Source organism: Zonotrichia leucophrys, chromosome 6, assembly GCF_028769735.1.
Source record: "Zonotrichia leucophrys gambelii isolate GWCS_2022_RI chromosome 6, RI_Zleu_2.0, whole genome shotgun sequence".
In the NCBI taxonomy this organism is placed as follows: Eukaryota; Metazoa; Chordata; class Aves; order Passeriformes; family Passerellidae; genus Zonotrichia; species Zonotrichia leucophrys.
The window spans coordinates 31829976-31938889 of NC_088176.1; the positions used below are offsets into that span (position 1 = coordinate 31829976).

The following is a 108914-nucleotide window of genomic DNA, read 5'->3' on the forward strand; positions in this document are numbered from 1 at the left end:
TAGCGTTGTGTGGGCTGCCGTTCCTCCTCCCTCTCCCCTCCCTGGCCGTGGCAGCAGAGCCCCAGGCTCCTCATTTCAGGTCCCTTTTCCCAGGCACGGTGCCGGAGCTCCCTGCCCGCTCCTCACGGGGGCTGAGAGCCGGAGCTCCCTGCCCGGTTACCGCGGGAAGCAGGCTGGAGCTTCCTGCCCGGAGCTCCCTGCCCGTCCCTCACGGGGGATGAGATCCGGAGCTCCCTGCCCGCCTCTCACGGGAGGTGAGAGCCGGAGCTCCCTGCCTGCTCCTCACGGAGGCTGAGGGCCGGAGCTCCCTGCCCGCTCCTCCGGGGATGAGAGCCGGAGCTCCTTGCCCCGGTTCCCGCAGGGAATGAGGGCCGGAGCTCCCTGCCCGGTTACCGCGGGGGCCGGGCCGGAGCTCCCTGCCCGGAGCTCCCTGCCCGCTCCTCACGGGGATGAGAGCCGCAGCTCCCTGCCCGCCCCTAAACTGGGTGAGGGCCGGAGCTCCCTGCCCGGAGCTCCCTGCCCGCCCCTCACGGGGGCTGAGGGCCGGAGCGCCCTGCCCGGTTCCCGCGGGGGCCGGGCCGGAGGAGGCGGTGGCGGGGGCGGGCACAGGGCGAGAGGGGCCGGCCCAGGGCCGCGCTACGTGTCCCGCAGCCCTTATAGGGCTTCCCCCGCCGGGCCCACCGCAGCAGCCGCAGCAGCAGCAGCACCATGGCGAGCCGCGAGCACACGGTAGGGACGCGCCGGGAGCGGGGCTGGGCTGTTCCCGCGGGTCCCTCTCCCTGTCCTGCGCTGGGATCCGCGGGCAGCGGGAGTTCCGGCACCGCTCGGGAGCTCGCCAGCCCATCCATCACTCGGCATGGATGGCTGGGCTGCCCGAGCATCCTCCGCATCCCGCACCTGCCCCGCGGGTCCCTCCAGGCACGGCCGGAGCTCCGGTCCTGCCCCGCTCGTGGCTTTTTGGGTGTCCCCTGTCCCGGTGCCAGGCGAGGCGCTCGCTCACCGCCGCCGTCAGGCTCTCAGCATCGCGGCAAAGCTAAAGGAATCGCAGCTCAGTGAGAAATTCGAATTGCAAATCACAGCCACGGCAGGCAGACATCGCGTTCCGCTTGCCAGCTGCCCTCCCCTGCTCCTCGGGGCTGGGTCCCTCTGGCTGTGTGTGCGTTTTCCAGGTTTTAAATCAGAACCAGAAGAAATCTTGACGTAAGTCCTTAGGGCTGCTTTCTGCTGGTTGATTCGCTTTTTTTTCCTTAACTTTGCCATAAACTTTTCCGATGGATTTGATGCATTTTGGACACAGTGGCAATCTGTCCGGGGAGGAATGCACCCAAACCCACACGGAACAAAGCGAGCCTGTGCAGCAGGGTGTTCTTGGAAACGCAAAAACCTGTGGTTTAGGGATTATTTCAGGCAGGGGAGGTGCGAGCTGTGTATGGGAGTTCTGTTCACTGCTGTGACAGGAGAGAGGTATTGCTGAACTTCCAGAATAATCCCTCTCCTTTGCCTCCACCCTGGGCTGGAAAAATGACCTTTATAAGCAAGTTTGTGGCTGACCTTTGTGCCGTGGCTGTCAAAACAGATGCTATCAGCTTGACAGCTGTAGGTGGATTTTGGTGTGCTTATCTGCCAGGTATCCAAGGGGTGAGAAAAGGCGTGATTTGGCTAATTACAGGAGGTTTGGGGAGCGATGGTGAAACGGTGATGTCCCATTAGTGATCTTCCCGTGCCTTGCCAGGGAGATGTGGTTGCACAGAGTGTAAAGGAAGTTCTCTCTCCAAACTGCAACCTCAGCAGCTTCTTGATTTCAGCCATCTCCAGTTGGTATCAAAGGCCTGGATAAGGAATTTCACTTTGTTCAGGGTGCTTTACCTTTTTTTGTGCCCACATATACTTTTTGTAGCTGCAACAGCCAGGGGTTCATTTTAATAGGGATCTCTACAGGACAATAATTTGTCCTGTTGAGATCCCTATTGATACAGCAGTAGGATCATCCTTCTTCTGCCCCTTCTTATTCCTCATTCTTCATTCTCCCAGTAACACAAATCCTTATTACCCCTAAAAATCCTTGTTGCTGCTAAAACCTCATTTTTTATCACAGTTTCTCTGTCCCACAGACCGGGTTTTGTGAGGCTGGATGTTACCAGCTTTGTTCACTGAGGGGATGTCAGAGCTGGGTTTTGCAGGTGATGCTTTCAGCTGTCAGTTTTGGAAAGGCACAGCAGTGGCAGTGAGCTGGACCACGGTGTTATTTGACAAATTGAATAACTAGAAGCCCAGGTTTTAAACCCTAAATTCAGCCTGAATAATGCTCTCTGGAGTTTGAATCTGATGTGAGGATGCTTTAATTGCACACCTATTTATTAGTTGTTATTATGGTAAGGTGTAAAGAAGAAAACTTTTTTTTTTTTTTTGCTTCTGCATGTGGTGTCCTTAAAAATGAGCACAGCACCTCAATTCTGCCTTGTGTGAGGACCAGAGTCTTGGTGAGCAGGAATCTCTCTTTGGCTGGTTAATGTGGAAACACTTTGTGCTCCCTTCATTTCTGCTCTCCACGCTGCAAGAGGCACGAAGTCCTCTACGTGCCAGGCAGTTCCCTGCTGTCCCAGCCCTCCCTGACAGAAAAGCATTTATTGGATGCTTTTTGGGCAGCGATGACCTTCGAGGCTCAATGTCCCTCCTGTGTGCCTCGGTGGCAAACCCTGCTCTCTCTGAGGAGCAGGGAGTGCGGTGAGGGAGGTGGGGCTGCCCTTGTTCATTGTTGGGCTCTTGCACAGCGCGGCTTTCAGGGCTCAGCTCCTGCTCCCGCACCGCGCTATTTCCGCAGCTCGCTGCCCGTGCCCGCCGAGCCTGCGGCGCTTTCCTGACGCCCAGCAGGACACAGATGGGGCACTGTGCTCCAGGGAAGCTCGCACAGAGCCCAGAGGCACAGCCCTGCCCTGCGTGCCTTCGTGTCCCCAGGGCTGCGTGGGGAGTGCAGCTCAGCGCATCGCAGGGCATGGAGGCATTGCAAGTCCAGCCCCCAGTGAAGCTTCTCTTTGCTTTGCTTGGGGAGAATGAGAGCCCTACTACTGAAAGTGCCTTTTCCAAAAGTGTTCCAGCTTTGTCACCTGCAGCAGCATCTCCAGGAGTGTGGCTGGTGTGGCATTGTCACAGGGCTTGAAGAGAGAGGCGAGAATGTTGACCTCATGTTCAGAAGGCTTGATTTATTATTTTATGATATATATACTACATTATAACTATGCTACAAGAATAGAAAGTTCTCAGAAGGCTAGCTAAGCTAAGAATAGAAAAAGGAATGAATAACAAAGGGCTGTGTCTCAGCAGAGGGTGAGACCCAGCTCTGCTGTGAGTACTCAGTAAATCCAAACATCCACAGGAGACCAATCACAGATCTACTTGTTACATCCTACAGCAGCAGATAACTATGGTTTACATTCTTTTTCTGGGGCTTCAGCTTCCCAGAAGGGAAAATCCTGAAGAAAGGATTTTTATGAGAAGATGTCTGTGACATGGCATCCCTGGCTGGCAGTGGGATGTGCTTCCACATCCCCACAGGAACTTCTGCTGGCACACTTGTGTTTGTGCACGGCTTATGTGCAAATGATGTGGGCTTATTTAAATTTATTTAAAGAGCAGCAACAAACCCACAAGATCAAATCAACCCTGAGGAAAGAGGTTTAGCTTCTTTGCCTAAAAACTACTCTCATGTTGGAAAAAACAGAGCTGCAGGGCAGAGTTCAGATGGACTGAGTGATACCCCAGGCAGAGCAGGAACACATGTACATCTCCATCGATTTAATTGCCAAGCAACATGAAAGAAAAAGCTTATTAAAACACCCAAACCCTGCGTTCATCACTCTCACACTTACTCTTAACTGTTGCCTTGAAAGTGAAGAGCAAAACAACTTGAAAGCTGTTTATTTTCAAAGCAGTCCCGAGTAGCTCATTGCAGTGACACTGCCTGGGGGACAGGGCAGCAAAGCCATGATTTCAGGGAATTGGCCTGGCTTGCTCTGCACTGAGCCACTCCACAAAGTGAGTTTTCTCCAGCTCATGTTTTATCCAGCGAGCCACAGGCTGCTTGTTCTTACAGCATGATTTATCCTGTGGAGCACAGTGCCCAGCTCATTGCACCGTGACATCCAAAGGTGATTGTTTCCCATGCTTGAGATTTCTTGCTTGATTTTCTATTACTTTGTTTGCTTTATATCTCTTTTCTTCAGAGACCATGGAAAGGTGAGGTGATTAACTTCTGCTGCTTTGTTAATTATAACTTTCTCTCCTTTTCTTCGCTATTAGCAAGTTCCCTTTCCAGTCTCTTGCTGTTTCATTCACTTGGGCTGCCAGTGTGCCAGAGCAGTGGTTAATAACCACACTCAGCTCTGTAAGAGCAGACAGCTTCAGTTTGGGGGATTTCAGGGAAGAAAAGCCAGGAAAAGTTGCAGGTTTTTTAATATGGATGCCTTCTCCTTTCCATGCTGGTCCCTCCAGGGCTTGGGGAATGAAAGAACCACCTTGGTGTGGTCAGAGCACCTCTGCTGGCGGTGGTTGGAGTGGTGCTGCCACCCCACACTGCCCACACATGTGCACTGCAGCTGCAGCTCAGATTTAGGCCAGGGAGTTCTGTTTTTCTGGAAGGTTTTCAAGACAAATTCTGGCATATTTGCTTTTTTTTTGTTTTTAGTTATTATTGTTTTAACTGGGCTGATGTTGATCCTGGAGGGTGCCTTTAGAAATGAAAAGCCTATCTGAAAGCAGGTGTTTTAGATAAACTCACAGCTGTATGTGCCCCCAAAAGATAAGGGGCACGCAGGGCCTGTGTGAATGCTTGAACCTGTACTTTGGTCACACTTTGCTCCTCAAAAATCCATTAAGAAAAAGGCTGTGTAATTCAGGTTGCCATTTGTGAATTTGCTGTTATCACGAGTGGGGTGGCACAGCTGAAGGCAGTGAGAAATAGCTCCTTAATGGGCTCACAGCTTAATCATTTCCAAGTGAGAATTTACCCTGAGTGTATCATTAACAAAAGGAGGGATGCAAAAAAGCCCTGCCCGTGCGTCATGCCAGGGGATGCTGGGAGCCTGGGGTTTGCCTTGGGGCGGGTAATTCCTTGCTGGCGCTGCCTCCTGTCCCTCCCTGAGTGGTCTTTGCTCCTTCGCTCGCAGCTTGGCTCGGTTACAGCTCCATGTGTCAAAAGCTTTGTCTGCTGAGTGGGCGCCAAAACGTGTTAGGAGAGCAGAGCTTGAGGGAGGAGTGGTTTTACACAGGTTTGATTTGATTTTCTGTGAGCTGCAGCACTTTGTGCCGTGTTGAGATGAGCTTTTTGTGTGCATTGCTGGAAAACAACCATCTGCACCTACATTTCCAAGACTTTCTGACCTGGAAGTCTTTGTGGCCTCTCTGGCAGGACAAAATGTTTTCTTCCATATCAAACTGTATTTTAGCTTCCCATTGTGGTGGGAGCTCATTTTTGAGGCCTGCCCAGCCCTTCTGATGGGAAGATCATTAGGCTGTGTTGCCAGTCAGTGTGGGAAGATGGGGAAAAAGTCATTTTAGAGGAGAGGTTTTTTATAGGGCTGCAATGGGGGGCTGAGCTGGGCACAATGAGCACCCCCAGCTATGGATGAGGCAGCTCACTCAACCCTGGGAATGCTCATTGCAAATCTGGGAATGCTCATTGCAACTCTGGGAATGCTCATTGCCAACCTGGGAATGCTCATTGCATCTCTGTTGCCCCTGGGGAAATGATTCCATATCACTGAAGCTTATTGATATGCAAAAAGTGGGAATGCTCATTTTTGGGCATGCTCCTAGCCATTGTGGGAATGTCATTGCTCAATTGGGAAGGGCGGAATGGAATGCTCATTTAGGGAATCTGGGATAGGCTGCATTGGACTCTGGGAATGAGCACCCCCCTGGGACAGCTCATTGCAATCTGGGAATGCTCATTGCAATCTGGGAATGCTCATTGCAATCTGGGAATGCTCATTGCATCCTGGGAATGCTCATTGCATCTGGGGAAAGCTCATTGCAATCTGGGAATGCTCATTGCACCTGGGAATGCTCATTGCATCCCTGGGAATGCTCATTGCCAATCTGGGAATGCTCATTGCCAACCTGGGAATGCTCATTGCAAATCTGGGAATGCTCATTGCCAACCTGGGAATGCTCATTGCATCCCTGGGAATGCTCATTGCAAATCTGGGAATGCTCATTGCACCTCTGGGAATGCTCATTGCATCCCTGGGAATGCTCATTGCAACCTGGGAATGCTCATTGCAACCTTGGGAATGCTCATTGCAACCTTGGGAATGCTCATTGCACATCTGGGAATGCTCATTGCACCCTGGGAATGCTCATTGCATCCTGGGAATGCTCATTGCAATCTGGGAATGCTCATTGCAAATCTGGGAATGCTCCTTGCAAATCTGGGAATGCTCCTTGCACATCTGGGAATGCTCATTGCAAATCTGGGAATGCTCATTGCATCTCTGGGAATGCTCATTGCCAACCTGGGAATGCTCATTGCAAATCTGGGAATGCTCATTGCAAACCTGGGAATGCTCATTGCATCTGGGAATGCTCATTGCCTCCCTGGGAATGCTCATTGCACCTCTGGGAATGCTCATTGCACCTCTGGGAATGCTCATTGCAAATCTGGGAATGCTCATTGCATCTCTGGGAATGCTCATTGCAAATCTGGGAATGCTCATTGCAACCCTGGGAATGCTCATTGCAAATCTGGGAATGCTCATTGCATCCCTGCAAAGCTGCTCTGACGCCCTGGGGATGGATGTAAGGGATGTGGAGCAGCCTGAAGTCCAGAGGAGCTGCTCTTCAATCCTGTCATTTTTATGTCTTAAATATTGTGGGAGCTGAAGTCTTCATCTGCTGCTGGTTTCGTTCCCCACTGCCCTTCTGTGGTTGTAAAAGTGGGGGTGATGCCACTCCCTGAGAGATGCTGGGAGTTTGCATGAATTTGTGAGGGACCAATAACAACAATCTCCAAGGAAAATGTGGAAGTGTCCTTGGAGCAGCCTTTGGGCAGCGTGGAATGACCAAGGGCTGTGCCTCCACCTGCTTTAGGGAGGGGTGGGGAAATGCTGAGCAGCCACTCATCCAGGAGGGTTCCAACATCCCTGGTGCTGATTTAGGGCAGGGTCCAGGTGACCCTGCGTGCACTCACACATTGAAAACCCATCTTGCAGCTTGTAGGGCTCAGATGCACAGGGAGCAGGAAAACTTCATCCTCCTCATCCTCAACTTGCACTGGTCTCCTGCAGCTGGTTTTGTAGAGCAGCACATTGAGTGGTGCAGCAGTGAAAACAGCCCTGGCTCCATCCCCCAGGAATTCTGGGGGGACTGAGAGGTGCTGAGTGAGGGGAAGGTCTGGCCTTGTCTGTCGTTCCCAGTGGCAGCCAGCAATGAGTTTATGGCTGGGACAGCAGTGCATTGTCCCCCTCTCCACTGATTTACAGCCTGAGATATCAGAGGCTGTGCCTTTCCTCCTGGCAGTCCCTGATGAACTTTCCTTCCATGAATTCATCATCATGGTTTTTTCCAGCCTGTGAACTTTTGGCCTGTCAGGCAAAGTTCTCCCATTTAACTCTGTCCTGTGTGGTGCTTCTGGCTGAGCTCCCCTGAGCTCCCCCCTGCTGCTGCTTTTGCACTTTGAAAACCCTAAAAAAGGTGCTGAGGTGGACAGAGGTGTCCTGTGGCCTGCAGGTGACCATTGACCCCACAAAGTCAGGCACATGTGGCACAGAGAGCGGGTTCAAGGCTGGACATCCAGCCTGAGGCAGGGAGAGGCACACGCTGAGCCCACCAGCCTGGGCTGGAGCCCAGCTTTGCCCTTCCTTCAGGTCCTGCAGAGGAGAAGCCTCACAGCAGAATGAGTTCTGTTACAGAATCACAGAAATACTGAGGCTGGAGAATCCCTGCCAGCCCCTGGAGTCCCAGCTGTGCCCAGTGCCCACCTTGTGCCCAGCCCAGAGCACTGAGTGCCACCTCCAGCCCTTCCTGGGACACCTGCAGGGCTGGGCACTGCAAAGCTCCCTGGGCAGCCCTGCCAAGGCCTGGAATGGAATTCCAGACTGGAATGATGGAACTGGGATTGTGAGTGTGTAATTTGAATAGAAGTGTGTAATGTCACATGGTGGAAGAGTTAATAGTTTAAAGTTTTAGAATACAGTAATATATATAAACAAGATGGAGTTTTCAGGGCAGAGGCTGATCCTTCTTCTTCACCTTCTGAAGTTAATGTGTAGTCAGAATCTGTACCTTTGCCCTCTTTTCCTCTTGTTCCTGCACTCTGAGGGACTGATCTCAGTTTCCCATTTCTGTAGCCAGATCTTTCTCTCCAGGAGAAGGCAGAGAAGCAGGGTCCTGTGTTCTGGGTGTTTTCCTGGCAGGCATCAAACCAAGGCAAGTTCTTCTGCAATGTCAAACCCATTGTTTGCACAAGGAGCAGGGACCCAACTGCTCAGGTGGGTTCAGCTGGGGGAGATCATTTACCAGAACTGCTCTGAATATTCAACTTTGGGCCACCATGGAGGGGTTTCATGTTTAAATTGTTCTTTGTGACAAAATGCTTTGTTTGTTAAATATTTGCTGTCCCTGCAGCTGTCCCTTGAGATTTCAGGAATGAAAACGGGCAGATTTGTTTTTATAACATCTGTCCTGGCCTTCCAAGTTTATCCCAAAAAATGCAGGAGCACAGGGTGAGTCAGTGGCTTTTCTGCATCGAGGAAATGACAGCAGTGACATCACTTCATTCCAAGATAAGGAAACAGATTTCAGTCCCCAGCTGCTGATCTGGCCTCACAGTGTGGAAATCAGCATCTGATTTGGGGAGTTACTGGAACATGAGCCTGATTTTGTTGACTTTCTTCTCTTTTTTTGATTGTGACAACCCAAGCTGTGTGAATTTATGCCAAGAGAAAAAATATTTGAGCTGCCATCAGCAAATAAGGTCTTGCTAAGAGCTCAGAAATTCTTGTGGCTTAAGAAAACACGGCTTCAGCTTAACAGCAGCTTGAAAATCTTGTGTTGGTGAGGTTTGGCATCTGCAGCTGTCTGGCTCCAGGCTGAAAGGCTGCTTGTTTTGGGGCACTGGGATGGCTCTGCTGCTCTCCTTAAGGTTTTGTGTGCTGTGTTCCTGGCAGGGCCCTGGGGGTGATGCCAAAGGAACAGGCACAGAGTGCCAAGGAGAGCCTGAGCTGCTGGCCTTTATTCAGAGCACTTTATCCAGGCTGCACAAAGGGATCCCAGCCCAGCATGTGGCTGGAACTGGAACTGGGGTGGTGGGGGGGACATGGCACTGTCACTGCCCAGCTCAGCCTGAGAGAAAACACAGTCCTTGTCACCTCCAGGTGCTGGGAAAGGAGACTCAGCCCTGGGCAGGGGACAGGGGGACAGCAGAGGGGAGCAGGGAGGTGGTGGCACAGTGGGGACACCAGTATGGGAGCACAAAGGTGGTGACACAGTGGGGATACCGGGAAGGTGGTGGCACAGCAGGGACACCAGCACGGGAGCAGGAAAATGGTGGCACAGTGGGGACAGCAGCATGGGAGCACGAAGGTGGTGGCACAGTGGGGACACTCGCATGAGAACGGGAAGGTGGTGGCACAACGTGGTCACCGACGTGGGAGCAGGAAGGTGGTGGCACAATGGAGACACCAGGGAGGTGGTGGCACAGTAGGGACACCAGCATGGGAGCAGGAAAGTAGTGGCACAGTGAATACACCAGGTAATGGCACAGCAGGGGACACCAGTATGGGAGCAGGAAGGTGGTGGCACAATGGAGACACCAGGAAGGTGGTGGCACAGCAGGGACAGCAGGAAGGTGATGGCACAGTGGGGACACCAACATGAGAGCAGGAAGCTGGTGGCACAGCAGCATGGGAGCAGGAAGGTGATGGTGAGCAGTACAAAAGATGCTTGCAAGGTCCCACTTCCCCCTCTGGGGCTGCATCCTGGGCTAAAACAGGCAAAATTCCCAGGGTAACTCCTCCCTGCTGGGGCTTTCCCTGGGGAAGGAATGGGGCTGGGTTTGCAGCATTTGCTGCCTCAGGGCAGTAAGTGAATATCTGGGGAAAGCCCACAGGGTTTGGGTTACAGGAGCTGAGCTGGAGTGTGAGACATGCCAAGGTTTCTCATTGTTCTTCAGTGTGATTGTAATCAAATCTCTGCTTCCACACACAAAACCCCCCATTTTCCCTCTCTTCCTCCTTTTCTTTGGAGTAGCAGTTTTGCTCTTCTTCAGCAAATGCCTCTTTTACAGGAGGTTTTCCCCTCTGGTTGCTCATGGATACAGTATCACCCTTTTGCCACAGCAGCCCTGGTAAAAGAAAATCATTTTTAAAGGAAAAATTTGATACATGTAATTTTTTATATATCAAATGTAACTGGTAGGAACAAATATTTTAAATTTTTTTTTTCAGTATGCTGGCAGGAGTTGGGAGGGTTTTTTTAATGACAGAGTAGCTCACTCTCCTGAGGCTTAGGGAAGTGTTTGACCTCAGAATCACAGAACCTCCTGGGCTGGAAGGGACCCACAAGGATCATCAAGCCCAATTCCTGACCCTGCACAGGACACCCAATAATCCCTCCACTGCTTGATCCCACTGCTTGCCTGTCAAAGTGAAGGCTTGCTTGATCATTCCATCATTTTAAAAGCCCATTTGCAGACAGGATCAGCTGCAAACATTTCAAAAGCCTCTATTTTTATTTAGCTCTAATTTTTCCTTCCTGCAGACGTGTCCAGGCTGCTGTCCCAAAATAGGGTGTGTGTGAAACGCTTGACTGGAAAAAAATGAATCATATTCCTGGTGCTGTGAGCTTGCCCTGTAAATAAAAAGGCAGCTGGGGCAGTCCTGACCCTGCCCTGGCTGCTGGGTCAGGGTTTCCCTGGGGCTCTGAGTGCTGCCAGCTGGATGCTGGTGCTGAGTGAGCACGGGGCTGCTCAGCCTCAGCGTGGTTTCGGGAGTGAGAAATGAAATCCCTCTCCAGAGCAGGATGCTGCTGCAGCCTGCCATGAGTGCAGCTCCTGGCCAGCTTCCAGAGCCGTGTCTGTGCCAGCTGCAGCAGGCAGGGGTGAAATGAGGGCACCATGAGGAACTGGGCTTGGATCTGATGGGCCACCATGGCTTTCTGGTGCCTCATCTCCTTGTGCAGCATCACAGAGCTCTGCCTGCTCTGGGTGGCTGGGTACACTCAGGTGTTGTGTGCACTCAGGGCATCTCTCAAATGTCCTGCTCAGCTCTGGAACGTGGCACTTGCAGCTGGTTCTTGCCTTGCTCCCACTCGTGATGCAGCCATGGAGGTGCTGGTTGAAGAACTGGGGATGTGGAGGCACGAGGAGGTGCTGCCCTAAGGAGCAGAGTTTATACTTGAAATCCTACTGGGAGATGGTAAAAGATGGTAAAATATTCATGCAATTTGTTGGGACAACCCTAAACCCAAAAGGGCAGCAGAGCTGGGGAGGGGTTCTGATGAGGAGAAGCTCAGGGAGCTGGGGAAGGGGCTGGAGCCCCAGGAGGGGCTGAGGGGGCTGGGAAGGGGCTGAGCCTGGAGCAAAGGAGGCTCAGGGGGCCCTTGTGGCTCTGCACAACTCCTGCCAGGATGGGGAAGAGCCTGCAGGGCTCAGGCTGTGCTCCCAGAGAACAGGGACAGGATGAGAGAAAACAGCCCCAAGTTGGGCCAGGGGAGGCTCAGATTGGATATTAGGAAACTTTTTTCGTGGAAATGGTTGTAGAGCATTGGAATGGGCTGCTCAGGGAAGCGGTGAAATCACCAGAAACATGTGGATGTGGCCCTTGAGGACATGGCTTAGTGGTGAACACAGTGCTGGTGCTGTTGGACTTGATGATCTTAAAGGTCTTTCCCAGCCTTAGCACCTCCATAAGTCTGTGATTATAAATGTCTTTCTTGTCTGCTGCATTTTCTATTAAATGCACAGTGGTTCTGCTCCCAACAAGCATCAGTGAGGTCTGGGAGAGGCCCCACAGACCTCTGTGCTTTCACCTGTGAGATGAGAGGAGAAGATGCTCCCTGATAAGATCTCCTTGAGCAGTCACACATAATTGATGTGGGCAAGCACAGCTCCTCCTTTCCAGGGCCAATTAGCTCAGGAGGAGCTGAGGTCACTCCTTGGGGTGCCATGAATTGAGCAGTGGTGGCTCTCAGAGCACAGGACTCTGGTGGTTCCTGATCTCCAGCAAGACTCTCCTCTCTCAGAGGCCACATCTCAGGAAATCCTCCTGCCCCTGGCTGCAGCCTGCTTCCACACAGCAGGGCAAAAAGCTTCTTCCCTTTGGAAACTAAGCCTAGAGACTCTTGACAGGACCCAGGACATCCCTCTGGCTGTCCTGAGCAGCCAAGAGCCCAAAAATGCCTGTGTGGTGCAAGTTACCAACCTTAGATGAAGATCTGAAAGCCACGACAAATTGAGTAGAATGATAGTGAATTTATCACAGGGTGAAAAAGTAGATTTTGGGGTTTTTAGAATGAGGATCCATGGGGGCAAGATGGAGGGATCTGGGTGTGTCCAGCCCTTCTTCTTCTTCCCTCCATCTTCTGCTGTGTTGTTGGCACTTTTGGATTGGTTTGGAGTAGAAGCTCACTGTCTAACATAGGTGATGGGTATTGGGAAGTAATTGAAAATATTGTACAGGTAGTTTTTAGTATAAAGACATAACACCACCCCAGGGACAGGCAGAGTGCCTGGACTGTCCTGCTGGACAGACCTCAGCAGGACAGGAGAAAGAAATTTATAGATAAGGAACAATAAACAACCTTGAGACTGAGAAATGAAGAGCCCTGACTCCTTCTGCAACTGCTGGGCTGGGAAAAGAGACTTCCCAACTTTCCTTGGGATTACTGTGGCAAGCTAAAGATCCCAACAACCCTTGACAGGCAGCTCAGTCAAGGCTGATCCTAAAGATCTTGGTGTCTCCCTGTTTGCCAACCTCATGGAAAGGTTCAGTAGGAGAGGAGACCAAAAACAGGGTTTGGGTTTTTGGTCTGCTGCAGCCTCAGCCCAAGGTCTGGAGCGATGTGTTTGTTTTTTTCTCATTTCCTGGATGAGCTAAGGCAGGGTGGGCTGAGCACTGAGCTCACCCAGACAGGGCCAAAGAGCAGATTTCCAAGGAATGGGGAGAGTGTGGCAGTGTCATCTTTAACCATCTGTCTGGCAGGGCATGCACAGCCCTTCTTTGGAGATGCTGCTGCTGGGACATTTATTGCCTTGTTTGGGGCTGAATTATAAATCAGAAGTTTCTCTCCCAGACCTCATTTCCTTGACCCAGACTATTCCATGACATGCTTAGTGTCCTAAATTGTCCCTGCTTTAAGGCCCAACATCCAGGTGTTGATGTTCTGGTGATGACTGGATTATCTACTTAAATATGTTTGATTTGCAGTGACAGGGTTAAAACCCCAAGAATCAAATCAGCAGGACAGCCCTGCATCTGATTCAACCCCTCCACTGCTTCTCTCTGCCTCCCAACCATCTTGCAGGAAATGCTTTTCCTAGGCAAAACCTCTCCAGGATTTGCTGTCAGGCCATTAATGCTCAGTTTTCCTGGTGCCTTCACTCCTTTCCACCACAGCTCTGGCTTCCCAAACCATTCCTAGCTGGTGGATGATGAAACCTGGTCATTCCCAGCTAATCAAGCTCCCAGCCCACCCATCCAGTTGCTCGGGGTTGGGAAGAGTTTCCTGGGAAGTTTATGAAGAGAGCACAAAAACCTGAGGGATTTGGTACCATCTGGGGCTCCCAGCAGGTGGGAGAGGTGTGCCAGTGCTGCTGAATTGCAGAATTGCCCTCAGTGCTGCTTTGCCAAGCTCCCAAAGGTGCCAGTGTGCAAAATAACAGCTCTGAGATGCTCACCCAGGGCAGGTTTATGGCACAGCACCCTGTACTTAGAACAATCTCCTTACATCAGCCATGTAGGAATGTGCCAGATCCTGCATCTTCCTGAGGTACAGGCATTATCATGGCTCATCTCCTGTGGGACAGCCTGAACTCCTGGGGATGGGAGAAAATTCATCCATGGTGCTTTGAGAGCTCAGAATGGTCAAACTTTTGACAACCCCCCACGAAAAAAGCCCACAAAAAGCAACAAAACAGAACAAACCACAGAAACCAAGTCTTGAGCTATTTTATTCTCTGAGTCAGAGGATGTGGAGCATTCACTCACCTTTTCTGGGGCAGGTCTAGAGATGTTTTGGGGTTTTTTATAGAAGCACAGACTGGTTTGTGTTGGAAGGGACTTTAAAACCATCCAGTTCCAACCCCTGCCATGGGCAGGGACACCTTCCACCATCCCAGGCTGCTCCAAGCCCTGTCCAGCCTGGCCTTGGGCACTTCCAGGGATCCAGGGGCAGCCACAGCTGCTCTGGGCACCACTCCCCAACCTCACAGGCAAGGATTTCTTCTGTATACCTAACCTGAATTTCAGTCTGACCCCATTCCCCTTGTCCTGTCATTCTGATGAACAGTCCCCTTCCAGCTTCCCCATAGGCACCCTCAGATACTGGAAAGTTCTGTGAGGTCTCCATGTTGCCTCTTCTCTTCTCCTCTCCTCTCCTCTCTTCTCTCTCCTCTCCTCTCCTCTCCTCTCCTCTCCTCTCCTCTCCTCTCCTCTCCTCTCCTCTCCTCTCCTCTCCTCTCCTCTCCTCTCCTCTCCTCTCCTCTCCTCTCCTCTCCTCTCCTCTCCTCTCCTCTCCTCTCCTCTCCTCTCCTCTCCTCTCCTCTCCTCTCCTCTCCTCTCCTCTCCTCTCCTCTCCCCTCCTCTCCTCTCCTCTCCTCTCCTCTCCTCTCCTCTCCTCTCCTCTCCTCTCCTCTCCTCTCCTCTCCTCTGTATCCAGGATATATTTATATCCTCGTTTCCTCCTTGTTCTTTCCCTTGTGAGTTGGGAACACCATCCTCACAATGAGCAAGGTCTTGTGGATATTTCATGTGCAACGTTCCTTGTGCAGCTGCTGGAGCCAGGCTGTTTCACCTGCAGCCCTGCAGACACTCTGTGGTCAGCAAGGTTAGGAAGCACCAAAATTCAGGCCTCTGGCTCAGTGCTGGTGCCTTGTTTGCTTGGGAATACACATGGACACATCAAGGGTTGTTTCCTCTGCCTCCCATCCATCCCATGTGTGCCCAGCTCAGGGCTGCTCCTGCTGCAGTTCTTGTGTTACACAGCCAGTAAATTAGCACCTTGTTTTGCAAGCCTGATTAAAATAATAGCTGAGGCTGTGTTTGAAACTGTCGAGAAGGCAGGGAGGGTGTCTCTGCCCAGGCTCTGTGTCCTGCCTGCCTGCAGGGGGATCAGTCACCTGGCAGAGTCACCTTCTCCCTGCTGGCACAAAGGCATCACCACCAGAAACACCCTGGGCAGAGGCAGAGAGCCTCCAAAACACGAGTCTGTGCTGCTGAGGCAGAAATCCAACTCACACCAAAGCACCGCCATGTGAACCACCACCCCATGCTACCTCATTAATGGATTTGCATTTCTCTCCCATCTGTTTGTCCCAGCAGAGATTTCCTTTCACCCTGAGAGCAGCCAAGGTAACAGAAGTGCTTTGTTGTGCTCTGTTTTCTCAGGGATCCACCAACGTGGTTTACCAAGCCCACCATGTCAGCAGGAGTAAGAGAGGACAAGTGGTCGGCACCAGGGGAGGATTCCGAGGCTGCACAGTCTGGCTCACAGGTATTTCTGTCAGGCTGTGAAATGCAAGCCTGGCCTCACCTGTGCAACTCCACGAGTGTGGCTGCCAGGTGGGGATTTGGGATCTGCAGGAAACGTCAGCGCTCCCTGCGAGCCGCGAATTGCAAAACATCCCCACGTGGGAAAGGCAGCCACGCGGTGCTGGCGCAGCAAGATGTTCTCCCTGGCAGCTGCTGCCCAGAATGAATGTTTTTATGGATTTCCCAGCTGCTCTCAGGCTCCTTTGAACATGTCAGAGGCCCTCAGGGTAGCACTTGTTGTTCCCAAGTGTGTAGCTGAGGAAGCCTTGGCTCCCATCCAGCCAGTGTTCGGCAGTGGAACGTAGCCGGGGTTGTGCGACACGCGGATGTTTTCATTCAGGAGCGGTGGGAAGTTCACTGGGACATGCAGGTCTGCTGGGTTTGAGGCAGCACGAGGCAGCCACCTTGTCTGGAGAATAAACACTCCCAGCCACAGAGTCACACTGGAAGCAATCCCTTACATTTGTTTTGTTGCCCTTCTCGTCTGTCTTGAAGTATAAACTCGTTGTCTGGGGATTAGGGGCTGCCAGAAAGGACAATTGCATTTCTCATTTCTAATATTTAGACAAGTCTGTCTTTTGCCAGTTGTCCAGTTGTTCCTTTGCTTGTTAAATATTGGCATTTTCTTTGGCTGCTGGAGGATGTTGAAGGACATGCTTGGAAGGATTTGTAAAGCCATTCTGATTTGCCTTCCTGTCACCTTAGTTTGTAGATGCTGGATTAAAGCACATTTCTATTCCGTTCTCCTCCTCAATTCTGAAGTGCCCAATCTGCTTTTATATAGTTTCTGAAGCCAAAAGCTCAACCCAAGGCAATTTCCTTCCTTTTTTGAGTATTACTCAAAAATGTTGTGTCTGAAAGGTTTGAGCTACCTGGCTGATGGTTATTCTTTGAAATACACACCTGGAGAAGGAGGTGATGGGGGCCCTTTGTTGCCAGAGCCTGTCCCACTCCACGTGGTTGCAGCAAGAGCCTCTCCTTGGGTTCAGAATGGGAGAGCAGCTGGCTCTTGACAGTAGGAGCAAGGGGAGGAGGAGGAAGATGAGGAGGGACCTGGAGGAAGCAGCATCCTTTCAAACCTCCCCTGGTTCCTGGAACCTCTGTGTTCCAGCATGGCCCAGCAGGACACACTGCTGGGTTAGACCCCTCCAGAGGTTGGGCTGTAGATGCTTTTCTCAGGGCATTATTGCCACCCCTCCAATAATAAAGGTTGAAAAGGTGAAGGTTCATCCTTCATCTGTGAAGGATGAATCCAACTTCCTTTAGGAAGGAATGAGGTAGGGAGCTTCAGACAGAAGGAGTTTGGCCACTGGTGTCACTTGTATTCACTCTCTTGACCTCAAACCTGACCCCTCACTCTTCTGCCTCCCGCAGGCCTTTCTGGAGCTGGCAAGACAACCATTGGCTTTGCTCTGGAGGAGTACCTGGTGGCTCATGGCATCCCCTGCTACTCCCTGGATGGTGACAACGTGAGGCACGGCTTGAACAAGAACCTGGGCTTCTCGGCCCAGGACCGCGAGGAGAACATCCGGCGCATCGCCGAGGTGGCGCGGCTCTTCGCCGACGCGGGGCTCGTCTGCATCACCAGCTTCATCTCCCCCTTCACCAAGGTAAGGCTGTGGAGATCCCAGGCCTCCTGCTCTATCCTCAGCTTCACCTCAGATGATGAGGATGGTTTATGGAGAGGGTTTCCTAAATGCACAGATGCTTGGTAGAACGCCGCTGACGCAACCGCGCTCGGTCGGTGTTTGGAGGGCAGCGGCCTCGCTGGATAAATTCAGTGCTGCACATTGATGAAAATCTAAGATGAGTTTAAGATCTCCTTGCTATTAACTCCTCAGAGGTAGAAAAGAGTCACAGAAGCAGCACAGAGGTAAATGCACAAATGCTTGGTAGAACACCACTGACACAACTGCGTGCAGTCAGTGTTTGGAGGGCGGCAGACTTGCTGGATAAATTCAGTGTTGCACACTGATGAAAAGCTAAGAGGAGTTTAAGATCTCCTTGCTATTAACTCCTCAGAAAAGAGTCACAGAAACAGCAGCCTGTCCTAGACCTATCACTGGTTTTTTGGAAGATTTCACTGCGATTTTCACTTCCGTAGCTGCTGTTATCAGGGTGATGCAAGCAGTTCCTTTTTTCATAGAATCAAGGAATCACTGATGCTGGAAAAGACCTCTGAGATCATCAGGTCTGACCATTTTCACACAGGGCAGATAATTATTCACAATCTAAAGTTCTGCTGTCTTGCCCAACGAAAAAGTCTTGAGGTTTTGCATGGGAAAAGATGAAAACAGATTGATGATGTAGATTTTTACAAATTTTTTTTTTAAAGTATATTTGAAGAAAAGGAGGGAAGTGAGATGGAAAACCTTCTTAGAACTAGTGTGCATTGAATAAAGATTAATTTACTTGTGTCAAAATCCAGGGAGGTGTTTTTGCTGCAATTCAGATTTTTCCCATCTTTCTTCCAACAGGATCGTCGAAACGCACGAAAAATTCACGAGGCAGCTGGACTTCCTTTCTTTGAAATCTTTGTAGATGCTCCTCTAAATATTTGTGAAAGCAGAGATGTGAAGGGCCTGTACAAAAAGGCAAGAGCTGGAGAGATCAAAGGTATGGAGGAATGAGATCTTATTTTGCCTTTTGCTTTCCAAAGCTTTGGATGCCTTGTCCTGGCAGTGCCATAATAGGGATGGGAGTCTAAAGGCCCTTTGTAGTGCACAAAAGGATCCTGTTCCCCTAATCTTACTGTCACAAGTGTCACTTGTACCCAGCATGGTTGAATGCCTCCTGGTTGTTTGTACAGTGTTCTTGGCTCTAAGGCACTGATTATTCTATTAAACAAATTGAATTTGGGGGTTAATTGTCCGTAGGATTCACGGGCATTGACTCCGAGTACGAGAAACCCGAAGCTCCCGAGCTGGTGCTGAAAACAAACGTTACATCGGTGTCTGAGTGCATCCAGCAGGTCGTGGAGCTCCTGCAGGCACAGGTGGGTCCCTTTTGTGTCACCATCACTGGCAGCCTTGGAACCCAGCTTTGGGACACTGCCTTTTGGGTGTTCCCCTTAAAAACAGCGTGTTACAAGTGCTGCCTGTCTCTGTCTTTCAGAACATTGTGCCCCAGGGCTCAGTCAAGGATGTTCTGGAGCTCTTTGTGCCTGAGGATAAACTCAGCAGTGTCAGGGCTGAGGCAGAGAAGCTGCCAGCACTGGAGATCACTAAGGTATTGTCACACACAGCTTCTGACACTGTTTAGCTGTGGAAGCTTCCAGGGGGATGTTGCCAGAGGAGCCTGTGTTCTCCTGATGGCCCTGACCTTTTGTGGCTGTGGTTTATGGTGAGCTGAGGTGGGATCCTGGTCCTCAGCCATTTTCTGCCAGTCTCCTCTGCTGTGTTCATACAGCCCCACAGGTTCAAGCTGCCAGAGGGCAGGGTTTGCTGGGATATTGGCAGGCCCTGGCACAGGGTGCCCAGAGCAGCTGTGGCTGCCCCTGCATCCCTGGCAGTGCCCAAGGCCAGGCTGGACTTTGGGGCTTGGAGCAGCCTGGGATGGTGGAAGGTGTCCCTGTCCATGGCAGGGGTGACACTGGATGGGCTTTAAGGTCCCTTCCAACCCACACCAGTCTGGGATTCTAAGTTGTGCTGTGAAACTGTGTGAGTCTGGCTTTAAAAGCCCTGAGCTACATCCCCCATGTCTTTCTCCCCTTATGAACGTCCTGTATTTGAAGCAAAACAAAATGAAAATGCTGTTTCAGCAGAAGGGAAGGAAAAGCAACCTCTGAGTGTGACAGGAGTGTGACCCCTTTGGGTTTGTTTTGCAGCTGGATCTGCAGTGGGTGCAGGTGCTGAGCGAAGGCTGGGCCACTCCTCTGACAGGATTCATGAGGGAGGCAGAGTACCTGCAAGTGCTGCACTTTGACACCCTGCTCAACGGTATGGATCCCCTGTGCCCTCCTGTCCTGCCTTGTGGCACACTCCTGAAGGTGGCCAGGTCACCCTGCTGTGGCCACAGCCCTGGCTCACAGCTCTGACATCTCTCGTGGTGCTGCTCAAACCTTCCAGGAGCTGTTGTGTGGCTCTGGTCGAGCTTGGCTGGACCAGGGTGTAAATAGAGATGCACACCCAAGGCCAAGGAAGCAGGGAGGCTGCCAGGCTCAGCTGGAGGTGGGAGGAGAAGGCAGCTGCTCCTTGGAAACAGGAGCAGAGCCTGGTTTTGCCCCCCACCCCATTTCCCTGCTTCTTCAGGGGAGTAAATCTGATTTATCTCTGCATTAGCAGACTGCTAGAGGTGTTTGAAGTAAATCTGATTTATGTTAGCTTGAAGTAAATCTGATTTATCTCTGCATTAGCAGCCTGCTAGAGGTGCTTCATCCCTGGAAGAGGCAGAGAGGGCTCAGGTGATGCCCATCCACAGCTGGGACTGGGGCACAGATGTTTGCACCCCATTTCTCAGCTGTGGATGCTGTTGCTGGGACTTCACCTGCACATGGGGGGCTCACATTGGGGTTTGTAGAGCTGGCAGTGATCTCTGCAAAGGTGAGCAAGTCCCTTTGAGCCTTGCATGCCTTCTGGACAATCCTGTGTTCCCACAGGGCAGAGATTTGCTGCTGTTGCTGATATTTGGGCACAGAGGCAAAGCTCAGGAGTGCTCACTTTGCACTCTGGGAGTGTCTGTGAGTGGGGGCCCTGCTCCCAGACACACCATAGCCTTTCACCTCCTGCCCAGTGTGCAAACAGCACTCAGGAGCACATGTCCCTGTTATCAGAGCCTCCTCTGTGCTCTTTGAGCTGCTCTTGTGCCTGGGAAGGTCGCAGAGCGCCCTGGGATGGCCACGTTGCTCCAGAACCCTGTACTTTGTGCTCAGGCTCATCCCAGAGCAGATCTGGTTTTGGGGTGGCCCCCCAAACCTGCCAAGATCCCTGAGCACATCTCTGAGCTCTGTGGGCAGGTGCTCAGGGTTTGTAGAGGAGCAGGATTTGTGAGGAGCAGGGACAAAGGCCAGGAGAGAGCAGCTTAGCAGGGGATGAGCTCTGGGTAGCAGAGGGCAGCAGCCTCTGGAGATCCTGTCTCCACAGGGCTCTCCAAACTCAGCATCAGTGTGCTCAGGGTGACATCTGAGTGGGAGAGAGAGCACCAGCTGCTCCTGCAGAAGCTTTGGGAAGTGGTGGAGGGCTCCATCTCACTGGTGTGGCACTGCCCAGGAGAGGCTTGAGCCTGCTCTTCCCACAGCCATCGTGCCCTGGGCTGGCTGATGGTCTGGGCAGCTCCTGTGGGTTTTTGGGGACACTTGTTCAAGCTCAAATCCCTCCTGGGTGCCCCAGCAGGTGAGTGGTGTGCTTTGTGTAGGGCCACCAAGAAAAGGGTGGGCCTGCAGCAATGCACCAGCAGCCTGTGCCACTGCCAGGAGGGGTGACAGTGACACTGGAGGTGCTGGATCACACTCAGTGTGAGGCTGTGGTAGGAGCATGGCCACGCCAGCAGGAGCCTTTAAGTGCTTTGAGTCTTGAAATGGTTTCTGTAATGTGCCCCTGAGTGTTAATTATCTTAATTATGTTTGTGTTCTCCCAGGAAAGAGGCGCTTGGGAGCTGGTATGTATGGAACTGTTCTCAGGCTCTGCACAAATTACCTCAATTGAGATTCTTTTTGACGATAATTTTTTTGAGATTTACCAAAAAAAAGCCCAACAAAACCTTGAAATTACAATGAAATTATTACAGCCATGGCCCATTTATGATCCAGGCAGTTCTGACACACCCCATGTCCCAGGGAGCAGTCTGCACAAAGATCCCAGTTGTGTAATTTTGTAATTACCTGCACTGGAGTGATCTTTTGTTACCTCTCCATCCTGCATTTGGAAATGGAGCCTGAAGATCTTCACTTTCAGCAGCATTTGTTGGTTTCATAATGCAGCTTTAGTTTTTTTTTCCTGTGCTGGCTTCATTGACTGATCGTTATTAATATGATTTAAATGTATGAAGTTGATATTGATTGGATCCCATGTGAATATAATTATGATTATTCATTGAAATTGCTGCCTGGCAGATGAATGATAGCCAGTCATGAATTTAAAGTAAATGCAAATATTTTCATAAAAATTAAACTAAAAATCTATATCATAGCCAAAATCATCAAATTAAGACTCTCAAGGGTCCAACCTGATTTCAGTCAGATCAGAATGAATTGAATCAGTGATTTGTTTGTGACTGGAAACCCATCAAAGAGACTGATTCTCCTGTATTAACACTGGAATATTGTTAATATCCAAATATCCAAGGAGGACCTCAGTGGAACACTGGGAAATTGGGAGGGCTGGGTTAAAACCAACATGATTTCAAGCTGTTTAGGGGCACCACTGAAATTAGAAACTAGGTGTGCACTTACAGACTCACACAGAAAACAGATTAAACAGTGCAGAGATGTAAAGGAGGAGTAGAAATATAGAGATAGCCAGGAAAAAACCCAAACAAGAAAAAAAAAACAAATTAAACCTGAGTGTGGTGGGAGAGGCAGCCCAGGAGGTGTGCAGGGAATGGGGTGCTCCAGGGAACACCAGCCTGGAGCCATCCCCACAGAGGTGGTTCCCCTGGAGGAGAAGGCATTTTCCAAACACGTTGAAATTTTTCAATTTATCCAGGATTGCACTTTGCCAGCACATATAAATTTTTCACCTTCACAAGGAGCTAACCAAGAAGAACCAGGGCAAGGGAGAGTGCAGGAACTAATGAGATGCTCCAGGTATCCTGGAGACACCTCTGGCCCTTAGATAAGAGCTTTGATATTCTGCTAACATCACCATTTATTAGCAGTGCAGAGGAAACTGCTGCAATGACTGATTTTCCATGAAAACCTCTGTTTCCTGTGCTCCCAGGGCTGCTTACAATTCTTGTCCACACTGGAGGGTGTTCAACCCTCCCCTTCAAGGGTTGTGAGCATTCCCACAGTGCTGCTGGTGTCCATGTGTCCTGGTTTATGGCAAAGTTGGGAGAAAACCTCCAAAGGGGTTCCTCTAGAAAGCAAATTCAAGCAGCCCTCCCCTAGCTGGTTCAGGAAAATATTTCCTTGGAGAAAAGTGCAAAAAACCCCCTGTTTATTTAGCAGGCAAACATTCACCAGCACAAAAATTTATCAATATTAAACAATAGAACCTCTCACTGTTCTGAAGAGATGGCAAACTCAGAAAGTCCTCTCTGTGGGCTGTGGCTTAGCTCACTCAGTCTCTTATCAGTCCTTTATCAGTCCCTTATCAGTCCCTCTGGTGCTGGAAATGCCATGCCACAGGCCCAGCCTGGTGGGCCACAGGTGGAGCTGCTGGTTCTCTTCTGGGTGTTCAGTCCAGAGCAGGTTCAAACAATTTCAAGAAAAGAAAAACCACAGTCCAGTGAAATTTTCTGCCTCAGCTGGCTGGAAACTAACTAAAAGCAAAGGAGAGCTCTGTCCTGCTGTCTGTCCGTGCTGCAGACAGCACAGTTGTGGCATTCACATTCTCTGATAAAATCCCTTCACCCAGGATTTTCTCCTGGGAAGCTGAGAGGCCTCAGAGAAAAGGAAAACAATTCTTGTTTCATTTGCTTCTCCTGTGTTGTGCTCACATGTGGAATGTGTTTGGAGATTGTTTACCCACAGGTGCTTGTTCCATTGGATTCTGGTGTGAGTTGTTTTGACTCTTTGGCCAATTGGGGTAAAGCTGTGTCGGGGCTCTGGAAAGAGTCACAAGCTTTCATTATTAGTTTTTGAGCATTCAGTAAGTGTCTTTTCTGTATTCTTTAGTGTAGTATTCTTTAATGTAATATAGTATCATAAAGTAATAGATTAGCCTTCTGAGAACATGGAGTCAGATTCATCATGAATGATACCTGGGACATTCCCAGCAAATGCAATCACACAGTCAAGGAGCAGGATGCGGGGAGCAAGTGCAGTTTGTGATAACAAACTCCACACTCCTTTTCTCCTCCCTTTGTTGTCAGAACAAATCTTAAAGGTGCAAAACCTATTTCTGGGCTAAACAGGGGATACAATTCAGGACCATAAAGCCATGCCAGGACACATAGTGGCTGCAGGGTGCTGAGCCCTTTTCTGTGTCTCTGTGCAGATGAGTGGTGAACCTGAGCGTGCCCATCATGCTGCCCCTATCAGCAGAGGACAAGCACTGGCCTTTGCTTGGTTCAGGGTGTCCCCAGCAGGCTGAAGGGCCTGGATAGTCCAGTCCTCTCCTGGACAGGCTGTTCAAGTTCCCAAGCAGTTCTCAGCCACAGGCAACCTTAGCAAGCTCTTTAGGGATTATCAGCTCATTGTGATTTCAGCCCTTCAGCTTGCTAGGTGCCTAGGCAGGCAGACACAGGGAGAGAGAGGAGAAGGCTGTTTGGAGTTCCACAGCCATGTCTTTATTGAATCTTCTGAGAAGGGTTCCAGTGACAGCTCTTCTACCAGAACTGGGCTAAACCAGTTCTGGTAGAACAGGGGGATCAGAAATGGTCCAGTGGCAAGGGACCGAAAGAAGAACTGAAGCCTCTTCTCGTCCTTTGATACGCAGGCTGCCCCAAGGCCACCTGGGCCTTTCTAGGCCCTCAAACAGCCGAGAAAACCCGACAACTTTCCTTTAACCCTTGCCACTGGACCATTTCTGATCCCCCTGTTCCCACAGAAAGTGACCTATAGGGTTACAGAGAGATAAACAGGGGTTCCAAAAGGGTCTTTCTAGCCCATTCACCATGACTTGGCATTTCCTATCTTTAGGCTTCTGCACGCCCTCACAGAACCTTGCACACTGCTGTGTCTCTGTGCAGATGCAGTGGTGAACCTGAGCGTGCCCATCGTGCTGCCGCTGTCAGTGCAGGACACACAGCAGCAGCTGCAGGGTGCTGAACCCCTCTCTGTGTCTCTGTGCAGATGGAGTGGTGAACCTGAGCGTGCCCATCGTGCTGCCCCTGTCAGCAGAGGACAAGCAGCGGCTGGAGGGCAGCGAGGCGCTGGCGCTCAGCTTCCAGGGCCGCCGCGTGGCCGTGCTGCGCCGCCCCGAGTTCTTCGCCCACAGGAAGGAGGAGCGCTGTGCCCGTGTCTGGGGCACCACCTGCCCCCGGCACCCACACATCCAGGTGGGTCCTTGGCCCTGAAACCTGCCCAGGGCATGCAGAAGTGAACTCTGCCAAGGTTTTGGGTGCCACCTGTAAGAAATGGTGCCTGGCCTAGCCCACACCATCTTACGTAGGACAAGAGGCGCTCCACGTGGGGACAGTCCTATTTTATTTCCAAAATTGAAGAGCACCAGGTCATCCAGGTGACTCCCCAGGTGGCAAAAAGAGGGAGTGGTCTTCTTCCAGATGGATTTTGAGCTGGGAGGAAGGGGGCAATGTGATACAAGTGAGAAGGGGCAAACCAGGAAGAGAGCACCGACACTGAGGCTAAGGCAGGGGAAAGAGAAAGACCATGTGATGATAGAATACAAGTGATATGAACAGTGCCAATTACCAAACACCCAGTGCAAATAACTAAATAACTGTTTAGTGCAATGCAACACAGGTGGGTCCTGCCTCTCCCTGCCACAGGAAGCACAGCCTCGGGGCTGAAACCTGCCCAGGGCATGGAGAAATGAACTTTGCCAAGGTTTTGAGGGCAATGGGTTTCCTGTCTGAGCTTCCAGTCCAGCTCCTCGCTGGGAACCAGCCCATCCCAAGCAGGCAGGACTGAATTTTTTGGTCACCAGAAACCCAAGAAGGCAGGACTGATTTTTTTGGCCACCAGCTCATCCCAAGCAGGCAGGACTGAATTTTTTTGGCTACCCGAATCCCAAGAAGGGAGGACTGAATTTTTAGCCACCAGCCCATCCTGAGCAGGCAGGACTGAATTTTTTGCTTTTCCCTACAGGCAGCCAGCAGGGTTGGTGTGTTTTTGCAGCTTCTCTCTTCCCCCTCAGTCTGTGGCAGTACAAGGAGCATTGTCCCTAGGAAAGAGAGAGCTCTGGGTTCCACACAGTGACTTCAGCTTTCTCCCTAGAAAGGCTACAGCTGTGGTAGTTCTTTCCCCTCCCTTAAAATGCCTGGTTTAATTCATCAGCAGCAGGTGTGTGCCTTGCAACAGGCTCATTCCTCCTGTGTGTTCCCAGCAGGAAAGCAAAGGGGGAGCTGGAGGAAGGTCTTGTGCCTTCCTGTAGACTGCTGGCTGCCAGAGGAGAGGCCAGCACCCAGCTGTGGGATGGGACTGGGTGGCTGCTGCCCCACTTGGTGAGGTTTTGCTGCCCAGGACATTTGTTCACATGGTCACTGCAATGATGTTTTCCACCTGAGAGAAGGGAAGGTCATCCTACAACAGGGTTGAGCCTCACACTTTTCAAAGGAGACTGGGAGGAGGAGGACTGTGCTGTCCCCTTTGCACTGAAGGTGTGTGTAATTCCCAGATGGTGATGGAGAGTGGAGACTGGCTGGTTGGTGGAGACCTGGAGGTCCTGGAGAGGATCAAATGGAACGATGGGCTGGACCAGTACCGCCTGACCCCGCTGGCTCTCAAGCAGAAGTTCAGGGAAATGAATGCTGGTGAGTGCCCTGGGTTACACCAGTGACAGGGCTCTTCCTGCCCCACAGGGCCTTGGTGGGATCCATGATGTGCTCTCAGCACTTCCAGGTGGCTTCTGGATGCTCCCAAAATGGGTCTGTTAGGGAGGGTGGGCAGTAAAGGGGACTCAGGGCATGGCACAGGTGGCACAGGGCTCCTTGGTCAGGGCAGTGCTTGTGATGGGCTGTGTCCCCAGAGGGCTGCTCTGAGGGCTGGGATCCTGCTCACATCCCCCCTGGCACGAGAGATCCTCTCTGCACTGACATTCTTGGCCTTCACACCTGGGGCACAGCTCAGGTGTCTCCTCCCAGCTCTCTGTCCCATGGAATCCCAGAATGGTTTGGGTTGGAGGGACCTTAAAGCTCATCCCATTGCACCTCCTGCCATGGGCAGGGACACCTTCCATGCTCCCAGGCTGCTCCTGCTGGTGGTGCCAGCAGGATGGCAAGGGTCAGACACCCACCCTCACTTTGGGGGAAGACCACTGGCCCTCCTGCAGGTGCCACTGAGCTTGGGGAGGTGACAGATCACTAAAGACATCAGTGCAGGTGTCCAGTGGTGTGCACAAACGTTATAGCAGAGCTGATGGGGCTGAAATCAGCCCCAAAGGAAGGGAATGCAGGGAAAATAACCCTGGTAGGGTGATGTGTGTGTGTGAAACATTCAGGGTCTTGTTTGTGTGCAGACAAAGCAAACACAGCTCTGCCATGGCTGTCATGGCACACACAGCTCTGCCATGGCACACAGGGCACACACACAGCTCTGCCATGGCACACACACAGCTCTGCCATGGCACACCGGGCACACACAGCTCTGCCATGGCCACACAGCTCTGCCATGGCACACAGGGCACACACAGCTCTGTCATGGCTGTCATGGCAGACACAGCTCTCTCATGGCACACAGGGCACACACACACAGCTCTGCCATGGCACACAGGGCACACACAGCTCTGCCATGGCACACACAGCTCTGCCATGGCACACAGGGCACACACAGAGCTCTGCCATGGCTGTCATGGCAGACACAGCTCTCTCATGGCACACAGGGCACACACACACAGCTCTGTCATGGCACACACAGCTCTGCCATGGCACACAGGGCACATACAGCTCTGCCATGGCTGTCATGGCACACACAGCTCTGCCATGGCACACACAGCTCTGCCATGGCACACACAGCTCTGCCATGGCACACAGGGCACACACACAGCTCTGCCATGGCACACAGGGCACACACACAGCTCTGCCATGGCACACACAGCTCTGTCATGGCACACAGGGCACACAAAGCTCTGTCATGGCACACACAGCTCTGTCATGGCACACAGGGCACACACACACAGCTCTGCCATGGCACACAGGGCACACACAGCTCTGCCATGGCACCCAGGGCACACACACAGCTCTCTCCTGTCCCTGTGCCAGCCCAGAGTGTGACAATGACCCCGGTGTCCCCCCTCCTGTCCCTTGCAGACGCCGTTTTCGCCTTCCAGCTGCGCAACCCGGTGCACAACGGGCACGCGCTGCTGATGCAGGACACGCGGCGGCAGCTCCTCGAGAGGGGCTACAAGAACCCCGTGCTGCTGCTGCACCCCCTGGGGGGCTGGACCAAGGATGACGACGTCCCCCTGGAGTGGCGCATGAAGCAGCACGCCGCCGTGCTGGAGGAGCAGGTGCTGGACCCCAAGTCCACCATCGTGGCCATCTTCCCCTCTCCCATGCTCTACGCCGGCCCCACCGAGGTAAGGCAGCTCTTGGCTGCTCAGCAGGGCTGGGCAGGCAGCCTGTCCATGCCCCGGGAAGGGGCTGGAGCTGTGTCCTCACTCCTGGTTCCCTGCATGGTTTGTCTGTGTTTGCTGCTGCAGCATCCCCCACAGAGCTCTGCTCCATCCTCTCCTTGGCTGTGGAGAGAGGACACCAACAGGCTTCACCTTGTTCTGGCAGGCAGGGAGGTTCATTTGAAACCCCTTGTGTCCCTAAATCGGTGGGATGAAAGGGGCAGATGCTGAACATCCCCCTCTGTGTGCTGGGCATCACCACCTTGGCACGCTGAAAATTCAAACAGACCCAGTCTATAGGAATGTGCCCCTTGTTGATGGAGTGACAAAACCGTCCTTTGTCCCCCCAAAAAGGAAATAAACCCAGAAGGTTCTGTCCTCAATTTGGTGAAAAAACACCTCATAGGATCTGGGGGGCTTCACCTCAAACTTAAGAACAGCCAATTGGACAGGAGCCAAAAAGTCCCACCTGAGCAATTCACTAGAAAAAGAAGAGAACAAAGAAAAAAATCATTTTTGTGAGGTGTTTTACCAGGAGAAGAACCTCTGACACCTGGCTCGGTGTTTCTCTGTAAAGAGTTTTGTTATTTTGCCTTTTATTAAAACTTTTTTGTTTCCAACACGGCCACAGAAGCCATCCTGCTGATTTCATGCCTTCTGAGGTAGCTGAGCTGTCTTGGGTGTGAAATGGATCTCCAAGAGCTTTTGATAGCTGGCTCAAGGAGCCCCTATTTCAGCAGCCCAGTTCCCTCTCCCTGCCTGTGTGTGAAAAATGCCAATCACTTGTTTTTAAAATTTTAAAATTTAATTGTAATAAAATGGTTATAAAAACAGTAATACAATTAGAGTAATAAAAATTTGGACAATCTGAATTAGGACAATATGAGACAATAAGAACAAAGAGTTATGGACGGTCTGGGTGCCTCTTTCTGGGCAAAATAAGCCCAAAAAAGGCCCCACGTTAACAGAGGATTAACCCTTAAAAGCAACAGCCTGTTGCATATTCATACACCTCATCCATGATGCATGAATTCCATTCAAACACAGGATTCTGTCTGGGCAGTGTCAGCTTCTGCCTCTGAATCCTGACTGAGTCTTCAGGGCTGAGCAAGGAGGGAAGAAGTTTGTTTCTTCTGATATGGAGGAATAAATTCTCTTTCTCTGCAAGATTCAGATGTCCTGTGGCTGCTATCTGGTGCAAGCACCTCATTCCTTTCTTTAAAAAATAATCCCACATACATAGCTTCTATTTTAACATTATATTATAACCTAAAACTATATTTTACACACAACTTGTGTGAATTAATACAGCATAATTTTCTAACACAACACATATGTGAAAAATGCCTATTTTATGATTGGCTTTTTGCAAATATTAAAATGAATATTATATGTGTTGTGTTAGAAAGTAATGCTGTTACTTCTCTTAAGTAGTGTGGTAAATATAGTTTTAGGTTATAACAAAAGGATAAAATAGAAACTATGCTATGTAGGATACTTTTTTTCTAAAGAAAGGACTCACACTGAGATAGCAGCCACAGGACACCTGAATCTTTCAGAGAAAGAGAATTTATTGCTCCATTATCAGGAGAAATGAACTACTTCCCACCTCACTCAGGATTGGAGATTAGGATTATAAGGAAGAAGTTGACCATGACCAGACAGAATCCTGTGTTAGAATGGAATTTATGCATCATGTATAAAGAGTATGAATATGCAACCGGCTGTTGCTTTTAAGGGTTAATCCTCTGTTGACGTGGGTCCTTTTTGGGGCTTATTTTGTCCAGAAAAAGGTACCTGGACTGTCTGTAACTCTTTGTTTCTATTGTCTCATATTGTCCTATTCCAGTTAGTCCAAATTATTATTACTCTAATTATATTGCTTTTTTTAATAACCATTTTATTACTATTAAACTTTTAGAATTTTAAAAACAAGTGATTGGCGTTTTTCACAGCAGCCACAGGACACCTAAATCTGTCAGAGAAAGAGAACTTATTGCTCCCTTATCAGGAGAAACAAATTTCTTCCCACCTTGCTCAAGATTGGAGATTAGGATTAGGATTAGCTGGAAGAACTTGATGATGACCAGAATCCTGTGTTAGAATGGAATTTATGCATCATGGATGAGGTGTAAAAATATGCAACAGGCTGTTGCTTTTAAGGGTTAATCCTCTGTTGATGTGGGTTTATGCTGCCCACAAAAAGGTACCTGGACTGTCCATAACTCTTTGTTCTTATTCAGTCATGTTGTCCTAAACTCAATTGTCCAAATTATTATTTCTCTAATTGCATAACTATTACAGCAACCTGAGGAGGTCTCCATGGTGAGAGAAGGACGAGAATCTTGTTTCTTGATCAGAAGGCTTGGTTTATTGATATATAATATATAATACATTATAACTATACTAAAAAGAATAAGGAGAGAAGTTGCAGAGAGCTGCTAAGCCAAGAATAGAATAGAAAGAATGAATAACAAAGTTCTGTCTCCAGGGAATCTGTCACTGAGTTGCTTCTGTGATTGGCCCCCAATTGGAAACATGGAAGATGAGCCAATCACAGGGACACTTGCTACATTTCACAGCAGCTGATAACAAGTGTTTACATTCTTCCTCTGGGGCTCTGCTTCCCAGAAGATGCACAAATCCCAAAGAAAGGATTTCTATGAAGAAATGTCTGCGACACATTACTATTTTTACAACCATTTTATTACTCTTAAACTTTAAAAATTTCAAAAACAAGCGATTGGCGTTTTCCACAACATACAACACCCATTTTAATATTTGCGAAAAGCCAATCATAAAATTTGCATTTTTCACCCAAAAACCTGCTCCCCGTGCCCATGGCTCAGCCCCCGTGTCCCCTCCCCGCAGGTGCAGTGGCACTGCCGGGCCCGGATGGTGGCGGGCGCCAATTTCTACATCGTGGGGCGCGACCCGGCGGGAATGCCGCACCCCGACACGCGGCAGGACCTGTACGAGCCCACGCACGGCGGCAAGGTGCTGAGCATGGCCCCCGGGCTCACCTCCGTGGAGATCCTGCCCTTCCGAGTGGCTGCCTACAGCAAGAGCAAGAGAGCCATGGACTTCTACGACCCCAAAAGGTAAAGGCGGCCCTGGCTTCTTCACAGCGTGGGGGCGCGGCTTTTTGGGGACGGGGAAAAGTCCCCAAGGAGAGGAACGGGGCAGAACCTGGGAAAGGCACCTGTGTGTTCCGCCATAGGTGTCACATGGAACTAAGGGTGCCACCAGGGAGGACAAGCAGCACAGGCTGGGGGCTCAGAGCACGTAGGAAGGATGGGAAGGGTTGTGGGCACTGCAGCTCCTCTGGGATGAGGAGCCCTGGGGGGAAATTGGGCCTGTGGGGTTTGGGGGGGTCCCCAGGAGGAGGGAAGGGATGAGAATCTGACTCCCAGTGCTCAGAAGGCTGAGTTATTATGATATGATATGATATGATTGATATGATATGATATATATTTGGAATGTGGTCTGGACATTGTTTACCAACATGTGAATGTTTAATTGTTTCTATGTGAATTGTTTTAAATTACTATTATATATTATGTTATATTACATTATATTGTATTACATTGTATTACATTGCATTACATTGCATTACATTGCATTACATTACATTACATTATATTATATTATATTACATTGCATTGCATTACATTACATTGCATTACATTACATTGCATTGCATTACATTGCATTGCATTACATTACATTACATTATATTATATTACATTACATTATATTATATTACATTATATTATTTGGAATGTGGTCTGGACATTGTTTACCAACATGTGAATGTTTAATTGTTTCTATGTGAATTGTTTTAAATTAATATTATATATTATGTTACATTACATTATATTACATTACATTACATTACATCATATTATTCGGAATGTGGTCTGGACATTGTTTACCAACATGTGAGTGTTTGATTGGTTCCATGTGAATTGTTTTTAATGTAGATTATATTCTATATATCACATATCATATAATATATTCTATTATATCTCATATCATATCATTTCATATCATATCATATCATATCATATCATATCATATCATATCATATCATATCATATCATTTCATATCATTTGGAATGTGGTCTGGACATTGTTTACCAACAGGTGAATGTTTGATCAGTTCCATGTAAATTGTTTTTAGTTAATATTATATATATATAATATATATAATATATATAATATATTATATTACATTATATATTATTTAGTTAATATATAATATTACATTACATTACATTATATTATAGTCATATCAATGCTATACTAAAACTATACTATAGAAAAAGAAAAGATACATCAGGAGGCTTAACAAGAATGATAATGAAAGCTGGTGATTGACTCCTCAGAGTCTGACACAGCTGGCTGTGATTGGCCATTAATTAAAAACAATTCACATGGACCCAATCAAACATTCACCTGCTGGTAAACAATGTCCAGGCCACATTTCAAAGTAATCAGATAATTATTGTTTTCGTTCTTTTCTGGGGTTTCTCAGCTTCCCAGGAGAAAATCCTGGGCAAAGGGGGTTTTCCAGACAGTGTCCTGGTGGCGTGGGCCGGCAGTGCTGATGTCACCCGTCTCTGTCTCACACAGGCACGATGACTTTGACTTCATCTCAGGAACACGCATGAGGAAGCTGGCTCGGGAAGGGGAAAACCCCCCCGATGGCTTCATGGCCCCCAAAGCCTGGAAAGTCCTCACCACCTACTACCAGTCCCTGGAGAAGAAGAATTAACTCCTCCTCCTCCTCCTCCCTAGAAAAGCCTGTATTAATAGTGAGCAATGATCCATTGATTCCCTGTCACACAGATCACTTGCCATGACCCTGGGGTTCTCCCACCTGGGTCAGAGCGTTTTTTACCAATCAGAAATACTTTCAGCCTGATCCTTCTGCCCTGGAGCTGCTGGGAGTGTCCCCATGGAGTGGAAGGGATGGGCAGAGGGCCCTTTGTTCCCAGCTGGCACCAGGATGTGCCACGGTGCTGCCAGTGCAGAGGGGACCAGGGTAAATGAAGAAGTGCCTTTCCTCGTTGTGCCTTAGACAGTTTTTGCTAATTAACAGCAGAATCTTTTTAATGCCTCTTTTTGTAAAAAAGGACTTTTTTTAAGATCAGCTGTGACCACCTCCAGTTCCTTGTGGCTGAGCCAACTCCTCACTGCTTCCTTCCTTCCTTCCTTCCTTCCTTCTTTCCTCCTGCTTGACCTCTGGGCTGAGCATTCCTGTTGCTCCGCGTTCAGGAGCCTGTGAGGATGTGCCATGTTATCCCTGGCACAGGAACCCATCCCTGCACTCACAGCCCAGCTGGGGAGCCTCTCCTGGGAGGCACCACAAACCCTGAGATCCCTGAGAAAGCTCTGCACAGCGAGGAGAAGTCAGGGATGCTGGCACTGTGCTCCCAGGTGGCAGCATGGGCTCCCCCTTCCCTCTGCCCCAAAGGCAAATCCGGGACAAAACAGCAAAGTCACAGCACCGGGAGGGTCTGGAGAACCGGCTGAGAGAGGCTGCAGCCTCATCCACACCGCTGTGGGTGCAGGTGACCTGATTTATTCCGTGTCTGCGCATGGGGACAGCCCGAGGGTGGCAGCAAGCCCTTGTCCCCAGCCCTGTGTGCTGCTGAGCCCAGAGCCCGGTGCTGCCCCAGCCTGGCTGTGTGAAGTCCCCGCGGTCATTGTCGCCTTCCCCACCCTCACCCGGCACGGATTCTGGCAATGCCCCGCCCGAGGCTTTCCCGCTGGCTCGCAGGAGCCGCCGAGGTGACAGAGCGGCGACAAACAGCGACAGGACAGCGCGGGGCACTGCGGGAGCCGGGGACGGGGCTGGGCCCGCCCCGCTGTGCGGTGGCAGCGGAGCAGGACGAGCAGCGCTCGCTCATTGCAGCCTCACTGCGGGGTTTGTGCACCTGGCCCCGGGTTCAGCAGCGGCCCCCGGAGCCCTCGGGATGTCCCCAAGGAAGGACAATCAGCGTTCCTCTCTTCTTGTGCTCCTGTTTGAGTTCCAGCTGGATCCACGCTCAGCAAAACCATCCTGCTCCTGCTCAGTACCATGAGCTACAACCTGCTCTGCTGTGGCCAGGGCACACTGCCCAAACCTTCATCTGTAACTGGAAAATATCCTTGAAAAAGGGTTTTTTAAGTCTTTTTTTAAGCATTTGGAGGAAATCTGTGTTTTCCCCCAAGGCAAATGCTGCAGCCTCAGTGGGAGCTGCCAGAGCACCAGCACCAGCCTCACCCAGCCAGGCCCCAAAAGTGACATTCCCAAAAGTGACATTCCCATTTAGGATTTCTAAGGAGTGAAACAGCACTGTTGCTGCTCATCATGAAACAATCCTGTCCCCCCAGTGAATCCAGGTGGTCACAGCAGAACACAGATGTTGTGTTATCATTTTAAACCAGAGTAGTGTCCTGATTACCTCTGATTGAAGCACGTGGACTGGGGGGTTTATAGTCTATTTATTAAAGACATGAGACTGGAATTTGTACCTCAGCTGATGCATCTCATGATTTAATATATTCTGAACTCGATACTCTATGAAACACTCACTTTTAGTACAAATAAATATTTATATGTGTAAGCAGCTCTCGCTTGGTGGTTTTTGGGGGGAGCTTTGCTGGAGGCTGGCTCAGCCTGGGCCATGCTGTGCCTGGAGCTGTGCGAGAGGAATTGGGCTCTTCCCCCTTCAGAGAGGCAGGATCAGGTGCTGAGGGCTGGACCAAGCCTCTGGAGCCATGGGATGGAAGCAGCCACGTCCCAAACCCTCAGCCTGTGGAGGGAGCTGCCCGAGGGTTTGTGCTTTGATAAGGATTTCCACAGCAGCAGCAAGAGTGGAAAATGTGGGAGAGTTCCTGGAGAAGCGGGAATTGCACTCCAGCTGCAGGAATTTCCCCCCAGGAGCAATCAGAAATGACTCCCTGTGCCTCTCCAGCCAGCCCCCGAGCAGTTCTGGGCAGCAGGGAAGGGCAGCTCCGGCCAGAGCCGGGCTTTTGGCGACACCAGCAGGACATCAGGGGCTGTCCCGGTTTGTCCTGCTGCCGTGCCCGCCCTCGGGGTGACATTAACCCCCTGAGGGCACACCTCACACTCAATTAAAGCCAATTGAGACTTGCCTGCGCTGGGGTTTTAGCGAGCAGGAAACAGCCTGAAAATAGAGCACAAACAGCCCTCCAGCACTCGGTGCACTGTCTGGTGTCAAACTGAAGAGCCAGCAACCTGAACTACTGCCCTTTTACCCAGGTATTTCCTGGAGAAAGTGAAATTATGGGTGATATGGGGCGGTCTCGCTGTCACCAGCCACTGGAGGAAATGAGGAGCCAGCAATAGAGGCAGGAGGTGCAGGAGGAGCTTCCCAGGCTGGCATTTCCCAGGTGTCACTGTCCCAGGCTGCTCCAAATGTCCAGCCTGGCCTTGGGCACTGCCAGGGATCCAGGGGCAGCCACAGCTGTGCCAGGGCCTGCCCACCCTGCCAGGGAACAATTTCTAATTCCCAATATCCCATCCAGCCCTGCCCTCTGGCTCTGGGAGCCATTCCCTGTGTCCTGTCCCTCCATCCCTTGTCCCCAGTCTCTCTCCACGTTTCCTGCAGCTCCTTCAGGGCACAGTTTGGTCACCCCAGAGCTTCTCCTGTCCAGGTGAGCCCCCCCAGCTGTGCCAGCCTTTCCTCCCAGCAGAGCTGCTCCATCCCTCTGCCCATGCTGGTGCCTCCCCTGGATCCCAGGCTCACCCAGCCCCAGCACTGAAGTGATTTATGGGATTAACATCCCAGACTTTTCCCATTTCCATATCCCAGCAGTTCTGCTGTGCCTAAATTCCTGCACCCCTGTGTTAGACCATTGTGCATCTCCCATTGCTTTGGACACAGGGAAGAAGTCTAAGCAATTATTCAATTATTTTTATCCACCCCCTCAAATTTGGTTTTAGGATTAAATTGGGACAAACTCAGCCCTGCACTCCAGGGGGCAGGAGAGCAGGGAGCAGGCTGAGCTTGAGGGACATTGTCACCAGCCCCTGACACCGTGTCACGGCAGGGCTCCAGCCCTCCTTATTTCACTTTATTTTCCTTTGCAGTGCATTTGGTTTTACATCATTCTGTGCCTCCAATGTTTCCCTCCCCTCACAGGCAGCAGAGCTGTGACACAGCCTCCCACCCCTGGGCTTTGAACATTTAATTCCCTTTACAGATTTGGGCTCAATTAGTGCACAGTTCATAGCATTATATGAAAAAGCCACAAGTTCTTGACTACCTCTGACAATAACTCCACTAAAAAAAACCCCAAACATTTTTGCCACTCACATTTGTAACCCTTGGCCTTTATCGCAACAGAACGTTACAAGAATTCACCAGAACTGGTACCAGCAAGGACAGCACGTTGCTAAACCACATCAATAAGCCCAAAATCCATCTCCTCCTCTTGAAATTCACAGATCTGAGCATGGGACAGAGTCAGACATCCCACAGTGTCCCCGCTGTGCCTCAGGGCTGTGACACCTCAGGGGATGGTGCCACCGTGGGGCCTGCAGAGACCGAGGCAGAAGCAAGTCCTGGGGACAGTGCACAGGAGCCCAGAGAGCTCAGACAATGTGGGGATTTAGGAAAGAGCAAGTGGGGTTCTACTCTAGCTGCTGACAGCAAGGGAAAACCAAAAATAAAATCAGCCTTCATTTAAAAAGCCTGCAAAAGCAGAATTCATAAAAAAATTAAAAGTATTCAAACATTTTTACAGAGTAGTTTACTATCTTGACTAAATGGCACCAGATTTCAAGTGGTCATGTGGAAGAAAAATCAGTAGCATTTCAAATGTTGCTTTGTTCTAGGAGCAGTTTCTATCCTGGCATTTGCTGCTAGAAGGTACAAGTGAACTGAGTATCGAGGAATCTTTCCCCTATACAGCTTCTGATTTGGTTTGCTTCAGGAAGGAAGTAGAAAAGATTTTCCATACTCAAGTTATCTACAGATTATGTCTATATATATAAAAAAAAGTGTGGCTATGTACAGGTCCTGCACTCACACACCCATCTGTACACACCCAGCCCGTGCCCCTGGCCCTGGGAGCAGCCACTCCTGCTGGGAGGCTCCAGGGATCCCTGGGCTGGCCTCAATTGTTCCACTCATGATCTGGGCTTCCACTCCCACTGGGAATTGCAATAACTTAAGAGGTTGTTGTTGTATAAAAACGATTCCAGGAACAGAACTCCCTTTGCCACCCCTGCTCCCACCCCCTGACACTGGTTTTGCTAACTGATTACAGAAGTCAAACTAAATCACATCAGGAACTGCAAACACACTCTTTTGTCTTAATCAAACACGATCTCCATGGCCAGGTTCTGCATGGAGACATCCTTGGATTTCCTCATCTTCTCGATGGCCCTGTGGAGATCCTGCTGCTGCACGGGCCGGATCTCATCCTCATCGTGCCTGGGGGAGAGACAGACAACAGCCAGGTGAGGGCCAGGGGCAGCCCCACAGCCATCCCTGCCACCAGCAGCTCTGCATGGATCCACTGGAACCACAGATTGCCTGAGGCTGGAGAATCCCTGCCAGCCCCTGGAGTCCCAGCTGTGCCCAGCCCAGAGCACTGAGTGCCACCTCCAGCCCTTCCTGGGACACCTGCAGGGCTGGGCACTGCAAAGCTCCCTGGGCAGCCCCTGCCAAGGCCTGGAATGGAATTCCAAAATGGAATGATGGAACTGGGATTGTGGGTGTGGAGTTTGAATGTGGAAGACTTAAAGAGTTTAAGGTTTTAGAATATAGTAATATATATAAACAAGATGGAGGTTTTAAGGTGAAGGCTGATCCTCCTTCTTCACCTTCTTCTCCATGGGTTTGGGTGGTTTTGTGTAAATGGATAAAAAGTCCCCATTGCAGGCCATGGGTGGTTGGTTATTGGGTTCAAAGTAAAAATAATTCAGGTGCCATTTCTTAAGTTTATCCTTAAAAGGCCTTGTAGAGAGAGAGAGATGGAGCTCCATTTTTAGTTTGTTAGAGTGAAGTGCTGTAGAACTCAGGGTTTGTGAGGCTGTGACATAGATAAGAACTAATTCACCCTTTGCATGCAGGAATTGCTGCTGCTGTCCCAGCTGAGCCTCCCCTGGCCCAGCCTGAGGCCCTTTCCCCTTGTCCTGTCCCTGTTCCCTGGCAGCACAGCCCGACCCCCCCTGGCTGTCCCCTCCTGGCAGGGAGTTGTGCAGAGCCACAAGGGCCCCCTGAGCCTCCTTTGCTCCAGGCTCAGCCCCTTGCCAGCTCCCTCAGCCCCTCCTGGGGCTCCAGCCCCTTCCCCTTCCTTTGACACGCTCCAGCCCCTCCATGCACCCAGGGTTGCTGCAGGCATGGCAAACAGCAGAGGGATGTCCCAGCACTGTGGCAGCAGCAGGACCTGGTGGGCTGAAGCCTGGCACTAACCAGAGCAGCAGCAGCAGGATTTGGTGGGCTGAAGCCTGGCACTAACCAGGGCAGCAGCAGCAGGATTTGGTGGGCTGAAGCCTGGCACTAACCAGAGCAGCAGCAGGATTTGCTGGCTCAGGCCACCTCCAGCTTGGGCACCTTGGAACGACCAAGGCGCTGAGCTGATTTTCAGAGGCAAAAGCACCGAGAGGCAGCGAGCTGTGAGGGGCTGTGCAGAGCGGCAGCAGGGCATGGCAGCAGACACTGCAGCAGAGTGTGGCCCCGTGGGCAGCCCAGCCCCAGGGGAGGAGCAGCAGCAGGGAGGGTGCAGCAGCCCCACGTACACGTCCTCCTCGCAGGCGTTGTTGACGTACTCCCGCACGCAGAGCAGCGCCGCGTCCCGGCACATCTCCTTCAGGTCACTGCCCGAGAAACCGTCCGTCTCCTTGGCCACCTGCAGCAGGTCCACGTGGCTGTCCACCTGTGGGGAGATCCAGCTCAGCCCAGGGACACTCCAGAGCCAGGGGCTCTGCTCTACAACAGTCTGAGATCATCTTCATTTGGTATTTCTGGGGAGCTGAATTATTCCCTTGCTCTTGGAACCTCCAAGTGGATCACACCATCACATGTGTCAGCTCATCAAACCCTGCCATGGGCCCCAAACCCACAGAACCCCAACCTGTCACTGACATATTTTATGGAAAATCCTTTCATTAGGATCTTTTCTCCTGCTTCAGCTTCTCCATGTTTTGCTGCTTTGGAATGTGATTTGGAGAATTGTTTACCCAGCATGTGAAATTGTCTTTACTTCATGGGCAATGACAGCCACCTGTGGCGAGGCTGTGAGCAGTCACAATCCCTTCTTCCCTTTCCCTTTCCCCTTTCCTTCCCCTTTCCCTTCTCCCCTTCCTTCCTTTTCCCCTTTCCTTTCCTTCTCCTTTCCTTTCCTTTCTTCCTTTCCTCTTCCTTTCCTTTCTCTTCTTCCTTCCTCTTCCTTTCCTTCCTTTCCTCCTTCCTTCTTCCTTTCTTTCCTTTCCTTCTTCCTTCCTTTCCTTTCCTTTTCCTTTCCTTTCCTTTCCTTTCCTTTCCTTCCTTTCCCTTCCTTCCTTTCCTTTCCTTTCCTTTCCTTTCCTTCTTCCTTCCCTTCCTTCCCTTTCCCTTCCCTTCCTTTCCTTCCCCCTTCCTTCCCTTCCCTTCCCTTCCCTTCCCTTCCTTTCCCTTCCCTTCCCTTCCCTTCCCTTCCCTTCCCTTCCCTTCCCTTCCCTTCCCTTCCCTTCCCTTCCCTTCCCTTCCCTTCCCTTCCCTTCCCTTCCCTTCCCTTCCTTCCCTTCCCTTCCCTTCCCTTCCCTTCCCTTCCCTTCCCTTCCCTTCCCTTCCTTCCCTTCCCTTCCCTTCCCTTCCCTTCCCTTCCCTTCCCTTCCCTTCCCTTCCCTTCCCTTCCCTTCCCTTCCCTTCCCTTCCCTTCCCTTCCCTTCAATCCTTTCTTCTATTCTTTTAGTATAATTTTAATATATCATTTTTTAAAATATAATATATATCATAAAATAATAAATCAGCCTCCACAAACATGGAGCCAAGATTCTCATCTCTCCTCTCCTCCTGGGACCCTGCAAACACCACCACCCCAACCATCCTTACTCAGCCTGGCATGTCCTTGTGGATACATCCTTGGAACCCCTGAACATTGGATTATCCTGCACTAATCACACTCCTGCCTGGCAAAAACTGCATCCCAGGAACAGTGACCCCTTTTCCCAGGAGCCCACATGAGTTTCTCACCTGTTCCTGCTTTACACAGCCCCAAACTGGGGGGTTTAGAGACAAAATTCTGTGTCTAAGTGCACTGGGTCAGGCTGAATTCTTGCCAAGCAAGACCTCAGGTTTATTCCATCTTTTTATGAAATTTCTGATTCCTTTCCCACCATGTGCATAATTTTTTTCCTTTTTAAAAAGTTAAACCTAACAGTCTAACAAAAGGCTGGAATTCTGGGATTATTTCTTTCAAGAGGGAAACTATTCCCTAAAATCATGGTTTAAATCAGGCAAGGAAAAGAGAGGGCAAAATTCCCCTTGCCATGTGAAGTGTGAGTTTGAGAGATCCAATTCCTCCTCCTGTGGGATAACCAATACATGCTGGTTTTTTATCTCCCTGAAAAACTCATTTCTGTGGTTCCCTGCTGGTGAGCTGCCATTTTTAGGCCTCTTCAAAAAAATTCAAGTTGTTTTTACTAATAAATTCTATTTATTAGGCTGGAGCTCAGCCTACAGACACTTTGCAACAAAAGCTTGAAGGCAATTAGTGCTGCTGATTAAATTTAGGAGGAAGCTCTGAGGAACAGGGATTCCCTTTCAGGTGTGCTCACACCTCATCCTTTCCTTCTCCTCTGAAATTTGAATTAGGGATCAAAAGCAGCACTGTCAAAAAAAGTTATTGCTCTTTGCTTGAGTTGAGCCAAGACAGAGTTAAAGAGTTTAAAGTCAGTACCTTCTTGATTTCCTTCAAATTTCCTTCCCTGATCTAAACATGATTCAGCTGCACCTTTTTAGAGAGAGAACAAGCAAATGGAGCCAGAACTGGAGTCACTGCTCAGAGGGGGTGATTCACACAAGCCAAGGCTCCTGCTCACAAAGGAGCCCATGCAGGCCTTCAATGGCAGCCACACCTAAAGCCACAAAGGATTCCCAAGTTCTCAGCACAGGGCCCTGGCACCTCACAAACCACACCTTGTGCAGGGCCAGGGCTGCACTGGGGGCAGCCATGCAGCCAGGAGCTACTCACATTTTCATTCTTCAAAATCAGCTTCAAGATGGCCTCTCTTTGCTTCAGAGCCTGAAAGAGAGGAGACTGAATTACCAGAGGACAAAAATGAACACTTGTGACACCCCAGGGCTTTCAGGACATGTGACACACTGAGGGAACCTCTCTGATGGCAAATTCCCTTCCACAGGTGATGCTTGGGAAATTCTAAACCACCTAAATCACACACTGTGTGATTCAAAACTGCACCAAAACCCCACAGAAACCCCACACATCCCATGGGTATATCCTGCACTAACCCCACTCCTGCCTGGCAAAACCTGGATCCCAGAACAGTGACCCCTTTTCCCAGGAGTTTCTCAGAACCCTGCTGTCTGCACACCCGATCCTGCTTTGCACAGCCCCAAACTGAGGGATTTAGAGGCAGAATTGTGTGTCTAACTCAGTGCTGGAGGTTACTGAAGAATCCTTCCTAGGAAGGCCAAACACAGGCAACAAACACTGGGGTTTGTGCCTGCCCAACCTCACTTCCATCATTAAAAAGGGGAAAAATCCCCCCACAGACAATTTGGGAGCTGAAAAGTTGCTCCTCTGTCCCAAAACCCACTCCTGCCATTTCCCTCTGCTTTGCAGGCAATTTTTGATGAATAATTTGGGGCCTTTTCATCTCAAACTCAGTTACAAAATCTGCAAGGCTTTCCCTGCTGCCCCTGCCTGTTCCCAAGCCACAGCACAACAATTATTCCAGCTGCAGTGAAAGTCAGGGCCAGTCTGGGCTGATCACAAAGCCCAGAGCAGCTGTAAGCTCATGGCAGGGCTCTAGGGGGGTAGGGAAAATCTGTTCTCCTGGGAGAGGGAGCCAATCCCTGTAACCTCCCAGGGCACATAATAAAGATGGGGCTTGATAGAATGACACCACAAAGTTCTCAAATCCAAATTTTTGCCCCCTTCTAACTGCAGGAACAGCTGGAGATGAGTGGAACAGGTGTGGAAGCACAGCTTACAAATGTGACACAGGTTATAAATGCTGTTCCCAAAGGGATCCACTCCCATGGAGGGAAAGTCAGTTCCAACAACACAGGCGTGGGAACACAGCTCCTCTCTTGCACAATCAATAAGAATTTTACTCCTCCAGTTTGCTCTCAGCAAAAATGGAGCATGATTTCTGTAGCCAGGAGGGAATTCAAGCACAACTGAACTCCTGATAACACTGACACAAAAATGTCTGGTCACATCAGCAGGCATTCAAAGGTGAAATAGCTGGGAAAGGATGGCAGGACCAACATTTGGAACAATGATAAAGAACTTAATAAATCCCAGAACCATGGAATGGTTTGGGAGCTGAAATCCATCTCATTCCAAGCCCATCACAGGCAGGTTTTCCAGTGTGGAAGGCCTGAGCAGAACTGAGTTACAAACCAGCCCTTCCCAGTGTGCAGCACCCAAACAGCTCCACGCCCAGAGGAGAGCAGGGCTGGGCAGCTCATGGTGTTGTTCCAGATAAAAACCCCAAGAGATCACAACTTCACCTTAAAAATCTGAGTCATGGATGTGCTTCAAAAGCCCTAAACCCAGGTGAGCAGAGGCAGCACTGCTGCAGGAAAAGCCCCCTGGGGCAGGGCAGGCAGGACTCACAGGCTGGTTGATGTGGAAGCGGGTGGGCATCCTCCTCATGATGGCAGAGTCCAGGTCCTGGGGCCTGTTGGTGGCCCCCATGACAATCACCTGTGTGACACCAAGAGACAGAAACCAGAGCTGGGACACATCCCCAGGCTGGGAATGTCAGCACCAGCCAGGGATCTCCCCCACTTTATCAACAGCAGCAACATTTCCAGAAGTTACCAAGAGGTTTCCTGGCAGTGATCTCAGCAAGGGCAGCCCTGGTGCCACAAACACCACCTGGGGGGAGATTTCAATGAGCCCAACTTGAAATCTCAAACCCCAAGGAGGAACTTAAAACTTCTGCTTGTGATGTCACTCTTAGTTCCTGGTGGAATTCAAAAGGAGATGTTTCGGGAAGGTGCTTAAAAATGTGGTGCTTTTGTGCTGTGCTGGAAAAAGCATCACAGAAGGTTTTGGGTTGGAGAAGACCTTCAAAGTCATTTTGTTGTCAAATCTTCATGAGCAGGGACATCTTCTAGGAGACCACCATGGCAGTGGGTTCACCTGGAGTCTTTATTCTTTTAAATTCAGTAAAAATTGAGCCAAAATTTTTCAAAAAAAGCATTCCAGGAGCTCCAGGTGAGCAGTGGGTTAAAGGCAAGCCCAACACCAGGCCAGTGTTTACCTCCCTGCAGCACTCCAGCTCTTAACTCCAGAACAAACTGACTCCCCATTCACAGCTGCCTTGTTCTCCCATGCCTTACTCTAAGCTGTGTGCATGGTAAGCAGCCAGCAGGACAGTGACAAACGACAGGGTGGTTAATCTGGGCTGCAGGACAGTGACAAACACCACGGGGATTGTCATTAACCCGGGCTCCAGGGCTTTGCTGCCCTGCTCCTGCCTTCGGGCCAGGCCCAGCAGCTCCAGCAAGGAGGGCCAGCAGGGTTGGTGGCCCAGCAGTGTCACCCTGCCACCTAGAGGCACTGGGATGGCTGGCTCTGATGATCCACACTTCTCTGGGCTTTATTTTCCTGATTCGGGAAAAGGAAACCTTTCCTCCCAGCTGAGTGTGGAATTCCAGGTGGGATCAGCACATCCACCTCAACACTTCCTTACAATTTCCTTCAAGCATTTGGGATTCTGGTTTTTCTTACAAAAGGCAAACACTGCTGAGCTTGAGAGACCCCAGATTGTCTTGGTGCAGGGAATTAATAATTTCATTTGCTCCAAGGAATTGGCAGTGTGTTGGGTAAAAAAGGTAATGCACTCTGCTTGGAAGATTATATCAGTTTCCAGTGAAGGGTTCATACCACTGCTTTTTACTAATGGGGAGCTTTAACCCTCAGTACACACACATCACTGGTTTTTGCTCATTTTGGGAAAAAAATCAGCTGAAAAACATCTTTAGCACATGCTTGGGAGAGGAGAAAAAGCTATTAATGCAAAAATACACATTTAAAAGGCTGAAAATTTTCAATTTAGAGAATAAATATTCTGTTGAAGGGCTTTGAGAAGATTATCCCAGGTGACACCATGGCACTTCAATCAAGAAGTGTTTCCAGATGAGATGGGATGGGCTTTAAGGTGTCTCACATCCCAAACCATTCTGGGATTCTGAATAACTCAAATATAGCTTTCTGAATTCAGAATCCCAGAATGGTTTGGGATGGGAAGCACCTTACAGCCCATCCCACCTCATCTGGAAACACTTCTTGATTAAAACCAAGCTAAGCACAAAGCCAACGTTCTCAGGAATGACCTGTGGATACAACTGCCCTCATTCCCATAAAGCGCTGGGAATCACTGACAGGTACAGAAGCCTTGGCAAGCCCTGTTCCCAAAATCCCAGCTGAGGGGATGAGGGGATGAGGGGATGAGGGGATGAGGGGATGAGGGGATGAGGGGATGAGGGGATGAGGGGATGAGGGGATGAGGGATGAAGGGAATGAGGGGATGAGGGGATGAGGGGATGAGGGGATGAGGGGATGAGGGATGAAGGGAATGAAGGGATGAGGGGATGAGGGGATGAGGGATGAGGGATGAGGGATGAGGGGATGAGGGGATGAGGGAATGAAGGATGGATGAGGGATGAGGGATGAGGGGATGAGGGGATGAAGGGAATGAAGGAATGAAGGGATGAGGGGATGAGGGGATGAGGGATGAGGGATGAGGGATGAGGGGATGAGGGGATGAGGGGATGAGGGGATGAGGGGATGAGGGGATGAGGGAATGAAGGGAATGAAGGGATGAGGGATGAGGGGATGAGGGATGAGGGATGAGGGGATGAGGGATGAGGGGATGAGGGGATGAGGGGATGAGAGGATGAGGGGATGAGGGGATGAGGGAATGAGGGGATGAAGAAATGAGGGGATGAGGGGATGAGGGGATGAGGGGATGAGGGGATGAGGGGATGAGGGGATGAGGGGATGAGGGGATGAGGGGATGAGGGGATGAGGGGATGAGGGAATGAGGGGATGAGGGGATGAGGGGATGAGGGATGAGAGATGAGGGATGAGGGATGAGGGGATGAGGGGATGAAGGATGAGGGATGAGGGGATGAGGGATGAGGGATGAGGGGATGAGGGATGAGGGGATGAGGGAATGAGGGATGAAGGATGGATGAGGGGATGAGGGATGAGGGGATGAGAGGATGAGGATGAGGGATGAGGATAGGGGATGAGGGGATGAGGGGGGATGAGGGGATGCAGGATGAGGGATGAGGGATGAGGGATGAGGGATGCGGGATGAGGGAATGAGGGAATGAGGGATGGATGAGGGATGAGGGATAGGGATGAGGGATGAGGGGATGAGGGGATGAGGGGATGAGGGGATGAGGGGATGAGGGGATGCCATCCCCCCTCCCAGCACACCCTGGGGACTCACCTGGCAGTTGTAGTCAGTGTCCAGCCCATCCCACAGGCTCATGAACTGGGCTTTCATCATGGCCGTGGCCTCGTGGTCGGTGCTGGATCGGTTCCTCAGGAAGGAATCTGGGCCAAAGCAGGGATGCAGTCACTGCCAGCCCCATTCCCCTCAGGAATGCACTCCTGGGCTGCTCTCTCATCTCATGCATGCGTTTTCAATCAGCACTGGCAGCAAACAGCAAGTGCTGCTAAGGGTGAAAGTGGATTCTCCCCCATTCCTAAGCTCCCTTTCCAAGGACACCACACAAGGGTGCACCATCACAGGGGACTCCTCACATCCTGTGCTCCAAATTTTCACCTGCATGAAAATTTCACCTTTCACCTTAACCTGCATTCATGGAAAGCAGCCTCCCTGCTGGACCCTCCTCTAGGTCTGGATTGAAGGCACTGAGACAGTAGCTCATGTTCAGACTCAGGTGTTTATCATTTCTTATCAGTAAAACAGCCTCACTACTGTGAGTTCAGCAGCAAGGCACAAAATGGCAACAATCTCTTGTTCCAAGGGCTTTTAAGACTAAACTATCCAGTTAAGCACTGACACCTGGATTATTTTCCCTTTTAACCCAATAACTGATCCCACAGAGCTGCAATGAGGACTTTTCCACCCAATTACAAAATGCCATCAAACTCATGGAGAAGGAAGAAGCAGCAGGAAGGAGAAACCCAGGATGACACCCTGTGCCCTCCATCTTGCTTCCATCCACAACACACTAAAAATCCCAAACCCTCAATTTCTCACCCAGTGATGCACCTGCACTGCTCTCTATAATCTATTGCACACTTTTGTGGGTTCTGGTCTATTCTGGAGTTTAGGAAACTTTCTCCATGAATGAGGGTCAGAGTCAGTGCTGCCCTGGGGGTCAGGGTCAGAGAAATATTCCCAGTGCTCTGGGTTTCCACACCTCCCCTCCTATCCTTCAGCCCTATGAAATTCCCATTCCAGAGCTCTCCTAAAACCATATTTTACCTCCCATATGTGCCCTGACAGCAGAAGCACTGAAGTGTATTTGTTGCTGAGTTTCCTCATGAACAAAAATTAAGTAGGAATTTGTTTTACTTGTGAATTCCTCCACCACCACCAGGAAAAAACCCCATTGTTTTTCCTAATGTGCCACCATTCCTTCACAATTCTGAAGGAAAAGATGACAGCAAATCCATACATCACTGAGCCTACAGTTCAATGTCACTCTGCCATGGCTACTGATAAAACAAAAAAGAGATTTTTACCTATTTCATCAATAAAAATGATGGATGGCTGGAGCTTTATGGCCAGGGAGAAGACAGCAGCAGCCAGCTTTTGGGATTCTCCATACCATTTATCTGTCAGCGTGGAGGGCTGCAGGTTGATGAACCTGCACCCAGCTTCCTTGGCAGTGGCTTTGGCAATCAGGGTCTTCCCACAACCAGGGGGGCCATAGAGAAGAACTCCTGGAAAATTCACAGAGTTAAAAGGGAAGAAATCAAACCAAGGGAACACCGTTCCATCCATCAGAGGTTTTAAGGTAATCCCTGTTAAATTACCAAAGACAATTCCCTGTGGGGGATTTTTCCCCTTTTTAGACAGAGAGGGTGAAGCTGAAACATCTGAGAGATGACTGATTTATTGTGGGGCTGCAACATCATCTTTAAGGTCCCTTCCAAGCCAAACCACCCCATGATTCCATTTTATTCCATTCCCAGGACAGCAAATTAACCCCTATTTATGTCCTGGCAGGTTTATTTACAGCTCCTTCCAGCCCTTAGCACAGAGGAGTGAGGAAAGGAAAAATCCATCACACAACAGACCCACAGACAGTTTAAAAACAAATTACCCACAATTAAACATGACATCTTGTATTATTTTTAAACTTGTCACAGTGCAAGAATTCACAGGAGTGTTTTTCTAAACACAGTTACAAAGAAAACAATTTCAAAACAATTTCAAGAGCAACATTCAGTTAAAAGAACCCAAAGCACAGGGAATTATTGAGGTTTTTTCTGTTTATGTGAGTGATGCCCACAAACATCATTACTCTGGAGCAGTGATTTCCTATTAACACCCAGCACAAGCCACTTATAAAACTGGGGAGCAGCCTGAGCTGGAAAATCTGCTTTAAAAAGATAAATAAAAAAAAAATCATTTTTTCCTTCAGCTTATTAAATCATGGCATTCATGTAATTTTCCAGACAGCTTCAGTTTGTGAGTTCCACAGAAAGCAGCCTGGAAAAACTAAACCAGCCACCAAAGTGCTGCATTTTCCATCCCTTTGAGCAGCCTTGAGGTGCTCACAGATCCAGCAGTAACTGAGAGCTCCAGAAATCAATATTCAGGGAATAAAGCTGTAAACTTGGGTGTTTGTCCAACATTTTAGGTTTAAATTCTGCTTTTTAAAAAATCTTTTTCTTCAGTGAAATACAACAAATGTGGCTGTAGGGATTTCAGCAGAGTCCAACTTGTGTTTTACTGAGGAAAATGAATCTTCCACCTGCCTTTAGGCTGTGTAGCCCAACTGCAGAGAGAATCAAGGGATCTCCAGAGGAAAAATGGGATTTCTGTCCTGCTGAATGATGGCAATTTTAGAGCTCAACTCTGCCAAAGGACAACACAGGAAATGACAACTGAGACAGTTAAAAATACAGGATACAGGGATTGTAATGGCCTGGGGTGACAGGACACAGGGAATGGCTTCATGCTGCCAGAGGGGAGGTTTGGGTGGGATATTGGGAATTAGGAATTGTTCCCTGGCAGGGTGGGCAGGCCCTGGCACAGCTGGGGCTGCCCTGGATCCCTGGCAGTGCCCAAGGCCAGGCTGGGACAGTGGGAGGTGTCCCTGCCATGGCACTGATGGGATTTAAGGTCCTCCCAAGCCAAATCATTTCATGATGGACATCATAACCAAAATCCAGCTACTGCTTCATTATTCAGATCAAACTTCCTCACCAAAGCAGGGGAAGAAGGAAAATCTGAGGGTTTTCCCTGGCATTGGTCCTGATGTTTGCACTTTGACCTAACAAGCCACTTCCTCTTCCCTTTCTGACAAACTGCACCTTTTATATTTCAAATATCAAGGTGTAAATCCAACACATTCCCTTCCTACCTTTTGGGGGCTGTAAGAGCCTGGAATTCTCAAACAAATATTTCTTCTTGATGGGCAGAATGACAGTGTCTTTCAAATCTGTGATGACATCATCCAAACCTGCAATATCACTCCAGGTCACCTGCAAGGGAAAAACAGTGTTGGGAATGATCAGCACTGATCCTGCCAAGGAAAAGCACCCACCAGCTTCAAAGAGTGGCTTGAAAATAAAAGAGAAAAGGGATTAAAACTCTCTGCTCTCTGTGAGGCAGTTTTAGATCACAGGAATATTTCCACAGAGGTGCAAACAATGCAAGCCAGGGACAAAGGGGGGTTTTGCAGGGAAGTTGCTCACATGCATGCTGAGAGGGTCCACCAGGTGGGCAGCAATGCTCATCTCATACTCAGTCAGCTTCACATTCTTCACTCCTATCTGCTTCATCAGCTTTTCGGCCTGGGGGGAACCAAACAGCAGGAAAATCAAAGGAAGAAATGGAATGCTTCACTCAAAAATCAGCTTTTTTAAACAACTGCTGGTTGTGGTTTGAAAAGCTTCTCCCTAAGAGGTGAAATCTTGTTTAAGTTCTGCTGTTTCCTAATGACTTTGTTGTCACTTGAGTGAAACCAAGTCAGATGTCTCAGTTCCCATCAAACAAATGCTTGGACCCTCACATGCCCAAACCCACAACTTCTCTGCTATGACTTAAAAAAACCCACAACAAACCTTAAAACACAGAGTGTGTCCCCCAAGCCTCCAGAACACTTCGAGAGATTAATATATTTTCACATGACTCAAGGAGAAATTAATCTATTTTTAAATTCCCAAAAGTCAATTTCTAATATGTGTTCAGTGGGTTTTCCCTCATTTACAAGGAAAACTCATTGTGCCAACACACTTGCACAATTCAGTTTCTCTTTCTGCTCAAAGTTGCAGTAAGTCCAACAAGGTTTTGGGACAGTGCAGCCTCTTAGATAACAGCTGGCACTGAACCCATGGGGAAAGTTGGTTTTCAATTGAAAATCTCATTACAGAAGGAAAACCACCCAACACAGGTTGCTCAAAACCTGTGAAATTCCTGTCAGTCAGAAACCAAACCAAAAGAAAGCTGCCACATTTCTAAAGCAAACCTTAACTTTTGGTTCTGAAGGGCCCCTAAAACTTTTCCAGAGCACAAATAGTTCCAGTTCAAGGTAAGCAACGAGGCTTTTCATTTTTTCCCTCCCTTTTCCAAGGCATTTACACTGCTGGTGAAGGTCTCTGCCTTCACTAAGTTGCCAGAAATGCAGAGATTTCAAGTTCTCTTTTAAATTAAGAATTAAGTCCAGGTTTAAGAATTAAGAATTAATTCTCAAGGTTTAAGAATTAAGAATTCATTAATTCTCAATAATTAATTCAAGGTTAATAAAGAGATTGATGATTTAAGGCCACTGCTGCTCAAAGGTGTCAGAAGCAGAGGAGGTACAGAATTGCTGAAAATGAGAGCAACCAGCTCTGATTTTCAGCAACAGTTTAGACCCACAGTTTTGCCACCACTTCAAGCTGGAAACTGCAATTTGTTATAAAAATTGGTTCTTTTTCATTTGCTCTATACTGCAATTTGTTATAAAACCTGAACAGACCAACAACTAAACCCCGAGACTGACTAACAAACTCCACCTTCCCTCATTCCTCAAGATCCCAAGCAAAGAGTGCAGAATGCAATCCTACCTGCTTCTGAGCTTCCACCTTCTGCTTCCTGGTGGGGTCAATGGCATCCACCATCCATTTGATGGTGAAGTAGGTGACAGCCCCGAAGATGGTGAGGCGGAAGATCAGCCCCACCACCTCGTTGCGGCTCAGGGGCCGCGAGAAGGCCTCGGCGTGCACCATCCTCCTTCTGCCCTGAGGGGAAAAGGGGCAAAGGAAAGGGAAATCAGAGCTGGAAAAATGCCTGCAGGGGGTTGGGATGCTGGTGGATAAAAGGTGTTGTGCAGGGAGTTGGGGTAAGTGAATGGAGAGAGGCAGGACAAGAGGATGGGATATTGGGAATTAGGAGTTGTTCCTGAGGGTGGGCGGGCCCTGGAATGGATTTCCCAGAGAAGCTGTGGCTGCTCCTGGAAAAGGGAAGCACAGGGAGGGAAGGAAAGGAAAATCAGAGCTGAAAAAAACACCTGCATTGTTTTGGAATGTTGTTGGATAAAAGGTGTTGTGCAGGGAGTTGGGGTAAGTGAATGGACAAGGGGGAATGGCTTCACACTGCCAGAGGATGGGATTTCGGGGAGCAATTGCTCCTGAGGGTGGGCAGGCCCTGGAATGAATAACCCAGAGAAGCTGTGGCTGCTCCTGGAAAAGGGAAGCACAGGGAGGGAAGGAAAGGAGAAATTTGAGCTCAAGAACACTGCGGGTTGGAAAGCTGTGGATAAAATGTTTTGTAGGAGCTGGGTAAGGGAATGGAGAGAGGCAGGACAGAGGATGGATTTGGGAGAATTGGTCTGAGGGTAGTGCCCTGAATGGATTCCAGAGAAGCTGTGGTGCCTGAAAAGAAGCCAGGAGAAGGAAAGAGAATCAGAGCTGAAAAAAACACTTTCATGAGGTTGGAATGTTGTTTGATAAAAGGTGTTGTGCAGGGAATTGGGATGAGTGAATGGAGGGATGGGATACAGGGAATGGCTTTCATCTGTCAGAGGGCAGGGCTGGATGGGATTTTGGGGAGGAATTGTTCCCTGGGAGGGTGGGCAGGCCCTGGAATGGATTTCCCAGAGCAGCTGTGGCTGCCCCTGGAAAAGGGAAGCACAGGGAGGCAAGGAAAGGAAAATCAGAGCTGTAAAAACACCTGCATGGGGTTGGAATGTTGTTGGATAAAAGGTGTTTTGTAGGGAGCTGGGGTAAGTGAATGGAGGGATGGGATACAGGAAATGGCTTCATGCTGACAGAGGATGGGACATTGGGAATTAGGAATTGTTCCCTGGCAGGCCCTGGCACAGCTGTGGCTGCCCCTGGATCCCTGGCAGTGCCCAAGGTCAGGCTGGAGCAGCCTGGGATGCTGAAAGGCATCCCTGCCCACAAATGGGCTTCCATGTCCATTCCAGCCCAAACCACCCTGGCATTCTGTGCTCACAGTGGGCACAAATTTCACATTCCCACTGACACTTTGGGGGTGCTGCTGACCCTGAGTGCTGCCTGCTGGAACCAGGGAAGTCCAGGATTGAAGTCCAGAGGTTTTTCCCTGAGAGGAAGCTGACAGCAAAGGCACCTGGCTGCCACATGAAGGAGCAATCAGCAATTCCCATTTGATTAAAAGGAGGTTAAGAGCTGGGGCCTGCACCTGGCAGGATGCATGGGGAGTTATTAATATCCCTGGAAAGCTGAAAATGCTGGATGTGGCACACAGCTATCCAGGGAAAAGCCTGGCTGCTGCAGGAGCCAAGCCCACAGAGCACAGCACCCTCAGTCCTGGGAACAAAGGGCACAGAGGAAAGAACTGCGCTGAAACTCTGGGAAAATTATTTATAAAATCAGGGTCCAGCTCTTCCTCAGCTCTGGGAGGGATCTGCTTGAGAATCCCAAATCCCTCCTTGGGCACTGCCCCATTTTCCTTGTGCAAGGGCAAAACCAGCAGCAACTCCTTTGGCAGCTCCTGCCACTCCCTGGCCACTCTCCAAACCAAGCTGGCAGCCAGGGCAATGCTGGAGCACCCAGAGCCAAATTATCCCTGGATCCCCTTCCTCAGGGAGCCCTGCAGCCAAATTATCCCTGAATTCACCTCTTTAGAGCACCCACAGCCAAATTAACCTGGATCCCCCTCCTCAGGACACCCAGAGCCAAATTAACCTGGATCCCCATCCCCAGGGCAATGCTGGAGCATCCACAGCCAAATTATCCTTGGATTCCCCTCCTTAGAGCACCCACAGCCAAATTATCCCTGGATCCCCATCCCCAGAGAGCCCTGCAGCCAAATTATCCCTGGATTCCCCCTCTCAAGGTACCCACACTCAAATTATCCCTGGAACCCCCTCCCACAACACCAAATTATCCTGGATCCCTGCTAAAGGATGTGAGGAAGCATCCCGGAGCTAGGGGATTCTGTGTGTCCTCGTCAGCCTGATTTATGAAAATAAAAGGGCTCTGTAGTCGCTGAGCAAGGAGCAAACCTGCCCAAAACCCCGTGCAGGAACCTCCTTCTTATGCAACGCGTGCCTTGAGCGCCAACCGAAAGCAAAAGCTCGAACAGCGAGGAACCGAAGCAGAACCTGGCTGAGGGAAGCCCCAGCCCCGCACAAAGGCTGAAACCCGGCGGAACTCAGCGTTTGTCCGCCCTCGGGGCCCGCGGCGGCTCCGCGCTCCCGGTCAGGCGCAAAGGGAAACCAAAAGCGGCAGCGGCGCTGGTTCCCGTTCCGCTGCGAGGGCACGCTGCCGGGAAGGCCGGGCAGCCCCGCTGCAGCGCGGGGATCCCCCCGGGGCCGGGCAGCCCCGTCACGGCAGCCCCGGGCAGGGCCGGGCCGAGCCGCGCTGCCCGTGACCTTCCCGCCGCCCGGCAGGTGCGGCGCGGCCGGGGCCGCCGTCCCGCCGGGGCACTCACCGTGCGGCGGCTCTCCGGGACACAGCGCGGGCCGGGCGGCAGCAGCAGGAGGGGGAGGAAGGCGAGGAGGAGGAGGAGGAGCGGGAGGGAGAAGCGGAGCAAAAACCGGCGGCGGCACCGAGGGCCCGGCAGCGGCGGCGGCGCGTCCGGCGCTTCCTCCGTCCGTGCGGCGCTCGCCGCCCCGCCCAAAGGTTCCGGGCGGCGGCGGCCCGCTCGAAGGTTCCGCCCACCGGATGCGGGGCAGCCCCGGCCGGGAAGGGCCGGGAAGGGCCCGGAGCCACCGGAGCCACCGGCAGCGGCCGCGGCCCAACCGAGCGGCTCCACCGGCACCCCCCGGGCCGCGGCCCCCGCCTACAACCGCCTAACGACAGCGGGAACTCCGCTCGAGCCCCGCTGACACATCCCAGTCACGGTCAATACGTGTACAGCGCGTTAAGTGCAAAATTATAACCGAAAACAATACATAGAAAATATAAAACATGCGTATATACACACATTTTATATAGATATAGATATAATTTATGTATATATGAAATATAAAACATGCATATGCACACGTTATATATATAGATATATAATTTCTGTATATATAAAATATAAAGCATGCATATATATACATATTCTATATATAGATATATAATTTCTGTATATATAAAATATAAAACATACAAATAGACACATTTTATAGAGCTAGAGATATAATTTATGCATATATAAAACATAAAATGCATATATATAGATATTATACATAGATATATAATTTATGTATGTATAAAATATAAAACACATATATACACATATTTTACATAGCTAGATATATAATTTATGTATACATAAATAGAAAACATGCACATATATACATATTTTATATAGACAGATATATAATTTCTATATATATTAATTATATAGACAATAATGTATACAAAAATATAAAACATGCATATATACACATTTTAAATAAATAGATATATAATTTATGTGTATATAAATATAAAGCATGTATATATAAACATTATATATAATATACTATATTATTTATAGCAAAAAATTATAAAAATATAAACATATATTAAATTTATATAGATAGATATTATACATTTAATAAATAAAACATGCATATAAACATATTTATATAATATATAATTAATATATATTAATTATATATACAAAAATTATGTATACATAAAATATAAAACATTCATATATACATATATTATAGATAGATATATAGCTTATGTATACATAAAAGATGTATTATATATAATTTATGTATATATAAAATATAAAACATGCATATATACACATATTTTATATAGATAGATATATAATTAATGTATACATAAAATATAAAGCATGCAGATATACACATATTTTATACAGATATATAAAATTTATATATATATTAATTATATTTACAAAAATTATGTAGACAAAAAATAGAAAACATGCATATATATATATATAGATAGATAATTTCTGCATATATGAAACATATATTATATATATAATTTCTGTATATATTATAAAACATGCATATATACATATATTTTATATAGATAGATAATTTCTGTATACATAAAATATAAAGCATGCACATATATACATATTTTATACAGATAGATATATAATTTATGTATATATAAAATATAAAACATGCATATATATATACATATTTTATATAGATATATAATTTATGTATACATAAAAATAAAACATGCATATATACACATATTATATAGAGATATATAATTTCTGTATATATAAATATACAACATGCATATATATACATATTTTATATAGATATATAATCTATGTACACATAAAATATAAAGCATGCATATATATACATATTTTATGTAGCTAGATATACAATTAATATAAATATTAATTATATATACAAAAATTATGTATACACAAATATAAAACATGCATATATACACACAGTTTATATAGCTAGATATATAATTTCTGTATATATAAAATATAAAGCATGCATTACACACGTATTTTATATAGATAGATATATAATTTCTATATATATTATATATATTATATATATAATTCATGTATATATAAATATAAAACATGCCTATATACACATTATATTATATATAATTTATGTATACATAAAAATAAAACATGTATATATATATACATATTATATATAGATATATTTCTGTATATATAAAAATAAAGTATGCATATATATGCATATTTTATATACCTGGATATATAATTTATATATATATAAATTATATATACAAAAAATTATGTATACAAAAAATAGAAAACATGCATATATACACATTATATATATAAAAAAAATATATATAAATAAAATTTATGCATACATAATTGATATAAAACATACCTCACATATTTACATTCTGGTTTTCTTCCCACTCCTGGAAAAAAAGTGACATCTGTTCTGTGCAATTAAGGAGAAATGCAAACACATACACACACAGAGGAGGAAAAGCAGCTCGAAATTTACATTTTGTCACTGCTGCGGTGGCAACCTCTGAAAAAAATCCACCAAAAAATACTTTTAAAAAATGTGGGGAAGTGCAAATTTTCAGGGTGGTGGCCAGGATTGGATTGGGCTCCAATTTGTCCAAATATTGAGGGGTTCTGCTCCAATTTATGCAGATATTGAGGGGTTCTGCTCCAATTTATCCAGATATTGAGGAGCTGTGCTCCAATTTTTCCAGATATTGAGGGGTTGAACTCCAATTTATCCAGATATTGAGGGATGGTTCTCCAATTTATCCAGATATTGAGGGTTCTGCTCCAATTTATCCAGATATTGAGGGGTTCTGCTCCAATTTATCCAGATATTGAGGGGTTTGGGCTCCAATTTATCCAGATATTGAGGGGTTGTGCTCCAATTTATCCAGATATTGAGGGTTGTGCTCCAATTTATGCAGATATTGAGGGGTTGAACTCCAATTTATCCAGATATTGATGGGTTGTGCTCCAATTTATCCAGATATTGAGGGGTTGGTCTCCAATTTATCCAGATATTGAGGGGTTATGCCCCAAATTATCCAGATATTGAGGGTTCTGCACCAATTTATCCAGATATTGAGGGATGGTGCTCCAATTTATCCAAATATTGAGGGATTGGGCCCCCAATTTATCCAGATATTGAGGGTTTGCCCAATTTATCCAGATATTGAGGGGTTCTGCTCCAGTTCATCCTGATATGGAGGGATTGGGCTCCAATTTATCCAGATATTGAGGGATTGTGCTCCAATTTATCCAGATATTGAGGGGTTATGCCCCAATTTATCCAGATATTGAGGGGTTGTGCTCCAATTTATCCAGATATTGAGGGGTTATGCTCCAATTTATCCAGATATTGAGGGATGGTGCTCTAATTTATCCAGATATTGAGGGATGGTGCTCCAATTTATCCAGATATTGAGGGGTTGGGCTCCAATTTATCCAGATATTGAGGGATTGGGCTCTAGTTCTTCCAGATATTGAGGGGTTCTGCTCCAATTTATCCAGATATTGAGGGATGGTGCTCCAATTTATCCAAATATTGAAGGATGGTGCTCCAATTTATCCAGATATTGAGGGGTTCTGCTCCAGTTCATCCTGATATGGAGGGATTGGGCTCTAATTTATTCAGATTTTCAGGGACTGGTGACTGATTTCCTTCCAGAATTAATTGGGCTTCCACTCGCAGCTCCAGTGGATGGGCTGGCTGAATATGGAATTGTACTGGGAGCCACGGTTATACTGGGGAAAAGTTGTGGTGGCAGCCGTTCCCCAAAGCCCTTACCAAAATCAGATCCAGGAGGTGGGAACACAGCTTAAATCCACATATTGGGATGGCTGGGACCTCAACTCATTCCCATTCAGTTGGCCCTTAGGCACTTCAATTTTATCAGTTCTGGGGTTTGGAACTGGAGGAAATTGGGAATGTGGAAATTGAGGGGTTCACAGGGATCTCTGTGCCCACAAAGTGCTCCTGGAGGGTTGGCACAAGGATAAGTGGATGCAGACCTGTCCCAAATATATTTAGCCTAAAAAGCAGGAGGTGGTTTTGGGAACAGCTTTGCAGTGGGAATAATGGTGGTAAAACATCTCAAGGTGCAACTTGATGTTTCTGAAAGGAATTATATTATAGAGCATTTGCAAAGGGCTGGAGGATGCAGCAGCCTGGCAAATCCCTCTGCCTGATATTCTCTTTTATTTTGAGCCCTTAAAGGTAATTTCCTGAATTTAAAACAATAAATTCCCAAAAAGTTACAGTTCTCAGCTCAGAGTGCAAAAAGCCTTGTACAATGGGGTTTATCCCCTAATATTTTACATAAAAACTGATTTAGAGATTTCTAGGCAGGGTTTCCTCCCTGCCAGGTGAAGTGTGATCAGCGTGGGAAAGAAAGCTCCATGGAAATGCCACGGTTTGCTGGGCCAGCCTAACCTGGGGGGACTGGGACATCCCTGTCCCCCAGCTGGGCTATCCCGAGGATATCAGCAGCAATTCCTGCATGCAAAGGGTGCTCAGGCCTTGGCAGGGGCTGCCCAGGGAGCTTTGCAGTGCCCAGCCCTGCAGGTGTCCCAGGAAGGGCTGGAGGTGGCACTCAGTGCTCTGGGCTGGGCACAAGGTGGGCACTGGGCACAGCTGGGACTCCATGGGCTGGCAGGGATTTTCCAACCCATTTGATTCTGCCCTTCGAGGGCAGCAGGTGGCCCAGAGCCCCCTTCCCTCCGTGCCCCGGTGGCTGCAGGGGGCGACAGGCGCTCGCTCACCGCGGCTCCTCCGCTCCACGCCAACCCCGGGGGGCGTGAAGGGAGGAAGCCGAACCCCCTCAAGGCGCCGGGCTGACCCCCCCGCAGCCCGTTCTCCCCCTCGCCTTCCTCCCTCCCAGCTGGGCTGAGGAAGGAGGAGAGGAGAGAAGAGAAAAGGCGGACAAGCGGCAGTGCCGGGGCTCGGGGGCTCTGAGGGGCTGGGGGGCCCCCGGCCCGCGCGGGCCCCTCACGGCCCCTCACGGCCACTTCCGCCCGCGGGGGAGGCGCCGCCGCCAGCGCCCACGTGACGGACGCAGCACCGTGCCGCCTCACCGTATCGCTCGTATCCCTCCGCTCGCCGCTCCCCCCCGTTCCCCACGCCCTCTGTGGGGCGAGGAGAGCCGGCGGGCAGAGGGGTGCGGACGGTGCGCGCAGCGCGATCCGTTCTCCCGGTCCTCCCGGTGCCCCGCTTCTCCGCTTCTCCGGTGGCGGGGTGGGAGGGACTACTTTGTGTGTTGGCGGATGCGTCGCGTGGGCGTGGCGGCGCCGCCCGCCGTCCCTCTCGGAAGCCGCGGCCATGATGGGCGCCCCGCGCCGGCGAGCGCTGCGGGCCGAGGGATGAGCGCGGCCGTGCCGCCCTGAGGAGCCGCCGCCGGGAAGAGCCGAGGGAGCGACCGCCCGGCCCCCGGGGCGGGGAGCGGAGCGGGGCCGGGCCGGGGGCGCGCCCCGCGCCGCTGTCACCATTGCCGGGGCCCGGAGCGCCGCAGAGCTGCTCCCCCCGCCGCCGCCGCGCTCGCCCCAAACACGGCGGCGGCGGCGGCACCGCCCGCAGGGGCTCGGCGCGGCTCCCGACGCGCTCGGAGGAGGAGAAGGAGGAGGAGGAGGGAGCGGCAGCCGGTGCCGCCGCCGGGAGCCGGGCCCGCCCGGGGCTGAGCCGCCGGAGCATCAGCGCCCGGGGCCGCCCGGTGGTGCCTCGCGGCCGCCGCCCGGGCCCTGCGCGCTGCCCCGGAGCGGCCCCCGGCTGCCAGACATGACCGCCATCATCAAAGAGATCGTCAGCAGGAACAAAAGGCGATACCAGGAGGATGGCTTCGACCTGGACCTGACCTGTATCCTCCTCCCGCTCCTGCTCCCGCACGTCCCGCGATTGCATCAGACCCGCGCGGCGTTACCTAACGCGCTGCCCCCGGCCGCTCCGCCGCCCGCCGGGGCTCGCCCGGGCCGCCGCGCCCTCCCCCGCCGCCGCCTCGGCCGCCTTTTGTCCGGGCCCGGCAGATTAACGGGAGCTCCAGGATTAACGCCAGCGCTCCTTGGCGGCCCCCCCGAGCCGAGCCGAGCCGCGCAGGGGCCGTGCCCTCCCTCCCCCCGGCCCCGGAGCCCCCCGCTTATCTCCGGCTCCTTTGGTGCTTGGGCTCACGCAGCAAATGCGCCCAACCCGCCGTGATTTGCGTGCACAGCGCTTTATCGAGATATCTATATTTTTTTTAATTTTTTTTTTAATTTAGTAACTCGTCTTGAATCGCGATTCTAATCGTGGCAGGCCTGTGGCTTTCCTCGGGTTGCTTCAGTGGAAGGCTGTGTCCTCTGCCCTGATTTCCAGCCCTCCGCTAAGGCAGAGCTGTACCTTACGATGCAGCGAGGCTCTCCATGACAAGAGGTGGCAATCGCTCCTTCCAAATTCTAAAAAAAAAACCCCAAAACGGCCAAAACCCACCATATTTTTGATTTTTCCCGAGGATGTGTCACAAACGAGAGCGTGTCGGGTCTCCTGGAGGAGGATTGTATAGAATACTTGTTCTGGAATAAGTAATTACCTTGCAATTACGGCTAATGAGGCAAAAGCCGGTGTGTAGTTTTGGTGGCCTTTGGAACAGATGTGTTGGGCAGATGTTTTAGCTCGGAATGCCCTGCAGGGCTCATGGTGGGTAGGGGCAGGGTCTTGTTCCTTGGTGGGCAAAGATTGGTGCTGTGGGAAAGGTTTTGGGGGCAAGAACTTTGCTTCGAAGTTGGCAAAATGAATATTGACAGCAGTGCTCAGAGCTGGGCTTCTCCCTGTGGAGAGATGTTTCTGTTCTCAACGGGATTAGGTGGAAATTTATTGGGTTTTGGAGCAGTTACATTCAGGTCTGAGCAAGTGCTCCAAATAAATCCAGTTTTTGAGCAGAATCAAAGCTGCTAAAAGCTGTAGCTAGTACAGATCTCTTGCTTTTGCATTGAGCCTTGGCCTGAAATTTTGGTGGCTTTAAAACAACCTGAAATGTTCTGGACTTTAGCAAGTGGCTGTTTGGCTTTTAGTTAAAAACCCAGCAGCTCTGGTTCATTATTTTTGCATTATGTTTGTGATAAAAATACTTTTGGGCCTGGATTTTTAGGTGCTTGGACTTGGTGATTTTGTTGGCTTTATGGAAAGAGTTAAATGGTGGCAAAACCAAAAGATTTTTCCTTCACAGTTGAGGAGTTTGGTGTTTCAGGCATCTTTGCCCAGATGTGCCCTTGCTAGGGAGAGATGTTTTGACCCAAACACATCTTTTTAACTGGTCTTATCCTCCCAGCAAGAAAATCAGTGAATGCTGAACCTCGACTTCATTGCTCAAGCTTTCCTAATGATGTGTCAAGTGGTGATTGCTTATTTTGAATTTTAATTCTGAGAATTTTATGTTAAAACAGGCTGTTACACTGGGCTTAGGCTGGTGTTTCTAAAAGGAGCAGCTGGCTGCAGTCCTGCCATGAAATTTGTGGAAAAGATGCTATGGCTTCTTTAATGATAAAAATATATTATTGGAAGAAATGTTTTTTTTTTGTACAGATGATTAATGAATGAAGATTTCTGTGCAGTGGCTTTGCTTGAAGGCTGATGCTGCTGCAGAAGTGAAAGTTGAATTTTTATATCACTTTGTGCAGGGCTCTCATGGAATTGTTGCTCACCATCCCTGGGAATAATATCCTGATAGCTTTTTATTCCTTGCACACATGGCCATGGATTTCATATCACAACCATTAAAGGGAAAAAAGAGAAAACCTGAAGCCCAGGTGAGCTGTTGAAGGCATGGCAGGAGGAGCAGGTGTTGAGATGTTTTCTCAGGGTTGCTGCCTCTGTCCAGCCAGAAGGGAAGGGCAGCCAGGAGTTGTGCATTTGGGAAATGGAGCTTTGGGTTCCTCCTGCAGCTCCAGAACCCTCAGCAGCTGCAGTGAGGACAGGTGAGGTGTCTGTGCTCTGTGCTCTGCCACGTCCCCTGTGAGCAGAGCATTTTGGCCATGGATGTTATCAAAATGCCTTGCAGGAATTCCTGAGTGCCCCAGGCAGGCTGGGTGAGGTGCTGGAGTGTGGATCAGAGATTTTTGGCATGGATATTATTGAAGCATGGCAGGAGGAGCAGGTGTTTGAGATGTTTTCTCAGGGTTGTCTGCGCTCTGTCAGATGAGGGAAGGGCAGCCAGGATTGTGCATTGGGCAAAGGAGCTTTGGAGTTTTGCAGCTCCAAGGCCTTCAGAAACTGCGTAGGGCAGGTGGGTGTGTGTCTGGCAGTCTGTGATCAGAGATTTTGGGCATGGATGTTATCAAAGGCCTTGCAGGAACTCCTGGGTGCCTGAAGCAGGCTGGGTGAGATTCTGGAGTGTGGATCAGAGATTTTTGGCATGGATATTATCCAATGCCTTGCAGGAACTCCTGAGTGCCCCAGGCAGTTCTGGAGTGTGGATCAGAGGTTTTTGGGCATGGATATTACCCAAAGGCCTTCCAGGAGCTCCTGGGTGCCCCAGGCAGGCTGGGTGAGGTGCTGGAGTGTGGATCTGAGATTTTTGGCCATGGATATTATCCAGGGCCTTGCAGGAACTCCTGGGTGAGGTGCTGGAGTGTGGATCAGAGATTTTTGGCCATGGATATTATCAAAGGCCTTGCAGGAGCTCCTGGGTGAGGTTCTGGAGTGTGGATCAGAGATTTTGGGGCATGGATATTGCCCAAAGGCCTTGCAGGAGCTCCTGGCAGGCTGGGTGAGGTGTTGGAGTATGGATCAGAGATTTTTGGGCATGGATATTATCAAAATGGCCTGTGCGATGGGATCCATGGTGCCTCCAGGCGGCTGGGTGAGTTCTGGAGTGTGGTGAGATTTTGGCATGGATATTTCAGCTTGCAGGGCTCTGGGTGAGGTTCTGGAGTTGGATCAGAGATTTTTGGGCATGGATATTACAAGCCTTAGCAGGACTCCTGAGGTGCAGGAGGTCTGGAGTGTGGATCAGAGGTTTTTGGGCATGGATATTACCCAAAGGCCTTGCAGGAGCTCCTGGGTACCAGAGGCAGGCTGGGTGATGTTCTGGAGTGTGGATCAGAAAATTTTGGGCATGGATGTTATCAAAGGCCTTGCAGGAACTCCTGGGTGAGGTTCTGGAGTATGGATCTGAGATTTTTGGCCATGGATATTACCCAAGGCCTTGCAGGAACTCCTGGGTGCCCCAGGCAGTTCTGGAGTGTGGATCAGAGATTTTGGGCATGGATATTACCCCAAGGCTTGCAGGAGTCCCGTACCAGGCAGGTGGGTGAGGTTCTGGAGTATGGATCTGAGATTTTTGGCCATGGATATTGCCAGGAACCCCTGGGTGCCCCAGGCAGGCTGGGTGAGGTTCTGGAATGCCAAAATCCTTGGTTGGGCTGTGTCAGAGCCTTTTAAAAGTGATCTTGATGTCTTGATCTTTGCAGTACAGGACGTTGTGGTTGGAGCCCTGAGTTCCTGAGGAGCTGGTGGAGAATCCTGGTGTGTGCAATGTGGGATTTCAGCAAAGGGAGACAGCACCTTCCCAAAATCAGTGCAGAGTGTGGAAATGGGCCTGGGTGTCTTTAAAAGCCACCCTACTGCTGCTTGTCATCTAATCAGATGTGCTCTCTGAGCACTCTTTATGCACATCTTGGAAAAAATATTCTGAACTCACAAGAAAAAAGGGTTTTAAAGGTGGAGATATTAAATCAGCTGTTTAATGCTTCAGATAGTTCTGGTTTATTTGGGTTTTAATTCATTTCTGCAGCCCTGGATACTTTTTGAGAAGGAAAGTTTGGATTCACATCTTTCTTCTCTGATGGTTGCATTCCTTGATGCTGCAAGCACCAGAATATTTGCTGAGGCATTCTGTGCATGATTTCTGAAATTGTGCAGTTTAGTGATGCCCTTTTTACAGCAAACATCTCCATGCAGCAATACATGGATTACCTGTGTCTTAAGAGCTCTGTGTGTGAATTTAGCAAATGGGAATAAATGTCACTGCTTCTTGTGGGTGTCCACAGCTTAACACCGAGTTTAGCTGGGTGAAACTCTGTCTGCTGTCCCCAGGCCTCCTGTCAGGGTGCAAACGGGCTCGACTGAAGCATGTGCAGCTCGTGACCTACATAGTGCTCCAAACTGCAGCAACATCCAGGCTGAGGAGATGTTGGGAGCAGTTTACACGTCTCACACGTCCTTTGTCTCGTGGAATGAAAGGCAGGGAATGCTGGAATTGCTGCAGGAAGCTCCTTAGAATCTCTCCTTAGGATCTCTTGACTGCTTTATGCTGTTTGCAGTCCTAAAGCTCTTTGCATTTTTAATGAAATTTGAAATTATGGGACTTGATTTAAAATGGCTCAGCTTCCAGGAAAAAAAAAAAAAAAAAAAAAGTGAATTAGTAGCATGAGGTCTATACTGTGTTTAAAAATAGAGGCCGAGCTGGAAATGCCATTTGTTTAAAAGACTTGGGCTCATTTTAAAATTGAAGTTTGTTAGAGGTTTTGTAACGAGTTTGTCTTGTACACAAGCACAGGGAGGGTTTGGAAGAAACTGGAAGAGACCAACTGGCAATGCATTGTATTGGTGGGAAAGGATTTCTTTGTTCTGAAGTAAACCATGTTCCTCAGCAGTGTTTAGAGCCCAGCAGACTGATTTTGCTTCTGGAGCCTGGGATGCTGTTGGGTTTTGGAGCAGATCCGTGCCAGTTTTGCTCTGAATTCATCTCACAAGTCTGGGACTCAGCAGAGTTTCAGTTCCCTGCTTGGTGCAGGGTGAGTTTGATCCCAGGAAGATTTCTGCACTTAGCAGGGATGAAAGGGTTTGACCTGTCAGAGGTGGTGATGGCTGCAAATGTGTTCCTGCATTTTCCCTTCTGGGCTTTGACATTCACTGCTCCCCACAAGCCAGAAAACCCCAAACCCTGTGCCATGGTTGTGTGGATGGGGGTGTTGGACACCTAAAACCTTCAACCTCCCATCCAGAGTCACCCATCCCCTTCCTGCCCTGCTTTTTCACTGCTTTTATTCAGAAAGGGACTTCAAAAAAGCCCTCACAAATTCCAGCTCATCCCTTTGCACTTGGAGAATTCTTAGGGAAATGTTTCAGCTTGGATCAGAAATTTTCAGTGCACGTGGAGGCTGTTTGCACAAGCTAAACCCCAAATTCAAAAATACCTTCCTGTGCACACTTTGAAGTGGTGGCTGAGTGTTCTTCTCGAGATGGGCAGAGAATTGAGGGCACCCTGCCTGGTATTTCTGATCTGGTGACCTCTTAAAGATGCCCAGCCTGGGTGATTGATGATTGGAGCTTGGTTTTAAGCTCAGTTAAGTTGTGAAGCCTTCAGAACATGCAGAGTTTTGCTGTTAAACGTGAAAAGGGTGATGCTGAATCAGCTGCCAGCTTTGCTAGGACCAGGTCTGAGTGTTTTTAAGGAAAAATCCAAGTTTTTTATTACTTACACTAAGACTGATGAGGTGCTGGCACTTTGTGGGTTACTTTGTGGGGTTTGCTGGCTGAGGAATTGTGGCAATCCCTCCCCACATTGCCTCTGTGTGGTCCAGCTGCAGTCTTGGAGGATGGTGAATTTTGGGAATGCATCTTTCTAGGAATGTCTGCTAATCAGGAAAACCTTTCTGTGCACAGGATGGTTCCATCTGCCTTCCCCTGACCTGGGAGAGGATGGAGAATTGAGTGTGCAGCTTATGCAACACTGGGGCTGCTGCAGTAGAGTCATGCACAGAGATTAGTTGGCTCTAGATAACTGCTGGGCTTGGCTGGCACATTTCTCTGGGACAAAATTCCTGTTGCTACACTTAGGACACCAAGAGGAACTTGCCAAAGTGTTCTGGGGCACAGTGACTGCTGTAGAGACACTGAGTATTGATGTCTTAAAACATTTTATAGAGGAATACAGAATTATCCTAATTTTCTCCCAGAAGATAGGTAGCTGTATATTTTCCATTTTCTTCCTTTCAGGTTGGTTTGGACACCTAAATCCTCTTTGTTGTGGAAGCAATTGATATAATTTATGAAGTAAAAATACAGCTGAAAGGATGTTGTGTTAAACCCATAAAGCCAAACCTAAACTTCAAGGAGTGCAAACACAAAGTTGAAATGTTCTATGTAAGTTTTTTTGCAGGTTGTGAATTGCTGAACAGTTCCTAAAATGAAATTCTATTTATAATGGATTAATGTTGTTGCCACTTTAATGCTGCATAAGCTGACAAATTATACCCTGGTACCTTAGCCAGAATCTTCCCCTACAACAGGTTGAAACATGAAAATAGTTGTTGTGTGATGATTTAAAGGACAATTGTTGTGTTCTGACAAACTGCAAGGGAAGGGAGGGAATAGGCAGCTGAGCTGTCAAATCCCTTAATTCCATCAGAGACCAAAGATTGTGTCATTGCTCACAACTGACTCCCAGAGCCCAGCTCCTTCCTAGTTTGGAGCAACTCAGAGCTCTGTGTGATTTTTATTCATTTGCTGTGCATGCTGAAGGTTAATTTATTGCATGGCTTTTTCAGGGAGGAAATTGGGATCTATAGCCTGGAGTTGTGTGTGGTAATTCCTGGGTATGCCCTGTGCCTCATAAATCATCTGAAATCATCCTGGATATGCCCTGTGCCTCATCTTAAATCCCAGGGGAGCTGTGGGCTCCTTTGATTTGGCACTTGGGTGAAGGTTTTTTGGGATTTCCTGTGAGTTACTGGAATGCTGATTTCTAGGCTGTAAGAAGAGAATTTATTTGGAAATGTGTGGCCCTGTAGAGCAGGATGTCTCCTGAAACGTGGATTATTTGTGGGTGGTTGAGTCTCCTTTGAGCTCTGTTAGTTTTTGGATGTGTCTTAGGCCCAGGTTGATATTTCAGATGTAAACAAATCCTTGTTGCAGTTTCTAATTCAAGCCAGCATCCTCTTTGCTCCTGTCATCATCTGCCTCCTCTGCTCTTGCCTGTGAGGCCCTGGGAAGAAAAAAAAAAAAAATTTTGTAGAATGGAAGTAAATAATTGTGCAATTAGGCCCTGTATCATGCTGCATAAATCTAGGTTATCTTAATAACAATTCTTAGGCAATGGAGCTCAAGTGGTGGCTCTGTGATTCAAATGGTAATTGACTGTGCAGCTAAAAAAATTCAACTGCACTGCTCTGTGTTTGGGATGATGACTATTGCAAAAGCTGGCATTGTTCCCTTTAAAGATGAACTCCCAGCTCCACAGCGTGCAGCAGTGCAGAAAAACTGCTTCATATCCAGTTTTTTGTACTGAAGTGCTTAAGAAATGTCTTTATAAACTTAATTCTGCCTTTGTGGAGCTGTGGTATAATGGCTTTTAATTGCATGATTAATTTTCTTACAGGGCTCTGCTTAATTCATGGCATTGCCTGGGTATATATTGGGCTCCAAGTGAAGAGTTGTGGATTTTCTGTTCTTTCATTTCTTGTGTGGGTGAGTTAGAGAAGCAATGTCCTTTTTTTATGCTAACATTTAGAGGAGGGAAACACCAGATCTCATTTGGATAAAATTATCTATTTGGAACTTATTGTTTGAGTAGTGCTTTATTAGAGTAGCCCTGGGTCTTGTTTTGCCACTCACCTTTATTTTCTTTTACACATTAAGGTTTGATAAATCCATACAAACCTTACTTTTTGTAATTTCTGTTCTCTGAAGGTTTTTACTGTGCTATATTTATTTATTTACTTTTGACCCATCTCACACACATTAAGGTTTGATAAATCCATACAAACCTTACTTTTTATAATTTCTGTTCTCTAAAGGTTTTTACTGTGCTATATTTATTTATTTACTTTTGACCCACCCCACACATATTAAGGTTTGATAAATCCATACAAACCTTACTTTTTGTAATTTCTGTTCTCTGAAGGTTTTTAGTGTGCTGTAGCCCCACAGCTCTTTTAAATTCCCTTGTCTCTGAAAGTTTTTTGGATGTTCTTTCAGCTTTGCAAAAAGTTGAGTCTGAGCCATTTTTCACTTCCTGTCAGTAAATATCAAAGTAGTGACTCCTCTGTGCTGGCTTCTCTTTAGTGAATAAAATTGCTGTGTTTTTCTGGGGGTGTTTGAGGTTAGGACATGCTTAAGTACACAGTGGTGGTTGAGGGAGATGCTGCAAAGTGGGGAGGTGTGCTGGGAACAGCTCTGCTGGAAAGGGCTCATGCTGAGTTGGATGCTGGTTAAAACAACTCAGTTTGGCACTTAAAAACTCAATTTGAGGTGTGGTAATGCAGCTTCTCCCAGCATTGCTTCCTCTGGAGAGGATCTGCTCAATCCCTGCCTCATGTGGCACCCACAGGGTGGGGATTTGATGATCCCAGAGCATTTCCCAGCCTCAGTGATCCTGGGATTCTGCACCATCATCCTTGGGCCACCATGTGTTGTGGCTGGCTGTGGAAAGATGGGATGTGGCCTTTCCAAAATGGCAGCAGAAACAAAAGAACTTTCTTTCCTGGATCTCTGCATGTTTCCCTCTGGAAATCTCTTGGGATTGTAGGGCTGAGTTAGGGAGTTGAGCCTCAGTCTCTGCCTTCACTTTGTATCAATAACAGAGTGTGGTGCAAAATTCATGTTCCTGTTTGCTCTTTGTGAATGGGCAGGGCAGCTTTTCTGTGCCTTTGATATAGTCAGTTATTTTAGAGCAGGGTTTCATGAGATGGGATTCATCACATCCAGCTCTTGGCCTTGCTCAGCACACCCCAACAATCCCACCCTGTGCCTCAGAGCATTGTCCAAACATTTCTTGCATCTCCTTCCTTTACTCTCTGCATGCTTTTGTATCTTTATTTATGATTCCAGACCGTTTTGAAATGGAAGTTTCAGGTGCCTTTTCCTCAACCTTTGGCACTACAAGCTGTTCTCTAGAGCAGCCATCATCTTTCATGCCTTTATTACCATTTTTTCTCTTTCTGCTGTGAGATCTGTGGGGTTTTTTCCCCCCAATTTTAATGTGACCCCATTAGCAAAGCCTCCATATGGCTGAGAGTTCCTGGACACATTTCCTACACCCCATGATGAAGGGAGAGATTCTTGCTCTGGGATGACTCCCAATATAATAAACAGATCCAGAAGTGAGTTGTGGATGTAGACAACCTGGCATTTCCTCCTGAGGCATCTTCTGATTTATTTCTGTATGAATTTGAGTTCCCCTCCATACCTTTGGCAGCCCCATGACCTCATGTGGGCAGCTTTGCCTTCTGGACATGAGGGAGTTGCAGTTGTTGCATTGAAATTGCAGGCTGAAAGCTTAAAAAAAACCTAAAAAATGGGGGAAAAGAGAATCCTTGTTGGAATATGGAGCATATTTCTTTATGAATTTTCTTTATTTCTTTATGAATTTGAGTTCCCCTGCAGACCTTTGTTGACCTCATGTGGGCAGCTTTGCCTCCTGGATATGGAGAAGTTGCAGTTGTTGCATTGAAATTGCAGGCTGAAAGCTTAAAATCCTAAAAAAGGGGGGGAAAAGAGAATCCTTGTTGGAATATGGAGCATATTTCTTTATTTCTTTATGAATTTGAGTTCCCCTGCAGACCTTTGTTGACCTCATGTGCACAGCTTTGCCTCCTGGACATGAAGGAGTTGCAGTGGTTGCATTGAAATTGCAGGCTGAAAGCTTAAAATCCTAAAAAAGGGGGGAAAAGAGAATCCTTGTTGGAATATGGAGCATATTTCTTTATGAATTTTCTTTATTTCTGTATGAATTTGAGTTCCCCTCCATACCTTTGGCAGCCCCATGATCTCATGGGCAGCTTTGCCTCCTGGATATGAGGGAGTTGCAGTGATTGCATTGAAATTGCAGGCTGAAAGCTTTAAAAAAAACCCTAAAAAATGGGGGAAAAAAGAGAATCCTTGTTGGAATATGGAGCATCAAGGGGTTAAATGCATTTCTTGTAAATGATAAAATGTTTCAGCCACATCTGAGTTGGTCCCTTTGCTTGTTGTTGAAGGCACAGATGGTGGAGTTGACAAGTGCAGCTGGCTGGCTACAAGGAATCCTCCTTTGCTCTGAAGAACTTTCTTCCTGTTCATTTCCTCTGTACTTCCTGATGATCCAGGCTCCTAGAAAAACACTAAAATCATTTTGCATTTCATGCTGGCTAATGGAAATGCTGCCTGTTAAATAAAGAAGGCACTCATGGGTACAGCTTAAACAGCATGCATGTCAGGAAAGTCTTTAGATTTTTCTGGTTATATTTTCCTGTGTCATTTTCTTTTTTGTTCTTGGGATGCTGTCAAGCAAATGGCACTAATAAGAGCTTGGCCATTTGTCAGGGCTCTTAAATCTGTTTGAGGATGGAGTGTGGACACTTCTTGTAACACTCCCCCTGTAGCTGCAGGCTGTCAAGCTGTTGAACAGTCAGAGCAGTGCTGGTTTATTTTCTCCCTTGCTGTTGCTCTGGGACTTGTTGAAGCTGGAGTTAAAGGGCTGGAGGTCACCAGGGGAACATTTCAGCCCAGCTGTGCTGCCACAGCTCCTCACACAGCTCCTGAAACCTGCAGGATCATTCAGACAACAAAGCAGCTTTGGGAGCCTTCAAAGCCACGCTGTGCCTCTGCTCCTGGGCTCTGCTGTCACAGCTTGGCCACCCCACGCTGGTGGCTGGGTCCCCTGGCAGGCAGGGGGTGAGGGTGACACGGAGCAGAGCTGGCAGCAGATGAGGAGTGGGCTGGTAGGGGAGCAGAGTAAAGCAAGGCCAAACCTCCCCTGCCTGAACTGGAAATGAAAATTAACATTGTTGGCAGTTGTGGAGCTTTTTGCAGGCTGTAGATTCCTCAGTTTAAGGCTGGTCTTTGTTAAATGAAATTGCAGTTTGGGAGCTGGAAGCTGAGGGTTGGGAGAAATGGACTGTTGTTGGTTTATTTGCAGGTGTCAGGTTCAGGGTGTGCAGAATGGTTTTTAGCTCCAGAGCACAGCTTGAACAGCCCCATCATTCACAGCTTCAGGAATATTCAGCTTCTTGGACATTTCCTTTCTAAAGAAACACAAAATCCAATGTTTGCTAGGTCTTCCTGAAGCCTTGCATTCACAGAATCCCAGGATGGTTTGGGCTGGAGGGAAGCTGAAAGCTCAGCCAGTTCCACCCCCTGCCATGGCAGGGACACTTTCCATGATTCCAGGTCTCTCCAAGCCCTGCCCATCCTGACCTTGGACATGCCAGGGATCCAGGGGCAGCCTCTGCCAGGACAGGATTTCTTCCCAATATCCAATACAAACCTATCTATCAATGGGAAACCATTCCCCTTTCTCCTTTTGTCCCAGCCCCTTGAAAATAATAATATTAGTAAAATTACAAAGGGCTATGAGTTTTAAACTTCTTTTTCCTTTTTGTTTTGATGTAAAACTCAGTGCTGGATTTAAAAAGCTGTGTGTAAATTCTGTAGCACTGCATGCTCTTGCCTGCCTATAAAATAGGAGATGAGATCATTTGCTCTTTGTTTTCCTGTTATAGCCACCTTAGGAGTGGAGTGAGGATCAGGGGTTAAATACTTGGAAATTTAGGAGAAATTCATAAAATCCCTCAGAAATTCTAATGATGTTCCAGTTACTGACTGGCAGTGTTGATCATTGCAGGAAAAGCTGCAGCTGTTGGTTTTTGCAGCTTCCTTGTGACTCTAAGAATTAAGGATTGGTAAATGTTTTGCTATGCTTTTTTGGCCACTTTCCATTATTAGGAAAAAAGTCTGAATTTGTGAACAAAATCAGTTAGAGGACCAACATGAGTGATTTACTTTTATATCTCTATGTATGTAAAAAATTGCAAGTGTATACTGCACATTCTTTAATTTGGTCTTGGCATAATGTGAATATATAGACAGCTATTTTTGAAAGTGATTATAACAGCTGATTTGCATAATGATCCAGGATTTTTCTCATAGCAACTGGAAAGACTGTCATCTTCAGCAATGTGGGAATGATTTCAGCCTTGAAGGAGAGTGTTTTGTTCAGTGTGTGAGCAGCATTGGAGCAAAGGCATTTCTGCAGTGCCACATGGGTTATTTGCATTGCTCTGCTTTCTGTATTGACAAAGCATCATTGTGGCACGGGGGGATTGAGCAGATAATGGGGTGTGGTGATTTTAGGGTTCCTTGGGCACAGCTCAGTGTTGTTTGGCTCCTTTGGCAGTGGGGTTGTGCAGTTGGTGTAAGAACTTGAGTGGAGGATGATGTTGTGGTGTTGTACCTTGTGTGCCATGGGGCACCAGAGAGTGACCAAAGAGGGACACAGGGGTGGGGAAGGGTCTGCAGGGGCAGCAGAATAATCCTGGAATAATCCCAGAGCCAGGAGCACTGGGATTGTTCCCTGGAGGACATAAAGGGCAGAGCTCACCAGGAGCTGCAGCTCCTAACTCTGCTCTCTGTGACAGGGACAGAGCCAGGAATGGCTGGGGAGGTTCAGGTTGGATTTTAGGGCAAGGTTCTTCCCCAGAGGGTGCTGGCACAGCCCTGAGGCTGCCACAGCTCCCCACAGGGTGGGATTATTGGGGTGTCTGTGCAGGGACAGCAGCTGCATCCCTGATCCTTGGGGATCTCTTCCAGCTCAGGATATTTGTGATCCTCTGATCATAGGTCTGTCCAATAATTGTTTTATTATCAGCACTAAAATCCCACTTTTCATGTTTACAAGACTGAGAAAGGAATGAGTACTTTAAAAACTGTTAGAATCATTTTTGGGAATGAGTATCTTAGGAAAGAGCTACTTTGGCAAAATGTGGTAGGATTTATTTTATGCTTTTTAAAAAGCCCATTTCAAATCCTTGTGGATCCTTGTGGGTTCCTTCCAACTCAGCATATCCTATGAAATTTTGGTAGTTACAGCACTTTGGTTGGTTTTGTTTTTGCATGTGTTGAACAGCCTCAGTAAATGACTGAGGCTTTTTTCCATTTTTGTTTTCCTGTCTTAAAAAAAAAAGCTTGGAATTGATAATGAGCTTGTTGCACGTTTTAAATGATCAGTTCTCCCAGATTTCTAAAATCAGCACTTTGGTTACCAATTTCATGATGATTCAGAGTTCTTCCTTTGAATGGAAGCCCAGCTTCCCAAGCTCCTGTGTAAGAAATCTCATCCTGGTAGTGAATATCTTAATTTCAGCTTTGGAAATGGCTGTTGAATGAAGTGAGGTGTGAGCAGGGGTGTGTGGAGCTGCTGGGTGTGCCTGGTGAGAGCAGGGCCTGCTGAAGGTGCTGCTCAGGGGATGCTTGCTCCTGAAGAGGGATTTCATTCCTCAGCATGGGGATAAAAACAGGCTGGGAGGATGCAGGAACAGCCATGCCCTCCACTTGATTCAGATTTGGGGTATTTTTTCACAGGATGAATGGAAGAAGTTGGCTTTATGACAACTTTTCCATTTAAGTGATGAAACTTCAATTTCTGCTCTGAGATTTAATTCATCTGTGCAAACAGCAGCACCACTTCCATTCTGCTCTTCCATCTCTAAGCAAAGGCTTTCTTTGCTTTAATTGTTTGAAGCACCACAAGAGCTCCAGAGCAGCACATCAGGGCTGCACAGGATGGAATTGTTGGGATGTGTGTGCAGGGCCAGGATGATCCCTGTGGGTCCCTTCCAGCTCAGGATATTTGATGTTTCTGCATCTCTTCCCCGTGCTGCCAGGAGTATTTCTGTCAGCATGTAAAAAACCCCAAAATTCTCTGTCTGAGCATTGAGATGGGTCTGGGATTGCTGCTCCTGCTTTCCTTGGAGCAGCTGGAGCTGGGAGGGCGGTGCTGGGGCCGTGTCCTTTGGCAGCAGCCCTGTGCAGACACCAGGGTGAGTCAGCAGTGCCTGGCAGCTGCATTCCAGCCCAAAGCCTTCAGATCATCCCTGAGGTGCTTCAGGACCATTCTGTTTAGGTGGGGGACACATTGCCTTGCCTGTTGAAAAAAAATTATCATGTTTTTTAAAAACAACCCTTCCTCCCCTGAGGTTCACTGTTGGGTATTTCGTTTTGAGCAACAGTTGAGTTGGGTTTTTGTGCTGTCAGGTTGCAAAGCTCAGATCACACAAAACAATTTTAATTCAGCATCCCAGGCTCACAGAATAGTTGGGGTTGGAAGGGACCTCTGGTGACCAACCTGGAGCAGCTGACACTTCCAGGTGGGCTTGGAATGTCTCCAGAGAGAGACAAACTCAACACCCTCCCTGGGCAGTGCTCTGTTACCCTCCAGGGAAGTTTTCTTCCTCACGTCAAGAGGAAGAAAATAGATTCATAAATAGATTCATATTTCCCACCCCCCTCCTTATTTCAAGTATTTTCTCATGGTCTTTCCTTACTGGCATATTGTGGAACCCCTTTTCCAATTCCTACTTTTGGCTTAAAATAGAAAAAATAGTTGTAATGGTCACAGAATCATGGAATGGTTTGAGGGACCTTAATGGGTTAAAGCTCATGGTTTAAGGGACCCTAATGGTTTTGAGGGACCTTGAAGCTCATGGTTTAAGGGACCTTAAAGTAGCACCCCATGCCATGTTCAGGGACACTTTGACCATGCCAGGCTGCTCCAAGCCCTGTCCTGGCACTGCCAGGATGAGCTTTAGCATTCCCAGTGCCTCCTGCTTGCCAGGTGGGCATCACTCAGTGCAAGGCTGCTCTCCTGCTCCTGGAGGGCTTTGCCTGGCTGCAGTTTGGAGCAGGAATGGCTGGGAGCTGTGCCCTTGAGGCAGCAGCTGAGGAATGGAGCCTGGGAGCAGCCAGGTTATTTTGGAACTTTTTATCTGCCTGTGCTTGGAGGCTTTGGTGTTTGGAGCAGTGTGTGAGCGGGCTGGAACGCTGCTGTTGAGATGTTCTGTTCCCTTGGCTCAGGGGGTGTGTCTGCCTCTCTCCCATCTTGCACCAGCTGGGAATCCTGGAAAGTATCTCCTGTCTCAGCCCTTGGGAGAGGAGAAGCATCTGAATAAAAGTGTGAGCAAGTCACTGACAATTCAGTGAAGTTTGGGCAGCTGTCCCATGGGTGATGCTGCAGCTGAAACTGAGTTTTGTTTTGATGTGTCAAAATGAAATTGTTTTCTCTCTGTTGCCAGCACGAGGGCTTGTCTTCCACAAGACAAGCAGACTGATATTCTGGATTATTTTGCTGTGATAATTTATGGTTTGTGTAGCCCTGCTGCTCAAAACAGGATGCACAAGGAGGGGCTTTGGAGGAGAAATGCTGGGACTGGGAGTGAGGAGCAATCAGGAATTGGGAAGGAGGAGGGAGTGATGGGCTGTATCAGCCAGGTAATTCAGTTAATAGAATATCAAACCATGATATTATATTCTGCTTATGGCAGGGAATAACTGATAAAACAGTGAAGACTTTGCTAATTATGTCACACCTTTTGTTAATTAAAGAGGTGTGAACTGCTTGCTGAGTAAAATAGATCAGAGGGAAATTCAAAGTTTGTGATGTGAGGTTATCACAAGCTCTGTAAGTTAAGCACTTTAATGTTTAGTTGGGTTTTTATCCCAATATGTGATTTTTTAGTGTTTGGGCAAGTAGAGAATAAACTGCAAACCAGACACAAACCTGTTTCAATGTCTGTATTTAAAACAGCCACAAATATTTATTTAGCTTACTCCAAAACTTTTTCATATTTTTCTCTTTGTCTGTACAAATAATCTATTGAATGGCCCAAGCAGAGCAATGCCTATTAATACTTAGCTTACAACACAGCAAATGCTAATTTATTTTTTTTTTCCGAGAGTACAAAACATTATTTCCGTGTATTCAGTCCCTGCTGTTTTTCTGAAGCCTTGCAGTTCATGGTGTCAGTGCAGAGCCTGCTCTGTGCTGCTCTGCTCTTGAGGACTTGTGGGAATTTTGCAAGGGTGGAGTAGAGTAGTTTGTGTCCTACTTCAGGCTTTTCTTTGTGCACAAGCAACTGGAATTTTTGCCTTTTGGAAACCACTGCAGTATCTCCCATTCTTTGGTATATTTTGACCATGAAAATAAAAACAACTTTTAAAAGGTTGGGATAATTCAGCTTGAGAGAGCCCTGTGGAAATCACCTCCTCCAGCCCCCCTTTTTAAAGCAGGGCCAACTTCAAACATATCATGCTTTGTTCTTGCTCCTGCTAAAATTAGTTTGAGGAGGAGTATGTTAATGTGGCAGGCTATGGGTTGTTTGGAGCTGCTGCTTTCATTTCTGGTTCACTCCTCAGCTGAGCTTTTTCACTACATTATCATTTCTAATAATGCTTTAAACTTAGGAGGACTTTCTTTTCTAGAACTCTGTTCAAAAAAAAAAAAAATCCATATACCACAGGGAAAATAAATACCAGTAATTTTCTAGAAGTTCTTTACTACATCAACTCTAAATGTAAACTTCAAATTTTCTTGTTTGTCCTTTTTCCTTAGCATTGATTTGTTTGCCTAAGAGGTACTTTTCTTAAATTCTTTTATCCTGGGTTGCTTTTGGCAAGTGAATTGCAGGTAGTTCAGAATAAGAAATGAGAATATTTGTTCAGAAGTGGATAATTGTTGGGGTTTTTTTTTGATAAACAAGGTATATAATCCTTTTTATATCTTCACATTCCCACCTATTGCATGCAGTCTGATTTGGGTACAGTTAAACATTTGATTAATATCCATTTCATGCTTTTGTAGACATTTGCCATGCTTTATAAATATTTCCTTAACTTGAATATTCAGATATTTATCCAAACATAATTGCTATGGGCTTTCCTGCAGAGAGGCTTGAAGGAGTGTACAGGAACAACATCGATGATGTAGTAAGGTAAGGCTTTCTTTTTTATTTTCCTTAACTTATAAAACTTTAAATAATCTTTTCTGTACTCATCTATGTCCTGCTGAGGAAACCCTGTGTGTTCTGATTTGTAGAAATGCTGAGTTTTTTTCATTTTGTAGCTGTTGCCTTAATAGCTATCTTGAAAAATGTTGGAAACAACAAAAAAATGGGCAGGCTGCTGCTCTGGGTTGATCTCAAATGCGTATAATCTGCTTTTTTAATGGGAAAATTTGATTTCAGTAAGTTGTGTTTCAGTAAAAAAAGGTTATTTACTTATAGAAAGACATCAATGCAATGGCTCTATTCAGTGTCAGGAGTTTCCTCAGGTGACTGATGGTATTTCAGGATAAGTTTGCTTTTATCCTTTCTTCAGTTGATAAATTAAGTGCTTGATTAGTAAATTTTTATTTCAAATAGAAAATGTAGCAAATATTTGTTTCAAATAGTAAATTTGAAACATAAGCATAAAAATAAATTACTTTAAATAAAGACTTTTACATTTGGTTGTGTTGAGTAATTAGGGACAAGGAGAAAGATGACCTATAGAAAAAGCCCCTATAGATTGTCATTTTTAACTTCAGATAAAGTCATTACTCTGAACTGCTGGCTACAACTGAGAAATAGGGGAGTGTTGTAGGAACACTGATATAATTCATTTAGTCAAAACCCTACCTGGAGAGTGTGAGAAGTTGCATTAAAAACCAAACACTTGGTAGAAGCTGCCAAAAGTTTGTGGTTTTAGGGTTCAAATTGTGATTTTTTTTTTTTGGAAAGTGGTGCTTTGAGAGGGATCATTTGAAGAGATCTTTGAGAAGAATCATTTGAAGGGAGATTATTTGAGAGGGATCTTTGAGAGAGATTATCTGAGAGGGATCATTTGAAGAGAGATTATGTAAGAGGGATTTTTGAGAGAGATTATTTGAAGGGAGATTATTTGAGAGATCTTTGAGAGGGATCATTTGAAGGGAAATCATTTGAGAGGGATCATTGGAAGAGAGATTTGAGAGAGATCATTTGAAGACATTTGAGAGGGATCATTTGAAGAGAGATTATTTGAGAGTGATCTTTGAGAGAGATCATTTGAAGAGAGATCATTTGAGAGGGATCATTTGAGGGATCATTTGAAGAGAGATTGAGAGATTTCATTTGAGAGGGATCATGTGAAGAGAGATTGAGAGAGATTATTTGAGAGGGATTGTTTGAAGGGAAATCATTTGAAGAGAGATCTTTGAGAGGGATCATTTGAAGGGAAATCATTTGAGAGGGATCATTTTAAGAAAGATCTTTGAGAGGGATCATTTGAAGAAAGATTATTAGATCTTTGAGAGAGATCATTTGAAAAGAGATTGAGAGGGATCATTTGAGGGATCATTTGAAGAGAGATTGAGAGAGATCATTTGTGAGGGATTGTTTGAAGGGAAATAATTTGAGAGAGATCTTTGAGAGGCATCATTTGAAGAAAGATTATTTGAGAGATTTCATTTGGGAGGGATCATTTGAAGAGAGATTGAGAGATTATTTGAGAGGGATTGTTTGAAGGGAAATCATTTGAGAGGGATCATGAAGAGAGATTTTTGAGAGGGATCATGAAGAGAGATTTTTGAGAGGGATCATTTAAAGAGAGATTGAGAGGGATCATTTGAAGAGAGATTATTTGAGAGATTTCATTTGGGAGGGATCACTTGAAGAGATTGAGAGATAATTTGAGAGGGATTGTTTGAAGGGAAATAATTTGAGAGAGATCTTTGAGAGGGATCATTTAAAGAGAGATTATTTGAGAGGGGTCTTTGAGAGACACCATTTGAAGGGAAATCATTTGAGAGGGATCTTTGAAGGGATCATTTGAGAGGGATCATTTGAGGGATCATTTGAAGAGAGATTGAGAGAGATTTGAGAGGGATCATTTGAAGGGAAATCATTTGAAGAGGGATCGTTTGAAGAGGGATCATTTGAAGAGAGATCATTTGAGAGGGATCATTTGAAGGGAAATCATTTGAAGAGAGAACCCCCTGTGCCCTGGGCTGAGCCCCAGCGTGGGCAGCAGGGCAGGGGGGATTCTGCCACCTGGAATTCTGGTGCTTCCAGCCTTAGAAGGATGTGGAACTCTTGGAGCAGGTCCAGAGGAGGCCACTGAGTTCTGATGGGACTGGAGCCATGGCAGGGCTGGCACTGGATGGGCTTGAAGGTCTTTTCCCACCCAAACTGTTCTGAGATTCCTTGATTGTACAGCTGCTGGCAGGCAGAGCTCGGGCTGCAGGAATTTCCATGGGGATTGCACCCAGCTTGGACAGAAGTGAGCTGAGCTCCTCCATCCCCACCCTGGCAGGGCTCCTCAGCCTCACCTGGAGCAGGGCTTGGAGCAGGCTCACTGGGCCAGGGCTTGGTTTTGGTCCCTGTCCATGGCGAGGCTGGCAATGGATGGCATGAAGGTCTTTCCACCCAACTGTCTGAGATTCTGGGATGGTACAGCTGCCTGCACTGCAGAGCTCTGGGCTGCAGGATATTCCATGGTGATTGCACCAGTTGGACGAAGTGAGTGAGCTCCCTCCCCCTGGCAGGGCTCCTCAGCCTCACCTGGCAGTCAGGGCTCTGCAGGCCGTGCCTCCCTGCACAGCTGCACTCAGCTGGGCTCCAGGGGCTTGGTTTTGCATGTTCCACTGTCATGACGAAAATCAGATCACAATAGACGAGAGTGTCAGAGGGGAGCTGAGACTGAGTGGGGGAGTGCATGCTGCATTCATATCTGCCTGGGAGCAGGGGCATATCCATTACTTATATATGGATGAGGAATTTCCTGGCAGTGGCAGCTGACAGCTGGTGTGCCCTGGATCCTGCAGTGCCAAGGCCATGTGCGCTGGAGGTGAAGGTGTGAGAGTAAGAATGACTTAATCCTTCCAACTAAGCATCTGTGATTTCAAGTTCAGCCTTGCCTCTACAATTTTCGATGATGGAGTTCATCAGGGACTGGATATTCCATCAGCTTCATGAAAAGGTGCCTCTGACTGCTGCTGGGAAAGAAAGCTGCCTGCAAATGTGGAGTTTGTGGTTGGGAGGGACCTTAAATCCCATCCAGTGCCACCCCTGCCATGGGCAGGGACACCTCCCACTGTCCCAGGCTGCTCCAGCCCCAAAGTCCTGCCAGGGATCCAGGGGCAGCCACAGCTGTGCCAGGGCCTGCCCACCCTGCCAGGGAACAATTCCTCATTCCCAATATCTAACATGGGAATAATATAAATAAATATTGATAGGCAGGAGTCTTTGAAGGCCCTCTTCTATTCACAGCCTTGATTTCTGTAGCTTCTGGCTGAAGGAAAATACATTTTAGTGGTTGAGGAGGTAGATATGTATAAATTAGTTTTTTGGAATGCCTATATAATTATTAAGCTGTCCATAAACACTGATCAAAAGGAGCAGTGATCACCTAAAAGCATCATCAACCAAATTAAGATAAGCAGAGATGTAAATTGAGCTGCAGGCAACTGGATGCTCAAGTATTATTACATTTGTTACCTTTTTAAACAAGAAGAAAATGTGGTGATGCATTCTGCATGTTGCAGTCTTCATCTACTCCAGTAATTTATTTATTATTTTTTCCAAGTGCTTTTTATGCAGAAATGCAAGAGGTGCTCAAGCTCCTGAGCAGTTGCTATTGAGTCAGGATTCAGCTTTTTCTGAGCAGCTGGTACCCTGACAAATTCCAGCCTAATGCTGCATCAGAAGTACAACCTGCCCTGCCTGCTGTCTCCTGTGACTGACACTTGGAGAGGTTTTGCATGGAATTTTGGCCTTAAAAACATCCCACTCCACTGTGTGGATATTCCTGGGAAAGCAGAGCCAGCTCTGCTCTCTCTGGTGTGTGTTAACAAACAGGAACATCTCCTGAAACAAATCCCAGTGCCCACCATCTTCCTGAGGCTCTGCAAGGCTGCCAACAGGGGCACCAGTGGCACTCAGGGAATTCTTTTTCCTCCTTCACTTGGGAGTTTCACATCTGTTCCCATTTTAATGCAGGCCTTTAACCACAGAGCTGTTCTAGGTTCTTCTGGAATATTATGACTGATAACCAGAGCTTGTTTTTGCTTGAGCTTTCCAGGATTTTAGCAGCTAGTGTTTCTTTTCAATTTGAACAGCATGTTCTGTCATGGCTAATTAAATTCCTTCTGGCTGATGTGCAGATACACACTGTTGATGATGTTAAGTGTAAACATTTGCATGTTATTTCTTCTTGCACATTGCCAGGTGACACATCATATATAATCACAGCACTTGTGATGAATCATGCTTGCAGTTTGGCTTGTAGGGGAAGTTTGTGTTCCAGAGTGAGCATGGGAATGAAATGAGTGTGAAAAAGTGCAGTGGTCCTCCTTCCAAAACCCACAGTATCACTGGGGACAGGCTTCAGTGGCAAATAATGAAAACCTGGGGTAAAGTGAATGATTTTGGCTAGAACTGGAACACAAGAGTTATTTTACCTGCTTTAATTCCTTGTGGTAGAATATTTGGCCCAGGTGATTGAATAGGAAGTGTTTCCAGATACCTGGTGTGATCAGTGCTGTTAGAAAATAACCAAACCTTCCTCAGCTCCTCACAGTGACCTGCAGGTGTTTTAGGAATCAGGAAATCAGTCCATGTGCAGTAAATATTTCAGTTTCAGGTCAGACCTTGCTTCCCTTGGTTGCGTTAGTGGTGTTACCCATGCTGTTGGATTATTTGGATGAGTGAGGTTTCCAACTCTGCCTCTTGGATTTTTGGGGCACTGCTGGGACTGGGAATGCAGAACTGGGTGCTGCAAATGAAGATCAATATTATTCAATGTATATTCACACATACTTTTTTTTTTTCTCTTGAAGGTTTTTGGATTCAAAGCATAAAAACCATTACAAGATATACAATCTGTAAGTATGCTCTTAAAGATACATTCTCCAAAATAATGCCTCCTAAAAATAGCTGAGCAGTGCAAGTGCCTTGTTGCTGTCCTGAAGCAGAGCTGTGGAGATGTTTTGCACATTTCTTAAAACAATTAAGGCTGATTGAGAGCCCTGGTACTTCATTTAGTGGAGCTGAGTGAGGTTAAATGAAATGCTGGTGTGTATTCATGTTACTTGAACGTTTTTAAATGACTTGGCATGCAGCCCATCTGCAGCTTGGGCCATGTGATTAAAAAGTGAAAAGTAATTCACAGCAGGCTTTCTGTCCATGTATTCATGTCCAATTTGCCAAATGAAGCTTTTCCTGGGTTTTTTCTCTATTTTTTAAAAAATCAAACTGCATTGGTACCAAGGTTCTGTTTGCTTCCTCCCTTTTCTTGTGTGTCCCTGTTTATTACTTCAAAAAAGCTGTTGGAGCAATTGTTGTTGATTTCTGACTTCTCTGAAAATTTAGTTCTGCAGAAAGCTGGTACTGTTACAGGAGTTTTCTGGTTTTGGTTTTATTTTTTGGGGGTTTTTGTGCTGTTCCTTCATCTAATTTATTCATTAGCTTAGACTAATTTCATTTGTATAAATGATTTAGTGATGTCGAAGGGTTGTGGTTTTCCTACCCCTCATTTATTTTCCTGAAAATCCAAGTTGAAAATTGACTCTCAGATCTGTTACAACTTAAATATTTTTTAAAATGAATATTTTTACATATCTACAGTAGTAGAAAAATTATTGCAGTACTGAATCTGTCAAGTCATTAAAGCAAATATTTAAAAATAAGGATTTAAATCTGCCTCTAGGTTAGCTAAAGGATTGTGCATCAATTTCCCTGATATTGGAGAGAAGTGACAGTAGAAATTGAGCAATCTTCCAGTGGTCACTGAAGTAGTTGTGGGGCAGAAAACAGGAACAGCTTTTTAAAGTTTGTTAGTGAAAAGAGCAGTGATGAGACAAATGAATTTGGTATTTCTGTTGCTGCTCTGTGTGTTTTCAGCTGTGGAAAAAAAAACTTGTCCAGGTGTGCTAAAAGTTTTTGTTTTCAGTTTCCTTATATAAAAATTGATTTTCTTGTTGTTAACTGCAAAACAATCACAAATGAATCTTGCTAGAATTACTTTATTCATCCTCAGATGAAAAATTTCAGAGGATAAAACTGTCTGGAGATATCTTAATGTTTGTGCAGGCCACATTTATACACATAAAATGCCATCAGGTGAATTGTGGCAGTGTTTGGTCAGGAGATGGGAAGGAATTGCATCCATCAGGTGTTCCAGAGAACTCCATTTCTTCAGATGAAGCTGATCCTTTGTAAATAATGATCTATTGTCTGTGTTCCAAAGGAGGAGGTGGGAGTTCAGAGGAGTTACATGATTAGAGTCAGAATTATTTCAAAATCTGTCATGGGATTTGAGTTCCCTTAAGGTAGCTGTTCCCTGAAGTTGATAATAATGTGTGTATTGAGCAGTTTTATCTAAAAGGATTTAGAGATTTTTCTGAAACTATGTCAGTTTTGCCCCATCCTCACATCTTGGCTTTTAACTCCCCAGCAGTTTGAGTTTCATTTTCCTCCTCTCTCGTTTGCCTTTGCTATTTCTTCAGTATTCTCCTTAAATCTGTTTTAAATCTCCTTTAAATCTGTTCTTCCACTTGCATCTCCTCACTTCCCATGCTGCCAGATTGTCACCTGCCCTGTTGTCATCATCTCCTCCTTCTCCACTGGGTTTCCTTGGGCTGTCCTGCAGGGAAGGAGCTGGGATGGAAATAAATGGGGATTTTCTGTGCTTGCTGTGTCCCTGGCTCTGGCTGATGGTGACTTTAACCTGGCAGCACTTGGCTTCTGCCTTGCTTTAAACTCCCTTTAATCCTAAGAACAGCCAAACCCCTCCTTAACCCCAAAAATACAAAAAATTCAGGTTTCATCTGGAGATCTGCTGCTATTTGAGTTATAATAGTGTTTAAAACCCCACTCCAAATGCACTTGAAGCATTAAGCCCCACCAGTATCCTCAGAGTGTGTGCTGGTGGGGTTTCTGCTGCAAATACCCACAAATTCAGTGCAGCTGAGCCAGGATTGTGTTCAACCATTGCTTGTGTATCCTTGGGATCAACAAAACTATTTTTTAATCCCTCATGCTGTTCTACTCAATGATGCTCTCTCAAAATTCCAAATTTGATGGGTTTTTTTACCCATTTGTGGAATTTTTTTAAAATGTTTTGAAGACTTTCATCTCTTACTCCCCATTTGAGCTGGGTGTTTCTTTAGAAGGAAGCAGGGAAATTTCCTGGATAAAATCTTTGTGGTAACTGCTTTGCTTCCCAGCAGCTTCCCAAATTTCTGTGCTGCAGGAATCTTTCCTGGATGATGCTTTGTGTGTTTGCAGCTTCCCAAATCCCTGTGCTGCAGGAAACTTGCCTGGATGAGATGCTTTGTGTGTTTGCAGCTTCCCAAACTCCTGTGTTGCAGGAAACTGTCCTGGTTGAGATGCTTTGTGTGTTTGCAGCTTCCCAAATTTCTGTGCTGCAGGAAACTTTCCTGGATGATGTTTTGTGTGTTTGCAGCTTCCCAAATCCCTGTGCTGCAGGAATCTTTCCTGGATGATGCTTTGTGTGTTTGCAGCTTCCCAAATTCTTGTGCACCAGGAAAGTTTCCTGGATGAGATGTTTTGTGTGTTTGCAGCTTCCCAAATCCCTGTGCTGCAGGAAAGTTTCCTAAATGAGATGCTTTGTGTGTTTGCAGCTTCCCAAATTTCTGTGCTGCAGGAAACTTTCCTGGATGATGTTTTGTGTGTTTGCAGCTTCCCAAATTTCCTGGTTGAGATGTTTTGTGTGTTTGCAGCTTCCCAAATTCCTGTGCTGCAGGAATCTTTCCTGGTTGAGATGCTTTAGTGTTTGCAGCTTCCCAGATTTCCTGGATGAGATGCTCTGTGTGTTTGCAACTTCCCAAACTCCTGTGCTGCAGGAATCTTTCCTGGATGATGCTTTGTGTGTTTGCAGCTTCCCAAACTCCTGTGCTGCAGGAATCTTGCCTGGATGATGCTTTGTGTGTTTGCAGCTTCCCAAACTCCTGTGTTGCAGGAAACTGTCCTGGTTGAGATGTTTTGTGTGTTTGCAGCTTCCCAAATTTCCTGGATGAGATGCTTTGTGTGTTTGCAGCTTCCCAAATTTCCTGGATGAGATGCTTTGTGTGTTTGCAGCTTCCCAAATTTCTGTGCTGCTGGCTGCTCCATCCCCCTTGGATGGACATCCTACATCCAGCTCTCTTCTCAAAGGCTCCAGTGCCTTTGAAAATAATATTTTTGGGAGTCTCCTCTTATGTGCCAGCTTAACCTGGTCACTGTGATTGGAGCTGTGAGAGCTGCCAGGCTTTTTGGAGCACAGGTAGAGCTGAGAAGGTTCTGGAATTCAGGGAAAGGGAAGCTCTGGGAGCAGCCCCAGCAGAGCTCAGGGAGCTCCAGTTACAGCCACCCAAGGAGCAGCCCAAAGGTTTGTGTGTGTGTGAAAGTGTCAGCTCAGCTCCATGTGGCTGAGAGATGAGGTCATGGCAGTCCTGGAATTGCTGTGGGAATTGGAATAATCCTGGGAAGAGCACAGGCTGTGTCAGAGCTGAGCATCCAGGTGGGATTTGTGTGCTGAAATCGCTGCAGCATTTGTGTTTCAGCTCTTGCATAGAATCCCAGCATGGTTTGGGTTGGAGGAACCTTCAGCACCATCTTGTCCCTTCTCCCTGCTGTGGGCAGGGATGCCATTCTCCAGCTCAGGCTGCTCAGCTCCCCATCCCTGCTGCTCTTGGCAGGATTGTTGTCACTTTTCCTTTCTCAACTTCCACTCACATCATCTTCCCTGCAGGGAGCAGCTCCAGGGGAAATTCTGGAGGGTATCCATCCACTCTTTCTTTCTCTCCCCTTATCCCAAAATCTGATCTGGTTGTTCTTTGGGTGCTGATTTGGCTGCTTTAGGGGGGATTTGTGTCTCATCCCTGGAAAAGCAAACCCAGTGTGGTTTTGTCCAGCTCTAGAGGGTCTCTGAGTGGGGAGAGGCTGATACAGCTCCAGAGCCTTCAGAAATGTGCTGCAAATACCCCCAAATTCAGTGCAGCTGAGCCAGGGCTGTGTCCAACCATTGCCTGTGTATTGATATCAACAAAACTATTTTTTAATCCCTCAATGTGCCATTTCCCAGTCTGAGGGGGAAACTGCTGCCTGGCCTTCAGGGGTGACTTAAATTCAGGAATCCATGCCAGTGACAGCAGAGCCACAATCTCTGCTTGATCCAGGTGATCTCTGCTGATATTCATGTGGATATCCTTGTGATCCCCATTGCTCTGAGCAGCCACACTGCTGCTGAGGCACCTGAGCTGTGTTTGGGCTCAGCATCCCTGCATGAGGGTCCCAGCTCTGCTCTCCAGGTGTGTGGCAGCCCAAAGCTGCTCATGTCAGGGTTAGAAGGTGCACACTCAACTCAAACTTGCATCAATTGAGTCACACTGACTAAAACATAACCATGCACTACAATTACCAGGGGGTAAATATTTATCTTTCAGTAAAATAATTCACTTTTTAACGAGCAATCTGCTGCAAAACATTTATTTTTTAATTTTTCTGTGTGTAACCTCTAGTTTTAAATCATAAAGGTGATGGGCATGCATGTTTTTCCAGGATTTTTCCTCAGAGACTTATCTTGAACTCTTGTCTATTTTTCTTTTTCAGATGTGCTGAAAGACATTATGACACGGCCAAATTTAACTGCAGAGGTAAGATTTTACTGCCTGATGTGTGTTCTCTTGAAACCTCACTGAATGGAGGCCTAAAGGAGGAGCTGATGAATAATCATGGAGGAGATTTGGGCACAAGGAATGATGTCAGATTGCTTTGAGTCATTGGAAAAAATTTGCTATATTCTTGGTGCTTTCAAAAAAGTGTGCTCCTGAAAGTTAAAGATCAAAACTAATAAAAAGTCTACAGTTGCAAAAAAAAAAATTCTGCAGAATGGGTTGCACAGAAGTTTCAGTTCAGTGAAATACAAATTCCTTGTACAATTCTTGTGTGAAGCACAAATTCCTTGTACAATTTACATGTGAGGCACAAATTCTTTGTACAATATACATGTGAAGTAGAAATCCCTTGTACAATTGACATGTGAAGCACAAATTCCTTGTACAATTGACAGGTGAAATAGAAATTCCTTGTACAATCTTACACTTGAATTTTACACTTTTACAATTGACATGTGAAGCACAAATTTCTTGCACAATTGACATGTGAAGCACAAATTCCTTGTACAATTTATGTGTGAAGATCAAATTCCTTGCACAATTTTAGTGTGAAGTACAAATTCCTTGCACAGTATTCATGTGAAGCAGAAATTCCTTGTACAATTTGAAGCACAAATTCCTTGTACAATTGACAGGTGAAATAGAAATTCCTTGTACAATCTTACACTTGAAGCACAAATTTCTTGCACAATTGACATGTGAAGCACAAATTCCTTGTACAATTTAAAGCAAAATTCCTTGCACAGTTTTCATGTGAAGCACAAATTCCTTGTACAATTTAAAGCACAAATTCCTTGCACAATTTAAAGCACGAATTCCTTGTACAATTTTCATGTGAAGCACAAATTCCTTGTACAATTTAAGCACAAATTCCTTGTACAATTTGAAGCACAAATTCCTTGCACAATTTAAAGCACAAATTCCTTCACAATTTTCATTTGAAGCACAAATTCCTTGCACAATTTATGTGTGAAGCACAAATTCCTTGTACAATTTAAAGCACAAATTCCTTCACAGTTTTCATTTGAAGCACAAATTCCTTGCACAATTTAAAGCACAAATTCCTTGCACAATTTTCATTTGAAGCACAAATTCCTTGTACAATTTAAAGCACAAATTCCTTGCACAATTTAAAGCACAAATTCCTTGACAATTTTCATGTGAAGCACGAATTCCTTGTACAGTTTTCATGTGAAGCACAAATTCCTTGTACAATTTAAAGCAAAATTCCTTGCACAGTTTTCATGTGAAGCACAAATTCCTTGCACAATTTAAAGCACAAATTCCTTGCACAATTTAAAGCACAAATTCCTTCACAATTTTCATTTGAAGCACAAATTCCTTGCACAATTTATGTGTGAAGCACAAATTCCTTGCACAATTAAAGCCAAATTCTGCACAATTGCATGTGAGCTCTTTTTATGAAGGATGGAAATTGAGAACATGTAAACCATTATCTATGTGTATAAAGCAACTTTGGGAAGATCTGGCAGAACTTGCAGATGTTAAAATAAAAATAATTTAATTCCCATGTGATGTCTCTTAGGGATGAGTTGGGTCTTAGACACTGCAGAGCTGCCAAAAGCAGTGGGGAATCTTTCAGGGGTGCTCTGACCTTGATTTGATGTAGTTTTGTGTCAGAATTACCTCTCCAGGTAATAAATAAATGCAGATTTACCTTTGTTCTTTGGGCAGAGGAGCATTTCTTGCTCACAAGTTGTAATTCCTTCAGCTGAGGGGAGATGAGGAGTCCTTGTGCCTACAGAATCGTAGGAGATGAACAAATTCTGGGCTTCTTCTGCATCATAGCAATGGCTCAACTTCTATTTTTCATTATTATTATTTTAAACCATCCAGCTAATTATGAAAGAGGGTTTAGAACGTGACCAGAATGGAATTGGCTGCTTTCATGGCTGAATATAGAAGGGCTGAAATTGTCTTGTTGAAGTCATCAGCACTTCTGATTTGCTCTCAGGATGTTGAATGACAGTGCCCAGAACCCTCACTCCACACTCACCAGCAAGGAAAAAAATATTTTAGGATCTGCTGGAGCAGTGCTTTGGGGAAGAAGAGAAGAGGACATGTTCTAATATGGCCACAGCATATGTTTGTTTGAATTTCTGCTTTCTGATACGGGGGTGCTCAGCTCCCTTTGCTGTCAATCCCAGCCCCAAATGCTGCTTGTGACAGCACCTTTCACAGCTCCTCTGCACAAGACATGCTGTTTTTCATTCTCATCCTCGAATTAGTTAACCTCAGATAACCAAATTGGTGACTCAGGACTTCCCTAAGCAGAGGAACAAAAGTTGTACTTGAAAATCTCCTGAAGTGAACTGACTGCAAAGGGAACTTGTGATTGTACTGAGCATGAAACACCAGAATAGTTCATTATTCACCCAGGATGATCTTGCATCACATTAAACCCCAAACACTGAAAGCTCTTCATCTTCTTTGGGAAGTAGCTTTGTGTCCTTGGTTTTTGCAGTTTCTGAAATCCTTCCTCGCTGGAATTGTCTTCTGCTTTGCCACAGATTTTCTTTTTTTAAACTCTTCTATGTGCTGTGGGATTCTTCTTGCAGTGTGTAGGGGCTGGGAGAGGGCAAGCAGGATTATTCTCCATTGTAAGGAATCAAAATCCATGGAGGAGCTGCACCTTCTCAAGGCCCTGCTCAAGACTTAATATTTCCTTCCTCTTAATCCCTGCACACCATCCCAGGGCATCCATTTCATCTTCTCACTCCAGCTTTGAAGAAATTATCACAAGTTTGGCCTTTGATTCCAAATCTTTGAGAGCATCTTCAGCATCCTGTGACTGCTTGGGAGTTTTCAGGCTGTTCTTTCAGGACTTTTTCATTCCCCTTTTCATGGGAACCTTGCTGGCTGTAGCTGTGATAAACTCAAAGCTGTACACACAAATTTGAATCATTTTTGCAGCTTCTTTTCTTAGAGATTTCTAAATAAATTCCATCTTGAATTTCACATAAAACTTTGGGGATTGTTTGGGGAGCCTTTGGATCTTCCATGTGGAAGAGTTTGTGTGTTCATGTTGTGTTGCCTCTTTAGCAAAGATTATTTCTCAGCTTCCCCATTTATTCTGGGAGATGAAGGGGCCAGTCTGAAAACCAAAATGTTGTGGGCTTGTCCTGCAGTCCTTCAGCAGTTCCATAACTTCATCCCTCACTTGTGCTCTTGGAGTCCTTGGGGATTCATCGAAAGGAGCCCTGCATGTGTGACTACAGAGTGCTGCTTACGAAACCACTACAGACACTTGCCAGAAAAATGAAATGCATTCATTTTTAGCCCAGAAAAGGAAATGGGGTTTCTAGCTGAGAATTTTGAAGTGTAGCAGAGTTGTGTTTGTAAGATGCCAAGGCTGCAGGTGGAGAATTGGGGTGCACTTCATCAAGTGCTGTTGTGCTGAAACCAGAACATTGTGGGTAGTTCTGCTGCTCAGGGTGATGTTGTCCCTCATCTCATCTGAGGTGGGAGAAGTTTGGGTGCTTCTCTCTGCTTTTAGTGCTTATTTTTAGTTCTCTTGAGTTTCCTTGCATTTCCTGCATCACTGGAAATTCTTTTCATCCCTAGATGGAAAAATGTGTGTGAGTACACCCGTATCAGAAAGGACAGCATTGTTCAGTGCTTTGACTCTAAACCCATAAGCATTGCCAGTGCCTTACCTGAGATTTCTCTCCCAATTACCATTTTTGAAGTATGGAAATGGCAGGTTTTTGTTTTGAGCAGATTTTGAGACTTTGTTCCCAATGTAGACCCAGCCATGTTCAGTAATTTTTCAGCAAAGTTCCTGTTGTCTGCTCAGTGACTGAGGCCTGGCCTTGTTCTCTCTCAGCAGGTAGTTTAATTATTGCTGGAGTAATGGCTTTTCACAAGGTTATTCTGTGTGCCAGCACACTCTTAAATTCTGGAAAATTCATGTTCCAGAACCTGTGCAGCTCAACTTTATAGAGGTGTGAAACAGTTGCTCCATGGAGCAGGATGAATGGAGAAATATCTGCTTGGGATACACTGAATAATACTGGAATTAAAAATAAATATCAGTATGTGAGATGAGGGGAGGGGTGATTGTGACAAGCATGTAAAAATTCAGTTATTCAAAGGTGACCTGAGCTTGCTTTGCCTTTTGAGGTTCTGATGAACTCCTCCTTCTCCCTGCAGTTGCACAGTACCCTTTTGAAGACCATAACCCACCACAGCTGGAGCTCATCAAACCTTTTTGTGAAGATCTTGACCAGTGGCTAAGTGAAGATGACAATCATGTGGCAGCAATCCACTGTAAAGCTGGAAAGGGACGAACTGGTGTCATGATTTGTGCTTATTTGTTGCATCGAGGCAAGTTTTTAAGGGCCCAAGAAGCCCTAGATTTCTATGGGGAAGTAAGGACCAGAGACAAGAAGGTGAGTTGTTGCTGTTCTTCTGTCCCTCTACCTAAAACTTGCTGCTTTTTCCTCCCTGAGATGTATTTGATGTTCAAACCCTTTAGGTTGTGTTGTCTGATTTAGCTCCAGTAGGATTGCATCAGTGCAATTGGAAGTGGAAAAGCTTTAGTCTCAACATTAAATCTGATTTTATCATGTCCTGTCCAAGAAGACCTGGACAGTTGATTTTAAATGTTTTTTTCAGCATTGTTTTGCTGAAAGAACAGAGGGGCAGTGAACTTTCTCATTCAGCATTTTCAGCCCAAATGAGAGGATTGTTCCAGCTGAATTTTGCCTACATGGATGAGTTGTTCATCTCCTCAGGTTCCCTTTACTGCTGTGGTGGGGTTTGGAGGTGCATAGGGGAATATCCCATCACTGTTGGATGCCCCTTGTCTGTAAAGGGTAGTTAAGGACCTTTCTGGCCTCATTAATGAGAATTTAACCTCCTTATTTGAAATCTTCTCCTAAGATGATAAGATGTGACTTTTAAGGTGATTTTAGCAAGTTTCCCTGCTCATCTTCCATTATTTCCCTGAGTGTGTTGAGCATCCCAGGGGGATCATCCCTGCAGGCCAGTTCCAACCTCCTCAAGCACAGATTTCCTGCAGTATTTACACAAAGTATTCATTTCAGTGTGTTGGCCTCCAGTAAGAAGAGCTTCGTGTCTGAAGGCTCTTGAGAGCATAAATGTCACATAAAGAATTTTAGAGTATGGCTGTTAATTGATTGGAAGGAGTAAAACTCCTCAGTCTGCTCTGCTGACAAGGTGGAGATGTTATTCCATGTGCTGAGCTGGTTGTGGTGTCAAGATCAAGGTTTCCCATCAAAACTTTGTGGCTTTTGGTAAAAGTGCATGAGAAAGGCTAGGAATGAGCAGTGTGCTGAATAAACAGAGTAGATTACTCCTGCTGATAAGGGTTCTCTCCAGAGCTGGATAGTGCAGCTTGAAAACTACAGAACTGACCAAATACACAGTGAAATGCCGTGCCTCAGTTTCCCTTTGTGAAAAGAAGGTTGTATTTCTGCAGGTTGGGTGTTTGTCAGTACCCCAGGGCATCTTGGAGGGGAGGGAGAGCTCAGTGAACAGGAGCAGGGAGAGCCTTGTTTACCTGCCTGTAAATACTGTCTGTAACCAGCAACTTGTTTTGGTTTCAGTGTCTCTACTGCAAGAGTTGATTTTTTTCCCTTCCCAGCTCCACTTGAGCTTGGTTATCTTGCTGTGGCCAGTGGGCAGCATGTGATTCACATAATCCTTCAGCAGTGTTTATAAACAGGTATTGCAGGGCAGGTTTCTGGAGCCTTTCCTTCCCTTGTGGCCCATATTTCAGTGTTATATGTCAAGTGCTGCTCTCTGATTTGATATTTCACCACACCTTTGTAGAACTGACTTCCTCAATTCAAAGTCAATGAGGCATCAAAAGAGCTGTTTGCACAAAGGCACAAGCAAATGCCTTTTTGCTTTCTTTTTGGGCCAACTTAGCTATGATAAAGGAAAACTGGCTTTAATAAGGACAGATTTTCTTGGTTTAAAGCAAGGACAGCTTTGCACCTGTAGCTGCTGAGAGCAGCTCAGCTCCAATCCCTGCTGCCAGTGAAGCTCAGAGCAGAGTGCTGCTGTGCTGGCAGGAAGTGTGAGTGTAATTGCAAGAGGAAGTGTGACTAATTGGTCAAGAGCACAGCCCTGAGTGCTTCTGGAGCCAGATTTTCCCAAGTGCCTGCTGGGAAAAGCAGCTCCAGGGAGGCCTTTGCACCATCAAGTGAGAGTTGGTGGAGTGAGGCTCAGAGTTGCTGGTTTTTATGCTGAGCAACAGGACATGGCAGAGCCCAGGCTGTCTCTGAGCAAACCCTCTCGTGGGGTATTTTATTTCCTCTGCAAGCTGCCTCTTTTGGCTTCTGAAACTCTTTGTAGTGGGGGGAGCTTAGTCAGAAGAAGGGAGTGGTGAAGATTAGGAAGTGTGGGCTGCATGGTTGTGTCTGTCTGGCTCCACCACTCTAGAACAAGAGTGACTTTTATTTTCCTTGTGAACCAAAGGAGACAAAGGCTTTGCTGAAATGGGATAAAGACCAATATTTGGAAGAAGTAAACCCCCAAAAATCTTCTAAAGGAGCTGCTGCTGTTTGAAGTGATTAGTTTATCCCACTTTTTTCATATGGTAGATATGACACTACTGTGGTGACAAAGGCTGGCAGCTTACCTTCCCACAGCTGGAGAAGGTCTTTATTCATTCCTGCTTCTGCCTTGGAGGGTTTTGTGGCGAGGATTAGGCTTGGAAAGAAGCTCAGTGGAGAGGGATCAGAGATGATCCACTCAGGAGCATTCTTTGAGCACCATGGAGTTTTATTTTCAAGGATGGCTCCTAAGAGTTCTCATATGGGGAAAGGCTGAGAGAATTGGAGTTCTTCAGCCTGGAGAAGGGAAGCCTTGGGGTGACCTGGCTGTGGCCTTTCAGCACCTGAAGGAGCTGACAAGAAAAAGATGGAGAGAGACTCTGTACAAGGGCCTGGAGAACAGGACAAGGGGAATGGCTGCATGCTGGGATATTCAGATGGGATATTGGGAAGGAATTCTGCCCTGAGAGGGTTGGGAGTGCCCAGAGAAGCTGTGGCTGCCCATGGATCTCTGGCAGTGCCCAAGGCCAGGTTGAGTATTGGGGTTTGGAGCCAGCTGGCACAGTGCAAGGTGTCCCTGCCCATGGTGTGACACTGGATGGGCTTTAAGTCCCTTCCAGCCCAGAGCACGCTGTGTTTCTGTGGTGTTGCTGTAAGAGAAGAGGAAGTGAAACCCAATTAGTTTGTGTGAGGAAGCCTCAGAATGACCCTGTGAGCAGGGCAGAGTTCCCATGTCTGGTGTCAGGGCTCATCACTTGTGGTGTCTGTTTGGGGACATGCTCAGGTGCCAAACCTGCTGCTCTGAGGCTGCAGCTTCACCCTCACAGCAGGCTCTGTCCTAAAGGGAATATTGTTTCCAAAATATTTGTTCTTCACAGTCCTGCCTGTGTTACACTGAGAGGAGAACCTGACAATGTTTGGGAAGCTCTTGCCTAGGGACCAGAGGAGTTTATCTCACTTCCACTTAAAAATTGTGGTGATAGATGGGAAATACAAGCTTGAACTACTTCCCTGTCCTTTTTCTGGAGTAAAAGTGAGTGCTGCTTGATTGCACCCCGTGGAATATTGTTAGCTTGTTAGGAAGTGTTCTGCTTGGAATTCAGACCTTTGGAAATGGAGAACTCTGAGTTCTGCCTCAGTGGGACTGCTTTTAGGGTCTCAGGATGTAAAGCTGTGTCTCCAGGGAGTCAAACTGTGGCTGCAGGGCTGTTGGACAAGAAGTGGCTTTGCTGTGCTTTGGACTCTCAGTGTGAAAGTTGTTCTGGTCCCAGCCGTGCTTGTGCTGGGGTTTTTCCTTAGGACACATCCATTGTGGCCTGAGGAAGCTCTGGGCAGGCAGGAATGTGTTCTCCTCACCTCTGTGCTTTCCTGGCAGCCTGGGCAGCCCTGCTGGGGCTGGCATTTGCTCAGATCCCAGGAAGGAGAACTTTGGAGCTCCCTTAAGGAGTGGGTGTGATAAGCACTGGGGACATGTGAGCCAAAAGCAGCCACTGTACAAGGCAGCTTGGGAAGGTCATTGTGCAAGTGCTGCAGGGAAAGGCTTTTGTGTAGTTTAGAAGCAGCTCAAGTGATAAGGAGACATAATAATCAACATTAAAAAACAAATGGCAGGAAGTGGCTATTTTCATGTGTGCATAATAGAGATTTAGTAAATTAAAAGCACTCTTAGCTGCTGGCTGTTGTGAGGTGAAACTAAAAGTTTATAGGAATATGAGGTCTAGGTTGTGTCTCCAAATGCTGCCAGATTTGTGTATGAAAAATCTTTGTTTATCTCCAGTTTATTCCAATTCCACATTCAGGTTTAATCAGAAAGATTCCTTACTGATGCTGTTGCAAATCTGCAGTTACAGGTTGTTCTAGACCATGTAATGCATTTTCTGGGAAATGAAACAATTTTTCATCTCTATTAATTTTACTTGAAAGTATTGGCTCTAAAAGCTTTGAAAATTTTCCCTTATTTGAAGCTTTGAGCTGATTTAAAATCAGTAATAAAAACATTCTTAGGTTTTATGCTCTCAAGGCAAATGTTTACCTCAGGGTTTGAACACTTTGGGCTGTTGGGCCTGTTTTAGTGAAACTTTCCACATTTTTGGGAAAATATTCCAGGATGTTTTGTAAAGAGAAGGCAGCACCAGGCTTGACTACAGTGATATTAGCAAAAATTGACATAAAGTGCTGTCAAAATGTAATTCCTGTAGTGGCAAATTTTAGAATTCCTAAATGTAGTGATGCTTTAAAGTTTAAATATGTTCAAGGCACCTCTTGTTAAACATTTTTTGCTCTCCATCCCCAAAAAAGCAGCAGCATGAGCCTATTTTTGACATGACCCTCAGGCTGTCTGTGGTGTTTGTTTTTAAGAAATGAGAAAAATCTGCATTCTTTGCTTCATTGCTGGACATGGGTGTTTGGAGAGCACAGAATCACAGCAGGGTTTGGGTTGGAAGGGACTTTAGAGGGTTGTTCCAGCTCTCCTGCCATGCCAGGGACATCCCATATTGGGCACTTCCAGGGGCTGCCACAGCTTCTGTGGGCACCCTGAGCCAGAGCCTCACCACCTTCCTAGGGAAGGATTTGTTCCCAATATCCCCCTTGGCAGTGGGAAGCCATTCCCCTTTGTCCTTGTCACTCCAGGTTCCTTTTCCATATTTCCTGTAGCTCCTCCAGGCACTGCAAGGCCACAGTTTGGTCACCCCAAAGCTTCTCAATCCCAATTCCCTCAGCTTTTCCTGGTGGCAGAGGTGCTCAGTGCCCTGAGCCCTGCTCTGGGTGCTGCTCAGCACTGACTGAGCTGCTCCTTGGGCTGGAGGTGATGAGCAGCAACCAGGCTGTTCCAGCTCTCCTGCCATGTCAGGGACACCTCCCACTATCCCAGGCTGGCCTTGGACACTTCCAGGGGCAGCCACAGCTTCTCTGGGCACCCTGAGCCTGAGCCTCACCACCTTCCCAGGGAAGGATTTCTTCCCAATATCTCCTCTGTCAGTGGGAAGCCATTCCCCTTGTCCTTGTTCCTTCTCCATGTTTCTTGTTGGCCCCTCCAGGCACTGCAAGGCCACAGTTTGGTTACCCAAAAGCTTCTCCTCTTTGGGCTGAAGGATCCAAATTCCCTCAGCCTTTCCTGGTGGCAGAAGTGCTCCATGCCCTGAGCCCTGCTCTGGGTGCTGCTCAGCAGTGACTGAGCTGCTCCTTGGGCTGGAGGTGATGAGCAGCAACCAGGCTGTTCCAGCTCTCCTGCCATGTCAGGGACACCTCCCACTATCCCAGGCTGGCCTTGGACACATCCAGGGGCTGCCACAGCTTCTCTGGGCACCCAGAGCCAGAGCCTCACCACCTTCCTAGGGAAGGATTTCTTCCCAATATCCCCTCTGTCAGTGAGAAGCCATTCCCCTTTGTCCTTGTCACTCCAGGTTCCTTTTCCATGTTTCCTGTAGCCCCTCCAGGCACTGCAAGGCCACAATTTGGTCACCCCAAAGCCTCTCTTTGGTCTGAAGGATCCCAATTCCCTCAGCTTTTCCTGGTGGCAGAGGTGCTCCATGCCCTGAGCTCTGCTCTGGGTGCTGCTCAGCAGTGACTGAGCTGCTCCTTGGGCTGGAGGTGATGAGCAGCAACCAGGCTGTTCCAGCTCTCCTGCCATGTCAGGGACACCTCCCACTATCCCAGGCTGGCCTTGGACACATCCAGGGGCAGCCACAGCTTCTGTGGGCACCCTCAGCCTCACCACCTTCCTAGGGAAGGATTTCTTCCCAATATCTCCTCTGTCAGTGGGAAGCCATTCCCCCTTGTCCAGGTTCTCTCTCCATGTTTCCTGCAGCCCCTCCAGGTCCTACAAGGCCACAATTTGGTCACCCCAAAGCTTCTCTTTGGTCTGAAGGATCCCAATTCCCTCAGCCTTTCCTGGTGGCTCCATGCCCTGAGTAGCTGGCAGAGCAGTGCCCTACTCTGGGTGCTGCTCAGAGAATATTCAAAGCACCTCTTGTTAAACATTTTTTGCTCCCCATCCCCAAAAAAGCTCTTTGGGCTGGAGGTGATGGGCAGGAACCCCTGAGTGATGCAGCTCCAAGGTTTTTAACCCTTGTTTTCCCTCTGTTTAGGGAGTGACAATTCCCAGTCAGAGACGCTACGTGTACTACTATAGCTACCTGTTAAAGAATCACCTGGATTACAGACCAGTGGCACTGCTGTTCCACAAGATGATGTTTGAAACAATTCCCATGTTCAGCAGCGGAACTTGCAGTAAGTACCAGCAGCCCCTCACCTCTGCCAGGGAGCCTGCTGGCATTTGGGATGGGGTGGTGGCACCCAGAGCTGCACATCTTGGAGGAAATCACATGGGAGCACCTCACAATCCAAAATCTGCTGGTTTTGTGGGCTCTGGGATCTCTCAGGTGTAGGTTGTGAAGCACTCATGACTATTTTACTACATGCAAGTGTGTTAATAGTTTGAAAATAAATGATTCCATCTGGAAAATATCTCCAAGATTGAGTGCAGCCTGTGCCCAGTCCCCACCTTGTCACCCAACTGAGTGCTGCATCCACTCCACCATTTTATGTATATTTGGGTATTTGTTCCTCACTTTTATGAAAAACCTCCTTTTTTATTTTTTTTTTTTTTAACACAGCAACTCTTGGGAAACATGAATTGCTGCAAAACATTTGCCTAATGGCATGTTGGCTTCCAGTGCAGCAACATCATTCTTCCCATGATGTTCAAAAAAGAAAAAAAAAATAAATGAATCAGTTCAACTGGGTAAATACCTAATTAACTCTGGAATAAACTTTGCTTTCTGTGGAGCTTTCTAAAGCATTAATACACCTGTAAATGATTAATCTCATCTGCTGATACACTGTGTTAGTGAGGAACAGCAGATTTGGTGAAGTTTTGAAATACAAAAACAAATTCTGCTGTGTTACAGGGCAGTGACTGCCTTGTGTTGCGTGCTTGGATTTTGGTGGTGGAAAAATTCTGCTGGTTTTGCTTTGGGGATTACAGCAATGTGTAATTAATTCCAGTGCCTCCTGTGGCTTTGATTAAAATTGCCCTGTTAATATTGTTGTGAGACAGTACCTGAACATGTAACACACACAAGAAACAATGGGGCAGCTTGTCAGCCCGTACAGGAGGAGGGAGGGAGGAACCTCTGCCAAAATCCCTGTGTGGAGGTCACAGATTTCTGCAATTACCACTTATTTCATGTTTTGGATGAACTGGGCTGTATTTTTGAGGCTGAACTGCTCAAGTGAGTGCTGGCTTGTGTGTCCATGGGAGGATGTTGGGACAGACAACAGATTGCCCAAGCACCTGAGAAGATAAATAACTGCAAAGCTCAGCAGTTTTATGCTGCAATATTTTAAGTTTCTGTGGAGTTCCCAGTGATTTTTCAGAGTGTGAAATTGATGGTGTTTTGTCTTGAGCTGTGTTGGCAGTAATTTTACCAACCTGGTAACTTTCAGTCTGCCCCTGGCAGTGCCCAAGGCCAGGATTTTGGGGCTTGGAGCAGCCTGGGACAGTGGAAGGTGTCCCTGCCATGGCAGGGGTGGCACTGGATGGGATTTAAGGTCCCTTCCAACCCAAACCACCCTGGGATTCTCTGAGCCAGTAATGGTTTCATCACTGGCCCTTTCAGCAGCTCTACAGAGCTGTGTCTGACCTGACCATTTCCAAAGCCCCTCTTCCTAAACTGGACCAAAACCCCCTTTTATTTAATTTCAGTGTTACCCCTGCAGATTTAACTGGGGAAGTGATGCCATGGCTGGCACTGCTCTGGTGCTGGTGACTTACAGGACCAGCTTAGGCTCTTCTGATTGGTTTTCAGTTCAGTTTTATCCTTGTTTTACTTTATTTGTGTAAGAGTAGAGTCAGTTTGTGCTGACATGACCAGCCAACATCTGGAAGAAGAGATGAGAGAGAATAAAACCTCTCACTTTGGTCTGTGTAACAGAGAGGAGGGGGAAAATGCAAGGAACAGTCAAGTAATTCACATTTTACAGTTGTTCTATTAAAAAGAAATAACATTTTAGGAACTCCCTGGTGGCCTGAAAGTATTGCCATGAAGGACAGAAGTCTCAAGGCTGTTTCCAGTAGCATCTGGCAAAGTTTGATCCCCTGTGGTGTCAAACCCTTAAGAGAAATTTAGCAAACTTTGAAAACATCACAACTCACGATTTTATTTCTGCTACCAATATTGTGCTTTTTTTTTGCCATTTTGGAGGTTTTTCTCACCAAGTGCCACTGTGTTTTGTTACCCACAGATCCTCAGTTTGTGGTGTACCAGCTCAAGGTAAAGATATTCACCTCCCCTTCAGGACCCTCACGACGTGAAGACAAGTACATGTACTTTGAATTCCCTCAACCTCTGCCCGTATGTGGTGATATCAAAGTGGAATTTTTCCACAAACAGAACAAGATGTTGAAAAAGGTTGGTTTCTTTGCTTTTTTCTGAAAAATGTTGTCAAGCCAGCCCCTGATTCTTGGGGGGTTGGGATGTTGGTTATTTTTCAGGGATGTGTAATCATGACATTTAATTCTTTGATGTCTGGTTTTCCCAAGGAGCCAATGGACCACAAAATGAAAGTTGGATGTTTATGGAGTTGTGAGATTAAGTACAAAGGTTGGGTAAAAATGATCCTGAGGTCTGTATTGCAGTCTTTTGGGTAGTAGTGAGTAATCTAATTGAGGAAGAAACATTCACCTTCTAAAAATAGACTTGCATACTGAGCAAGTTAACTCCAGCTGTTTTCTTCACTAAATTTTCCTGAGGTTTGAGCAGGCACAGAAGATCCTGTCTGTGCTCTTGGCTGATTTGTACCCATCTGTCAAATTTAGCTGAATTTCTGAGATAATTGAGTTCCCACGCACTTTGTAAAAGTATCTCTGCAATCTCTTCACCACCTCTCTGTTCCCAGCTGCAGTGCCTTGACATGAGAGGCTTAGAGAATTCCCTCTGAGCTGAGGGTTTTATTAGGGTCTCAGTTGTGGAAAAAAAAAATAAGTTAACCTAGGATTTATATTGAAACCAAAGTCAGCCAGTTCTTAAAGCTGAATTCTTGAAGTTCTGGTGCTTGTGGAGCCACTTTGGATCTACCAGAGTGAAAGCTGAGGATGAGACCGTGCTGATTAAAGGCTACCTTGATATTTACTGTTTAAAACTCCTCATCACTGTTGAGTGGGGGTCAGAAAACTTCAGAGCATTCAGTGAGTGAATTCCTAAAAGGAAGAAATGCTCAAGTGGATCAGGAGAAGTGAAATTATGAGGTAACATCACTTAGAGCTGTGCACACAGGTTGTAGCTCAGTGTGAGTGAGTGAACGTGCACACTGTTGTGTGGGCTTGCTTGTGTGAACAGGTTTAATTCAGGTGCTGCTGTCTGCACAAGTTTCTGGACAGTTCTTAGTGGCCCTGTTTTCCTTCTCTGCCTGTTTGAGGAGATGTTTTAGTTGCTCAGTGCAGTTCTGTGCAGTAAAAGCATTTTAAAAGTAGAAATTCAATTTCAAAGCTGAGCTTATTGACATGCAAGCAGGCAGCTCTGAGAAGAGACTTCTGCAGGAGCACCCAGATCAGCACTGTGGGCTGAGCATGAGGGATGCAGGGGGGAGCTGAGGCAAAGCCCCAACATCTCACACATTTATCTGCTCTCTCCTATCTGAGCTGTGAGTTTGTTGTTCCTTTGCCATCTCCAGTAACACATGGAGTGCAGCCAGAGCTGATGGAAGTGCTGTGCTGCCCTGCCCATCCCTGCAGTACCAGTGTGCACCTCAGCATCTTGGCTCTGCAGCCCCAGGAACAAGCTGCTGTTTTGTTTTACCCCTGGGGATTTGTTTTAAAGTTTGTTTTACCCCTGGAGAGAGCACTGAGATGCAGAGAGATTGTTGTGGGAGCCCCTCATGAGCACCCACAGTTTCTGCAGTATGAGCTGGGTCCTCAGGAGTGTCTAGAAGTGCAGAACCACAGCAGGAGCATTACTGTGCTGGAGTTTCATTTCAGAGTCAGATTGTGGTTTCATTTCTGAAGAATCTTTGTCATTTCTCAGTAGCTGGTTGGTTGGTTTTTTGTTTTTTGGGGGTTTTTTTCCTTTTTGTCTATTCTTATCAAATACCCAAACTGTTTGGGTTCTGTGGATTACAGGTAGTGCAGAGGTGCTGTTTCTCAGTGTTTTTGGCCTGGTAGAGCCAAAGAAATGGTGAAGGTGGTTCTTTTCACATCTGCAAACTTTTCTGAGATGGAAACTGCTCCTTCATCACCTAGTTAAAAAAACACCTTGATAATCTCTCTAAAATATCTGTTGAATCAAGTGTCTTATTGTCTCAGCTTTCAGTATGAATGGAGGACAGAGGAAAATAGGTGTGAGATGTTCCACAGTTGTGCTAAGATCACCTCCCTTAGCTCTGCTGCAAGCTCAGGAGCTGATCCTTCCACATGGTCCTTGATAAAGTGAGTGAGGTGAGAACAGGGCAGAGGGAACACTGGTGCCAGAGCATCCTCCCTTGGCTCAAACTGAGCACATTTCTCTGTCCTTCCTTTCCTGCATCAACTCTCTGCACAACTTCACCCAAAAATGAAGGCCCTCCACTGAGGAGACTGAATTTTAAAGATCCCTTTATGCAGTGATCACCTAATTAATGAGGAGCAGCATAATTAGGAGCAACAGCACCTTATCTTTCAGAGATTCTAGTTTATTAACCAGATTTATGAAAAGTGGAATTGTAAGTCTGTTGCCTGCCACTGGTTCTTGTTCTTTACAGATTTTCTGTTAGCAGATTACAGGTAGCTAAACAAATCTTAGAGACATCACATATTGACCAGTCTGAATTGTAACTTTAGCATAATAAAAAACCTAATAATATCAATTAAAAATGTAATTCCGGATCCATTCTGAGCCTCAGGCTGGAGAATAGCTGTGTCTCACCTCTGGTGATGAAGAAAATCTTTGCCCTGGCTGTGGTTTGGTGTTTGATAACCCTGATCTCAGCTGAAGTGTTCCAGATTCCCTCACCTCTATTTGCTTCCAAATTTCCCAGTCCTTAAAGACATCACATATTGACCAGTGTGCATTTTAACTTTAGCATAATAAAATCTAATAATATCAATTAAAAGTGTAATTCCTGATCCATTCTGAACCTCAGGCTGGAGAATGGTTTTGTCTCATTTCTGGAGATGAAGAAAACTTCTTTGCTCTGGTTTGGTGTTTGATAACCCTGATCTCAGCTGAAGTGCCCCAGATTCCCTCACCTCTATTTGCTTCCAAATTTCCCAATCCTTAAAGACATCACATATTGACCAGTCTGAATTGTAACTTCAGCATAATAAAAACCTAATAATATCAATTAAATAATATCAATTATCACCTGTATTTGCTCCCAAATTTACCAATCCTTAAAGACCTCACCAGTCTGCATTTTAAGGTTAGCATTATAAAAAACCTAATAATATCAATTAAAAATGTAATTCCGGATCCATTCTGAGCCTCAGGCTGGAGAATAGCTGTGTCTCACCTCTGGTGATGAAGAAAATCTTTGCCCTGGCTGTGGTTTGGTGTTTGATAACCCTGATCTCAGCTGAAGGGCCCCAGATTCTCTCACCTCTATTTGCTTCCAAATTTCCCAGTCCTTAAAGACATCACATATTGACCAGTCTGAATTTTAACTTTAGCATAATAAAAACCTAATAATATCAATTAAAAGTGTAATTCCTGATCCATTCTGAACCTCAGGCTGGAGAATGGTTTTGTCTCATTTCTGGAGATGAAGAAAACTTCTTTGCTCTGGTTTGGTGTTTGATAACCCTGATCTCAGCTGAAGGGCCCCAGATTCCCTCACCTGTATTTGCTCCCAGATTTCCCAGTCCTTTGAAGCACAGCATTATCTGCAGAGCTCTCTGTGAGGAGGGCCCTCCTCAGTTTTGGATAAAATTATTATCCATAAACCAGACCAAACCTGAATGACTGCAGACCCCTCACATTGCAGAGTCAGATTTAAAGCATCCATATGTCCTTTCTTTTAATGGCAAAAGTTAATTTAGGCAAATTCAGTGGCTTTTGGGAGCTGACCTCAGCCACAGGATCATTGGTACAGGGCTGACAGCCTTGGAAAAGTTCATCCCTTCCATGGTTTCTGCCACCTGGCATCAGTTAGGAAGTCCCCAGCTCTTGATCTTTTCTTGTCTAATCAAGCTGTTTACTTTATCCTCAGACTGTTTCTTCAGTGAGCTGTAGCTACTTCCTTTCAAGAATGAAATGCATGCCCACATGAGAACAAAATGGCTTGGGGCTCAAGTGCTGTGACTGTGGATGAATTTCTGATGGGTAGAAGTTTGTAATTTGGGAGATTTTCTTTTTTGAACATGACTTTTTCTTGTAGCTTGACTGTTCTTCCATCTCAGACTGCTGCTGTAGTTTTGCTGGGTTTTTTTGTAGTTTTTCCTCTGGTTTTGCTTCCATGGATCCCTGCAAAGCCTTTTTCTTCCAGTTATTGATGTTGACATGATAATCTGAAAGTATTTCAGAGTATCCTTAGATCACTCGGTTCAATGGGAGTCTGTTTAAAAATAATACAGAAATCTCCTCATCTTGCTGCCTCCAGAGCCTGGGGCTGGAGGAGACCTTTTTTTGGGAGTCCTCCCAGTAGAAATGAGAGGGAAATGTTGATGTGGGTTTAATTTGTGAGAGGCAGTGGTGTTTTATCCCCAGACTCCAGCGTGGGAGGGCTGACAGCATTGTTTGAGCAGTTGCATTTCATCTCTCAAGCCTAGAGATAAGTTCTGCTGCAGAGTTCAACAAGACTTTGGGCAGTTGCTGTTTAGCAAACGCTGAGGAATGAACTCTGAAAATGTCAGAAGGACTCAGTGTTGATCTGCAGAATGGTACAGGAAGTTCCATCAGGGGAACAGGCTGAACCAAGATCCCATTCTTGGAGAGCATCCCCAGCCCCTCAGCGGGTGCTGCAGAGTCACTGGGACTGCCTGGGGATCTCTCTGCAAAATTCAACTCTCAGCAGGACATGGGAACTCCTGATTGATGCTTCAATCTTGGATTTGGATCCCAATCTGCAGCCAGAGAGCAGCTCTAGAGTGGGGAGTGTTTCTGTGTCAGTCTGAGACACTGCACGAGGTGGGGACAAGCACTGTGGGATTAAATCAGCCTCTGGAGATTTATGGCACAGATTTGGTTATGGGAAGAAGTACATCTGTGGTTTATTTTTTTTTTTAAGACAGATGTGTGTGATGTAACTGGAAGTGAAGCAAAACACATTGAAAAACAGTCTCTAATACTTTTTTTTTTTTCCAGAAGTCTATTCATTAACTTGTGTTATGTGAGCACTTGGTCTGGTATTTTGATTTGCTATATAAAGCCTGAGTTCAGTTCATGCCTTGATTTTTAAAATTCCTATCTTTGGCCCATATTACATCATCTTTCCTCCTTGTCTCCCATGAAATATCTTGGGTCCTGATGCTTCAGCTAAATCCTCACTTTGAATAATGGATTTGCTCTTCAGTGAAAACAGTGACACACTTATCAGCCTTAAGAACTAATTCCAAAAAACATGACCAAGTCTTCCCTTAATTTGAGTGGCCATGCCATGTTCCAAGACCCATGAACTCAGTTTATTAGGCTAATTAAGTTGTGCAGTGGGAAGGAAAGGAAAACAACTTGATGTTTTAAAAAGCTGGAGGGAGATAAAAGGAGAAATGACCAGCTCAGCTGAGTTGTAGTGTTTAGTTTGAGTCCCTGAGGACCTCTGCAAATTTGTCCCAAGGAACAGAGATTAAAAGCTGTCTAGGGAGAGGTTTGTGAGTGCCCCCAGCCCTTGAAGTGCCAAATAAATCCCTCCTGGTTCTGCACTCATGGAGCTGAAGGTGAGGCAGGACAGAACTGTGCCTGCTGCTGCTGCTGGCGTTGATCCCACCCAGGGGCTCTCCTGTGGCACCAGAGGGGTTTCAGCAGCAAAGTGCTGCTTGTCTCTGCTTTAACCTGGGCAGGAGTGAACCCCTCACCTCCTTGGAGTTCTTTCTGAGGGACTCACTGTGTGGGTGAGGAGAAACCTGGCTTGGGCTACCCCGAGCTGGTCTTCACCCAGATTTTGTCTGCTGCTTCTTCCTCTGGGGCAGAGACATCAGCAGAGTGGAGCCAGGATGTTCATCCTCAACCCCAGACCCAGGCAGGGCATTTTTGAGCCTTTTCTTGGGGAAAGAGGAGGGTGTGAAATGTGTAAACAGAGCCTGACAAGAACCTGCTAGCTGCTGCCTCCCATGGAAGGGCTCCAGCAAGGCTTCTTCAGAGCTGGGGTGGCTGTGGGGGAAACATCTCTCCGACTCCCCAGACAGCTCATTTGCTAGATTTGATTCCCAGAATGCTGCAGGGAAGTGGGGAACTCAGCTACCAGAAGTGTTCCTGGCTGGATTTTTAATTTCTGTCCTGGGGTCTCTCAGGTGTTTACAGAAATGCAGACGAGCTGGAAGTGGTTTGTAGGCTTTACCTAAAATACTGAAAATGAGTCTGCTGACCTTTGGCAGAGAGGGACACTTGTGAATTCCCAGTATCCTGTTGAAATAAATTTTTGAGGAGGATGAGTGTGAGTTAAGTAGTCCAGCTCCTCCCTGCCTTCTTTCATTGGCTCAGGAAAATCCTGTGGTATTTTGCTGGTGCCAAAGTGCCTTCAGCAGGAGGTCTGCTCGTGTCACACACCCTGGAACCACTTCTGTTCCACCTCTGATTTCCCCCCTGCATCCTTACCAGCAGAGATGAATGGGAAGATAGGGCAGGATGTGAATTTTCCAGTAAGAAATTGGAATTAGAGCTCCTTGGTAAACCAAAATATGCGAGTTAGCTCAGAAGGAGTGAGTTTGTGTTCTGTGTAATACCAAGGAATGTTAGGTTCTGCAATGGCTTCCTTTCCCTGCAGCTTGAGCAGCAATACTGACCCTTGTGGGAAGAATTGACCATTTACACCTTGGATCTTGAGCCTGAAAAGGCACATCAGAGTCACAGAGAAGATTTTGTGTGTAAAGAGCAGGTGGAGGTAGCTCAGTGTCAGAGAGGGGTTTGGTGTGCCAGGGAGAGCTGGCCTTGTGCCAGTGTCAGAGTTTGGTGTGCCAAGGGGAGCTGGCCTTGGAAACAGCAGCTCAGGGCTGGCAGAAAGCTTCAGGATCTGTGGTACAGGGGTGTCCTGCCTCTTTTTGTAGCTGGGGCTGTGGCAGAGTGGAGACTCAAACTGCTGAAGGTCACCTGTCAAGTTCTGCTTGAGCTGAACATCCTTCAGCTGCCTTGGCTTGTCCCTGAAACCTTCCTGCTGGCCAGCAGGCCCTGGCTCTGCCTTGCTCTCAGTGCTCTCAGCAAAGCTCTGACTGCATGAAAGCTCCCAAGAATCCTTTGCTGATTTGTGGTTTTGCTCAGTTGTAGCTATTTCTGTATAAAAACAAGAGAAGCTTTCTGTTACAGGGGAGATTCAGTATTACTCACCTAAGCTGGTTCACACAGGTTATTTCTTGGGTTTAGGAATTGCTTGGCAAGGTGTGAACAAAAAAAAAATCTATTTATTATCTATTTAATCTTGTGATTACAAGTTTAAGTTTATTGAATTTATTACCATCTGCTTTTATTGCAGGTATGATAGTTTTAAGCCCAGCTCTCTATGAGTGACTTCTAAGCTTAATTGGTTAAAATTGAGCTTGATGAAGGCAGATTTTTGTGTGCTGTCCAGGAGATGTGGTGAAAATGTCTTTGCATGCAATGTAACAAATGCCACACTGTTGTCCAAGCAAGTTTTGCCTGATATTCCAAATCTGTTTTTGACCAGATGCTGATAGCAGTCTAATTAACGTGCCATTAGTGAATACTAAAACAAGCTTGTTTTCTGTCTTCTTCCTCCCCCAGGACAAAATGTTTCACTTTTGGGTAAATACATTCTTCATAGGACTGGATGAAAATTCAGACAAAGTAGAAAATGGAAGTCTAGTTGCAGATCAGGAACTCGATGGTATTTTCAGTACAGAGCGCTCAGATAATGATAAGGAATATTTAATCCTTACATTAACAAAAAACGATCTAGACAAAGCAAATAAAGACAAAGCCAACAGATATTTCTCTCCAAACTTCAAGGTCAGTATATTTTATGTGTGAACAAAGCTGAAAAGCTGCATGATTTGTTTGTCTTGCCTTTGGAGGGACCATGTGAAACTGCTGTGTAGAAGCTGTTGGTATTGCCATCACTTAGCAAAGCTTTGAGCTTTGTGCATTTATCTGCTTTTTGGGGAGCTGATGCATGTTGAGAGGCTGGGGTTGAAGTCTTCAGGTTGTTCCAGGTGTTTGTCAAAGCCATCAGAGGTTGGGAGAGCTCTGACCAGGTGCCATCTTCCCTGCCTGAGCTGTGGGCTGGGCACACTGAGCTCCTGAGCTGTTGGCAGCTGTGCCTGTTCCATGGGAAGCACAGGGGGCCACAAGGATGGTCTGGGGGCTGCAGCATCTAATGGGGAGAGGAGCTGGCCTGGTCAGTCTGGAGCAGTCCCAACAATCCACACAGACATCTCCAGGGGCTGGCAGAGAAGGGTGTCAGTGACAGGATGGGGGAGCAGGGGCCAAACATCACACGTTCCACCTCAACATGAGGAAGAACTTTGCATGGTCCTGGGGACATCAGGAAGGGGATGGCCAGCAGGTCAGGGAAGGATCCAGCCCCTCTGCCCTGCCCAGTGAGGCACATCTGGGGTGCTGTGTCCAGCTGTGGGCTCTGCAGTCCAAGGAGGTGCTGGAGAGGATCCAGGAGAGGCCACAAGGATGATCTGGGGTCTGGAACATCTCTCTGATGAGGAGAGGAGCTGGCCTGGTCAGTCTGGAGCAGGGAAGGCTGAGGGGGATCCCATCAATCCACACAGACATCTCCAGAGACTGGCAGAGGGGGTGCCAGGCTCTGTTTGTCACTGCTCCAGTGACAGGGTGAGGAGCAAAGGCCATAAATTAAACACAAATTCCACCTCAACACGAGGAACAACTTCCTTCCATGAGTGTGCAGAGCCCTGGAGCAGCTGCCTGGGCAGGGTGTGCAGTCTCCCTCTCTGGATTCATCCCAAGCTCACCTGGAGGTGCTCCTGTGCCTGGGCAGGGGCTTGGACTGGGTCATCTCCAGAGGTCTCTGCAAGCCCAGCTGTGATTCTGGGAATGCCTTACTTACCCTGGCACTTTGGCTCTGGGGAGTATGAGCCATTGCCAGCAGTGTTTTAAACATTAAAAGGCATTTGTAAGAATTGCAGCATTTTCTGACTTCCTCATAAAACATCAGCCAGAGCTTGTTTGAAGGTAATGGTCCCAGCTGCTTGGAGTATTGCTTGGATCAGACTTCCCACACAAGAGTCACCTGTTAGAGAAGGTTTTGTTCATTGCTGTGCTCTCTTGCTGCAGTCTCTGGTGCTCTGGGGGTGGGGAAGGCAGGAGGGTGTGCTGGGCTGTCCTGCTGCTGCAGCTCAGGAGCACCTGAGCACTCAGCCAGACACAATTCCTGCAGCTGGGCTGGAAAACCCTGCTGCTTTGCCAGGGTGGAATTGAGAGGCTGGCAGACCTCTCTCTGGGGAGAGGAGCAGGGGTGTGACTCGGGGTAGCCAGGACCTGTGCTGTTAAAAAATTGCTCAGTTAAATCCAGGTTCCCTTTTTAAATGTTGTTTTTTCCTTCCCCAGGTGAAGCTATTTTTCACAAAAACAGTAGAAGAGCCATCAAATCCAGAGGCTAGCAGTTCAACTTCTGTAACACCAGATGTTAGTGACAATGAACCTGATCATTATAGATACTCTGACACCACTGACTCTGATCCAGAGAATGAACCTTTTGATGAAGATCAGCATACGCAGATTACAAAAGTCTGAATATTTTTTTTATCAGAGATAAAAAAGAACCATACAAAAACAAAAAAAAACATGAAGACAGACAAACTTGAATAAACTGAAAAAAAAAAAGGACCTTTCTAAATGGCAAAAGGACATAGTGTCAGATTACCAGTTATAGGAACAATTCTTTCCTGACCAATCTTGTTTTGCCCTACAAATCTACAGGGTTTGACACTTGTCCAGTCGGGGGGGTTAAAGAAAGGTTACGTAGCTCTTATGTATATACCTTTTTGTGTCAAAGGACATTAAAACTTCAATTAGGAACTATAAACATGGCACTTTCCCATTTTATTCCAGTTTTATAAAAGTGGAGACAGACCTAATGTGTATGCGTAGGAATTTTTCCTTTTGTGTTCTGTCACCAAACGAAGTTTCAAAAACCGAAAAGAAAAAAAAAAAAAAAATTTACAGGTTCACATCCTGCCCCTTTTTTTGCACTTGTGTGGCAACAGAAAAGTCTGCAGTTGGCTAAGAGATGTTTCTAGAAGGTTTTTCCTACATTCTAATGCATGTTTTTTGGATGGGGGCTGGAAGGTGATGCTCGGAAAGGAGCGTGGCCTGTGTACCGTGTCCGGCTGTTCCATGCACCTTTCCTCAGCATGCTGCCCTAATTCATCCGGGACAATAAGTGAGGAGTCGCCGCTGTCACTGCTTGTTGTTTGTGCATTTTTCATTTTTTTTAAGTGTAATGGTGCTAGAAAAGGC

At 47.1% G+C, this 108914-nt stretch overlaps 3 protein-coding genes across 4 annotated transcripts; 2 read left to right on the forward strand and 1 right to left on the reverse strand.

Moving 5' to 3' along the window:
- The first annotated feature begins 646 nt into the window (after positions 1-646).
- PAPSS2 (3'-phosphoadenosine 5'-phosphosulfate synthase 2) lies at positions 647-34678 on the forward strand. Its single transcript, XM_064716374.1, has 12 exons — positions 647-729; positions 15597-15702; positions 17115-17350; positions 18218-18356; positions 18617-18735; positions 18855-18968; positions 19567-19678; positions 24634-24839; positions 26138-26273; positions 27768-28036; positions 30944-31173; positions 32708-34678. Exons 1-12 carry the CDS (start codon positions 709-711, stop codon positions 32847-32849), a joined length of 1830 nt encoding a protein of 609 aa, XP_064572444.1. The 5' UTR covers positions 647-708; the 3' UTR covers positions 32850-34678.
- Positions 34679-36127: 1449 nt separating this feature from the next.
- ATAD1 (ATPase family AAA domain containing 1) lies at positions 36128-53666 on the reverse strand. Of its 2 annotated transcripts, none has more exons than XM_064716376.1 (10): positions 53391-53666; positions 50540-50713; positions 49187-49285; positions 48853-48973; positions 47003-47203; positions 45735-45841; positions 42884-42973; positions 41270-41320; positions 38865-38971; positions 36128-37524 (listed from the first exon to the last, which is right to left on the reverse strand). In XM_064716376.1, the coding sequence occupies exons 2-10, from the start codon at positions 50699-50701 to the stop codon at positions 37404-37406; spliced, it is 1059 nt and encodes a 352-aa protein (XP_064572446.1). In that variant the 5' UTR covers positions 50702-50713; positions 53391-53666; the 3' UTR covers positions 36128-37403. The 2 variants fall into 2 exon arrangements, with proteins under 2 accessions (XP_064572446.1, XP_064572447.1); XM_064716377.1 differs by having other exon boundaries at positions 38835-38971; positions 53391-53646.
- Positions 53667-58789: 5123 nt separating this feature from the next.
- PTEN (phosphatase and tensin homolog) lies at positions 58790-108480 on the forward strand. The gene is made up of 9 exons (XM_064716657.1): positions 58790-59242; positions 76016-76100; positions 80963-81007; positions 85737-85780; positions 89975-90213; positions 96435-96576; positions 98593-98759; positions 106209-106433; positions 108003-108480. Exons 1-9 carry the CDS (start codon positions 59164-59166, stop codon positions 108186-108188), a joined length of 1212 nt encoding a protein of 403 aa, XP_064572727.1. The 5' UTR covers positions 58790-59163; the 3' UTR covers positions 108189-108480.
- Positions 108481-108914: the final 434 nt, after the last annotated feature.

What these genes read in the sequence shown, in the direction of transcription:
- ATAD1 (XM_064716377.1), bottom strand. Translation starts at nt 50,701, where the DNA reads ATGGTGCACGCCGAGGCCTTCTCGCGGCCCCTGAGCCGCAACGAGGTG. An exon ending in GCTCTTACAGCCCCCAAAAG is followed by an intron (nt 47,204 to 48,852) that starts GTAGGAAGGGAA and finishes TGAATTTTCCAG; the next exon opens with GAGTTCTTCTCTATGGCCCC. An exon ending in AACGCCTGCGAGGAGGACGT is followed by an intron (nt 37,525 to 38,834) that starts GTACGTGGGGCT and finishes TCTCTCCCCCAG; the next exon opens with GCACGATGAGGATGAGATCC.
- PAPSS2 (XM_064716374.1), top strand. Translation starts at nt 709, where the DNA reads ATGGCGAGCCGCGAGCACACG. An exon ending in CAGCACTGGAGATCACTAAG is followed by an intron (nt 18,969 to 19,566) that starts GTATTGTCACAC and finishes TTTGTTTTGCAG; the next exon opens with CTGGATCTGCAGTGGGTGCA. An exon ending in GACTTCTACGACCCCAAAAG is followed by an intron (nt 31,174 to 32,707) that starts GTAAAGGCGGCC and finishes TGTCTCACACAG; the next exon opens with GCACGATGACTTTGACTTCA.
- PTEN (XM_064716657.1), top strand. Translation starts at nt 59,164, where the DNA reads ATGACCGCCATCATCAAAGAGATCGTCAGCAGGAACAAAAGGCGATAC. An exon ending in AGAACAAGATGTTGAAAAAG is followed by an intron (nt 98,760 to 106,208) that starts GTTGGTTTCTTT and finishes TTCCTCCCCCAG; the next exon opens with GACAAAATGTTTCACTTTTG. An exon ending in ATTTCTCTCCAAACTTCAAG is followed by an intron (nt 106,434 to 108,002) that starts GTCAGTATATTT and finishes TTCCTTCCCCAG; the next exon opens with GTGAAGCTATTTTTCACAAA.